Below are 114,664 nucleotides of genomic sequence, written 5' to 3'. Positions count from 1 at the left end.
ATGAAAGTATCAGAACTCAGAGTGCACGATGAGAATTCCTCCAACGGCCAAAAGTGGACTGGGCAACCAGAACTTAACCTTGTTCTGTGGAAGGAAATCAGTCATCCTGACAGCATTTTAGGCTTTTCATCTACAAAATCAGGTGTGGAATTGGTACCTTCCATTCATTTGCTTAGTGACATTTTAAAAGATATTTTTTATAAAGAAATGTTACAATATATGAAAAGTTATAGGGAATAATATGATTAAAAAATTAAAGACACCACTCAGCTTTATCACAAAGTTTGTATTTTGCTGTATTTAGTTCAAGTATTTTAAAATTTAAAAAAACACTGGGATAATGGAAGATCTGGATCTATCCCTCTCCAACCTCATTTCCTCATTCTTACCAAAGGGTCACTCCTGTCCGGAATTTGGTATATGTGTTCATTCCTTTTCTTTTTTTTAAAGGATCAAACTTTTCTTTTTTTAATGTATTTATTTATTTGGCTGCATTGGGTCTTCATTGCTGCACGCGGGCTTTCTCCGGTTGCGGCAAGCGGGGGCTCTTCATTGCGGTGCACAGGCCTCTCATTGCGGTAGGTTCTCGCTGCATAGCACTGATTCTAGGCGCGCGGGCTTCAGTAGCTGTGGCTCGCAGGCTCTAGAGCGTAGGCTCATTAGTTGTGGCACACGGGCTTAGTTGCTCCGCGGCATGTGGGATCTTCCCGGACCAGGGCTCAAACCCATGTCCTCTGCACTGGCAAGCAAATTCTTAACCGCTGTGCCACCAGGGAAGTCCTATGTGTTCATTCTTTCAGCAGATATTTATTGAGCATCTAATACATTCCAGACCCACGTATAGGAGCTAGTGTTGGACAAGAATGTCCTCATGAGCTTACTTTCCAATGAGGGAGGCTGACAAACTGGATTCATGAATGGTGGTTTGCACACTTTTGGTCTTTGTGTAAATGGTACGATACTATTATATTCTTTTTTTTCCTTTTTAAGTTTATTTATTTATTTTTTGACTGTGCCTCACGACATGCAGGATCTTAGTTTCCTGACCAGGGGTCGAACCCGTGCCCCCTGCAGTGGAAGCACAGAGTTTTAACCACTGGACCACTAGGCAAGTCCCTATTATATCCTTTTTTTAACTTGCTTTGTTCATTCAGCAGTCATCCAAGTTGATGAATCCAGCTTCAATTCACTCATTTTTAACTGCTGTATAGCAGTCCATCAGTTGTGGATTTTTAAAATTATTTTATTTATTTTATGTTTGGCTGCGTTGGGTCTTTGTTGCTACGCGTGGGCTTTCTCTAGTTGCGGTGAGCAGGGGTTACTCTTCGTTGCGGTGCGAGGCCTTCTCATTGCGGTAGCTTCTCTTGTTGCGGAGCATGGGCACTAGGCACCTGGGCTTCAGTAGTTGTGGCATACGGGTGCAGTAGTTGTGGCTTGTGGGCTCTAGAGCACAGGCTCAGTAGTTGTGGCGCATGGGCTTAGTTGCTCTGTGGCATGTGGGATCTTCCCTGACCAGGGATCTAACCCGTGTCCCCTGCATTGGCAAGCGGATTCTTAACTGCTGCGCCACCAGAGAAGTCCAGCAGCCCATTAGTTTGCCTCTGCTTACTTATTTGTTTGTTTGTATGTTCTGTTACTGGACACACAGGTTGTTCTGATATCTCCTAGTTGTAAACAGTGTTGACAGAGACATCCTTTTTCACGTTTCCTTGTGCACATGTGCAAAATTCCCCCAGGATATACATTCAGAACTGGAATCGCAGGATTCAAGGAGTTTTGCTTCTTCAGTTTTACTAGATGTTGCCAAGCTGCTGTGCCCATCAGTTGTCCCAGTTTACACCAGCAGAGAATAAGCGATCAGCCCTTGTTTCCCAAATCTAAATGCCTGTGTTTGTTTTACATGCGTCCTTTTCTTAGCACGCCAGTTAGAATCAACGTCTTGACTGTTATTCCACCTTGGGCCACAGAGCCCACTTTTGAGAACACAGTGTCTGTGTAACCACCTGGCCTACTTGGGCGGCGATTTCTTCATTGTGCCTCGGGCAGTGAAAGCGGAAGACACAGCTGAGCTGTTCCTTCGTGTGACCAGCAACACCATCGGGGTGCCCCTGCTGGCCAGCCTTATTGGAGTCTATATGCTCATTTTTGTGTGGGCTTGGAGAAGGGACCAAGCAGATATGCAGAAGGTGATGAGACTTTGATTCCAAAAACTTTGCCACAATGTCTTAAATGTGTGGAACAAGATGAAAAAAGAAACAAAAACCCTTCATCGAAAGAGGCAGGTAGGGGGCTTCCCTGGTGGCGCAGTGGTTGAGAGTCCACCTGCCGACACAGGGGACACGGGTTCGTGCCCCGGTCCGGGAAGATCCCACATGCCGCGGAGCGGCTGGGCCCGTGAGCCGTGGCCACTGAGCCTGTGCGTCCGGAGCCTGTGCTCCGCAACGGGAGAGGCCACAACAGTGAGAGGCCCGGGTACCGCGCAAAAAAAAAAAAAAAACTCATACAGTGCCAAAATTATAGTAGGACTCAATAAATATTTGTTACAATTGGTAATTACAGTCAATATTGTAACAATAAATATTTGTTACAATTAAATTCTCAGTTACCTGTTCACCTCTAGAGCTTCATATCAGCTTGTTACTAAGGCTCTTTTGAAGACTTTCTTTAGTCAACATTTGCTTTTCTTTCTTTAATTGCAAAAGTAATAGCTGTTTGAATGCAAAAAACTTGGAAAACACAGAAAAGCAAAAGAACTACCCACCCCCAATAAAAAACAGACAGCCAGCATTTTTTCTTAGGAAATGATAATGCTTTCGATATCTTTCTATTGGTCATGCTGAATGCATTAACTAGATTTTTCTAACACACATTAGAGTCCCTGTTTCTCTTCTGTATGAAAGAATAAGAGAATAAAAGCACAAAAAAAACCGTGACTAGTTTCTCACCAATCAGAAAATGAGTATTTTCTCCTTTTTTATACTTTGCTCTTAAATGAAAGCTTTAACAGTAGCTAAATTTATCTTTCTGTGAATGTGGTTTTCGTTCCACAGGCTGCAGGATTGTAGTTCTTCTTGCTTCTGCTGTCTGCTCTCTGGTGGATGAGGCTATCGAAGAGGCTTGTGCAAGTTTCCTGGTGGGAGGGACTGGTGGTGGGTAGAGCTGGCTGTTGCTCTGGTGGGCAGAGCTCAGTAAAACTTTATCCACTTGTCTGCTGATGGGTGGGGCTGAGTTCCCTCCCTGTTGGTTGTTTGGCCTGAGGCGACCCAACACTGGAGCCTACCCGGCTCTTTGGTGGGGCTAATGGCGGACTTTGGGAGGGTTCACGCCAAGGAGTACTTCCCAGAACTTCTGCTGCCAGTGTCCTTGTCCTCACAGTGAGCCACAGCCACCCCCTGACTCTGCAGGAGACCCTCCAACACTAGCAGGTGGGTCTGGTTCAGTCTCCTCTGGGGTCACTGCTCCTTTCCCTCAGTCCTGACGCGCACACTACTTTGTGTGTGCCCTCCAAGAGTAGAGTCTCTCTTTCCCCCAGTCCTGTCAAAGTCCTGCAATTAAATCCCACTAGTTTTCAAAGTCTGATTCTCTAGGAATTCCTCCTCTTGTTGCCGGACCCCCAGGTTGGGAAGCCTGACGTGAGGCTCAGAACCTTCACTCCAGCGGGTGGACTTCTGTGGTATAAGTGTTCTCCAGTCTGTGAGTCACCCACCCAGCAGTTACGGGTTTTGATTTTATTGTTATCGCGCCCCTCCTACCGTCTCACTGTGGCTTCTCCTTTGTCTTTGTGTGTGGGGTATCTTTTTTGGTGAGTTCCAGTGTCTTCCTGTCGATGATTGTTCAGCAGTTAGTTGTGATTCCTCGCAAGAGGGAGTGAGCGCACATCCTTCGACTCCGCCATGTAGCAGTAGCTAAGTTTAACTCAAATGCAACTTAGTCACCTGTGATTTTATAAACTGCCTCAGGAAGAGAGTCCCAGAAATATTTTAGCTTTAAAGCAATCTGTACTCCTTGCACAGAAAATAATTTCCAACTAAAATTAAGCAAGACTTTTGACCAGAGAGATTTGAATGGTGTCATAGAGACTCTTGGGGAAGTAGCATCCTTACAGTAAAGGAGGAGATTAGCTGACTAGGTACAGATGAAGTCAAACAGGCTGAACGACTAAGGGTCCCCGGGGACAAGTTCGTTGATGATTGAAATTAGGGGAGAAGGTAGACACATGGTAAAACACTGTGGTTGGAAAGAGGATGCAACTTCAGGGCCTGTGACTCTGAAGCCAAGACGAAGCCACAGACCCAAATAGGACAAGTCATTAATATAAACATTAAAGACCACTCCCCACCTCACCCCCAAAGACACCCCCTCAGACCCTGGTAATTAAAGGTCGAGGCAGATAGGATGCTTACAGAGGTGGCAGGGCACTGTCACATGTGGAACAAGAAAACTTATAGAATACAAACACACACTGAACTATTCCTAGGTTATGGAAGTCTGCATTCTGGTGTTTGGTACATGAACTCCCTTAGAGGTTGGGAAGGAAAAAACGGGATCAGCTCTGGTTTCTTTCTTTAATTCTTGCACCATGATGAAACAGAATCCATTTACTTGGACACTCACTGTCAGTGAAAAATTACTTCTTTTTTAAATTAATTTTTATTGCAGTATAATTGACATACAACTTTATATTAGTTTCAGGTCTACAACATAATAATTCGAGGTTTGTATATATTGTGAAATCACCACCACCGTAAGTCTAGTTAACAACCGTCACCATACATAGTTAATAGAATTTTGTTTTTCTTGTGCTGAAAGCTCTTAAGATGTACTCTTGTAGCAATTTTCAAATATGCAACACAATATTATTAACTATAGTCACCATGCTGTACATTACATCCCCATGACTTGATAATCTTATAACTGGAAGTTTGTACCTTTTGACTCCCTTCCCCTGGTTCACCCAGCCCTCCACCCCCTACCTCTGACAACCACTAATCTGTTCTCTGTATCTATGAGCTCCGTTCTGGTTTTGTTTTTTTTTTCTTTAAACCTATTTGATGAACTCTGGTGTGTTGTTTATTTATTTATTTTTGGCTGCACTGGTTCTTAGTTGCAGTATACAGACTTCTTAGTTGCAGCACATGGGATCTAGTTCCCAGACCAAGGATTGAACCTGGGCCCCCTGCATCTTACCCACTGGACCACCAGGGATATCCCTGGTTTTGGTTTTTCGTTTGTGTTTTGCTTTGTTTTTACATTCTACATCTAAGTGAGATCATACAGTATTTATGTGTCTTTCTCTATCTGACTTATTTCACTTAGCATAATGCCCTCTATTCACGTTGTCACAAATGGCGAAATGTCATTCTTTTTTATGGCTGAATGATATTCCATTTGTACACATACCACATTTTCTTTATCCATTCAGCCATCAGTGGACAATTAGGTTGTTTCCCTAAGATTACTTCTTATTACAGCAACTGATTCATGCCCACCTCCCTAACATGATTGTCTTTATTGTACTATAGGTATGTAAGTTGTCACTGACATGGCAGGTAAAAGGAAATGGCATTTCCTGTGCAATTGTTGGCTGGCCATGGACCTTGGAGAGTGTGAGCGTGACTGGAGCTTCATACCGGTCTCAGAGAAGGAGCTCTTTTCTTTAGGTACTCTTGAGAAATTATGGTGCACTACATGTCTCTGAGGCTCTGTTCATTTTCTTCACTCCTTTTTCTTTCTGTTCCTCAGACAGGATACTTTCAATTGATCTCTCTTCAAGTCTGCTGATTCTTTCTCCTGCCTGCTCACATCTGCTGCTGAGCCTCTAGTGAACTTTTCATTTCACTTACTGTATTTTTCAGCTGCAGTCTTTTTATTTTTCCAGCTGCAGACTTTCTATTGGGTTCTTTTTAAAAATAATTTCTGTATCTTCATTGATGCTCTCTGTTTAGCAAGACAGCATTCTCATTTACTTTGTTTTAGTTCTTTGATATGATTTCCTTTATAGTTCTTTGAAGATACTTAAAATAGCTGATTTGAAATCTTTAGTAAACCGAGTGTCTTGGCTTCCTCAACAATAATCTATTGACTTGTGTGGGGGGGTGGTGTGAGAGAAAGAGAGATACTTTCTTGTTTCTTTTCATGTCTTGTGATCTTCTGTTGAAAACTGGACATTTTAAATAATAGAATGTGGCAACTCTGAAGATCAGATTTCCTTCCTCTCCCCCAGTATTTGTTGTTCTTAGTGTTTGTTGTTGTCTAGTGTCTGTTTCTAACTAATTCTGTAACATCTGTATTCTTTGTCATGTGTGAAAACTGAAGTTTCTGCTCAGTTAGCTTAGTGGTCAGCTAATAACTAGACAGAGACTTCTTTAAATGCCTGAACCAGTAAGTCTCCCAGTCTTTGCTGAGGGGTTTTGCATGCATGTTGTGCCATGCCTTTAGCACTCAGCAAGGCAACTGACAGCTCTGCCTCAGCCTTCACTTCCTGCTTGCTGAGAGCTTCAGGGTCACCCAGGGGTGAAAGCGTAGGGCCTTCTCAGGTATTTCCCGAGCATGCATACAGCCCTGGGCATGTGTATGACTGTGTCAGAGCTTTTCAAAACTCCTGTGGACTTCTCATTTTCCAGCTTTTCCATTTAAGCTTTTTGGTTAGCCTGTCGTTTGCCTACCATATCGGGCAGCTGTGAAGGTAAACAGGTCGCCTCTGAATATTTTTGACAGTGCCCTCAGGGAAAAAGCCTTTTTCACTGGAAGAGCCTCCAGTCACATCATATAAGGACAGCCTCGCAAGTGGAGTTTTCCAAGGAACTATCAGACAAATCAAACAATGCCAATTCTCTGGGGAAGGAAGCTTTTAAGGAGCTCCAACCCCATTCTCCTCCCTCTAGTGACTGCCAGGCTGCTGGTTTTCACTGTGATCAAAGGCTGTTGGTTTTAAGGTTACCATGGAGCTAGAGAAAGGGAGCTGGGAAAATAGGACAATTTAAAATGCCACAAAATTCACTGTTCTTACTAATATGCAGCCATTTTTCTTGCGTAAACACTCCCAGGTTAATACAAACCTTTGGTTATTTACCTGAATTCTGAAAATTTTGATTCTGGCTTTTTTGTTTGTTTGTTTGCGGTACCCGGGCCTCACTGTTGTGGCCTCTCCCGTTGCAGAGCACAGGCTCCAGATGCACACGCTCAGCGGCCATGGCTCACGGGCCCAGCCGCTCCGCGGCATGTGGGATCTTCCCAGACGGGGGCACGAACCCGCGTCCCCTGGATCGGCAGGCGGACTCTCAACCACTGCGCCACCAGGGAAGCCCTGATTCTGGCTTTTTAAGAGAAGTTTTATCATAGCTTTTATGGAGGAATTTTCAGAGGCCTTTACTCCACCGTTTCCACTGACCCAAATGGATTTAGACAATTTACTATTTATAGCAGTAGTAGCAACCAGAGCAATATTTTGTGTCAGTTCCCAGATTCGACAGGGTGATGTAATGAGAGCCAGGTGTTAGCTGCACATGCAATGGAGGTGCATCACAAAAGAGGAACCTCAAGGTTAGGAGACTCTGATCTGATATACCAGCTGCCAGAAAACCTGCCTATCCTTCCCTGTAGAATGAGACATTATCTTCATTAGCCTGGAATGTAGAGAAATCTCTCAAGGGGTGAGAAGAGGGCATTTCTATCTTTATGACCCTAGAATGTCTCTGGGGAGTAGGATGTCTCTATCTTTACAATCTGGAAATGCAAGTAAGTTGGCTCCAAAGAGAGTTCCTGACTGTCTGTTTTCAGGGCTGTCTGCTTATACAAAGATACTTGAAAAGACAGTCCAGGAGCAAAGTTTTTATTAATGCCTAAATGGGAAGCATTCATAGAGAATTGCCTTCCAACACTGCCTCTGTTCTGTCAGTCTAGCTGTTATTCTTCTAAAGTATGTTGTCTTTTCTCTTTTTAATATTTTCTCTTTATCCTTGATGTTCCAAATTTTACCATAATTCTTTTCACTGTAGATTCACTGTTTATACTGTTCAGTACTCAGAATGTACTTAAATTTTTTTTTGTTGTGGTAAAATACACATAACATAAAATGTAGTGTTGATATACAGAATCATGTCTTAAATTCGCAGAAATTCTCAGATGTCACTTCTGAAAATATTGCTCCTCTGACATTGCTTTACTCTATGCTGGAGCCTCTCAAACTGTCCTCCACGTTTTTAAGCCGCTCTTGCGTGCATATCTTTTTTGTCTCTCTGTGATGTGTTCTGGGTGAATTCTTTCATACTACCTTTTGGTTCACTAATTTTCTCTTTAACCAGGTCCCTTTCTCCTAATTTTTTTGTTTTGAGGACCATATTTTTCAGTTTCAAGAGTTCTAATTTATTCCTGTTTTTCATAATTTTTTATTATTTTAAAGTGAACATTATTCCTTGTATCTTTGAGCAACCTGAAATACTTAAAGTCTTTGTCAGACTGTCCCATGAAATTAATTTCTTCTGGACTGAATTAACTGATTGTGTTGGCTGCCTTTCTTAGCATTAGATTTCTTCATGTGTTTAGGAATTTGGGGGTGTAGGTTGGTTTCATTTTTAAATCTCAACCTCTCTCTCTCTTTTTCTCCACACATCCCTGACTAGTACTTTTTTGATTTCATCCAACCCTTCACATCACTAATCTAGAACTAGGTCTTATTATATTACACCATTTTGGAGCTCCTATTCCTCCGTGAAATTAAAGAAACCAGATCTGTTGCACGTCTTGTCATGAGCCAGTGGATCTCTTGGCTCAGTTCCTGGTCCTGGGGCTGTCCACTCTCACCCACCTCCCTACTTATAAATGTGTAGCCCTGTGGCAGTTTTTTGTTCTGCAGAATTCTTCCATGAGCTCCAGCCTCAACCCTGGCTTCAGGCAGTGAAGTTGGCTTTACTCTCCCTTTCCCCACTCCATGAATCACTTTCAGTTCCAGTTACTCTATGGGAATCAGACTTTGACCTGTGTATGCCTTCTTCCAGACCTGGAGCGCAGAATCCTGTGGCTTCTTCCCCACCTACCATCTTGTTTCTCATTCCAGTCCTCTTTCTCAGAGACTTTTATTTTGTTTTTAAGCCCAGCCAGTGTTTTGGGTTCTTTCTTTTTATATCCTATTTATAGTTCCTTTTGGAGTAGAGAAGGTGCTCCAAGTATGAATTTACCAAACTATCTTGAGTGGAAGCTTAATGCAAACTTTCTAAGAGTAAAAGATTTATCGAAACTCTGATAAAGCTAAAACAAGTTTTGGTTTTAAAATCTCATGCAATAAAATTACCCTTATCTTCAAAAACCTTTTACCCCAAAAAAACAAAAAAATTGTATCATCAAGTCGCCTGAAAGCTTCTTCACGGAGGTGCTGAACAGTGGCCAAGTTGTTGCTGTGCAGCTAGCTGCCAGGCAAACCACATTCTAGACTAGGGCACTTTCAGAATGAAATCTCCTGCCTTTCCTGTTCTAATTTATCTTGTTAGACACCTGTTCTCCTCCATGATTGTAGAAAATCTCACCCAGGATTGTCTGTGGCTCTCAGTTACAACTTGACATCCCTGGACCCCGTTTACAAGAGTCCAGCGGCTCACCTGCTGCATGACCCTCCTTCTCTGCAACATGGTCACCTATGTCACGTTCTAGAAGATGAATGGCACCACCACCAAGAGACATGAGCACGCTGTGGGTGAGCCCTGATGTGTGCTGTTTGTGGCACGTAGTCCTTTGATTACTCCACTCTCCTTCCTTCCAAAGTTAGAAACAGAATGAGTATGTGCCTTCATTTTTCCTCTGCTGCCCTCACATTAGAATATACTCATTTAATTCCACTCTTAAAGGAGAATAATCATTTATTCTAACATTACACATTTTCCCACAGATCTCTTTTATTAACACATGATCAGGATCTTTACTGCCATGATAACTTGTTATCCTTAGATAATCATAGTTAAATTGCTAAATAAATACTTAAACCTGGGAGAGGAATGCCTTGGGGATGATTTTAATTGTTGAGGATGAGGGTTGTACGTCCTGCTTTTCTTTCAGTGCCCATTTGCTGTGACCTGGTCTGAACTGCTCATCAGCATCCAAACTGCTGTCATCCTTTTCCCTGTCAGTCTTGGGATTGGGTGGCTTTTCCTGTTGATTCAACCACAGGAACCTCTACCTCTCTTTCCTCCCATCCAGGCCTCCTGCCTCTCAGATGCTTCCTTTGAGCCTCTGTCTCTCTCACAGAGATAGATGAGGTACGCTTGGTATCAAATTTTACAGGTAAACGTCATGCTCCCTCCCCCATGTAGTGGAAAAGGTCAGTAGAAAGGATCTCCTGCAAGGCTCCTGAGGTCCTGTTAAACTTAATAGTTTTTCTCTAATTCCTGTCCCCCGAGTCATCACTGTGCCTCTGGTTTTTTTTCTCTTCATTATGGGGTGATGTGAGCACTGATGTGTGTGCAGAATGTACTACTCTGGAGGTGTTTTAGTTTTCGACGTTTGATCAAACGGTCTCTTCTTCTTTCATCCTAGATTCTCTCATAAAACTAGTTCTGAAGCTACTGTAAGGTGACTTCTTTCTGAAAAAGGAGAGAAAGTGAAAAACTGAGGTCTTTACACTAAGCATATGCCCAGAAGAAACAGCCTTCTTACCGTCTGTAATTGCTACCGGTCCTGGGTTTAATGTAAAACTAACTTTTCTCATCTTGGTTCTACATTCAGGAATTAAAGGAAACTGTGGGATTCCTGCTCAGAAGAAATACGTACCTACTCTGAGTGTGAACAGTCTTCATGGAGTTCTTTCTTACAACATTAACCAGCTGGTGAAGCTCTTATCCAGCCTCGTCTGTTGTTACTTAGAGGGTCAAGGCCGTCACCAGCGGGCAGAACCCTACTGGGCAAATGGTAAAGTTCAGTAAGTTTCCATATCTAATCTTTTATCAGCCTCCCACTCTCTTACTTTCGTATTCGTTCTTACCTCTCAGCATAACCAACAGGCATGGTATGACCTTCTGCTTGTTTTAATTTCCTTAAACTTCCAGTATGGAGCTGATAGCTTAGATCCCTCTGATGGCTTCTTAGACAATATATCTGGTCTTACAAAGTAAAGGATTAAGGAAAACCCACAAAAAATGTCCTCTGTCTCAGACCCCCATATTTCATCTACTTTGTCGGGGGCTATTGAAACTTGTCCTTCTTTTTCTTCTATGGAATGATGAGATTATGCGATTTATGGATTCTTGAATATAGTTTGGGCCTTCTGAGCACTTAGAGTTTACATGTACTGCAGTTCTGATGAAAAAGTGCAATTAACTTTACAAGTTTTTCGATTCTGTATCAAAGTATAGAATTGTACAAGTTGCTGTGAATTCACCAGTGTGCTCAGAGGAGACAATAATTCTGCAGGTGTTGGGTCCAGTCTCCAGTGACTGGGAAAATTTAACCTCATCATCAGTTAATGAGTTGCTGATTTCTACCAGGAATTACTATTTATTGAAATCTTCCACTTGTCCAAGTGTCAACCTGGAATGTACTTTCAGTGGTTCCTGAAAACCACCATCATTTCCACAGTTACCTGCTCAGAGTTCTGCGGAGGCTTCAATCTCACTTAGGCACACTGGGTCCCGCCCAGGCCCATCAGCCTTGTGACTTCCTAGATGCAGTCAGCCAACTGCAAGAACTCCAGGAACTGCTGGAAATGCGTATTCTTCCCACAGAGCAAGGGCCATCCAGGTAATGCATAGCACCAGGCTTTCTTTATCAAACCTGTAGTCTTCCTAAACCTGTCTCTCAGCTGTTGGCTCTGAGATTATTCCTTCAACTTCTGTTCCTAAGGGACGCAGCCAGAGCCTTCCCCATCCTGAGCCCAGACGGGAAGCAGCCCATCTCTAATGGCCGGCTCAGATGGTTGACTGACTTCTGCTGGCTCCTTCTGGTGTCACTAGCCTGGCCTCAGCCTTTTTTGCAGCACTTTATAACCTGGAACTGAACAAAGACCAAGCCACCAGCTGGGTTATTTCGATATTATCATTGCTTCAGAACATCTTCATCACCAGTAAAGGTACGTGAGAAACAGTGACACTGGCATGGGAGGAAACATTGTAGTTGCAGGAAGCTTGGGAAACCGAGGTCTGTGGGTGTCAGTCCAGGGTGTCTAATGATTCTTACAACTTGACAAAAACAAAAAAACAAAACGGAAATTGGCAGAGTGAAATTTGTTAGGGGTATGTGTGCAGTAGTCACAGAAAAAACTAACTAGAACTGATGGACTAGTAGAAGTTTAGCAAAAAAGGATTGGGAAGTTAAGAGAGACAAGTGAAAAACCAACACTAAACTACGTTTAAAAAAAAAAAAAAAACAGAAAATTTACCTTTTAAAAATCTTCCCTTCCCTGGTGGAACAGTGGTTAAGAATCCGCCTGCCAATGCAGGGGACACGAGTTCGAGCCCTGGTCCGGGAAGATCCTACATGTCGCGGAGCAAGTAAGCCCTGCGCCACAACTACTGAGCCTGTGCTTTAGAGCCCACGAGCCACAACTACTGAGCCCCCGTGCCACAACTACTGAAGCCCGCACACCTAGAGCCCGTGCTCCACAACAAGAGAAGCCACAGCAATGAGAAGCCTACACACCACAATGAAGAGTAGCCCCCACTCACTGCAACTAGAGAAAGCCCACGCACAGCAATGAAGACCCAACACAGTGAAAAATTAATTAATTAATTAATTATTTAAAAAGATGGTAAGTTTTTTGTTATGTGTATTTTACTAATTTTTAAAATCCAGTCTGTTCACATTTTCCCAGTTGTCTTATAAGTATTTATAGTTGTTTTGTTCAAATCTAAATAAGGTCCATGTGTTGCAATGAGTTTGTCTCAAGTATTTTTAATATTTAATCTATAGATTCTCCCTCCTTTTTTCTCTTTCTGTCACTCTCTATTCCTGCTATTTTTCTTACAATATATGTATTGAAGAAACCAAGTTGTTTGTCCTACAGAGTTTCCAACATTCTGGATTTTGGTGACAGGATTACTTCTGCTTTAAGAACCTACAAGCACACTTGGGGAACTTTTAAAACTCTTGGTGCCCAGGCCTCTCTCCAGACCAATCAAAGTGTAATCCCTGGAGATGGGATCCAAGGCCCAACATGTCAAAAGCTTCCCAGGTGATTCCATTGTGCAGCCCCATTTGAGACCCACTGATCCTAGAAGAGGAACAGAGTACAAGGAGTAGGTACACCTTAAATAAAAAGAACTGCTGGAAGAGACAAACCAAAGAATAGCAAGAGCTCTTAAGGAGATTCCATTACATCAGACACACAGACAAAGGCTTTTAGGAAATGAAAAACATTTACAGATTTTAAAAATTCAGAAGTTGAATTGAAGATGTCATTATTGGGGACTTCCCTGATGGTCCAGTGGTAAAGAATCTGCCTTCCAATGCAGGGAACATGGGTTCAATCCCTTACTGGGGAACTAAGATCCCACATGCCACGCATGGGGCAACTAAGCCCGCATGCCACAACTACTGAGGCTGCGCACCTCAACTAGAGAGCCTGTGTGCTGCAAACTACAGAGCCCATTCACTCTGGATCCCATTGGCCACAACTAGAGAGAGAAAATCTGCACTCCACAACTAGAAAGAAGCCCAAGGGCCACAACAAAGAGCCTGCGCTGCAAATGAAAGATCCCACATGCCTCAACGAAGATCCCACATTAAGATCTGATGCAGCCAAAATAATAAGAAAAATATATATATGTATAAAAAAAGATGTCATTATTGAGACTCAAATTAATGGATCAGGAAGATCAAACTAAAATGCAAAACATAAGACATGTATATAAAAATATTGAAAGTATAAAGAAAAAGAGACTTAAACAGTAGATCCAGGGGACTTAACATGCAGTTAAGATGAGTGGTAATAATAAAACAGATGAAAAAATTCCACTGTTGCAAAGAAATACTGAATTTATTGACAGGCCTCAACTAGTTCCAGGCATAGTTAACTTAAAAAGACACACTGAGGGCTTCCATGGTGGCGCAATGGTTGAGAGTCCGCCTGCCGATGCAGGGGACACGGGTTCGTGCCCCGGTCTGGGAGGATCCCACATGCTGCGGAGCGGCTGGGCCCGTGAGCCATGGCCGCTGAGCCTGTGCGTCCGGAGCCTGTGCTCCGCAACGGGAGAGGCCGCAACAGCGAGAGGCCCGCGTACCGCAAAAAAAAAAAAAAAAAAAGACACACTGAAATGGAGGACAGTAGTTCTGGAACAGGGCCCAAGATTCTGCATTCCTAACAGTTTCCTAGGTGATGCTGCTGCTGATCTGTGGGTCACACTTCAAGTAGTATCACTATGAATGCAAACCTAGCTCCTCTGAAAAGTCAATATCACGAGAGAAAAATTAATGGGTGAGCGCTGTTCTAGATCCTTTGAATAAATGAGCCATTTTTAATATGGGTCAGATAGTATACTAGGAAATTATTGATCATTTCCTTAAGTGTGATAATGATATGGAAATAGCCTGATTTTTAGGAGACACATGCTTGAAAACAGGAAGCCCTTGCCTTCCACTGTTTCAGTTTGTACATGAACTTCATTTACTCTGGTTCAGTTGAATAACCAGTTTCCCAGCAACACAGTTCAAATCTCAGTTACCAGGACTTCCTTGGTGGTACAGTGGTTAAGAATTTGCCTGCCAGTGCAGGGGACACGGGTTCGATCCCAGTTCGGGAAGATCCCACATGCCACGGAGCAACTAAGCTCTCGTGCCACAACTACTGAGCCTGCACTCTAGGGCCAACAAGCCACAACTACTGAGCCCGCGACCTAGAGCCCGAGCTCTGCAACAAGAGAAGCCACCGCAATGGGAAGACCGCACACCGCAACGAAGAGTAGCCCCTGATCGCGACAACTAGAGAAACCCGCATGCAGCGATGAAGACCCAATGCGGCCAAAAATAAAAATAATTAATTAAATGGATAACCAACAAGAACCTACTGTATAGCAAAAAAAAAATCTCAGTTATTATGGTATATCAACTGCGAGTGATTGCATAAAGTACCAACTGCTTCTAGCCCTTTAGCCCATAATTCACTACATAAATTAACAGGTGCACATCATGATCAGTGATCAATCATGTCACTTCTCAAAGTCTGGGTGATTGGTCACCTGTGATCCTGTTTATGTACAGACAGCAAATTGTGTAGTTGTGTTATTTCTTTGTCTCCCAGTCATAAACTCTGTGACATTTACCATGAAATGGATAATTGAAAGAGGACCTTGGCCAACAGAGATGAAAATGCAGCAAATTAACAAAATAACACTGAAAGTGAAATTTGAATAGAATGTAAATGGAGTTATACAAGAAGCCGCTGACCATGGGGAGGTGGCCTGTGTTCAAGAAACTGTAGATACACAGCCAGGTGAACTTAGTAAAGTCAAACTTACCAACATAAATGTAGAAATTGGTTATGAAGAAAAGGATGATGGTGTCCCAAAGGAAGTAACACTGGCAAAAAACTAACATTAAAGTCTCTCGGAGATATTTCACAGCATTGAAAGCATAAAGGATAAGATGCTGGAAGCCAACGCAAACTTAGAACAGTATGACAGTTCACCAAAGGCACAGACAAAATGCTCTCCCCGTATCCTAAGTTATACAAGAGGAAGGCCAGCACTGTTCAAATTATTCTTGATAAATTTTCTACAAAGAAGTAACTTTAATTCTCAACGTTTCTAATATTTTAAATTACATATTAGTTTTACTACTTCTAAATTTTTCCTTGTACCTTTATAACGAACAATAAGAGATTTTAATGTTTTGACACAAATCTTTAAATGTCACAGAATGATCATAATTTTTCCCCACTGATGATTAAGATCACTTTGCACAGTTTCAGCTTGCTAGGTCATTTGTATGATCCCACACTACCATGTAAAGTGAGAATTACCTTTAATTAGGTGTGAAATGTCATGTCTGTTATTTTCAAGTGCTTCAGAAAAAGAAGCAAAACAAATACGGTGAAAAGTTAACTTTTGTATTTTCCAATTTTTATGTATGTTTTTAAAATTTAATAATAAAATGTCAGATAAAAATAACTCAATGGGGACTTCCCTGGTGGTCCAGTGGTTAAGATTCCACACTCCCAATGCAGGGGGCCTGGGTTCGATCCCTGGTCGGGGAACTAGATCCCACATGCTGCAACTAAGAGTTCACATGCCGCAGCTACGAAGCCCACATGCTGCAATTAAATATCCCGTGTGCCACAACTAAGACCCGGTGCAGCCAAACAAATGAATAAACTAAATAAATAAATATTTAAAAAAATAGTAACTCAGTGGATCATATACTCAAAGGTAAAATTACAAATCTTTTAGAAGGAAACATAGGTGAAAATCTTCGAAACCTTAGGCTAGGCAAAGAGTTCTTATATACATACATTACCAAAAGCACAATCCAGGAAAGAAAAAATAGGTAAATTGGACTTCATCAAAATTAAACATTTTGCTGTATGAAAGACACCTTTTTTATTGAAATGTAGTTGATTTACAATGTTGTGTTAGTTTCTGGTGTACAGCAAACGATTGAGTTATAAGTATTCGTATTCTTTTTCGTATTCTTTTCCATTATGGTTTATTAGGGAATACTGAATATCCCTGTGCTATACAGTAGGACCTTATTGTTTATTTTTTATATAGTAGTTTGTATCTACTAATCCCAAAGTCCTAATTTATCCCTTCCCCACCTCCTTTCCCCTTTGGTAACCATAAGTTTGTTTTCTGTCTATGAGTCTGTTTACATTTTGCAGATAAGTTCATTTGTATTATTTTTTAGATTCCACATATAAGTGATATAATGGTATTTGTCTTTCTCTTTCTTATTTACTTCACTTAGTATCATAATCTCTAGGTCCTTCCATGTTGCTGCAAATGACATTGTTTCATTCTTTTTTATGGCTAAGTAGCATTCCATGGTATATATGTACCACATCTTCTTTATCCATTCATCTGTTGATGGACATTTAGGTTGTTTCCATTTCTTGGCTGTTGTAAATAGTGACACCCCTATGACATAGGGGTGCATGTATCTTTTCAAATTACAGTTTTGTCCGGATATATGCTTAGGAGTGGGATTGCTGGATCATATGGCAACTCTATTTTTAGTTTTTTGAGGAACCTCCATACTGTTTTCCATAGTGGCTGCACCAATTTACATTCCCACCAAGTGTAGGAGGGTTCCCTTTTCTCCACACCCTCTAGAGCATTTGTTATTTGTAGACTTTTTAATGATGGCCATTCTGAGCGGTGTGAGGTGATACCTCATTGTAGTTTTGATTTGTATTTCTCTAATAATTAACAGTGATGAGCATCTTTTCATGTGCCTGTTGGCCATCTGTATGTCTTTTTGGAGAAATGCCTATTAAGGTCTTCTGCCCAGTTTTTGATTGCATTGTTTGTTTTTTTGTTATTGAGTTGTATGAGCTGCTTGTGTATTTTGGAAATTAAGCCCTTGTCAGTTGTATCATTTGCAAATATTTTCTCCCAATCCGTAGATTGTCTTTTCATTTGATTTATGGTTTCCTTTGCTGTGCAAAAGCGTATAAGTTTGATTAAGTCCCATTTGTTTTTTGGGTTTTTTTGCTTTTATTTCTGTTTCCTTGGGAGAGTGACCTAAGAAAACATTGGTATGATTGATGTCAGAGAATGTTTTGTCTATGTTCTCTTCTAGGAGTTGTATGGTGTCATGTTTTATTTTTAAGTCTTTAAGCCATTTTGAGCTTATTTTTCTGTGAGGGTGTGTTCTAACTCACTGATTTACATGCTACAATCCAACTTTCCCAGCACCACTTGCTGAAGAGACTGTCTTTTCTCCATTGGATATTCTTCCCACCTTTGTGAGAGATTAATCGACCATAGGTGTGTGGGTTTATTTCTGGGCTCTCTATTCTGTTCTATTAAGCCGTATGTCTGTTTTTATGCCAATACCATGCTGTTTTGATTACTGTAGCTTTGCAGTATTGTCTGAAGTAGAATGACTAAAATATCGATAATACTAAATGCTGGTGAGGACGCAGAGTAACTGGAAACTCTCATTCATTGGTGGTAGAAATGAAAAAATGGCATAGCCACTTTGGAAAGCAGTTTACCAGTTTCATACTGAGTTATACAGTTACCATATAACTTAGTAATTTCACTCCCAGGTGTTTACCCAAAAGAAATAAAAACCGGGACTTCTCTGGTGGTCCAGTGGTAAAGAATCTGCCTTCTAATGCAGGGGACGCGGGTTCAGTCCTTGGTCAGGGAACTAAGATTCCCACATGCCGCAGGGCAGCTAAGCCCATGTGCCACAACTACTGAGCTCGTGCGCCTCAATGAGAGAGCCTGCATGCTGCAAATTACAGAGTTCATGTGCCCTGTAGCCTGCACGCCACAACTAGAGAAGAGAAAACCCTCACGCCACAACTAGAGAGAAGCCCACGTGCCTCAACAAAGACCCAAAACAGCCAAAAATAAATAAGTAAATAAATAAGTAGAAATAAAAACTTATGTTCACACAGAATTGTGTGAATATTTGTAGCAGCTTTATTCATAATTGTCCAAGGATAGGACTTCCCTGGCAGTCCAGTGGTTAAGACTCTGCGCTTCCACTGCAGGGGGCACGGGTTTGATCCCTGGTCAGGGAACTAAGATCCCACATGCCACATGGTGTGGCCAATAATAATAATAATTATAATAATTGCCAAGGATGGAACCAACCCAAATGCCCATCAGCTGGTGAATGGATAAGCTGTGGTACATCCATACGGTAGACTACTCAGCAATGAAAAAGAACAAACTACTGGTACATGTAGTGACATGGATGAATCTCAGATGTATTATTGTAAGTGAAAGAAGCCAGTTCCAAAAGCATACTTTATGATTCCACTTATATGACATTCTGCAAAAAGCAAAAACTACATGGATGAAGAATCTTTCAGTGGTTCCCAGAGATGGAGGTAGTAAAAAGGGCTGATCACAAAGGGGCAGCATCAGGGAATTTTGGGGGGTGATGAAACTGTAAGGTATCTTGATTATAGTGGTGGATACTCTGTGTATTTGTCAACACATAGAATTATACACCAAAAAGAGCGTGTTTTTTTAATGTGTGTAGATACATTTTTTTAAAGCTAAAAACCTTTGTTATTACAATGGCTAAAAACTGTAAAAAGTTCCTCTTCACTGGTCAAATAACTTAGAACAGTAAGATTCAATTTTGCTTTTAAAAATGGCAAAGGAAAACAAATGATAATACACAGTGATACCAGGGAAAATGGGCACTTAATGCTGGTTGAGGAAAATCTGGCAGTAGACAGTAAAAGCCTTCAAATTCTGCATCCCTTTGCTGAGTAAGTTTCATTTCTAAGGATCTATTCTGAGAAAATTCAGAGTGGTTTATAATAATAAAATGGCAACAATTTGAATGTTCAAAAATAGGATATTGCTTAATATAAGACAGCCATATCTGTGTAATGGGATACCGAGCAGCCATTTAAAATGTTATAGAAAATGTAAGGATGTGGAAAACTGGTCCAGATATATTAAGACAAAAATGATTAATGGATGTATTCCAAATTTTTTAAGTTTCTTAAAAATCTCTATTTTTGAAAATTTTTATAATAAATGTATATAAGTTTTTAAAAGTTGGAAAGTATTAAAAGAGGAACAGGAGATGGAAACCAATGTGTTAGCTTAGCCATCGGTATTGCTAAAGTGCAGTTTGGTTGAACTCATGGCCAAGTGTACTTTTTAGTAATTTCCCCTCAAGTGTAATGCTTGGGACAATCCACTAGAGGGCGACTTTAGGTCTGCAGAGCAGACACACCTGGAATTGCCACATCACAATAGGGGTGTGTGGCAACGGCCGGAAATACTACTCTTGTCCTTTGTTCTCTGAGGACTGGAGAACTTTCCTCCCCTCCAAGGAAGTTTAAGGAGCGGGGGATACTTGTTTCCCCTAACAGAGGCTTAAGGTCTTACTCAATTCTAAGATTCCATGCCTGCTTCAGCAAAACTGGCACTTTCAAAAATGTTGCTTCTTCAGTCTAGCACATCAAAGTTGTTCCAAAAACAGGTGTCAGTGAACACCTTATACAGATCATCACAAATCATTTAATAGTTTAAACTTTCCTAGCCAAGCAGATTAAGGACTACAAGCAAAAATACAAAGATTAACATTATATCAACCACATCCTCATGGTTATGCAAAAATAATTATGAATTTACTTAATTCTCAGTTTTCCATAAAAATAAAGGGCCAAGTCACTGAAATGTATTAATCATACCCACCTTCACCTTTACCTAACAGCGCCACCTTCTTGGTTCCTGTAATATCTGCTCATTAAGTTTCTCCTCTGACTTTCCTGTCTAGGTGATCTTCCTCACATTGTTTCACTCACTGCTGCTGAACAGGATGCTGAGCTTCACAAAGAGAAGGAACATCAACAGGATCTTGGCAGTCTTGGGTAATTCAAGTAGTTCTAACTAATATCTAATTTTGCAAATAGCAAATTGTATCAGAACAGTGGGCTCCTAGCCACCTCACTGGCTCAGAGGAATCTATCCATTCAGGATCTTGTCTCTGACCAGCTGTTGCACCTTCTTCCCAGCCCAAGACTAACCAGTGCGTCACCAACACTCTTTGTGATCCATCCCTCCCTAGATCTCTCAATGCTTCTACTCTTCCCTGTATTCTAGATTCCTTCCTAGTGTTTCTACCTTTGAGCCCCAAGTGCTGGTTCCAACTGCTCACCCTCTGTATCTGAATGCCTGCAGGTATCTCAAATTAAACATGCCCCAAGCAGAATTATTTGCCTGCCCCACAAATTCACTTCTTTACTCTGTTTTCTCATTTCAGTTAATAGCATCACCATTCTCTAAAAACATAATAATCCTAAATCCCACCCACCAAACCTGAGGGAGTCTACCCTCTAAATAACTGACTAGAGCCACTCATATTACATGGATGAAACTCACAAAGATGGCTGAAAAGCAAACTGCAGAAAAATTAACACATTTTTTAACATCTTTATTGGAGTATAATTGCTTTACAATTGTGTGTTGGTTTCTGCTTTATAACAAAGTGAATCAGTTATACATATATCCCCATATCTCATCCCTCTTGCATCTCCCTCCCTCCCACCCTCCCTATCCCACCCCTCTAGGTGGTCACAAAGCACCGAGCTGATCTCCCTGTGCTATGCGGCTGCTTCCCACTAGCTATCTGTTTTACATTTGGTAGTGTATATATGTCAATGCTACTCTCTCACTTCGTCTCAGCTTACCCTTCCCCCTCCCCGTGTCCTCAAGTCCATTCTCTACGTCTGCGTCTTCATTCCCATCCTGCCCCTAGGTTCTTCATGACCATTTGTTTTTTTTTGTTGTTGTTGTTGTTTTTTCTTTTTGTGGTATGCGGGCTTCCCACTGCTGTGGCCTCTCCCGTTGCGGAGCACAGTCTCCGGACGCGCAGGCTCAGCGGCCATGGCTCACGGGCCCAGCCGCTCCGCGGCACGTGGGATCTTCCCGGACCGGGGCACGAACCCGCGTTCCCTGCATCGGCAGGCGGACTCTCAACCACTGCACCACCAGGGAAGCCCGACCATTTGTTTTTTTAACACACCATTTTAATCATGCAAAACAATGCATGTCTTGCTTAGAGACATATTTTTTAATGAAGAAATGCATAGGATGATACACTCCAAAATTTAGGAGAGGATTAGCTCTCTGAAGGAAAGAAGGGATACCATCACAGAGGTACACAGCGGATTTTATCTTGGCAATCACTTATTTCTTAAACTGAGTGGTGGGCACGCTGCTAAGGGGTTGGTATCTTATTCCTTATGAGATTAAAAAGTTAGTAATCTGACTTCAAACTGCCTTCCTAGCCCTCATTTCATCTCTCCGTCTCTTGAATTGCTGTTCCCTCTACTAAAATGACTTTTTTCTTGTCCTTATCCTTGTCCATCTAAAGAATTCTTTCTGACTCAACATTCAAAACAGATGTCACATGTCACTGCCTCTGGGCCACCTTCTCTGAATTCCTCAGGGAGGTTTTTCCTTTCAGTGATCCCTCAGCATTTGGTTCTTACAGGCTGACAAGTTTTAGGTCATATTCTAACTCCCTTTCTCTCTCCGTCTTGATTTACGTGTCTCTATATTCTTCTGCTTACAGTGTGGTCTGGAGACCAGCAGCGCTGGCATCTCCTGGAACTGTCAGATATACAGAATCTTAGGCCTCACCTCAGAAACTGCATTTTAACAAAATTCCAGGTGATCCCCTGGCACATTAAACTTTGAGAACCACCACTCTGGAACAGTGCTCCCATCGGGTGATCCACTGACTAAAACTGTGTTTCTAGTCCAAGATAAGTACAGAAATTGAGAATAAGCATTTAGAAACTTTTAGAGCAGTTGGGCAGACTAATTTGAGGCCTATTGAATCTAATTTTCAAAATGGTTCTTGTATTTTGTAGGCCTCTGTTCTATGTCATTTTCCTAGTAATTCGTTTTTACTGTATTTTTACAAAAGTATCAGTCCCTGATGGATTGGAAATTTTTTTTTAAGTCTTTCATGATAGTTTAGGAAGGGCTGCTTAGATAGCTTTATTCTCTATTTCAACATTTAACAGGAGATACTCATAGAAGATGCTCAACAAATGTTGATGAATAACTACTTAATGAAATATACCCTTTTTTGGCCTATATTTGAATTTTTGACAGCAAGATGTCCTTCATCATTACCCGGTTCAAGAGATGAAAACAACCCCATCTGCGTAGCCCCAGCTGTGAATGGTCCAGTTAAGCACCCAGAAAGAACCTTGAAAGAGAAGAAATTCTTCAAGTTGACAGGAGATATTTTGGGTATGGAGAAAAAATGGTAACCTGTTGATACAGCAGCACATTTCCCATCAAGGAAAGGGGGAATGAGAATTAAATGGAAAATAAAGAAAAACTATTTTAAAATATTCACCTCAAAAAATTCTGGATTCCCTTAAGCAAGGCTGTAAGGTGAATGGAAGGACTCCTGAACTTGGAATCTTGAGATCTAATTGTGTGTTTCAGTAAGTCACTTTCTCTACCTGCAGAATGTAATAATGAAACTTGATCTACATCGCATGGTGGAGGGAAAATGAATATGCTTTGAAAAATAGATGTCCTGGGAATTCCCTGGTGGTCCAGTGGTTAGGACTCCGCGCTTCCACGGCAGGGGGCACGGGTTCGATCCCTGATGGGGGAACTAAGATCCCACATGTCACGCAGCATGGCCAAAAAAAAAACTGCTGTCCTATAAGTGCAAGGTAACTGGTTCAACACGTCTAGTGTTTGGGTTATTGGATTCTCTGGACCAAAGAAGACAAATTCTGTTTTTATCATGCCTTCCCTTCTTGTGAACACAGACAATCTATAGATAACTGGGGAGGGGAAGGGGAGGAGATGAAAGGAGTGGTCTGGGGGGACATTTAGACCTAAGAACTAAAATACAACACTTGTGTGAGATTTTATGTATCTTATTTTTAAGTAAAATTTCTGATCAGTGGCAGAATAATTCTGGGAAGGATATATGTAGATATCTATAGATATATAGAGAGATATTGCTAAGAGCCAAATGCTTTTGCTTATCTGTTTGCAATTATTAGGTTGAACCATATCAAATTGCCAACTTTTGACTGTTTTTGACCTGTAAAAGTCGGTCAGCTTAGGAAAAAATGAAGAAAAACATAGAGGATTTCTAAGCTAACTACTCACCTGTGATTTTCTCTTCTAAAACTAGTACAAATACTCTTCCTTATCCTGTTGATGACTGCAGTCTACTCAGCACACAACTCCAACAGATTTTACCTCTGTCAAGCTATCCACAAGAGCTTTCCTTACCGCTTCTCAGAGATCAAACTTCTTAAGCATTTCTACCCCTGGGCCAGTAGCACCGTCCTTCCTAACCTGTACAGGGATTACAGAGGTAAGAACACAGTCCTGGGGCCCAGCCCTGCAAATGTGGGGTGCAGTTGGTTTTCCAAACACCCCTGCAGTAACCCATTAGAACACTGGAGAAAGGTCCGCTGGCTTTTTCAAAATGACTGCACCTCTGTGGGCACCCAAAGGTCCACTCCCAGGGCCCCATCTAAGCAGGTTCAGGTGTATGTCTGTTCACCCCAGGGTGATCAGGCCCATGAAGGCTGATTCCCACTGATGAGTTTCACAAGAGGCTGATAAACAAAATTGAGACTTTATTCACTAACAACATGAAAAGTAATTGGAGTGATCCCTGGGACTGGTTGCCTCCTTGTGAAGGAGGGAACCACATGTAGCTGAGAAGTTTGTTCTATAAGCACAAAACCACGAAAACAGTGTAACCAGAAAGATCTCCACACCAGATGATATTTTGATATATTGCCTGATGTGCAGTCATTCCCAAGTCTGTGATGTGTCTGTGTAACTTTTCTTGGTTATCCAGTTCAGTTCCACGAATATGTAGTGAACACCTAGTATGCTGGGAACTGTCCTAGGAGCTAATAAAATGATGGACATTACATGGTTTGTACCCTCAAAGAACCTCACCATCAAGAGGAGTTAGTATGGGGACTTCCCTGGTGGCACAGTGGTTGAGAATCCAGCTGCCAATGCAGGGGACACAGGTTCAAGCCCTGGTCCGGGAAGATCCCACATGCCGCGGAGTTAACTAAGCCCATGCGCCACAACTACTGAGCCTGTGCTCTAGAGCCTGCGAGCCACAACTACTGAGCCCACGTGCCACAACTACTGAAGCCTGTGCGCCTAGAGCCTGTGCTTCACAACAAGAGAAGCCACTGCAATGAGAAGCCCGTGCACCGCTACGAAGAGTAGCCTCCGCTCACCACAGCTAAAGAAAGCCCACGCGCAGCAACGAAGACCCAAACGCAGTCAAAAAACAAAGAAAAAAAAAGAGGAGTTAGTATGAATGCTTGGTTTTTTTTAGATAATTTTTTATTTTTATTTTTTTCATTTGGCTGCATCGGGTCTTAGTTGCAGCACGCAGGATCTTTTCATTGCAGTGCATGGGCTCTTCATTGCGAAGCGCAGGCTTCTCTCTAGTTGTGGCGCGCGTGCTCAGTAGTTGCCACGCTCGGGCTTAGTTGCCCCACGGCATGTGGGATTTTCGTTCTCTGACCAGGGATCGAACCCACGTCCCTTGCATTGGAAGATGGATTCTTAACCACTCACCCACCAGGGAAGTCCCAGTATGAATGCTTCTTGTTCAGTATCTTTCACCAGTTACCAACACCTTGCCATATTATAACTTTATATCTTATTAAGCTGTATTCTAGAAATTGTTACATTCATTAATCTCAAGATTGGTGGCTTTCTGTTGGGATTTGGAACATCTCCTAGGTTCCTGAAAAAAATCTGAATGATATGTTCATCTCAGCAAACATGTATAGTCGTTTTTTTAAAATTAATTTTTATTGGAGTATAGTTGATTTACAATGTTGTGTTTCTGCTGTACAGCAAAGTGAATCAGTTATACATATATCCACTCTTTTTTAGAATCTATTCCCATATAGGTCATTACAGAGTACTGAGTTCCCTGTGCTATATAGCAGGTTCTTATTAGTTATCTATTTTATATATAATAGTGTGTATATACAATCCCAATCTTCCAATTTATCCTTCCCCCACTTTCCCCCTTGGTAAGCATAAGTTTGTTTTCTACATCTGTATAATCTTTTCTTAAACGTGTACTTGTTGCATTTAAGAGTTTTAACAGATGGCAACTTCTGTACCTTGCGTGTTGATTCTTTCTAGTTGAGTTTTAAATGGTGACAGTTCTAGGTTGAGGGCATATTCTGTTTGCAGTCAGTAACTGTCTATACTGACTTAAATAAAAAGTGAATCAGACCCTGGGTGGCTAAGGCTAGTGCCATCACAATAGACATGTTCTCCTCTTAGACTCCTTTGCTTTACAGTATAGTGTTGTGGTCCAAAGGCGCAGACTCAGAAGGCTGCCCAGACTGCCCAGGTTCACATCCTTGCTCTCCACTTACCAGCAGTGTGTTCTTGGGTAAATTACTCAACCTCCTGTGCCTCAGTTTCCCCATCTGTACAATGGGGATAATCTTAGGACCTACACTGTAAGATAGATGTGAAGATTAAAACCTTAGTAGATCTAAGTGCTTAGAACAGTGTCGGGCACATACTGTTCGGTCGATAGGTGTTAGCTATTGTTATTAACTGGGACAGTTGGAGCTCTGGTTGTACTAGAACCACAGAGTTTATATGAGTTACCTGGACATACTAAGGAAGAGCAGCAGCAATCTGTAGATGTAGATAATGAAATAGAATTAGGTAGATATGGGGTAAACAGCAGTAAAAATTGTAACTAACATTTTTTAACTCTTCAACTGCTAAAAAATTTTCGCTTTCAGAATTGATGTAGCCCAGTCCCATTAGTCCACCTGTTTTCAGGAATATTGAAGCCCAAGCCATTCATGGCAGATAATCTGTATCCTGTAAATAAATCTGTATCCTATAAAAACAGAACTTTCCTAAATAGCCTAGTCCAATGTTGAAACACATTTAGGGAAGAATTTTTTTTGTAGGATTTAATTAAAATTCCTCTTGCAGCAATTTAAACTTTATCTCTTTTGACTTTCTTCTGAGGTGAAAAAACACTAATCACAATTCTAGAATTGCACAGTTTTTAAGAAATATAAAGTAAGGCCATCTTTGAAGGTTAAGTCACCCTTTACCTTTCTCTTTTATCTTCTGCAGGACCCTAGGTCCTTTAATAACCTACTGCAAACCTCTCCCTGCCAAATTTTGTAACATAATCTTTTTCTTTCATGTTAAAACATTTTTCATAATTAAAACATGAATATGTAGAAAATCCATATGTACCATGATGTATATTGTGCAACTCTCCTTTATCCCCTGATCCCCCTTCTCTCTTTCCTAGAGGCAACTACATTCCCAATTGATTATACAGACATACCTCACTTTACTGCATGTCACTTTACTGCACTTCGCAGATACTGCATGTTTTCTTTAACAAACTGAAGATGTGGCAGCCCTGTGTCAAGCAAATTCATTGGCGCCACTTCTCCAACAGCATTTGCTCACTTCGTGTCTCTGTGTCACATTTTGGTAACTCTCGAAATATTTCAAACTTTTTCATTATTATATTTGTTAGGGTGACTTGTGATCAGTGATCTTGGATGTTACTATTGCTAAAAGAAGGCTCAGGTGATGATTAGCATTTTTTAGCAATAAAGTATTTTTAATTTAGGTGTATGTACATTGTTTAGACATAATGGTATTGTACACTTAATAGACTATAATACAATGTAAACATAACTTTTTTTTTTTTTTTTTTTGGCCACACCGCACGGCCTGTACGATCTTAGTTCCCCAACCAGGGATTGAACCCGGGCCCCAGCAGTGAAAGCGCCAAGTCCTACCTAACCACTGGATAGCCAAGGAATTCCCTAAACGTAACTTTTATATGCACTGGGAAACCAAAAAATTCATGTGACTTGCTTTATTGCAGTGGTCTAGAACCAAACCCATAGTATCTTCAAGGTATACTTGTAAATTCTTTCAGAGGTAATCTATACATTTGCAAATACATTAGATGATAAATAGCAGCATACTATACACATTGTCATGCCTTTTTGCCTTTTCCCCTCAATTTGCCTGGAGATTGTTCCATCAGCATATATAAAGCTGTCCCTTTTTATGTTTTATTCATTTACTATATAGTATGCCATTGCGTGGATGTACCATAAGTTTTATGACCAGTTCCCTATTAATAGACATTTAGATTGTTTCCACTGTTATACTGTTAACAATAATACTACCATTTATACCCTTTTACATGTAATTTCACTCATGTGCAAATATATCTGTAAGATAAGTACCTTGAAAAGACTTGCTAAAAATGTATATCCATTTTTCATTTAGAAAGATATTGCCAAATTGTTCTCCTCAATTGTACCAATTAATGTTCCCATGAGCAATGTATTAGATCTGCCCACATCGCCAACAGTTCAGTGAACATTGGTGTTTTCATACAATACAGGTAACTCTGAAATATACAAAAGGTTTGCAACTGCACTCATGAGAAAATGCAAGTTTAAACTAAGGAACCATTTTTCACCTCTCATATGGACAAAACTTGCCTCTGCTCTTGCCCTTCTTCATTCCATCTTCCCCATATTATTTTTTTACAACATTCATGTGTTTTGTCCCTGTTCAAAACCTCCCAATGGATTCCATCATACATAAAATAAAAGCCCAAACCCTTTCTAAAGTTTACTCTAGGGCCTTCCCTGTCCAGAGCTGTAGCTACATCTGTTACTTCTCCTACCCTCATTCTGACCCTCATTCACTCTAATTCAGCCACACAAGCTTCTGTGCTCTCCTTAAACACGATGCACATGCCTTGGAACTTGCTGTTGCCCTGACTGACGTTTGCATTGGGAGCTCCAAACTTTATTAGGGTCTTTCTCATAAGCCACCTCCTCTTAGAAACCTCTAATCATCCTGTAAATAAATAGCACTGCTCCCTCCTCACAGAACACTCTCTATCCCCTCTTCCTACTCAGTTTATTCTTTTTTTAATTAATTTTTTATTTATTCATTCATTTTTGGCTGCGTTGGGTCTTCGTTGCTGTGCGTGGGCTTTCCCTAGTTGCGGTGAGTGGGGCCAACTCTTCTTCGTTGTGGTGCGCGGGCTTCTCACTGCGGTGGCTTCTCTTGTTGCCGGAGCACGGGCTCTAGGCGCGCAGGCTTCAGTAGTTGTAGCACGCGGGCTTAGTTGCTCCGCGGCTCAGTTTTCTTCATAGCACAATTATTACCTGAATATTGTTTGGTTATTGCCTGTCTCCCTCCCTCCTCAAATGTGAATGCTCTGTGGACAGGGACTCTTGTCCACTGCTGTGTTCCCAGCACCTAGAACAGGACCTGGTGTATGTGAGCACTCAATACATACTGATTGAGAGAAAGAATGAATCAATGTCATTCTATAATTTTTGCCCATTTTCATTGGGCTGCTTGGTTTTGTTTGCTTGTTTTGATAAATGGGAGCTTTTTATGTATTAAGAGCTCGTTCAGTTGTAGAGATTTAGATATTTATACAGAAACAAAATAAGGATTTATAAAAATTAATTTAGGGAATTGGTAGCTTATGATGTTCTATCTGGGAGTGTGGTATGCTTTTTCTATTCTCATCTGCATTTGTATCCCTCAGTAATATTAAATTCTCTTCATATAAATCTTGCACATCTCGTTAGGCTTATCTTTTGTGGTCTATTGTGAATGAGATTTTATTTCACTATAGTTTCTAAGTAAATATTGTTTGAATATATGAAGGCTATTGATTTTATTATATTTAGTACCCAGCCAGCTTGCTTAAATTTTTGTTAAGTAATAGTTTTTAGGTTCTCTTTTCTCCCCAGCTTTATTGAGGTACAATGGAGAAATTAAAATTGTATATATTTAAGGTACAATGTGATGTTTTGATATATGAATAAATTGTGAAATGTTTACCACAATCAAACTAATTAACATATCCATCACCTCACACGGTTACATGTTTTCTTTTTAGTGTGATAAGAACTCTTATTCTCTAAGCAAATTTCAAGTATACAATATATTACTATTAACTATAATCTATAAACTATAATCATGCTATACATTAGATCTCCAGGACTTATTGATTTTAAAACTAAAAGTTTGTATACTCTGACTGACATCCACCCATCCCCCTCCCCACCCCAGCCCCTGGTAACCACCATTCTACCCTCTGGTTCTGTAAGTTCGACTTCTAAAAATTGCACTTATAAGAGATCATACATATTTCTTTGTTTGGCTTATTTCATATCTTCACTTTCGTGAATAATCCTGCTATGAACATGGGAGTGCAGATATCTCTTCAACATGCTGATTTCATTTCCTTTCAATATATAGCCAGTAGTAGGATTACTGGATCATCTAGTAGCTCTATTTTTAATTTTTTGAGGAACCTCCATGCTGTTTTCCATAATGGCTGTACCAACTTACATTCCCACCAACAGGGCTCTCCAAACCCTCACCAACATTTGTTATTTCTTGTCTTCTTAATAGCCATCCTAACAGTCGTGAGGTGGTATCACATTGCAGATTCGGTTTGTTATTTCCTTGATGATTAGTGATTTTCACATATACCTGTTGGTCATTTGTATTTCTTTAGAAAAATGTGTATTCAGGTCCTTTGCCCATTTTTTAATCAGGATGATTTTTTTTTGGTATTGAGTTGTATGAGTTCTTTATGGATTTTGGATTTTAACCCCTTATCAGATATATAGTTTGCAAATATTTTCTCCCACTTCATAGGCTGCCTTTTGTTTATTGTTTCCTTTGCTGCACAGAAACTTTTTAGTTTGAGGTAGTCCCACTTGTTATAGCTTTTGTTGCCTGTGCATTTAGCGTCATATCCAAAAAACTGCCAAGACCAGTGTCAAGAAGCTTCTTCTATTTTCTCATAGGAATTTTGCAGTTTCAGGTCTAAGGTTTAAGTTGTTAATCCATTTGATTTTTTTGAATATGGCAAAATAAAAGTGTCCAACTGCATTCTTTTGCATGTGGAAATCCAGTTTTCCTAGCATTATTTGTTGAAGAGACTAGCCCCATTGTGTATTCTTGGCACCCTTGTCATAGATTAGTTGGCCGAATCTATGGGTGTGGGTTTAATTGTGGGTTCTCTATTCAGTTCCATTGTTCTATGTATCTGTTTTTATCCCAATATCATAGTATTTTGATTACTATAGTTTTGCAATATAGTTTGAAATCAGGAAGTGTGATGCTTCCAGCTTTGTTCATCTTTCTCAGGATTATTTTGGCTATTCATGGTATTTTTGTGGTTCCATACAAATTTTAGGATTTTCTCTATTTCTGGGGAAAATGCCACTGGAATTTTGACAGAGACTGCATTGAATCTGTAGATCACTTTGTGTAGTATGGACATTTAAACAATATTAACTCTTCCAATCCATGAATGTGGGAAATCTTCCCATTTGTCTTTTTCATATCTTTCATCAATCTCTTATAGTTTTCATTGAACAGATTTTTCACCTCGGTTAAATTTATTCCGAAGTGTATTATTCTTTTTGATGTTATTGTAAATGAGACTTTTTTTAATTCCTTTTTCAGCTAGTTGTTAGTGTAACAAAATGCAACTGATTTTTGTATTTTGATTTTTTATTCTGTAGCATTACTGAATTCATTTTTTTTAAAAGGTTTTTGGTGGAGTCTTTAGGGTTTCTATATATAAGACCATGTCATCTGCAAAGACAGTTTTACTTCCTCCTTTCTTATTTGGATGCCTTTTATTTATTTTTCTTACCTAACATCTCTGGCTAGGACTTCCAGTACTGTGTTGAATAGATGTGGTGAGAGTTGGCATCCTTGTCTTGTTCCTTATCTTAGAGGAAGAGCTTGTAGCTTTTCACAATTGAGTATGATGTTAGCTGTGAGCTTGACATATATGGCCTTTATTATGTTGAAGTACATTCCTTCTTGCCTAATTTGTTGAGAGTTTTTATCATTAAAGGTTGTTAAATTTTGTTGAATGCTCTTTCTGCATCTGTTGAGATGTCTTTTTTTTAACATCTTTATTGGAGTATAATTGCTTTACAATGGTGTGTTAGTTTCTGCTTTATAACAAAGTGAATCAGTTATACATATGTTCCCATATCTCTTCCCTCTTGCATCTCCCTCCCTCCCACGCTCCCTATCCCACCCCTCTAGGTGGTCACAAAGCACCAAGCTGATCTCCCTGTGCTATGCGGCTGCTTCCCACTAGCTATCTATTTTATGTTTGGTAGTGTATATATGTCCATGCCACTCTCTCACTTTGTCACAGCTTACCCTTCCCCCTCCCCATATCAAGTCCATTCTCTAGTAGGTCTGTGTCTTTATTCCCATCTTACCCCTAGGTTCTTCATGACCATTTTTTTTTTCTTAGATTCCATATATATGTGTTAGTATACGGTATTTTTCTTTCTGACTTACTTCACTCTGTATGACAGACTCTAGGTCCATCCACCTCACTACAAATAACTCAATTTCGTTTCGTTTTATGGCTGAGTAATATTCCATTGTATATATGTACAATGGAGATGTTTTTAATCCTTCATTCTTTTAATATGGTGTATCACATTTACTGACTTACATGGGATCTTAGTTTCCTGACCAGGGATCGAACCCACAGCCCCCTGCAGTGGAAAATACAGAGTCCTAACCACTGGACCACCAGGGAAGTCCGAGAATTTAAAAGTTTAAATGTTTGATAGAATTCACCCATGAAGCTATCTGGTCCTGGGCTTTTCTTTGTTGAGAGGTTTCTTACTTATACTTCATATGTTCAGTTTTTCTGTTTATTCATTATTCAGTTGTATGTTTCTAGCAATTTATCCATTTTTTCTAGGTTATCCAGTTTGTTGGCGTGTAATTATTCCTAGTAGTCTCTTATGATCCTTTGTATTTTTGTGGTATCAGTTATAATGTCTCCTCTTTCGTTTATGTAATTTTATTTATTAGAATCCTTTTTCTTTTCTTGGTTAGTCTAGCTAAAGGCTTGTCACTTTTGTTCAAAAAAAGCTAACTTTTTTTTCTGTTGTCTTTCTAGTCGCTGTTTCTGCTCTAATCTTTATTACTTCATTTCTTCTTGTAACTTTAGGCTCAGTTATTAGTTCCTTGAGCAGCAAAGCTAGGTTTTTTATTTGAGATTTTTATTAATGTAAGCATTTATTGCTATAAACTTCCCTCTTAGAATTGCTTTTGCTGCATCTAGCGTCTGTCTTTTCCTAAGTGCTGTCGTCTTGGAATCACATTGCTTCCCTTAGAAAAGGTCACTAAATGGAAAACCATCAGTTCAAGTTGGCAATGAGTTTTGGAGAAGACAGTGGAGCTGGTTTTAGTTGTGTAGGCCCATAGTTAACTAGCAGTATGATAAACTCAAGACATTTGTTTCATCTCTAAAATGGGGATAATATTTAGTTCACAGGATGAACTATATGGAAGTCAAATTTATATGAAAACACTGTAATTACAGAAGAATTCTATGTAGTTTTTAGGCATAGCAATTTGAATGGCCACTAAGGAACTTCCTTAATTTCTATTCCATTGTTTCTACCTTGACCTCACCATTATCAAGCACCTCAGGACCCAAAGAAGTGCAGTCCCCTCTACTGCTCTCCACCCCCATCTGACAGTTCTCTCTTTTCCAGTTTAACCTGCTGTTTGGATGGAGCATCTCTGACTACCGAACTTGTCTCAGTTCAGCAGTGACTGTTGTTGGTCTCCTGATGGGAATCTCTCATCACAAGGAGGTAAAAACCCTATTCCTGGTTTCCCTGCAGAATTCTATTTGGTTTAATATATCAAACAAGGGGAGAATTGCTTATAAAAGCAGCCCCTACTGTACCACTGCATACTGGAAAAGGGAGAAACTTAGTTCCTTTGCCATTATTTTATGGTATTACCTATAGATACTGTATAGCTTTTGAGTGGCTGTTACCTTCAGAAATCCTTCCTTTCCTAAGCACATAGTCCCACCTTTCTCACTTCTTCTATCCTTAATCTTACTGCCAAAGACACTGGGCCTGAACTTGTGTTCTCACACCTGGCCAGATTAACATGATTGCTGCTGCTTTCTCAACGGCCTTTTGAAGGGTACAATTGGAAGTGACTTAAAAAAGAAAAATTAGGGAGGTACAAGTCCAGAAAGAACTGCAGTTATTTCTGTTTATAAATACTAATTTCAGAGAGGCTGTTATTTTCTCCCAGGAACTACCTACACAAATCCCTTTCTACTCAACATAAAAAATAAAGTAGGAAACCCAGGTGAGGTTTTGGGTCCCAAACACTAGCACATATAGATTTGATAAGAAAAAAACTGCAATTCAAATTAGTGAAACTGGCAAGATTTTCATCAAAGCTCATCATTCTGATACTCTAGAAATCAAAGGTTACTAATTAAAATGGGTAAATTAACATAGTTTCTAACGTGGAAAGTTACCACCACCTTCCTAAAATCTAAGAAAGATTAACGTAACTGCTATTGTGGGTGGACTGTTTTGTTGTGGTTCCAGCCCCAATCACTAGGGAATGAAGTCCTCACCCCTGGAACACTTTATATACTAAAGCTCTTAAAGAAATAACAATCATAATAAACTTTTGCTGACACCTACTTTTTGACTTAAAAGGGAAAATGGAGTATACTTACTGGGAATAGTCTTGCATCACAAACTCAGCGTTTGCCCAAACTGTTTGGTTTACCTGGTGTTATGATTAAGCTCTTTTAAAATAAGTAGATATAAGCTGGCAGCCATTATAGTATCTCTGTCACAGAGATTTCCATCACAATAGTATTTATTGCAAGTATTCATCCTCTAAGTTGTTGGGTGTTTTTTTTTTTAAAACAGTGCCCAGTGGCAATAATGAATGAGCCAATACCAAAGGAAAATAATCATTTTTAAAAGGAACACCTAAATTAAAGAATTTGGAAACCAAATTTTACTGGAAACCATTCTAGTAAGAGAAAGATCTCTTTGTACTGAAAAGGCAAGAATGGCAAAACTCAGTAATTATACTTTTAAAGATAACGATTAAAAAAAATCTAGAAAAAGCATTAAAAGCCAGTTTTCTATGGCTAACCTTTTAAACTGTATTGAAATGCTCCTATGTTCAGAGTAGAAAGTGCTTGGAACGGCAGAGACAGTTTTCATTATCACTGCTGGTATCTATGTATTTTTTCAACACACTTTTGCTATTCCTTGAAGCTTCCATGTTTAGAAATATTTTCCAGAATTGCCAACAACTCACAAGGGCTTTGAGTCACTTATAATTCCATTACAACTCACCTGTTTTCTTCTTGTGAAAGCCCTGAAGGCACAATTATTTACACTCTTAGAGTCAGTCACTCTTGCTTTTCTGTCCACTCAAAAGTATTTTCCTTTTTAATATTTTTGCTTTTCTAGTTTCCACCAGACATAAGTGTTTCCTTACGTGAATATATCCCAAATGTTAGCATATATCTTACATTTTTAAAGTAGATATTAAACTCTCAGTGTTTAAACTCGAAATGTCCTATTGTCTTTTCAGGTTATTGCTTTAAACCCAGTCCTGGGCTCCTTTCTTATTCTCCTAACCAGTGTCGTTTTGATGGTATTTGTGATCATTAACCTTTTTGTTTCTGCCATTTTAATGACCTTTGGTAAAGAAAGAAAGTCCTTTAAGGTAAGTAACTCTGACTCAGTAATTGAAATATAAACCGTATCATGATTTTATCACTGGAAAAGCTCAATTTTAGCTGCTCTTAAGATTACAGACTGACATAACGCACAGTATCAGCATACTCCCTTTATTAGTCTCCACAGCTCTGCCAACCGTTTTCCTAGGAAACCCAATTTACCGAAAGTACATTATGTTCTACATCCACTGTCCTATAAATAGCTGACCCTCCACTGTTAAGTAGCAGAAACACTCCAAGGCCTGACAGTAAACCATTAACGGAAACAGTATCTTTACACTTTATATCTACTTTTTAAAAAATATATCTTTGGTACTTTTTTCCTCCACCATTAGCAGCAATTTCGATTTCCTTGCTTCTCTCTTTTTGTCTTCCAACAGACTCAGAAAGAAGCTGCACTGATGGATATGCTGCTACTGAAGCTCTCAAGTTTGTTAGGAATACAGCAACACCAGAACACATGTAAGTAAGCAAACGGCTGTAACAGCAATGGCCACTGACAAATGAAGTTTCAAAAGATTAATCCTGTTACCTCTTCGCTTGGCTTATTACTTCTTAGTATATTAATACTGCTATTTGCATGGTGTACTTTAGAAAATTATAGATGTTTATAATATACTTAGTTAATTTTGTTAGTCAGTGAAGAATCAAAATCCCCTTAGCTGCAGATTCTTATGTTTATGGAACTTGGCACTATCAGAGGGTTAACACTGCAAGAGTGGTGCAGGATAAACCAGCTCTGCTGCCAAACAAACACCAAGTAATATCATTCATGTTCCAGGATGACTATGGGAAACATGAGTCAGAAGTAAGCTCACTGCAACTTTAATTAAAGATACAAGCATGAGATCTGGCTAAGGGGGAGCCCTGTACAGAGAAGTAACCAAGCCAACTCACAGGTAACAATCTGGGCTTAAATACTGAGATCGAAATGGGCCCCTTACTCCCCAGGCATCCTACCCAGGGAGCCAATAAGGTCTGGCTTGTGCCCAGTATGGGTCACTTGCTTAAATACTCTCCACTAAAATCCTGACCCTCGTCATTTGACCAAAACAATGGAGAAAGCGGGGCACAGAATTTTTAACTTTATTAGCAGCTACTGAGCCATGACATACAAATCAATCAAAAACATTAAAGTTGCTTGAAACAAGTGTGTACAGATACACCACACAGAAGCCGAAGTCGTATCTTCCGATCCCAAATCCATCCTTGTGGGGAAGGATGGCCTTAGCTAGGGGGCAAAACAGTAAGAGTCTCATCCATCAAGGGAAGGAGCAAAACACCTACAGCCACATAGGCACCAAAACTTTATCTGAGATCAGTTTTTAAAGGTCCTCTTGATCATAACGTTTTCAAATGAAAACAGGAACCCCTCTTCACCTGTAGGCTTTCCAGCTCACTACTCAAGAGACTTGAATATTTCTATTAAGGCTACTGGAAGCCCACCTTAGCCTTGAATGGTGACTTTTGCCCAGTATGTGGCCAGCAATGCAATCCAACAGAACATGCCATGGGGAAAAACAGGAATTTATATACAGTGCTGCCCTCTATTAAAAGGGAAACACAGCACTCAAAATAAAGCAAAAGGCCACAGAGGGCTCCCTGAGAATCCAGTAGAACTAAGAGAGGCCTTCAACTTTCCAAAGTTTGCAACTGGATCCAGGTGGAACAGTGCCCTGCAGCAAGGAGTAGTGTGTATGTCAATGAGAAGACCCAGCTTCTAAGAACTGTTACAATGGCTTCCTGAGCCATTTTCTCTCTCCCATTCATATTAGAGCGAGAAAATAGACAACTTGGCCTTGACTCTCACTCACCACCAATCCCTCTGTACGGAGGGCTTTGTTTCTAAGTCTAGAACCTCAGCACAGAGCTGAGACACTTCATGAAGTACTCTCCTCCACCATCCGGCCATCTTTGACAGCTCTCCCCTTCTCACTCCCCTGTGGAGAGATGGTGGGACAGGAAGGAGAGAAATGGGATCACACTGACAGGAAATGGACAAGCAAGGCTGCCAGGAGCCAGCTGCTCCAACCTCACAATCTCCAGTTGTTAGTCTCTCAGGAGCAATGGAGAACCGGAAAGCAGCAGAGTGTGTCAGAGCAGGAAGAGAGCCCAGAGGAAGAGTGTACTCAGTGATGGTTAACAGATGAAGCAGAATTTCATGGAGATTCTTTGTTACAAGGAGAAACTGCTCAGTCTCATTTCCCAGAACTTGGACCTTGCCTGGGTTAGGAAGCCTATGTTTTCTTTTTCAGCTCTTCAAATCTCCTGGAAAGATCATCAAAGTCAATGTCTTCAGAGGCTGAGGTGTTGGCACCAGCAGATGCAGTTGGTAGTGTGTCTGGCACAGATGGCAATTCTGGCAGTATAAAGTTGTCATAGGTATCCACGGGTCTGGAAGGGGGCTTTGCAGAAGCTTCTGGCTTGGGTCCAGGACCTAATTAAATTACAGTAAGGAGCACAGTGTTAAAAATGCCAGTGGCTCAGATCCTCAAACCCCACAATCCCCCCTGGCAGAAACAATAAAATAATCAAAATACTGGAGAAAACATTGTTTTTTAAAAAATAATTCTAAAGGTCAATAAAAATTTTCAGACAATTAACAGCTACGTTTTCTAATTATGGTTGAATATGTTTTACTTTCCTACAGTGAGAAAAAAGTTTAAGGGAAAGTCAAAGTGTGGTGCATGGGGCTTAGGTACACAGCGTTCATTTCAATGGACTGTCCCCTTTCACAAAGGTCTACTCCCATAATAAGAAAGTCCAAGAAATGGTACTAGAATTCTATTGGGATGAGCTACTCTTTAAGGCTTATGGGAAAAAAATTTTATATGGAATGTTAACATCCATACCGTTTGATGTAATAGAATGTGATCTGTATTTCTAGTCTTCCGTTTTGTATCTTACAAGTTAAAATCATCGCCCTCTCTACCTACTGTATGTTTCCATTTGTATCTAAGTTCTAGAACAGGCAACCTAAACCATAGTTTTAGGAAATAAGAACAGTGCTTGCCTCTGGGATGGAACTGACTAGAAAGGAACACAAGGTAACTTTCTGGGGTGATAGAAATGTTTTGTATCTTTACTGAGGTGGTGGTTACATAATGCATGTGTGTGGAGACACATCAAAACTCATCACAATATACACTTCTGTGTATTTTTTGTATGTAAATTATACCTCAATGAAACTGTCCCAATTTTAAAAAATATTCCCCTCTGGGTTTCTGAAGTGCTGGTAGTGTTTTAATTTTTCAGTGAATGGCTACATGAGCATGCTTTGCTTTGTGAAAAGTCACTGAGCTATACACTTATGATTTATGTCTGTTTCCCCCTCTTTAATGCCCAAATTTAAAAACAATTTTGGTATTTCCAGGCACAGTGGAAATGGAAGCAGCAGGAACATACCGAACTTGAGGATGACTGAAAACTGCAAGGTGAAAAAGAATAATGATACCACTACCAGAAACAGAAACTTGGGAGATTCTTTGGAGCCACGAAAGATCTTTTCTTTTTGGAAGTGGGAAATCCTGAGTTCTATTTCCACCATACTGCATTTGGGGAGAGAACGTGGCATGTAGGTAGAATGCCACAAGCATAAAAACAATCTGAGGGAGGAACAGAGATGAGAAAACAGCAAAGGGTTCAGTACTGAGAAACTCTCAAGAGGGTTTCTGACTCACCAATGATCTGTGCAGAAGAGACATTCTTATCAGCATTAATGTCATCAACCTGAAACACAAAGATCATGACCAAAGGAGAAAGCAATGGCATCACTGGTGAAAGTAATGGTATAAGCCCATGTGTGTTGCAAAAGCTAAGCTGCTCAGCAAAAGCAACAGAAACTGCTCCAAAGAAACTGCCCCTCCGCCCCCTATACTCCTTTCCTGATCTTCTTCCAACCAGACAGATACCATGTTGAACTCATAACTGCCAAGCAGAGGAAAAGAAAATTCTTACCACACCATAACATCTCTCTTTAATCTGTTACCTTCACCTTCCAGGCAGAGAGAAAGCATTCTAAACCACCGCATTCATCTCCAAGAACCAAGTCCTCAAATACTAACGAAGATCTTCTACCTCGTTCCTAGAAACAGCTGTGGGCAATGCTTCAATGCGTGCAAAACCAAAACATAAAAATTCAGGCCCAATGTAAAAACCAAAGGAAAGAACACTAAGCAAGCTCAGGAATAGGGCGATCTCCCTAGATGAGCAAACAAGGCTGGCAGAAAAGTCATCTAATTCTCAACCAAAACTGTTACAACCACCTACAGTTCAAGGCATCATTACCATATTAGCAATAACAGCAAGCTCTAACCATAAAACTAAAATATAAAATTAATGCTATAGGCTGAAATTTACTAGACACGTATCTGTTTAAGACAAAAATCTGGTTCTTATTCCTTTACACAGTGTTGAGAATTTATAAAACTGGTATTTCAATTATTATATTCTAGTACCAAGACTGTACCAGCTCAATATGATTCTCTGCCTAGTCTAAAAAAAAGTCTGATCAAGTGCCCTACCCCAACTTTCCAGGATCTGCAGCTCCTTCCTGATTCCTGGCTTAACTGCAGACAAAGCATTGCCACCAACGATGCTGCCGCTGCCACCACCACCACCACCACCACTCCCCATTTCCAGGGTAATATTAAAGCAACACAAGAATCCAAAGCATAGAGCAATGCCAGTACTAGTTGATCAAAACTTTGCCTTCCCTGTGGCCATTATTTTGCTCTCTCTTCATGGATTCACTCTCCTGCTGCTTATAAAAGAGGCTCAGGCACTTACAGATTCATATGATGGGGGAGTTGCTGGTATCTGAGGTGGATGAATATTGGGAAAGGTCTGATAAGTTCCCATTGGCAATCCATTGAAATCCGACTGCAAGAGGAGAAAGGCAACATCAGAGACATTGCCCCGATCTGCAATTTCTGAAGTGTGTAAATAGGAAAGGAGAAATAAATATGTGTGTGTATACAACTATTTTCTCAATGTGTATATATTCACATTGAATACATATATATATATTCAAGATATATATTTAATACATGTATTCAAGAGCCCCAAAAGAAAAAGTGCCTAAAAGGACCACATGTGATTAGGAAGAATCCAGATTTTTAAAGATCTGTACCCAAAGGCTATTCTTCAAATTACTAAATTGCCTCAATGTCTACAAGGGAAGCTTCTTATCAGACTTTCTTTTTTGGGGGAGAGGAGACGACCGCACTGCACAACATGTGGGATCTTAGTCCCCTGACCAGGGATCGAACTCACGCCCCATGCAGTGGAAGCATGGAGTCTTAACCACTGGACTGCCAGGGAAGTCCCCAGACTTTCTTACTACCAATGACTTTCATCTTCTTATCTACAAAGGAGGTAGACCTGGTAATAAGTATTGGTTATTCATTTTTGGAAAATGCTACTAGTATACCTACAAGTCCCAAAGGTTCAAGAAACCTACATGAAAAGGAGTTTTTCTAGTACCATCTCTCTAGATTTTCCCACTGCATTACCTACAGATGAACCGAAAGACTTTCTCCAAATCCCAATGCTGTTTTTTCCACAGTATGATCAATAAACTAATACCAAATATTCTTACTGCTAAATCCTCTTGATAACCTACAATTCCTGAGTGTATTCACAGAGCCAACTTGTCATCTTCTGTAACAGTTTCTAGACTTTATATCCATATTTATTTGTATGTGTACTTACTGGTCCCTTTGGAAGAGGGTATGAGAAAGGAGTGTTTGGAGATGGCATAGGCATGGGCATGGGCATTGGCACTGTTCCATCAAGTCCACCAGCTGGTGCTGTGAATCCACCCCCACCTCCTCTTCCAGGGCCCCCTTTCTTCACATCATCTGTGAATCCAACATCAATAAGATCTGTATCTACTCCAGGAGGAGCTTCTGCCTAAGAAAAAAAGAGAAACCCGTATCATTAGGCCTGTCACCAGCTAGGTTCCCCAGGAAGCTGACTCTGAGATGGTGATTAGCGTTGACAGAAGTTTACTGGAGAGGTCTCTTGGGACAGACACCTGTGGGGACATGAAGGAAGCAGGGCTGGGCAAAGGAAGAAGGTGGGCTGCCATGCATTCACAACAAAGGGGTCAGCTAATTCCCCCAGGGAGTTCTGGAGCTAGGCTGGGAATACAGCAGGTGCTCCCAACTGGGGACAAAGGGGCAGAGTCTTTAATCCCCTGCAATGACCAGTTACCAAATACAGGCTGCCCCCAGGAAAGACCCTGGGTAAGGAAGCTGTCTTCTGAGGGCCATTGCTGGAGGGACACTCAGCTGCGTGAGCCACCAGTCATCAATACTCTCAAGAGCTGGGAGAGGGGCTTCCCTGCTGGCGCAGCGGTTAAGAATCTGCCTGCCAGCGCAGGGGACACGGGTTCAAGCCCTGGTCCAGGAAGATCCCACATGCCGCGGAGCAACTAAGCCCGCACGCCACAACTACTGAAGCCCGTGCACCTAGAGCCCATGCTCTGCAACAAGAAAAGCCACTACAATGAGAAGCCCACATACCGCAACGAAGACCCAATGCAGCCAAAAATAAATTTACTTAAAATAAAAAAAGAGCTGGCGGAATAAATGTTTCTGTCCTGAAATGTGTACTTCAGGCAGGGGGAGGGTTGTCTGAGCAGCACACCAAAACATATACTATACCCAGTCAACATCAACTGCTGATTTACTATTTGCATATCTGCCCTTCTTTCACTGTAAGCCTCTTTAGGACAGGGACCTTGTTTATATATTTTCTGTATTCTCAGCTTTCTGGAGCACATGGCAGGCACACAAAAGATGCTTTCAGGATCTGTTCTGGGTCTTGAGGCTTTTCTTGCTACCCATAGGGGCCTCTCAATTCCTTGAACTTCACTGAAAAGTAGCAATAATGCCACTTTATATTTTTATCAAAGTTTGTACCTTTTCAAAGTGTTTTCAGTCATTCATCTCATCTGATCCCTAAATACTCTGAGAGATGCAGGCGTATTTATTGTTACCCCAGAGGCATTAACTGGACAAAGGCTTAAACTCCCATATGCAAACTTGAGTGCAAAGAAAATGGTTATTTTTCAAAGACAGTGATATCGAGAGACTCATTTTCCTTTGTATTCTAGAAGACTCTAAACGTACCATGACCACAGAGTCAGGCTCATAGGGCACATTGTAGTTCTTGGCAATTTCAATCAGGTATCTCTCCACCAGGATTTTGGGTGGGGCCTCCACACTCAGTTTGTGCATTAGCTGTAAGTAAAAGATCCAGGGTTAAGATGCATCTGCATCAACCAGCTTAAGCCTAACCTGTATCAATTTTAAACTTTGTTCCTCACATTTCAAATTGAGAGGAAAAAAAGAAGCTCCATCCAGTTAAATTATTTTTTTCAATCACAAAGCACAAGACCCGTGTATCTCTCACATTCTCTGGTTACATATGCCTCAAAGACTGATATTGCTGCCTTCCACATTTGAGAGCATCTACCCTTCTCCCCACCTCACTTCTACCTCCATAAATCACAAGTGGCACAAAGGATAAGGTACAAAATCAGGAATGACACAGGATGATGGAAAGCTTCACAATCAGAGGTGTAGGACAGGGGTAAGGAGCTGACTGCACTGCCAGACAGCATTTTCTCTCTCTTACTATGAAAGGTGCAATCCCAGATTAACCCTACATTACAGTGGTACCCACTGGACTCACTGCAGGCAATAAAAATAACCTGCCCCACCCCACCCATTGCTTCATGTTTAACAATTATGTTCATTACCCGGTCATTCACAGTTCCAATCTGGTTGGTCCTACATAACTTGCCATATTCCTTGCTATACTTGGCACAGAGTTGATCAGCAACCTACAGAGAAAAAGAACAGTAAATAAAAATGGAAACCACTCCTACAGAGGGCTTCAAGCTTCCTCCTATTAACAGTAAACAGGATTTCCAAAAGACTAGGTCTGTAAAGCCTTAAGGGGTACATATTAATTCATTTAGTTATTTGTTTATCCAGCCATCCACTGAGCTGCAACTATGTGCCAAACTCTATTATAAGCATTATGTTATACACTACAAATGATGAAGAAAAACAGACATTGTACCTACTCTTATAAAATCTTACAGTCTCTGGGTAAAAACAATCATTACTCAAATAATCACAAAGATAAAGGTACAAATGCAGCTGTGATAGGGGAAAGGAAAAGTACACTAAACTATCTGCTTACAACAGTAGAATCAGACCTGATCAGAAAAGTCAGATAAAGTGATGCTTCACTGAGATGTAAAGGATGATCAGGAGTTAACTAAACATGGAGGGAAGGAAGAACATTCCAGGAAAAGAAAACAGCATGTGCAAAGGCCTCTGCTGGAAAAACAGGGCCAATCCTCAAGCCAAAATAAAATCAGTGAGCCTCTTGTGCAAGGCCCAAAGGAAGAGTGTGGTAGGAAATGAAGAAAGGCAGATGGGGGCCAGACAGTGCAGGGCCGTGTAGGCTTTATTAGTTTTGTTTCTATCACAAGAACAACAGGAAACTACTAAAGGACTTTAAAGCAAGGGGTAGTGACAGGATCAGATGAGTGTTTTGAACAGAACCCTTAGTCGTTCTGATGGAATGGTGAACAGACTAAAGGAAGCCAAAGTAGATGTAGAAAAAACGTTCAAGAAGTTACTACAGGGCTTCCCTGGTGGCACAGTGGTTGAGAGTCCGCCTGCCGATGCAGGGGACACCGGTTCATGCCCCAGTCTGGGAAGATCTCACATGCTGCGGAGCGGCTGGGCCCGTGAGCCATGGCCGCTGAGCCTGCGCGTCTGGAGCCTGTGCTCCACAACGGGAGAGGCCGTAACAGTGAGAGGCCCGCGTACCGTAAAAAAAAAAAAAAAGAAGTTAGTACAGGCAGGAGATGACAGTGCTATTAGACCAGAGTGGTCCCAATACCTGGAAGTTCAGTGAGGGGGCACTCAGTGTTAGGTAGACTTTCAATGGTACTGGGTACTTATAAGTTTGTTATTTGTCTTTTAACGATGGTTTTTGTTCTGCTTTATACTATGCAGAAATCTTTTTTACTTATATTATCACTCTTTGTTTATGGCTTTTAGGTTTTGTGGCATGTTTATGCCTTTTCCACTGTGAGATTATTTTTTTTAATGCCTTTGTTTCTTTAAGGTTTCATTTTTTTAAAAAAAACATGTAAATCTTTGTTTCATCTGGAATTAATCTTGATATAAAGGAGGAGTACAAGAGAGGCTATAAACAAGATTTACATTAAAAGTAGAAGTAGTTGCCTCTACTCTCCCATTCCCCTACCCACAAAACTGTATAACCAGCCTCCCTACCCTATCAGAATACAGGAGGCTTACTCTCTGGGGAGGTTAAACTAAAGGAACTGTGGGCTCCATGCACAGCAGAGAGCAGAGATACTGGCAACAAGAGAATTATGTGCAAATCATCTCTAAGAGAGGAATGATACCTTTGGCTTCCTTCTCCCTGTGCTCTCAAAAATGCAGCCAGCTTATACCTTCCAGGTAGAAGACAGAACTCCTCTCTGAGGAAAATGACCATTCCAAGGAAAGAAAACTAGTTCCTGACAGTCTAGAGTTCCCTCAAGAAAGGGCTTAGTCAGATCATTTAACAATAAGCTGGTGCTGGAGGTATCATGCTCCCTGATTTCAAGCTATACTAAAAAAGCTGCAGTCATCAAAACAGTATGGTACTGGCATAAAAACAGACAAATCAATGAAACAGAACAGAGAGCCCAAAAATGAACCCATAGTTATATGGGCAATTATTCTACAACAAAGGAGGCAAGAATATACAATGGGTAAAAGATAGTCTCTTCAATAAATGGCGCTGGGAAAATTGGACTACTCTCTCAACACATACACAAAAATAAATTCAAAACAGATTAAAGACTTAAACGTAAGATCTGAAATCATAAAACTTCTAGGAAAAAATACAGGCAGTACACTCTTTGACACTGGTCTTAGTAATACTCTTTTGGGTATGTCTCAGGCACGGGAAACAAAAGCAACAATAAACAAATGAGACTACATCCAACTAAAAAGCTTTTGTACAGTGAAGGAAACTATCAACAAAATGAAAAGGCCACCTACTGAATGGGAGAAGATATTTGCAAACAATATATCTGATAAGGGGTCAATATCCAAAATATACAAAAAACTCATACAACTCAACACCAAAATACAATCCAATTAGAAAACTGGCAGAAGATCTGAACAGACATTTTTCCAAAGACAACAAACACATGGCCAACAGGCACATGAAAAGATGCTCAATATCACTAATTAAGGAACTGCAAATCAAAACCACAATGAGATATCCCCTCACACCTGTCAGAATGGCTATCATAAAAAAAAAGACCACAAATAACAAGTGTTGGTGATGATGTGGAGAAAAAGGAACACTAGTGTACTGTTAGTGGCAATGTAAATTGGCGTAGCCACTATGGAAAACAGTATGGAGATTCCTCAAAAGATTAAAAACAGAACTAACATCTGATCCAGCAATTCCACTCCTGGGTATTTATCCAAAGAAAACAAAAACACTAATTAGAAAAAACATATATATGCACACCTATTCTCACTGAAGCATTATTTACAACCACCAAGATATGGAAGCAACCCAAGTGCCTATCAATAGATGAATGAAAATGCAGTACATATACACAATGGAATATTACCCATAAAAAAGAATGAAATCTTGCCATTTGCAACAACATGGACAGACCTAGAGGGCATTATGCTAAGTGAAATAAGTCAGAGAAAGAAAAATATCATATGATCTCACTTATATGTGGAATCTAGAAAATAAAACATATGAACAAACAAAAACAGAAACAGAATCATAGAGAACAATCAGGTGGTTGCAAGAGGTGGGTGGAAGGAGGAAATAGGTGAGGGAGATTAAGAGGTACAAAGTTCCAGCTGCAAAATAAATGAGTCACAAGTATGAAATGTACAGTGTGGGGAATATACTCAATAACTAAGTAATGTGTTTGTATGGTGACATATCATAACTAGACTTATCGTGATCATTTTGAAATGTATAAAAAAAAATCACTATGTTGTGTAACAGGAACAACATAATGTTGTAGGTCAATTACACTTCAAAAACAAACAAACATGCAACAAACTCATAGAAAAAGAGATCAGATTTGTGGTTACCAGAGGCAGGGAGTGGGAGGGAAGGGGGAATTGGATGAAGGCACTCAAAAGGTCCTACAAATTTCCAGTTGTAAGGTAAGTAAGTACTAGAGATGTAATGCACAACATGATAAATATAATTAACACTGCTGTATGTTATATATGAAAACTGCTGAGAGTAAATAGTAAGAGTTCTCATTACAAAAATAAATTTTTCTATTTAATTTTGTATCTATATGAGGTGATGGATGTTCACTAAAATTACTGTGATAATCATTTCATGATGTATGTAAGTCAAGTCATTATGCTGTACATCTTATACAGTGCTGTATGTCAATTACACCTCAATGAAACTGGAAGGAAAAAAGAGAAACAAACAAACAAACAATGAATTGGCATCTGGCAATAAGCCCACCCAAGCACACAAGAGGTTCCAATCCACTTTTTAGTACCTCACTCTTAAATATGAACAGCCAAGGGCCATGAAACCTTTCAGAAAAGCCTCTATTATAAAAATAGTTTAAATCTAAGAAATAGATAGAAGGAAACAATACAGAAACAAGAAAAGTTAAAAAGGGACTATAATATTCTCAGAGAGTTAGAAGACATTGTAGCCATGAAACAAAAATAATAGACTATTAAAAAAATACATATTCAGAGACTTAAAAAGAGCTCTTAAAAAATAAAAACAGGGCTTCCCTGGTGACGCAGTGGTTGAGAGTCCGACTGCCGATGCAGGGGACATGGGTTTGTGCCCCGGTCCGGGAGGATCTCACATACCGCGGAGCGGCTGGGCCAGTAAGCAATGGCCGCTGAGCCTGCACGTTAGGAGCCTGTGCTCCGCAACGGGAGAGGCCACAACAGTGAGAGGCCCGTGTACCGCAAAAAAATAAAAAAATAAAATAAAAACATACAGAAGACAAGGAAATCTCGTAAGATAGGTTGGGAGATAAGACTGAGACAACCTCCTAGTGAATAACTGGCAAAGATGTAGAAAATAGGAGAGAAAACAACTCGACTGAATTTGTACCTGAGCAGTCAGTACCATATCCACGATGTGGCAGGCAATTTCTCAGTGAATTTTTCTGTCTCTTCTACCAGACTCTAAGCTACAAGAGTAGGGCTGGTGTCATACTTTGCTCACCACTGTGCTCTCAGTACCCACCCAACTCACAACATCTGCTCAATAAATATTTGTGGAATGAATCAATGAAGCAAAACATCCGTTCCCTTAAATTAATGTTATTTTAACTTTACTGGTTTACAGTTGTATAAAAACTCTTCTATTTTTACATACTTAAATAACCTTACAATAAAAATAATTTAAGAAAAAACTGGGGGATATTTGTAACTTTGCCCCTTAGAAAAATTACTCAAGTTTGGAAAACACTGTTCTGTTCCATGATATAAGGCCTGAAAAGGAGGAAGAAACAAGTTTACAAAGACTTTTTCAAAGGCAGCATGAGAAGGGTACAAAAATATGTGGTCAAAAAAGCAGAAGTGACTTATTTACCAACCTTTCTAATAGGATAAACTTCATGCATCACTGAAACTGGTTGTACTCACAATTTTCAACTCAGCCACTTCTGACTGGAGTCGAGGAGCAGCCCAAATCAGTGTAGACACAGATTCAGCCAGACCAGAATCTAACTCCCTAATTAAGGTAAAAAAAAATAAATAAAATTTAACATTCTTTCAAACAAACAAAACTCCATCATCTGTATCCCATACTTGATAGCCTCTAAGGCAATTTCACAAATCTCACTGGATTCTCACAATAACTCTAGGCTTCAAGCCATCACTGTCATCCTATTTTGGAGGGGGAAACACAAACAAGTAACAAGCCCAAGGTCACAAAGTCAGAAAATGGTTGAGCCAAGACTCAAACTTAGGCCTCTTGATTTCAGATTCCAAATTTTCTTTTCACCAGTTGTTTACATTGAGATCAAGCCTTCAAGTGAATAGCAGGAAGAATGTTGTTGGGTATGTGAAGTGGTAGTCCCTTAGTGCTATCGCCCTACGTGTAGGAAGAGACCAGTATTACTACTCCTTTCTCAAATTCCAGAGGTGATTTGACTTAGGTCTTCAAATTAAAATACCTTACTTCATTACAGTTATACAAGATGAAAAAGTTCTAGAGGTGTGCTGAACAACACTGTGCCTACAGTTAAACAATACTGTATTGAGTGCTTTAAAATGTTTAAGGCAGATCTCATGTTAAATGTTCTTATCAAAAAAAGGGGGATACAAGGAAATTTCTGGAGGTGATAACTGTTTTCTAACTTGATTGTGATGATGGTGTACAGGTGTATGCCTATGTCCAAACTCGTCAAATTGTACACATTAAATATGTGAAGTTTTTTCCTAAATAACTATACCTCAATGAAGCTTAAAAAAAAAAAAAAAGACAAACCAGCTTACTTCATAGACTGGATGAGGCCAAACCGAGCCAGCAGCAGGTCACAGTACAGCTCCAGGATCTCCATGGCCTCCACAAGGTAGTCTTCCCGAATAATGTGCTCCACTCGGATTCGAGCTCGTTCATCTTTCCCAGCAGCCAGATAGTCAGCAATCTCCTTCCTTGCTTTCTGGGCCAGTTCCGCTAAAGCACAAATCCCACTCCAGTCACAAAGTAGTAGTATACTGGGCCCTGGCCTGCAGGCAGACATCCACCCCAAAACAGAAAAGTGGGTGTTTCTACTATATCCTAGCTCACCCTCCCTTAGCAAATTTAGTCTCATCTCATCTAGTCTAGAATTTGCTACCTCGTCTAGATGAGAATATTGTTTGTATAGCCAGAAATTTCCACCTATGGAGTCACGTTACCTATTCCACAGCAAGAGTATGTTCCTTTCCCTGCAACAAAGTGATTCAGTCTAACTAGTCACAAAGGACAGCAGAAATGTATCCAAAACCTAAAGGATATGGGATCCTTAAGACTTCATAGTGCTAGCCTGAAAGAGCCAATATTGAGGTGCTAGGACTCAGTGGTGTATTTTGGGAAAGAAAATATAATGCAATCATGCATAACTCACTTTTTTTTTTCTCCAATAGTTTAAGACGGTTTATGACTAATCTCAAATTGACTCGTAAACGCTCAGCTTTAAATCCAGAGCCCAGCATGCTGTGCTATTCCTCCTGGAAAAAGATAAGAAGCACAGTGACTACTTTCAAGTTAAAATTAGTTCAGGAACTAAGACCAAGTTAGAGGGTGGATTATTTGACATTATAAACCAGAGTAGTTTTCTAATACAGGTAAATAACATGATCTGACTCACAGTTTTTAAAGGTCATTTGGCTGCTGGGTGGACAACTGATTGGGGGAGGATAATAATGGAAGCAAGAGAACCAAGAACAAGGCTATTACAACAGTCCAAACAAAAAATGAAAATAGCTTAGACTGGGATAGTTAGCAGTGGTGATGGTAGAAGTGATTGGATTTGAGATCTGTTTTGGGCACAGAGATGAAAGAACCTGGTGATGGATAAAATGATTATCTATCTCTGTACTGGTGTAGGAGTGGGGTGATAAAAACAAAGAAGCTGGAAGTCCTCCTACTTCTCCCCCCAAAAAGATAAGAGGTAGTAACAAGAAAAGATTATCAAATTTAGAACTAAATTCAAAAATACTATCACCTTAATTCCTCAAATCCTCCTAAGTCTTAGCCTTTGGAACAAGCTACTGCCCAAGATCACAGAAATATCATTAACATCTACCCACCTACAAAGAAATATACAAAGAGGTAAAAAAGTTAAAAAAAAAAACTGCTCTATAAAATTCGACAACAGGGATAAACAACAAGGTCCTACTGTATAGCCCAAAGAACTAAATTCAATATACTATGATAAACCATAATGGAAAAAATATTTTAAAAAAAAGAATGTATACATATATACAACCGAATCACATTGCTCTACAGGAGGAATGAACACAACACTGTAAACAACCATACTTCAGTAAAAAAAATTTAAGAACAAAAAGCAAAATAAAATAAAATTCGACAACAGAAGGCTATTATTTACTAAGACTTTTACTGAATAGCAGAGTTAAAGTCAACAAAACCACTCCCTCCACCCATAAGACTTAAGGGTATAACACTGTGCATTGACCACTGTGCACTCTGTATCAAGACAGCACTATTTCTCTCTATTAATTATGGACCTGAACTTCAAAACATGTAATATCCAAACAAAAGCTAGGCCTAACAAAGTAACCGAAGGACAGACAAACCAAAAAACATACCCAATGTAAGGACAAACACTAGGAATAGTATGTCTGCCTGTGCATAAACCACTAACAGAAAACATCAGATGTATCTTCCTTTTGTGAAACTGCCTGCAGAATCCTTTATACTTCATTTAATAATTAACCCAAGTCCTAGTTTACAATGGTAAATATCTGGGATCCATGATAATACTAAATTATGTTCAATCCACTTAACAAATATTTGCTGATTATCTCTATGACAGACAATGGCTAGATGCTGGAGATAAAAAAAATTTAGAAGGCACAGTCCTTGTGATCAAAAGAACTTAAATTCTATTGGGAAAAAAACAGCTAAGAATATCTGGCAACTACATTACTATTTGCTAAGAACTAGAATTCTAGAGTAGTACTCAACTGGAAGTGATTTTGCCTAGAGGGGACATTTGGGAATGACTGGAGACATTTTGGTTTGTCGTGATTTCAGGAGATGGTACTAGCATATATAGTAGGCATACAAGGATGCTGCCTACATCCTACAATGAACAGGACAACACCCCCGCCCCAAACAAAAAAAAATCCAGCCCAAAATGTCAATAGTGTCAAGATTAAAAAACCTATTCTAGAGAAAAGACATGCAACCTGCTCAGGGATGTTACAGAATTCTTTCTAGGAGAAGGAAAAGCCTAAGCCAAGTCCTGAAGGGCAAGCAAGATATTCGTTAAGGTAAAAAGAGGGTGTGACTATCCTGGGCAGAGGGAGTGATGTGTGTAAAATCCAGGTACTAGAAAGAACAAGAAGTTTTGTGAGAAACACAAGTTCAGTACAGCTGAAGCATGGTATTAATTACAGCTTATGCCACATGTCTCATAATCCTAAATTCAAAACTTCAATTCAGGGCTTCCCTGGTGGCGCAGTGGTTGAGAGTCTGCCTGCCGATGCAGGGGACACGGGTTCGTGCCCCGGTCCGGGAAGATCCCACATGCCGCGGAGCGGCTGGGCCCGTGAGCCATGGCCGCTGAGCCTGCGCGTCTGGAGCCTGTGTTCCACAACGGGAGAGGCCACAACAGTGAGAGGCCCGCGTACCGCAAAAAAAAAAAAGAAACAAACTTCAATTCAAAAATTATTTAGATGATGTCAGGTGCTATAGTAGGTTCTGGTGCTGACTAGATCCATACAGTATTCCTGTTCTGAAGGCATTCATAACCAGAGATAGATGGGAATTAGAAAAACAGCCTGGGAAACAGTAACTAGCACTAACATTTACTCTACCAGGCACTTGCCCAAGATCAGCCAGCAACTAAGTGGTAGAGCTAAGAATAAAACCTAAGTGCATCTGAATTCAAAATCCAATTAAACAATCCTAATCATACAGTGCTACATCATTTTTGGTACTAACAATTGTGATACAATATATATTTTTAACCCCCTTCAACAAATATTTATTGAATGCCTACTATACTGTGACAGGCCCTGGAGATAATATTGGTAAGGAAAAACAGACACGGTTACTGCCCTTATGGAAGTTTATAGTCTAGTTAGAGAAACTTATCACATCAGTAACTAAAATAACAACTGCAGTAAGGGCCACAAAGAAATAATGGTTCTCTGGAGTTTATTATTATGGGATTTGAATTCTTCAGTGGATATCGTCTCATAGATAAAAGATAACAATACTGGGGGTCTGATACAGTTATGACAGAAAAACGTCAAGATTTCTCGGTAGTTCTTAAGTAGTCTATAATCATCAGATGCCGTCAATACTTGCAAACAAAATATTAGTCATATCTGTACTTTATTTTCAGAAGCCTTAAAAACATATACATTTTGACCTAGTAATTCTACTCCTAGAAACTTAACCTAAGGAAATAATCAGAGCTTCATGCACAGAATTTTATACAAAAATATTTATCATGGGGCTTCCCTGGTGGCGCAGTGGTTGAGAGACCGCCTGCCGATGCAGGGGACACGGGTTCCTGCCCCGGTCCGGGAAGATCCCACATGCCACGGAGCGGCTGCGCCCGTGAGCCATGGCCGCTGAGCCTGTGCGTCTGGAGCCTGTGCTCCGCAACGGGAGAGGCCACAACAGTGAGAGGCCCGCGTAACGCAAAAAAAAAAATAAATAAAAAATAAAAAATAAATATATATATTTATCAGCACATTTTAAGACCAAAAAATTGAAATAATGAACCATATGAATAATGAAATACTGTTCTTACTAGTTAAACAAATTATATATATTTACAATGGAATTTTAAGTAGCCACTAAAATATTTTTTAAAAAGCATTTACTGGGACTTCCCTGCTGGCACAGTGGTTAAGAATCCGCCTGCCAATTCAGGGGACATGGATTCAATCCCTGGTCCAGGAAGATCCCACATGCCACGGAGCAACTAAGGCTGTGCACCACAACTGCTGAGCCTGTGCTCTAGAGCCCACGCGCGGCAACTACTGAGCCCATGCACCGCAACTACTGAAGCCCAGGCGTTCTAGGGCCTGTGTGCCGCAACTACTGAGCCCACGTGCTGCAACTACTGAAGCCCGCAAGCCTAGAGCCCATGCTCTGCAACAAGAGAAGCCACCGCAATGAGAAGCCTGTGCACCACAATGAAGAGGAACCCCCGCTCACCGCATACAGAGAAAGCCCACACACAGCAACAAAGACACAATGCAGCCAAATAAATAAATAAAAAGCATTTATTAACTTATTTATTAATGATATTAGTTTAAAAAGCATGACTATATATGCAGGATGACTCCAAATTCTGAGTTTTAAAAAAAGCACATATGTAAAGACAAAGGCTAGACTAAAAAAACAAACAAAAACAGATTTAGTTTTTCCTATATGTAAAACTCTTTTCAAATCCAAGGAATTTGAACTAACATTAAAGCTAACACTAAAAACGAAATCTACCTCAGAAAGTATATAATTCGGAATTTCTATCAAAAGACAAAGAATAATATAAATAAATTCATTTGCCTCCTTAGAAAAGCAAAATGTTAACTCATCAGTAAACATTAAGATCAACTTATCAGAATAGGTATCTAAAGTGGCTAGACACTTAAAGACACAAAAGTGTTAATGGAAGAGACAGGTAATAAGGGGGTAGCTTTAGCAACATGAAGAAACTCTGGAGGGTGTAAAGACATCTCTATTTCACATATTTGCCTAAAATGGGTCAGCATCCACAAATGCTAGTTTGGGACCATAATGAAACAGCTTGGAAAAGAAAGGAACCCAAACAATCATAAGAATAGGGACTCTGAAGAAGAAAGTGCTAAAATTCTCTGAAAGAGGAGCTTAAAAATATTTTATGCTGCAAATATAAATCGAACTCTGTGAAGGAAGTTGAAAAACTGAAGTGAGGTCTATATTTCACTGTTAATCTTTTGGCTTAGAATGTGTGGGGGAGTTTCTCTCCCCCAAAAACCCTACTGTAAACCTACTGTAGAAAGCAGATAAAAATAAACGTAAATTACTAATCTTACGATTCAGTAATAGTATTTGTTCAAATTTACAAAAATAAGTAAAATCACAGTGCCCCTTTAAAGGAGTCTAACAATCAGGGTCCTAGCTGGAAACACATAGTATCCACACCTGGGTAATGTGAGACTTTAATAAAGAGACTACTTACAGGACCTCCCTGGTAGTCCAGGGGTTAAGACTCCGAGCTCCCAATGCAGGGGGCCCAGGTTCAATCCCTGGTTGGGGAACTAGATCACGCATGCATACTGCAACTAAGAGTCCACATGCCCCAAGTAAAGATCCCACGCACCGCAACGAAGATCCCACATGCCACAACTAAGACCCAGAGCAGCCAAATAAATAAATAAATATTTTTAAAAAGAGAGACTACTCATGCAGCTCAATAACAAAAAAACAAACAACCCAATCCAAAAATGGGCAGAAGACCTAAATAGACATTTCTCCAAAGAAGATATACAGACTGCCAACAAACACATGAAAGAATGCTCAACATCATTAATCATTAGAGAAATGCAAATCAAAACTATAATGAGATATCATCTCACACCAGTCAGAATGGCCATCATCAAAAAATCTAGAAACAATAAATGCTGGAGAGGGTGTGGAGAAAAGGGAACACTCTTGCACTGCTGGTGGGAATGTGAATTGGTTCAGCCACTATGGAGAACAGTATGGAGGTTCCTTAAAAAACTACAAATAGAACTACCATATGACCCAGCAATCCCACTACTGGGCATATACCCTGAGAAAACCATAATTCAAAGAGTCATGTACCAAAATGTTCATTGCAGCTCTATTTACAATAGCCCGGAGATGGAAACAACCTAAGTGTCCATCATCGGATGAATGGATAAAGAAGATGTGGCACATATATATATACAATGGAATATTACTCAGCCATAAAAAGAAACGAAATTGAGCTATTTGTAATGAGGTGGATAGACCTAGAGTCTGTCATACAGAGTGAAGTAAGTCAGAAAGAGAAAGACAAATACCGTATGCTAACACATGTATATGGAATTTAAGAAAAAAAAATGTCATGAAGAACCTAGGGGTAAGACAGGAATAAAGACTGTGTCCTAGTAGACCTACTAGAGAATGGACTTCAGGATATGGGGAGGGGGAGGGTAAGGTGTGACAAAGTGAGAGAGAGGCATGGACATATATACACTACCAAACGTAAGGTAGATAGCTAGTGGGAAGCAGCCGCATAGCACAGGGAGATCAGCTCGGTGCTTTGTGACCACCTGGAGGGGTGGGATAGGGAGGGTGGGAGGGAGGGAAACGCAAGAGGGAAGAGATATGGGAACATATGTGTATGTATAACTGATTCACTTTGTTATTAAAAAAAAAAACAATAAAAGTGAGGTACCACATACTCATTATTAGCCCCTAATCCTATCAAAATTCCATCTTTAAAATAATATAAGTAATGTTAGTGAGGGAAAAAAATGAAATAAAATGCAGATTATTCATTTGGTTAGGGGAATAGATAGCTATGTGGGAGATCAGAATCTAAAAGTGGTATTTAGAATCCATAAGGTAGTCAGTTTATCACTGTCAAAATTGATTTTTGCATGTAATGGAAAGAAACGTAAGTTCTTGCTGCTTTTAACCCTTCTAAATGAGTCAAAAAAAACCCACAAAATATATCGAGTATATTGTGCACAAATAAAGACAATGCGGGTTTGAAGGAACTTTACTGATCAATGATAGAAATATACTCTATTTCTGTAAGCCTCTCAATTAAATAATGTGAAATATTTGTGATGTACAATAAAGACATTTAGAAGAATAAAAAAAAAAGAGACTACTTACAAAGGTGTGGGTAAGACTTAGAGAAACCAACAAAGGACAGTGAATTGCCCCAGAACCATTAACACATCTAGGCCTGAAGGGGCAAGATGAGGAAGTAGAATCTGGAGAGGGTAGCTATATGGAAAGGGCCACCAGACAGGAATCACTGGTAGAGGTATGCAGACCACTTGCAGCAACCTGGAAGGGAAGCAGCAGGGGAATAAATACCTAGCCCTCATTCCTCCTGCCAATCCATCTACCCTTCAACTGGAAGCCAGAAAGCAAAGGGGCCCACAGACACGGTACACGTGAATGAGCCTCCAGGGATGTACATCAGAGGGAAAAGGATGGTATGTGGCTCTGGAGGAGGAAACAGAAGGCATCCAGCCCAAAGACTATTATTTCTCCACAAGACCAAAGAAGCCAGAACCTACATCTACCAAAGCAACCTCAAATTTACACTGTACTAAGACTTCAGTTAACCAAGCTAGAAAATTGAAGCTAAATGGTCTTTCTACAATAATAAGTACGGTATAGTGAATACAATTTAAGTTCTTACAACATAATCTCTAAAGTCCGTTTCAACCCTATGATTCTGCAGGACACTAAATATCCCATTGTACTGAATTATATGAAATAGGCAAAAAGGCATAGACAATTGAGATTAATCCTCAAGACATCTCTTGCAAATCTTATTTCTTAAAAGTAACGTAGGGCTTCCCTGGTGGCACAGTGGTTGAGAGTCCGCCTGCCGATGCAGGGGACACGGGTTCGTGCCCCGGTCTGGGAAGATCCCACATGCCGCGGAGCGACTGGGCCCGTGAGCCATGGCCGCTGAGCTTGCGCGTCCAGAGCCTGTGCTCCGCAACGGGAGAGGCCACAGCAGTGAGAGGCCCGCGTATCGCAAAAAAAAAAAAAAAAACAGTAATGTAATCTGCACACTCATGTTCATAGCAGCATTATTCACTATAGCCAAGTGGTGGAAACAATCTGTCCATTGACAGATGAATGGATAAACAAAATGTATATACATGTGTGTATATATACACACACAATGGAGTACTAATATTAGTATACTCCAATAGTCTATGTTGTAGCACATGAGTTTCCTTCCATTGAAGGTTAAATAATACTCTATTCATCTATCAGTATTCTAGCAGTATTAGTCTATCAGTATCTAATAATATATATATCTTAATGGTAAATGTATGCATATACCTTAGGATCCAGCAATCCCATTCCTGGACATATACCCTGAAAGAAATCTGTACAGAAGACCATGAAGACACATGTATACAGATTCTGTGGTAGTAAGGAGGTGGAGGAATGCTAAGTGTCCATTACAAGAAGACAGATAAAATGTAACAGAAACATGACAGAATACTATCCAGAAATCAGAATTAATGAACTAGCTATTCTTAGAAAAACATGAATAGTCCTTAAAAAACAAAAGTAAAGAACAGGGTTCTAGGTTCAGCATTCCTTTCACTGAATGAAGCTATAAATCCTGAAGAGCACGTATGGAGCAGCTCTTTGAGAATTCTGAAAAGTAAGTAATAGAAGCTGGTTGGAGACCAGAATTTGATATGCCAATAACGTGGTAGTGAGTTTATCACTTTTTTTCCTCTTATATTCCCTGGCCTAGATGCAAGGCAGCCTGAAACCCAGAAGTGAACACTGATAGAGAAAGGAAGAATATCAAGAGAAGCTCTCTAGTCCTGCCTTGAGAAACCAGAAAGGGGACCCCTGGTGTGGACAGAGTGGGTGAAATACACCAAACCAGGAAAGTCAACTCATGGAAAAGACAATCAACATACATCAATGCTGAGATTATACAGATGTTGGAATTAATTGACAAAGACTTTAAAGCAGCTACTATAGGGTTTCCCTGGTGGTGCAGTGGTTGAGAGTCCGCCTGCCGATGCAGGGGACAAGGGTTCGTGCCCTGGTCCGGGAAGATCCCACATGCCGCGGAGCGGCTAGGCCCGTGAGCCATGGCTGCTGAGCCTGCGCGTCCGGAGCCTGTGCTCTGCAATGGGAGAGGCCTCAACAGTGAGAGGCCCACGTACCGCAAAAAGCAGCAGCTACTATAAAAAGGTTGCAACAATTCAACTATATTTCAATAAAAAAAAAATTTAAAAAAACGTTGCAACAGGGGACTTCCCTGGTGGTGCAGTGGTTAAGAATCCGCCTGCCAATGCAGCCGGCACGGGTTCGAGCCCTGGTCCAGGAAGATCCCACATGCCGTGGAGCAATGAAGCCCGTGCGCCACAACTACTGAGCCTGCGCTCTAGAGCCCACGAGCCACAACTACTGAGCCCACGTGCCACAACTACTGAAGCCCGTGTGCCTAGAGCCCATGCTCTGCAACAAGAGAAGCCACCACAACAAGAAGCCCGCGCACCGCAACAAAGAGTAGCCCCCTCTCGCCACAACCAGAGAAAGCCCGCGCGCAGCAACAAAGACCCAACGCAGCCAACATAAATAAATAAATTTATTTAAAAAACAAAAACAAAAAAAAACGTTGCAACAGGTAAGGCCAAATACTCTTGAAATGAATAACAGAAAGTCTCAGTAAAGAAACAAAAGACATAAAGAGGAAACAAACTTTTTTTTTTTGGCTGCGTGGAACCCAGCCCCAGCAGTGAAAGCACCGAGTCCTAACCACTGGACCACCAGGGAATTCCAGAAGAAACAAACTTTAGAACTGAAAAATACATCAAAAGTAAGAAACTCACTGTGTGAGCTGGATAGCAGAAAGCAAATGACAGCAGAAAAAGCCAATGCACTTCAAGATAGGTCAATACTACGTATCCAATCTGAAAAACAGAGATAAAAAACATTGAAAAAAGTGATCAAAGCCTCAGATATCTGTAGAACAAACAGCAAAGGACCTAATGTTTGCACTGTCAGAATCCCAGAAGGATGGGAGAACCAGTTTGGTACCAAAAAACTTTTGAAAACTCCCCAAATTTAGCAAAAAACATAAATCTACAGACTGAAAGAGCTCAGAGAGCTCCAAAGAAATTTATGCCTGGACTCATCTTAATCAAATTGAAAACTAAAGACAAATTTTTTAAATACTGAAAGCAGTCAGAGAAAAACATGTTACCAATAGATGACCTATTCAAATAACAGATTTCACATCAGAAACAATGGAGGCCAAAAAGAAGTGCCAAAAGAAAAGAACTGTCAACCCAGAATTCTATATCCAGAGACGATATCCTTCAGAAATAAAGGTGAAATAAGTCATTCTCAGATGAGGGAAAATTAATAAGAAAACTTGGAAAACTAAAAAAAGGAAGAAATGGCAAGTATTTATACCTTATATTACAGAAATGGCAAATATCTGGGTAAATACAATAGATGGTTCTTCTCTTGAGTCTCTTAAAACGTATTTGAGGGACACTTCCCTGGCGGTCCAGTGGTTGGGATTCCGTGCTTCCACTGCAGGGGGCGTTGGTTCGATCCCTGGTTGGGGATCCTGCATGCCAAGTGGCATGGCCAAAATAAAAAAATTTGTATTTGACAGTTAAAAGCAAAACTAATAACATTGTCTGATGGGTTTTTTTTTCAATGTATGTAGATGTAATACATAAGATAACCACAACATAATAGTATTAAGGGGGGCAGGGCAAAGGGACCTATATGTTTCTATATTCCACAATAAGTGATAAAATACTGATTCTAAGTAAATTGTGAAAAGTTAAGTACATCCACTGTAATCCCTAGAGTGACCAATAAAACGTACTATATCAAAAAATAGACTAAAAAACTCGACAGATTTTAAATTTGATACTAAAGTGTTCAAATAACCCAAGAGAAAGCAGGAAAGCAGAAACAGAAATGAAAAACAAAATAATAAAATGGTAGAACTAAAGTCAAATATACTAATAATTACATAATTAAATAGAAATGATCTAAACACAAAACACAGAGAATTGTAACTATGTATGGTGACAGATGTTAACTAGACTTTCTAGAATGGTTCAAAAAATGATCCAACTATATACTGCCAAGAAAAAACTCACGTCAATACAATAATGTAGGTAGGTTAAAAGTAAAGGATGAAAAAAACTAGATCACGCAAACACTAATCAAAAGAAAGCTGGAAGTTGTACCTTTCGACCCCCTCTACCCATTTCGTTACAAACTTCCAGTTATAAAATAAATGAGTCTTGGGATGTAATGTACAATGTGGTGTAGTGACTGTGGTTAATACTGTACTGTGTATTCGAAAGTTGCTAAAAGAATAAATCTTTTTTATTTTTTAATTTTCTGGCTGTGCTGCATGGCATGTGGGATGTGGGATCTTAGTTCCCTGACCAGGGATTGAACCCACACTTCCTGCAGTGGAAGCTTGGAGTCTTAATCACTGGACTGCAAGGGAACTCCCAAGAGAATAAATCTTGAAAGTTCTCATCAAAAGAGAAAGAATTGTAACTCTGTATGGTGACAGATGTTAACTAGACTTACTGTTGTGATCATTTCCCAATACATACAAATATCAAATCATGTTGTACACTTGAAATTAATAAAATGTTATAGATCAATTATATCTCAACTTAAAAAAAAAAGCTGAAGGGGCTGAAGTGTTAAAGTAGACTTCAGCAAGGAAAACCAGGGATACAAAGGAATATTATATAATCATTAAAGGGTGAATTCACCAAGAAAATGTAGCAATACGAATAGTGAATTCAGGGAACAACAGAGCTTCAAAATACAAGAAGAAAAGACAGGACAGGACAAAGAAACAAATCCCTAATTGTAGTTGGAGACTTCAACTGTACTTCCCTCTGTAATTCATCAACTAGTAGACAGAATATCAGGATATACAAGAACTGAACACCAACTGTATCTTACTGACGTTTACATAGAACACTCCACTCAACACAGCAAAGCACAGGGAACATTCATGAATACAGACCGTATCCTGAAGTACAAAACAAACCTTAACAAATTAAACAGAACTTAAGTCATCCAAAGTATGTTCTTCAACTGCAATGGAAATTAACCAGAAATCAGTAACAAGAAAGATAACAGAAAATCTCCAAACACTTGGAAATTAAACACCATTACTTCTAAATAATCCATGTTAAAGAGGAAGTTTCAAGTGGAAATTATTTTTAAAGGTTTCAACTGTAAGAAAATGAAAATTAAAATATAACACCAAAATTTGTGGATGAAGCTAAAACAGTGCTTAGGGCAAAATTTACAACTCTAAATGCTTACATTAGAAAAGAAGAAAAGTCTCGGGACTTCCCTGGCGGTGCAGTGATTAAGAATTCGCCTGCCAATGCAAGGGACATGGGTTCAAGCCCTGGTCCAGGAAGATCCCACATGCCGCGGAGCAACTACCGAACCTGCACTCTAGAGCCCGCGTGCCACGACTACTGAAGGCTGCACACCTAGAGCCCGTGCTCCACAACAAGAGAAGCCACCACAATGAGAAGCCCGCGCATGGCAACGAAGAGTAGCCCCTGCTCACCGCAACTAGAGCAAGTCCGAGCACAGCGACGAAGACCCAATGCAGCCAAAAAGAAATAAATAAATAAATTTATATTTAAAAAAAGAAGGTAGGTCTCAAATTAGTAATCTAAGCTTCCACCACAAGTAACGATAAAAAGAGCAAAATTAACTCAAAGCAAGCAGAAGGAAACAATAAAAACAAGGCAAAAACCAATGAAACAGAAAAGAGGAAAATCAATGAAACCAAATGCAGGTTCTTTTGAAAAGAGGAAGGAGGGAAAGAGGGGGAGGAAGAGAGAGAGAGAGAGAGAGGAGACACAAATTACCAGTATCAGGATGGAAAGAGACAGATATCATTACAGATCCTACAAACATTAGAAGGGGACATTATTACTAATCTACACCTATAAATTCAACCATGAGACAAAATGAACAAATCTGTTAGAAACGCAATTTACCAAAACTGACACAAAGTGAAACTATATTCAACATCTTGTAATAATAACCTATAACGGAAAAGAATCTGAAAAAGAAGAGATATACATGTATAACTTAATCACTTTGCTGTACACCCAAAGCTAACACAACACTGTAAATCAACTATACTTCAATTTAAAAAAAAAAAAAAAAAAACTGACACAAAGAAGTCAAAAATGTAATTGCCCCTAAACATTACAAAAATTGAATATAAAATTAGGAACCATTCCAGAAGAAAATCCAGGCCCAGGTAGCTTCTCTGTTAAACATTTAAGGAAAATTAGCACAAATATTTACATGAGCCCTCACAACTCAAAAGGCTGGTATGAGGATTAAATGAAAATCTGTGGAGTTTAGGGAATTCTCTGGTTGTCCAGTGGTTAGGACTCTGTGTTTTCACTGGCGAGGGCCTGGGATCAATCCCTGGTTGGGGAACTAATATCCCGCAAGCCTTGCAGTACGGCCAAAAAAAAAAAAAAAAAAAAATTGTGGCATTTAGAACAGTGCCTAGAACATACGTACACAATAAGCACCATATAAACGTTTGTTAAAATAAACTCTAGGGAGTTCCCTGGTGGCCCAGAGGTTAGGATTCCAGACTTTCACTGCTGTGGCCCAGGTTCGATGCCTGGTTGGGGAACTGAGATCCCGCAAGCCAAGAGGCGTGGCCAAAAAATAAACAAATAAAATAAAGTAAAATAAAACAAACTCTAGTCAACAGACCCATACTCTGGGCTTCTCTGGTGACACAGAGGTTAAGAATCCGCCTGCCAATGCAGGAGACACGGGTTCGAGCCCTGGTCCGGGAAGATCCCACATGCTGCGGAGCAACTGGGCCTGTGCACCACAACTACTGAGCCTGCGCTCTAGAGCCTGCGAACCACAACTACTGAGCTTGCATGCTACAACTACTGAAGCCTGCACGCCTAGAGCCGGTGCTCCGCAACAAGAGAAGCCACCGCAATGAGAAGCCCGCACACCGCAACGAGGAGTGGCCCCCACTCACTGCCAACTAGAGAAGGCCCGAACGCAGCAACAAAGACCCAATGCAGCCAGAAATTAAAAAAAAAAAAAAAAAAAAAAGACCGATACTCAAAGAAAACGTCTAATAATCTAAAGATCAGCTGATAAATAAAATTTTAAAACTGAATAGTTGATGTACAATATTATATGTTACAGATATACAATACAGTGATTCACAATTTTTAAAGGTTACACTCCATTATTAAATGGAATTTGGTATGTGTCTTAGGTTAAAATAAAATGTTAAAGGTATGCTTTGTATCTTTTTTCCCCTGCTTTAACTTTTTTGATTAACTGTTTTGACCTCATTGGAGGATTTCAACTGTATATAATCAGTATAGCTCTTCTTGAAGGCAAACACTATTTCTGAGGTTCCACTGTTATTCTCACACTGCCTTATAGTACTTAGTACAAAGCTGTCACTCATTCATCATGTTAATTAGTGGAAATTTAACTAAAAATAACATTGATTTTTAGGGGCTTCTCTGGTGGCGCAGTGGTTGGGAGCTCGCCTGCCAATGCGGGGGACACGGGTTCGACCCCTGGTCCGGGAGGATCCTGCATGCCGTGGAGCAACTGGGCCCGCAAGCCACGGCTTGAGGCCTGCGCACCTGAAGCCCGTGCTCCACAGCGGGGGACGCCATCGCAGTGAGAAGCCCGTGTGCCTCAGCGGAGACCCAATGCAGCCAAAAATAAATAATAAAAATTAATGAAATAATAATAACATTGATTTTTGAATTTCACAAACTTACAGAATCTAGTTTTGTTTTAGATTTAAGGAAAGGAAAATAATTTGCCAAAACACTTTGTCAACTTGAGTTCTGAGGATTTTCAACTTTCAGAAATTAGATTCCTGGACTTCCCTGGTTGCCCAGTGGTTAAGACTCCGTGCTTCCAATGCAGGGGGCACAGGTCCTAAATAATTACCAATATATTTTAAAAATCATCAGACTCAAAACTTATCTAATACAAAAGATCAATTTAATTACCATTTCAGGATTTTTTTTTTGGGGGGGGGGCATGCAGCACAGCTTGCAGGGATCTTAGTTCCCCGACCAGGGACTGAACCCGGGCCCCAGCAGTGAAAGTGAGAAGTCCTAACCATTGGACCTCCAGGGAATTCCCACATTTCAGGATTTGAAACTGTGTTTCCAAAGCTCACTACCATAAACTTTGTATCTTACATGATTAGGAATATTAATTTTAGGAATAACCTAAAAGTTAATAAACTGTTCTGGTAAACAGTTACTGTTTTATACATATACAAACATTTACACACATAAAACAAACATATATACATTACCACATACTAATATTGTCCAATACCTAATTTAAAATTCTCTTCTGATTTAGAGGTTATTCTGAGATCATTTTGTGCCTCAACATTTTTACTGTCATTCATCCACTCACCAAACATCTGTTGAGTGCTATTCTATCAAGTACTGTGCTAAGCCAACAGAGACAAGAGACATTTAAGTAAGATGTGACCCTGGTGTTTCAAGGAGTTCACAATCTAATGGGGACAAGTGACACAAAAACAACTATAAGATACATAAACAACTATAACATAAACCTTATAAAAGGATTATGAACTAGTGACTGCAAATCTACTTCTCAGTATTCTAACCACTATTTTTATTAGTGTAACACCATTATGTCACACACTGGGCAGCAACCTCATGTTCCCTTCTTGGCTCTTTCCGATCCCTCACTTTACCCCAGACCTTAACATTGGAGCAACAAACTGATCTAGTCCCTCTTTTATCACTCAGCTCCAGGAGCCTTTTAAAACTGGATAATCTCTCCATCCTGAATAAGGGAAAACGTAAAACCATGGACTGGCTCATTCCTCATTTTACCTGGGGGGAGAAGGGAAAGACTGCTGCAGCTCAGAACAGCTACCCAAATTAGTGAAGCTGCCTAGAAGCAGTAATCCTGAAAACTTAGCTAGAAATAGCAAAACAGACCCTCATGTCCTAAGAAACCAACTTTAGAGTCTTGTAGCTCCAAAAGAACCAAGCTGGGAAGGGAGGCAACAGAGTCAATAGTGGATAGAATGATAATTTTGTAGTACACAGGAAAACTTCTGTATTTTAAATGTATTATTTTATTTATCCTGAATACTTCTTTCTTATAAAATAAGTGATGTAAACAGATTTAGGTATGATTTAGGTATTGCAGACATGAAGATGTGACATAAAAGTACAAGCAAGCTAGAAAGCATTTCCAAGATAATACAGCCCAATTCTTAAAACCATTTCATTTACAGAATGCCAAGTTTACTGTATTTTCACACTATAATCAAATCTCCAGTGACCAAACTAATCAAGATTGAAAATTTAATAAAATAAAGGACCACAACAGACTTCCGGGAAGATGGCGGAAGAGTAAGACGCGGAGATCACCTTCCTCCCCACAGATACACCAGAAATACATTTACGCGTGGAACAACTCCTACGGAGCACCTACTGAACGCTGGCAGAAGACCTCAGACCTCCCAAAAGGCAAGGAACCCCCCACGTACCTGGTTAGGGCAAAAGAAAAAACTAAACAGAGACAAAAGGATAGGGACGGGTCCTGCACCAGCGGGAGAGAGCTGTGAAGGAGGAAAACTGTCCACACACTAGGAAGCCCCTTCGCGGGTGGAGACTTCGGGAGGCGGAGTGGGGGAGCTTGGGATCCGCGGAAGAGAGCACAGCAACAGGGGTGCGGAGGGCAAAGCGGAGAGATTCCAGCGCAGAGGATCGGGCCGACCGGCACTCACCAGCCGAGAGGCTTGTCTGCTCGCCCGCCGGGGCGGGCGGGACTGGGAGCTGAGGCTCCGGCTTTTGTCGGAGCGCCGGGAGAGGACTGAGGTTGGCGGCGTGAACACAGCCTGCAGGGCGTTAGTGCACCGCGGCTAGCCGGGAGAGAGTCCGGGAAAAGTCTGGACCTGCCGAAGAGGCAAGAGACTTTTGCGTCCCTCTTTGTTTCCTGGTGCACGAGGAGAAGGGATTAAGAACGCTGCTTGAGAGAGCTCCAGGGACGGGCGCGAGCCGTGGCTAAAAGTGCGGAGCCCAGAGACAGACATGAGACGCTAAGGCCGCTGCTGCCGCCACCAGGAGGCCTGTGTGCGAACACAGGTCACTAGCCACACGCCCTTCCGGGGAGCCTGTGCAGCCCGCCACTGCCAGGGTCCCGGGATCCAGGGACAACTCCCCCGGGAGAACGCACGGCGCGCCTCAGGCTGCAACGTCACGCCGGCCTCTGCCGCTGCAGGCCCGCCCCACACTCCGTGACCCTCCCTACCCCGCGGCCTGAGTGAGCCAGAGCCTCCGAATCAGCGGCTCCTTTAACCCCGTCCTGTCTGAGCAAAGAACAGACGCCCTCCGGCGACCTACATGCACAGGCGGGGCCAAATCCAAAGCTGAGCCCCTGGGAACTGTGAGAACAAAGAAGAGAAAGGGAAATCTCTCCCAGCAGCCTCAGAAGCAGCGAATTAAAGCTCCACAATCAATTTGATATACCCTGCATCTGTGGAATACCTGAATAGACAACGAATCATCCCAAATTAAGGAGCCCTGTGGATGAAAGGCTCTTGGTGCTGCAGCCAGGAGTCAGTGCTGTGCCTCTGAGGTGGGAGAGCCAACTTCAGGACACTGGTCCACAAGAGGCCTCCCAGCTGCACATAATATCAAACAGCAAAAATCTCCGAGAGATCTCCATCTCAACGCCAGCACCCAGCTTCACTCAACGACCAGCAAGCTACAGTGCTGGACATCCTATGCCAAACAACTAGCAAGACAGGAACACAACCCCACCCATTAGCAGAGAGGCTGCCCCAAATCATAATAAGTCTACAGACACCCCAAAACACACAACCAGACGTGGACCTGCCCACCAGAAAGACAAGATCCAGCCTCATCCACCAGAACACAGGCACTAGTACCCTCCACCAGGAAGCCTACACAACCCACTAAACCAACCTTAGCCACTGGGGACAGACACAAAAAACAACAGGAACTACGAACCTTCAGCCTGCAAAAAAGGAGACCCCAAACACAGTAAGATAAGCAAAATGAAAAGACAGAAAAACACACAGCAGATGAAGGAGCAAGATAAAAACCCACCAGACCTAACAAATGAAGAGGAAATAGGCAGTCTACCTGAGAAAGAATTCAGAATAATGATAGTAAGGTTGATCCGAAATCTTGGAGATAGAATGGACAATAGAATGGACAAAATGCAAGAATCAGTTAACAAGGACCTAGAAGAACTAAAGATGAAACAAGCAATGATGAACAACACAATAAATGAAATTAAAAGTACTCTAGATGGGATCAATAGCAGAATAACTGAGGCAGAAGAACGGATAAGTGACCTGGAAGACAAAATAGTGGAAATAACTACTGCAGAGCAAAATAAAGAAAAAAGAATGAAAAGAATTGAGGACAGTCTCAGAGACCTCTGGGACAACATTAAACGCACCAACATTCGAATTATAGGGGTTCCAGAAGAAGAAGAGAAAAAGAAAGGGACTGAGAAAATATTTGAAGAGATTATAGTTGAAAACTTCCCTAATATGGGAAAGGAAATAGTTAATCAAGTCCAGGAAGCACAGAGAGTCCCATACAGGATAAATCCAAGGAGAAATACGCCAAGACACATATTAATCAAACTGTCAAAAATTAAATACAAAGAAAACATATTAAAAGCAGCAAGGGAAAAACAACAAATAACACACAAGGGAATCCCCATAAGGTTAACAGCTGATCTTTCAGCAGAAACTCTGCAAGCCAGAAGGGAGTGGCAGGACATATTGAAAGTGTTGAAGGAGAAAAACCTGCAACCAAGATTACTCTACCCAGCAAGGATCTCATTCAGATTTGATGGAGAAATTAAAACCTTTACAGACAAGCAAAAGCTGAGAGAGTTCAGCACCACCAAACCAGCTCTACAACAACTGCTAAAGGAACTTCTCTAGGCAAGAAACACAAAAGAAGGAAAAGACCTACAATAACGAACCCAAAACAATTAAGAAAATGGGAATAGGAACACACATATCGATAATTACCTTAAATGTAAATGGACTAAATGCTCCCACCAAAAGACACAGATTGGCTGAATGGATACAAAAACAAGACCCATATATTTGCTGTCTACAAGAGACCCATTTCAGACCTAGAGACACATACAGACTGAAAGTAAGGGGATGGAAAAAGATATTCCATGCAAATGGAAACCAAAAGAAAGCTGGAGTAGCAATTCTCATATCAGACAAAATAGACTTTAAAATAAAGACTATTAGAAGAGACAAAGAAGCACACTACATAATGATCAAGGGATCGATCCAAGAGGAAGATATAACAATTGTAAATATTTATGCACCCAACATAGGTGCACCTCAATACATAAGGCAAATACTGACAACCATAAAAGGGGAAATCGACAGTAACACATTCATAGTAGGGGACTTTAACACCCCACTTTCACCAATGGACAGATCATCCAGAATGAAAATAAATAAGGAAACACAAGCTTTAAATGATACATTAAACGAGATGGAGTTAATTGATATTTATAGGACATTCCATCCAAAAACAACAGAATACACATTTTTCTCAAGTGCTCATGGAACATTCTCCAGGATAGATCATATCTTGGGTCACAAATCAAGCCTTGGTAAATTTAAGAAAATTGAAATTGTATCAAGTATCTTTTCCGACCACAACGCTATGAGACTCGATATCAATTACAGGAGAAGATCTGTAAAAAATACAAACACATGGAGGCTAAACAATACACTACTTAATAACGAAGTGATCACTGAAGAAATCAAAGAGGAAATCAAAAAATACCTAGAAACAAATGACAATGGAGACACGACGACTCAAAATCTATGGGATGCAGCAAAAGCAGTTCTAAGAGGGAAGTTTATAGCAATACAATCTTACCTTAAGAAACAGGAAACATCTCGAATAAACAACCTAACCTTGCACCTAAAGCAATTAGAGAAAGAAGAACAAAAAAACCCCAAAGTTAGCAGGAGGAAAGAAATCATAAAAATCACATCAGAAATAAATGAAAAAGAAATGAAGGAAACGATAGCAAAGATCAATAAAACTAAAAGCTGGTTCTTTGAAAGGATAAACAAAATTGATAAACCATTAGCCAGACTCATCAAGAAAAAAAGGGAGAAGACTCAAATCAATAGAATTAGAAATGAAAAAGGAGAAGTAACAACTGACACTGCAGAAATACAAAAGATCATGAGAGATTACTACAAGCAACTCTATGCCAATAAAATGGACAACCTGGAAGAAATGGACAAATTCTTAGAAAGGCACAACCTGCCAAGACTGAATCAGGAAGAAATAGAAAATATGAACAGACCAATTACAAGCTATAACAACCCTCAAGGAAGACTCCACAGCCTGGCTCTGAATTAACAGTTACTCTGGGGGAGGGAGACGCAAGAGGGAGAGGATATATGGGGATGTATGTATACATATAGCTGATTCACTTTGTTATACAGCAGAAACTAACACACCATTGTAAAGCAGTTATACTCCAATAAAGATGTTTAAAAAAAAATAAATAAAAAATAAAGGACCACAAAACCAGTAGCATCATGTATAACTCACAACAAAAGTACAGGCTTCAGAATTCAGAGACCATCAAGATTTTCTGGAAGGAGCTATAAATACTGAAATGTGTAGGCATTATAAAAGGATCTTTATCTTGTTTCTCAATAAAAGTAACATTAAAAAAATTACAAAAAATTCTTTGGGTACGGCTTCCCTGGTGGTGCAGTGGTTGAGAGTCCGCCTGCCGATGCAGGGGACACGGCTTCGTGCCCCAGTCCGGGAAGATCCCCCATGCCACGGAGCGGCTGGGCCCGTGAGCCATGGGCGCTGAGCCTGCGCGTCCGGAGCCTGTGCTCCGCAACGGGAGAGGCCACAGCAGTGAGGGGCCCGCGTACCGCAAAAAAAAAAAAAAAAAAAAAAATTCTTTGGGTATACTTTTACCAAGAGTTTCTCTTAAGGCATATTTTTACAAAGTTGTTAATGATGGACTCTGATCACTAGTGAATCCTTATATCACTTAACAGCATATCTGCTACAGCCTATAGAACCTTATTTTAAACGGCTACCTAATACCACACTGAGTAATCATTTTTACTTAATTCCTCAACCTTTTTATATTTGCTATATAAAATAATGCTGAAGTTAGTATTCATGTGCATACTACTTTTCCTGTATTTTAAATTACTTCATTAGACTACACTTTTTTCTAGTTTTATTTTTAAATCAAAAGAGACTACACATCATTGGGAATTGATTCTGATTTTAAAGGAATGAGAGCTTAAACTAAGTAGACTAGAGTTGGGGATTCTGGAGCTCCTATCATTGAGAAGCCAGAGGCACAGGAGTAGAGGAAGAAAGAAAACAATTTGGACAGAATAACACTACTTTAAAAATGAGAAAACTTGAGAAACTGGGTGGCTTTAAAATGTAATACTAACATTGAGGTTTCAAAACAATCTTTTATCCTCTAATAAAAGGATATTACTAAGTCCTCCTATCCCAGAAGATGAGGTTCTGAAGAAGCTGTAAAAACAAAATTTCCCGTGGAAATTTCTCCGTAGGTAAAGGAGTCAAAGGGGGGGAGGGGGAAGGGGGAGGAAACATATATATATATATCAACTATTACTTTATTAAATAAATACACAACGGGGGTATAAACGAAACAAGATTGGACATGAACTGATCGTTGTTGAAGATGGATTAGGAGGGAATTCATTACAGTCTTTACCTTTGTCTGTTTGCAATGTTCGTAATAAAAAATAATGAATACGCAAGCATAATAGAAAAACTATGACCAGCTCTTAATTTCAATCTTACTACTTCAGAGAGTGGAAGTCGCTGCCCCTCCTATTACCTAATCATTAAACCGGACACTCCTCGGTCCCGATCCCGGTAAAACTATGCAGGTCGAGTTTCAAGTCCTCTCACCTCCAGCACCGCGGAAGAGGAGCGATGAGAACAGAAAGAGGAAAGGGGGCAAGGACAGGGCTACAGGCTCCTCACTAGATTGCTCATCAGACAGGCAGGGGTCTGCGAAAGGGGGCCAAAGGTCGCTTTTTGCTTCCGCTAAAGAAAAACGCAGTTTCTTCCGGGGCCGCCAGGTACCTTCCCTGGAGGCCGCCCCGCCCGGGGGGAGGCTGCCGGGCTCGGAAGCGAACAGACTCCCGCAGGCACCGGGGACACAACCTTACCGAAGTCTCCCTGGGCCAAAAGGGACCGGGTAAGGGAGTCCCCGAGAGCGCCGGCCCGGCCCTGTCCCTGTCGGGTGCCGAAGCCCAGGCCGCGGCGTTTCCGCCCCGGGGAAGTGACGCCTCGGAGCAGGGAGGACAACAAAGTTTGGCGGCGTCAAGTATTCGGGACCAACGGTGTCCAAGTTGCCTGCGGCCCTGCCACGCCCCCGGGCCCGGCCTTGGGCGGCCTTCCGTGCCACAGCCTTTTCGGCCCGACCTCCAGCCCGACCCTCACATCCAGGATCCTTCTCTTTCTCGTCACCTGCCACCTCAAGGTCCTCTGAATCCTGGGCTAGGGACTTCTAAATCCGGAGCGCAGTGTGAGGAGGAAAACAAAGATCCTTGACGCTGAAGAAGCCACACTCACCTGACCGAATCCGGACCTGAAAACGGAAGAGACAGACTTGGGGAAGAAGGCTTAGCATCCAAAATGGCGACTAACAAGCCCTCAGCACAGTGAGCACGGGCGGAGGGATCCTCGGGGCCGAGCTAGCCACGCCCTCTTTCCAGGGATTGGCTGCGCACCCTCCGCTCGGGACTCACGCCCCGAGGGCGTCCGGGCTCCACCGCCCGGCTCCCTTCGGAGCTGGCGCAGCCGGGGACTACTTCCAGCGGCGGAGGCACGGACGGCAGCGGATAGACGTGACGTCTCCAGAGTCACCTGCTGGGGCGTTCGTTGTATTTCGCTGGTGTTTCCCCGGCTGCAGGGAGGCTGGCGGAGGAGGCTTGTTTTCCGAGTCCGCGCCCATGTTTAGCGTTGTTCCAGTGTATGGAAAAACCGGCTCCAGCACCGCCTCCCAAACTCCCTGAGTTAGTCTCTGAGATTTGCTCTCGTTCCTCGCTCGACTCCGCTCGCCATGGAGGCTTTCCTCCTGCGTTTCGGTTTCTTTCATGAAATGACCTGCTGAGCAGGACTCCACCCTTCTCTGGCAGCACACAGCTCTTTATCCGACTCTAAGCACTCCTCCCTCAGGCCACCCACCCTCTCTCCTAAGCACTCTTAATACTCCTGCCCCGCTGTTTTTTTCTTCCCTGGTACGCGGGCCTCTCACTGTTGTGGCTTCGCAGGCCCAGCAGCCATGGCTCACGGGCCCAGCCGCTCCGCGGCATACGGGATCCTTCCGGGCCGGGGCAGGAACCCGCGTCCCCTGCATTGGCAGGCAGACCCTCAACCGCTACGCCACCAGGAAGCCCCTCCTGCCCCCCCCCCCCGCTTTTAAACCAAGTGTGATTGCTCTTGCAATCAGAATATCTACAGTATTTCTTATTTAAGATGTTTCCTCAGCACCACATCCTCTGGGAATTTACTTTATCTCTGGATTGAGAGGAAACTTTTTCATTTAGTTATCCTTGTGTTCAACTTGAAAACCATTCTCTCTGCTTAACGTTGGAAGGGGATTCCTGAGCTTTGGCTTCCAGAAGGAGGTAATCCTGCCCCCTGCTGTACAGGCTGCATCTACCAAGACCAAAACTGTGGTTTGCTAAATTGTGATGCGGTCATATGACAAGGATGGAGCTACGTGCATCCATAAGAGGGTCATATGGATTTAGAAATAACGTGTATGTATAACCACTTTCAGTATTTCTAAATTAAAACCAGCTTTCGGAACATCAAAATACACTGTGCTTTTTTCATTTAATATGTGGTGGATTTTTTTTTTTTTTTTTGGTAAATGTGTGCATATATGAATTGAGTCCATTTTGCAATAAAGTAATAGCATCTTAAAAAAAGAGAGAGCAAATTGCTCGAATTTAAAGAGCCTTAGAAACACAACAAGCGAATGTTACCTGTGTGGACCTTGTTTAGATACTGATTCAAACCAATTTATAGTCTTTTTTTTTTTTTTTTTTTTTTTTTTGGCCGCACCTAGCGACAAGCGGGATCTTAGTTCCCCCACCAGGGAAGAAACCCGTGTCCCCTGCGTTGGGAGCTCGGAGTCTTAACCACTGGACCGCAAGGGAAGTCCGCCTATAGTCTTTTATAAAGATATTATTTTAGACAATTGGGAAAATTAGATGATGGGCCAGGTATTATATGGTACTAACTAACCAAAGTATTGTTACTTTCTTAAGCATGAAAATATCATTGAGATTTTGTAAGAAGAGGTCCTTTTTTTATGTATAAATTTATTTATTTTGTTTATTTATTTATTTTTGGCTGCGTTGGGTCTTCGTTGCAGCACACAGGCTTTCTCTAGTTGTGGCATATGGGGCGGGGGGGGGGCTACTTTTCGTTGTGGTGCCCGGGCTTCTCGTTGCTGTGGCTTCTCTTGTTGCGGAACACGGGCTTTTAGCACATGGGCTTCAGTAGTTGTGGCTCACAGGCTCTAGAGCGCAGGCTCAGTAACTCTGGAACACGGGCTTAGTTGCTTCGTAGCATGCGGGCTCTGTCCGGACCACGGCTGGAACCCATATCCCCTGCGTAGGCAGGCGGATTCTTAACCAGTGCGCCACCAGGGAAGCCCGAGAAAAGGTCCTTTTTAAATTGTTTAAGAAATGCATACTGGGAGGGACGAAGAGTAGCCCCCACTCGCCACAACTAGAGAAAGTCCACACACAGCAAAAAGACCCAACGCAGCCAAAAATAAATAAAATTTTTTTTAAATGCATAGTGTAGGTAGGGGCAAAATTTTTGATAATTATTTAATTGGATGACAGTTATTATTTTACTATCTTCTCTCTCTCTCTCTCTCTATATATATATTTTACCTCTACTGACTTTATTTCAGCATAACCAGTTAGTTAAAAAGGAAAATTTTTCTTTTTAATTTTAAAAAGGTAGTAATAAAATGAAGGAAATTCTGACACATGCTACAATGTGGATGAATATTGAAGGCATTATGGTAAGTGAAATAAACCAGTCACCAAAACACATGTACTGCAGGATTCCAGTTCTATGAGATACTTAGAGGTCGAATTCAGAGAGAGAAAGTAGAATGGTGGTTGCCAGGGGGGCTGGGGGAAGGGAGAGTGGGGAGTTATTGTTTAATGGGTACAGAATTTCAGTTTGAGAAGATGGAAAATGCTCTGGTGATGGGTGGTGATGATGGTTACACAACAATGTGACTGTACTTAATGCCACTGAACTGTACAACTAAAAATTATTAAAATGGTAGCTTTTATATTATGTGTATTTTACCACAATAAAAAAATGTTCACAGTAAAAATTTTCAAATTAAGTCTATGTTGTGGGGGAGAATTAAATAAACAGTATATATACTAATAATTAAATGCAAAATGTGGAATCTTCTACAAGAAAACTGGCTCTACATTAAAAGAGACTTAAGAGATATAATAACCAAATGAAATTCAATTGGATCCTGATTAGAAAAAATAGATATTTGGGGGAACAACTTGGGAAATTTGAATATGTACTAGATATTAGATACTATAGAATTATTGTTAATTTTCATTGGTGTAATAACATAGTTGAGTAGGAGAATGCCCTTATTCTTAGAAGATGCATGCTGAACTGTGTAGAACTGAAGGATCATGGTGTCTGCAACTTACTTTCATATAGTTTGGAAAACAAAAAGTGTGTGTGTGCATACTAGGCTATTATATATCTCAATGGGAAGTGGTAGTTTTCCCCCAGAAACTACCAGACTAAGCCAAGATCCCAGCAGTTAAGTATATTCTGATTCTGTTCTGCATTGAGTTTAAAAGCAAAATAAAAGGGACTGAGTTCAATACCTTCTTTTTGTTTTTTGAGGAGAGAAAAATGTTTATTGTTTTTACTAATTTGAGTATATATATATGTAGAGTATAATGAAAGAAAAGCCTGTGTAACACTCCCCATGCCATTATTAATTTTTAGAATATTTTATTCCAAAATTTTATTTATTTAAAATTTAACACAAATAGGATACTATACATTCTGTTCAGTAAACCTGCTTTTTATACTTTATATATTCTGCGTATCTTTTTATGTCAATACATATAGATCCACATTATCTTTAACAATGGAAGAAGTTATATCATTATTTAGCTAATCTTTTATTGATATTTAGGTAGATTCCAATATATTCTGTAATATGCCATTGTGAATATCCTTCTAAGAATATCTGTGCATATTTTCAGATTATTTCTTAAGGACAGATTCCCACAAGTGGTATTGCAAGTTTAGGGAGTATGCATGTATGAAATTTTGATACCCATGTTATTTATGGGTTGAATTGTACCCCACAGATACATGCGTTGAAGTTCTAACCCTCAGTGTCTCAGAATGTGACTTTATTTGGAGACTTTGTTATGGCAGCACATGCAAACTAGCAAAACCAATCACCAGACTTCTCTCCCAGAAGGTTCTATGACTTTATCCTCCTAGTGTCCAGATCCTCATACTCCCCAACTGCAGGCATTATCAACCTTTCTAATCCTTTTGAAACTAAGCAGTTATTTTAATTTGTATATCTTTCAAAATTAGTAAGATTTGCATATCTTTGAAACTTAGTAAGATTGACTCTATTGTAAATAGCGCTCATGATAGTCTTCTGCCCATTTTCCTAATGGTGCAGATAAACTTTCAAAAATAATTTTTTTTTTTTTTTTTTTTTGCGGTACGCAGGCCTCTCACTGCTATGGCCTCCCCCGCTGCAGAGCACAGGCTCCGGACACGCAGGCCCAGCGGCCATGGCTCCCGGGCCCAGCCGCTCCGCGGCACGTGGGATCCCCCCGGACCAGGGCACGAACCCGCGTCCCCCGCACCGGCAGGCGGACCCCCAACCACTGCGCCACCAGGGAAGCCCTCAAAAATAATTTTTAAAGTAAGGCATAAATATGGCAAAACACACACACACACACACACACACACACACAAAACTGAAAAAGATGTACAATGAAAATTAAGTCTCCTTCCTCAGACCCTTAGTCCTTCAGTCCCTTGCTCTAGAAGTAAAATAACCATTGCTACCAGATTCTCGTGCCTTTGAGCAAGTTACTTAATCTCTCTGTGCTTCAGTTTCTTCATTTGTAAAATGGGAATAATATCACCTACCCTAATAAAGTTGTTAGGACAATTAAATGTGTTAATTATGAAAAACTCTTAGAACAGTGTCTGACAATGTTTAATGCTATCAAAATCCTTCCAGTGATATTATCTGCATGTATAACTATATGTATAAATATGTCTTTTTTTTACACATATAGTAGCATACTATACATACTACAGTTGTCTCTCAGTATCAGCAAGGGATTGGTTCCAGAATCCCCCAAGGATACCAAAATCTCAAGTCCCTTGCATAAAATGCTGTAGTTTTTGCATATAACCTATGCACATTCTCCAGTATACTTCAGATCATCCCAATACAACGTAAATGCTATGTAAATAGCTGCCAGTGAGCAGAAAATTCAATTTTTGCTTTTTGGAACTTTCTGGAATTTTCCTTCCCACTGGTTTCAATCCGAGGTTGATTGAATGCATGGATGTAGAACTGTCCGATATGGAAGGCTGACTGTATACCGTAACTTGTCTAGTACTATAACTTGCTTTAAGATACATATCTCGGAGACTTTCATATCAGTAGTTATCAATAATTCTCATTCTTTTAAAGAGCTGCATAATATTCCACTGTATATGTGTACCATTGTTTTAAAGTACTGCTCTATTGATGGCATTTAGGTTATTTCCAGTATTTTGCCTATATAAACAATGCTGCAATGACTAGATATTTGCCTATATGGGTTGTACGAATTGGGTATAAATTCCTAGAAGCAGAAGAACTGGTGACAGGGTAGGTATATCTTTAATGCTGATAGATATTGCCAAATCACCCTACAACAAGGAAGTATTGTTTTACACCACCACCACCAATGTATGAGAGTTTCTATTTCCCCATGCCCTCAGTAACACAGTGTGTTTAGATAACTTTTGGAATCCTTGACATTATTGCACCCTCGAACAAACCATGAAAGTAAAGACGAGTGAAAAGTGTCATTGAGTCCATGTCTTGCTAAAAATGACATGATTCATTTAGAAAAATTGCTTCCAACTCAGTAGTTTCTTGGATTCAGCAATCATCACCTGTGTCCTGTCCCATCTAGTTATTTAGATCCGATAACATATCAATGTGAACTGTACCACAACCAACCAATTATTCAAAACAGTATCTCTATCCCTGGCTGAATAGACCAGTTTCAATCAAAGCTAAACATAATCCAAAGAAACAAACTGGCTCACACTGTTTCACTTGAAAATCCTGTTTTGCTCTTAGGATAAAAATTAACACAAAACATTCTTTGGTTAACTAACCAGTAACTCTTTTTTATGTACACAATTATAACTAGTGGCTGTAACTAAAACCTGATATAATACTTAAACCCAATAATATAAGAGTCTTACAAGCCTGTAGGACAAAATTAGTCAGGCCTGTTTTTGTACAGCCCTTCCAGATAAGAATGTTTTTTTTTACATTGTTAACAGGTTGTAAAGAAACAAAACCAAAAAAGGGAAGAACATGTGACAGAACCCTTATATTGCCCACAAAGCCTATTTGTAAAGGGCCAAATATTTGCTATTGGACCCTTTACAGAAAAAGTTTCGGACTCCTGCAATAGAAGAAAGTATTACACATTGTGTGAGAGAGAAGGGAAAGATGATGGGCATTGAGTAATTTGCCTTTTTTTTTTTTTTTAAGTACTAACATTTAGAAAGGGGAAAGTCTCAGAAAGCTTTTAGTCTAGAAATTATAGAATGAAATAGAAACTTCTCTGGATATCTTCCTAAGGCCTAGAAAAAAATCAAGAGCATTTTTTAGAGCACCTATGAAATGATTCCTCAGAGAACTTATTAACATCAATAATTAGGGCTATATACAAATATTAAACATCTCCATGGCATTTTGCAATTTACAGGGCACCTACAAGCACATGACCTCAGTCTGAGGCTCACAACATTCCTGTGAAGCAGCTGTAGGTCAGAAATGTCTATTAGTTTTTACAGGAAGAAAGTGAAGCTTAGAGCTGTAAAGTGAGCAATCCAAGATCAACAGCAATAAATGCCAAGATCAGATCTTGAACCCAGATCTTGAGACTTGACATGATATAATTTTCATATGTCCATATTTCCATAATAATTTGCATCCTGTTTTACCTTCAATTTGTGTATATTGAATTTATCAACAAATAAAAAGAAAAATGCATTAAATCACAGTTATAAACTGTGATTTGATCTGATATGGGTTCACATATCAGATCAAAAGAGAGTTCTCAAATCAGATTTTTTTCATGACATTTATCATGATTGCAATCATCCTAGAAAACGTAATTTTTCCTTAAATGAATTCAAAGAAATGAAAACTTATAACTCTAGATTCTAAATATAAGCTCAAAAGTTTATAGGCTTCCCTGGTGGCGCAGTGGTTGAGAGTCCGCCTGCCGATGCAGGGGACACGGATTCGTGCCCCGGTCCGGGAAGATCCCACATGCCTCGGAGCGGCTAGGCCCATGAGCCATGGCCGCTGAGCCTGCGCGTCCGGAGCACTCCGCAACGGGAGAGACCACAACCGTGAGAGGCCCACGTACTGCAAAAAAACCCAAAAAAACAAAAAAGGGTGAATTTCATGGTAAGTGAATTATATCATAATAAATTTTTAAGCGGAGCTCTTTAAATTACCCTACCAATACTGTTGTAATGTAAAGCCCTAACAGGGTCTTGGTAGGAGCCAATAAATATAAACCAGAGGATATTTCAAGGGAAAGTTAAGATACTTAAAATGGCAAAATAATTGCATAAATCCATGAGTAGACCGGAAAAGTAGAAATAAAAAATGAAGCTGAAAAAATTCCATGATTAAAGAAAAAGTCTTGTAGCTCCAGAACAAGTTTAGGTGAGAGCAAAAGTAAACTAATTCCTTATTTAATAATTTTTGCCTTATTTGACTATAACCCTGAATCACAACACCTCAGAGGCATTTCTAGGACACATGAAGGTTTTAAGAATAGCATTATTATGATCCCATTTTATTTGCAGCTCAAGGAGATGAAACAAGACGCCCAGTATTACACATTATTATTTGATGAAGCCAAGAAATTTCACTGGAGGCTCTCTCCTAATACTTTACCTGCTAGCTATTGTCATGTTGAAAATGTCAACTACATCAACTTTAAAGTGACATAATAAAGCCATCTTTGTATCCCTCAGTCTAAACTCATCAAGAATTACTGTTAAGTACAAAAGCCAGTGCTTATTCCAGCTTGCATTCTTACACTGACTAAAAACCTTCTGATTGGTTGAGAATATTCCATTTTCTGGCTACCTACCCAAGAATTAAAATTTTAAATGAAATTTAAAAGTTTCCTTAACTGAAGTTAAAGAATAATAATTCCTACCTTGGGCTTCCCTGGTGGTGCAGTGGTTGAGAATCCACCTGCCAATGCAGGGGACACGGGTTAGAGACCTGGTCCGAGAGGATCCCACATGCCACGGAGTGGCTAGGCCAGTGCGCCACAACTACTGGGCCTGCACTCTAGAGCCCGCGAGCCACAACTACTGAAGCCCGTGCGCCTAGAGCCCGTGCTTGACAACAAGAGAAGCCACAGCAGTGAGAAGCCTGCACACTGCAACAAAGAGTAGCCCGCGCTCGCCGCAACTAGAGAAAGCCCGTGCACAGCAATGAAGACCCAACGCAGCCAAAAGTAAATAAATAAAATAAATTTATTAAAAAAAGAATAATTCCTACCTCATATCCCAGCCACAAAGAATGAATGAATGAATGAATGAGCCATTTACCACAGAATTGTGAAGGACCAAGATCCTCTCACATTAAACACAAGATGCAGACAATGATATCATCTCGTTAGAGATTTCTGGAAAGGACATTTTGCAAGAGCGCTTTATGCAAATACCAAGACTTGTTGCTTTATAAGCAATGATCAGCATCCTCATTAGCTCCACCGTTGTGGGGCCAGTGATCATAAGGGATGTTTACATAACTCTTTCATATATTCATTTTACTTAATCAGCACAACAACCCTATGAGAGTAGAGACCAGGAATTATTATATTATTAACCATTTTACATTTTTAGGAAGCAGGGATTCAGAATAGGGAAGTGACTTGCCCAAAGTAACCAGGCTGGTCAGCTGCAGACTCAAAGCTGGATCTTCTAATGTCAGATTCCATCTTTCCACCGCATGCCCTACTTCTCCAAGTGAGCTATGTCAAAGGCAGGCTTAGGCATTCTACAAGACGAGAGAATTAGAGGAAAGGAAGGAAAGCGGTGAGGAAATAGAAAGGGACAATGAGAGGGGAAGGAGGTGTTTTATTAGGAAGTGAGTCTAACCACTTTCAATTGCCCCAAATGCCCCTTAAGTGGCAACAGTGCCACAAGTTACCCTTCTCTAAATTAATTCTATGCCCCAGGGTCTACAGCTACTGTTGTTTTATTAGTTGAGAATCATGTTGGAGACTTACATGTCTAAAACGAAGCTAAAGATTTTTCTCCTCTGAGGTTCTGACAGCCGAACTTAGCCCCTCCCACAAAGGTCCGTGGCCCCTAGATCTCGGTCACATTAAACGTCGTGGGGACCGAAGAAACCGTGAGATGTGGGGAAATGAAGGGAAGAGGGTTTGGGTTGGGGGAAGGGGAAGAGGTTGGGCTAAGGAGAGGGGGAGCCTGCGGTGGAGCTGTGGTTGGGGGATGTGGGCTTTTGTGGCTGAACTCGAAGGTGGGGTAGGAAACCAGGATCAGAGCTGACAGTCAGGGTAGAGTTTAAAGGTTCAGGAGAGCATAGGGGAGCTGAGGAGTTGACAGGACCAGAAAAAGACCTAGGAGGGTGCGAGGCTCGGTGGTCTCCATGGCGCGAGAAACAAGGCGAGGCCCCTCTCGAATGTCTGTGATTGGATGCTCCCTTAAGTCCTGCCTCCCCGGACCCCTCTCCCCTTAAGCCCCGCCCATGCCTCCGGGCGCGCGCCTGGGGAGCGGGGAGGGGGACGAAGCTTGCAAAGGGGGGAGGAGGGGATAGGAGAGACTCGTGCACGCGCCCCACTCGCTGCGGGTGCGCGAGCAGCGCGCTCCCGCCGCCCGCGTCGCCATCTTTTCCCCCTCCGTCTGTCTGTCTGCTTTTGGCTTTGTCCGTCTGCAGCGCCGCCCCTCGGCTCCCCGCCACCAGCTCGGCCCGGAGCTGCCCTCTGCCAGCCGGGGCCCAGTCCAGGAGAGCCCCGGCCCGGCCGGCCCGAGCTGCGGCCCAGGGCCCATTGTCCGGGGGTCCGTCTGTCCGGAGGCGGGGCCCAGGGACCCGGAGCGCCGCGGAGCGCCAAGGCGCCGGGTAAAAAGACCCCCGACTCTTTCCCTCCGGGACCAGGCTGAGGATGCAGGGGCTCCTCGCCCCCTCCCTTGGTCGCCGGCTGTCGGTCCTTTTGTCAGTCTGTGTCTGGGGAGGGGAACAGGGGCTCGCTCTGGCCTGGGGGGCGGGGGCCGCCTTGGCTCTGACCCTCCCCCTGCCCCGGGTTCCCGCGACGAGGCCGGACCGGGCTGGCTCCCCACAGCAGCTGTTCCACTTTCCGTCCCTCTGGAGGTCTCGGGCGCGGGAGGGGCGTCCGCGTCGCCGCCCTCCCCGCGTGGGCCCAGGTCGGGCTCAGCCGGGCAGCGCCGGGACGGCCCGGGCGTCTGACAGGCTGGGCTGGAGCTGGGGGAAGGGGAGGATGGGCGTGGGGGCGCCGACCCGGGTGTCAGTCCCGAGTCGCCTTCTCGCAGAAGGGCTTCTAAATTTAGATTTCTGAGAAGACTGTATTGTCTGAGGGTTTGTCTGAGCCGCCTCGGAAGACCTCTGGCTCTTGTCTGATAATTCCCGGGAATCTACCTGTGCTCATGCTTCAGGAAGCCAGAGGGACCGTCTCGGCTGGTTATACACCCGGGAACAGGGTGAACTGTGAGGCGGCTACGTGACCAGCTTTCTTGTCCTCTCCTTTTTGGCAGATACAGATACCGGGGATTCAGGCGAGTTTACTTTGCTCCGTGGGAACTGCACCAGAGCTGGAGGTGGGAGTGCACCCTCTTTTCTTAAAGCTTGGATTTCACCCGTATTTTCTTGCTAAAGTCTGTGGTGTGTCCTGGAAGCTGCAACCTAACACCTGTGGGAGAGCAGGGACAGTGTTAAGGGGAGACGTTGGCCCCGCTCCCAAGTATTCTTAACCACATTCTAAAGATGGACAAAACTGGGCTTCTCTGGTGGCGCAGTGGTTGAGAGTCCGCCTGCCGATGCAGGGGACACGGGTTCGTGCCCCGGTCCGGGAAGATCCCACATGCCGTGGAGCGGCTAGGCACGTGAGCCATGGCCGCTGAGCTGAGCCTGCGCGTCCGGAGCCTGTGCTCCGCAACGGGAGAGGCCACAACAGTGAGAGGCCCACGTACCGAAAAAAAACAAAAGATGGACAAAACTGCCTCCCTTTTTAAATAGAATCCCTTGTAGACCTGAATCTCACCGGTTACCTTTCTTCCCATCCTGTTTTTCTTCCAGATGGTGATGTTCGGGCTATCCATTTACATTTTTGTATCGGTTTCAGATTCAGGCTTGGGAACTGAGGCAGTGTTGAAAGTAAAACTGAGTTAGTGAACTTTACGGCAATGTGTCTATGGATTTTATTAGCTTTTACTGCTATAAAACAATTGTTTAACCTCTGAGATCTTGTTGTGCAGTCAAGAATGTTATCTGCTAGTGCTAGTTTTTTATTGTTAATTAATTACATAATTAATTAACTTACTTATTTTCAAGAGTCCACGACCCCACAGGCTTTCTTTTTTTGAGGGAGGAAGAGTATTTGCTTATGTTTTCCCCTTAATCCCTCAGGTGTGAAGTCCCATTGGGTACCATCTGGTTGGTTCCCCATTTGGCCACTAGGAGGATTGTGAGATGCAGTGGACACTAGTGCTTTAAATATGCCAGATGTTGATTTCTGTTTCTGACTTGTAGCTTTAGTATTGAGCTGTTGCCTCACCAAGATGATCTGAACAGAGCCTGTGTCATATTATTTGGCCTTCATTCAGTATATGTGCTGCCGAAGCGAGCACTGGCCTTCATTCAGAAGGATCTTTATTACCTTTATCTCACAGTTTCAATTTCTGATCTTAATAGGAAGAAAATTTAAAGATTCGTTAAGGTTTCATTTTCTTCCTTATACAATAGAGAGCTATAGCTCTGCAAATTTTAGAAAAATAAATGATAGGCAACCTGCATTTCATTCAACTTTCCACTTTGTGATTCCACAGACTTATAGGAAAAGATCCAAAGTGTAATATTCATTCACTGCTTCAATTTGTAAAATAACTACTTGATTAGAAAGAAATGATCTACGCAAACAAAACTTAGAGAACACGTGTCATTAGCATTAGCACTCAACATACTACCTTAAAATTGATTTTTACTGTATACATTTGGAGTTTGTTGTTTTTTTTTTTAATTAAAGGTCTGAAAAAGAACTGTGTTTGATATGCAGATATGATAGAAGACTGCCTGAAAGCTGCTTCCTTTGCCACTTCCTGTGGAGGCCTGTCTTTGCCATTTGCGGTTTCTTTCTTCTTTTGGTAAGGGGAGGCAGGATCTGATTACAGGTCTGAGGTCCTTTCTAGCTACATAGAGGAGTTAGTTGGCATAACAGGAGGTGAGTCTTCACTAACTGGAGTGCAAAGTGTAGATGGTAGTAAGTAGCCTCTCATAATGCCTCTTAAGGCAATAAACTACAATTTTATATTTGCTTATTAGTGTGAGTACAATTTGAGAAGGCAGGAACTGAAAGAAAAGTTAGAGGGTGACCAGATCCACGTTCTCATCTTTGGTAGGAAAGAGAATATCTCCTTTTAATCTATGTCTGTTTATTCACTCTGTCTTTCAAAGAAAATTCACAGCTTCCACTACCAATCCATTTCGGACTCTCTAACAACACTTAATGCTGGGAAAGCCTTTCTTATAACTAACCAGGAACCTCTAGGCTTAAGTATCTGTTCTCTCCTATTTCAGGGAAGCAGGTGCATGTCTCTGCAGCACTTCTCATTTGGGGACCTTTTCTCTTTGTTCTTCCCACTCTTTGCTACAAGAGGCTGGATTGAGAAGAGGCACTAAAGTTATTAACTTTGACCACCACTCGGGAGCATGTGAGCAGGGTCAGGTTGATGTTCCACATTGAGGTATTGAATTAGTACCCAACAATGTGTATGGCACCTGGCTCTTCTGGTAAAAGCCCATCTTCAACAGGAAGTCTGATTTGCTTTAGTGCCCTGTCATCCACAGTGCCTAGCACTGTGCCTGCATCCCTAGGTAGAGGCTCTATTTCCCATGTTTCATTTACAGATGCCCAGAAGTTTTGAGATATTTCTTGTCTCACAGGGATGTGGTGCCTTCGTCACCTCTAGGAGAGATAACTTCTTGAAAAAAACATCTGGAGGTTCTCATTGGTGCAGATTGCAGGGCTTGACTTCCAGAGGGCATGTGACATATGAGCTGCCACCCTGTTTAGCTTCCTTTGCTTCCTTTTACAATTCATGAGGGTTATCCCTTTGAGCCTATGGTGCTTCTAACGCTGGTTGCCTGAGTTTTTTTGCTTCCTTTTCTACCCTCTGAGCTTGATCATGAACACTTAACAGTATTATGGATTCCAGAGTTGGATTTAGAGTGGAATTCTCTAAATCCTTTGGAATTCTCTCTGAAACTTCTTGGGACCTTAAAGTGTGCTAGAGATTTATTCATTTGTTTCTTTCTTTAAGAAGTTCAATGATTTATAACTGGTGAGTTTTATATATACTCAAAAACTATTTTAAAAAGTCTCTCATCTTTTAATTGTGTATAATTTATGAGCAAAATGACATGTGCTAACATTATCCTTTTTTCTGTAGGTCAGCACCTTGCAAGGAGGTAGTAACATCCAGTTGTGAAACTGGGAAAAGCCAGAGCTCTTGGATCAGGGAAACATGTCCCGTCGGAAACAGACAAATCCAAATAAAGTTCACTGTGAGTACTGGGCTTTTTATTCTGGAACCTGAGAACCCTGAGGGTTGGAAAGGAAGTGTAATCTGAATTTAGGTGATCGACTCACACTAATTTGTGAAGAAAAAAGGGTTAAAGGTGTCAAACATGATGGATTTAAAGTGTTTCTATGCTGGAGGAGGTCTTAGAAACCTGTCTTAGGAATAGGTGCTCTTGATTCATCCTTAGTATTCACATTAACAAACATTTATAGGATTCCTACTCTGTGCAAAGCCTTGTGCTAGATGCCAAGGCCGTAAAACAATATAAAGATATATAAGACTATAACGTAGCCACAGATATATAGATAGATAGATGGGCATATAGCAAGATAATATATGCTAAGTGCCAAATAGGGATGCTGCAGACTGTGTGTACTACAGAAATTAAGAGGAGGGAGAGGAACTTCCCTTGCGGTCCAGTGGGTAAGACTGTACTTCCACTGCAGGGGCCAAGGATTCGAGCCATGGGTTTGATCCATAGTCGGGGAACTAAAATCCCACATGCCCTGAGGCCAAAAAAAAAAAAAGAGGAGGGAGAGAGCTCCATGGACTGAGATAGCCAGGGAATGCTTGATGGAAGAGGCCTTAGACTATGAACTTGAACTGGACCTTGGAAGGTAGAAAGTGGATTCTTTAAAAAAAGAGTAAAGGAGAGGTAAAATCAGGTAGGGGAAAGCAAAGAAACAAAGAGGGAATGCACGTGGTATGCTCAGGGGACAAGGAGACTTTTATGAAGCAGAAGTTGCATTTTGTCCAGAAGCCATAGAACATGACGTTGGAGACATTTAACTCTGCATTGTAGAGGCCCGAAGGCCAGGCCAAGTTCACGCTTCACCCTGACTGTAAGGAGCTACTGAAGGTTTTTAAGCAGGGAGAATGGAGTGACATTCAGAATACAGTGTTTTGGGACTACAAAATAGTGTGTGGGATGGATCACATGAAGAAGAGACTGGTAACAAGAACCAGCTATGCACTATTGCCTTGCATTATTTCTCAGCAGGTTCATATATATGTTTTATTTTAGTAATTGGATTGTAAATTTCTGGAGGGCAGACACTATGTCCCATATATAATTCCTGCTATCCCTCTCTACTTCTAGCACTGCTCAGAGTGGGTTTTCAAAAGTGCCTTATTAAATTAACACTAATATATCTATGTAGATTTGAGACAATTAACCAGTTTCCTATGATCTGGGGAGATAAGCATCCTCATTCAAATGTAAAAAAGAGACAAATAGCTCCGTGTTCTTATGGAGGACTGACTACAGCAACATTTGAAGGGAATTCAGTGGTATAACATATGAAAGTTTTTTGTTTTTTTTTAAGGAAAAAAACCTACATTTGAGAGGATAGATCAGTCATGGAGTTAATATAAGAGGACTAAAATTTATTAAAAACATACCATATGCCAGACAGTATGTACCTTATTTTATTTTATTGGGTAATTTCAAAAGTAGGAGAGAAAACAGTAGGTTCAGAGGAATTAAGAGGACTTCAGCATTTTATAGATTAAATGAGATTAGGGTAGCAAACTTTCATATACAATTAATTCTTCAAGTCCTAGAAAAGTTTTATAAGGCAGCACAAGTTGGATAGTTCTAGGAGTGTATTCTGGAGTAGGTGGATATGGAAGGCTGCCTAATATAAAGGTGAGTGGTTCAGGAAAGATTTAGAAACTGCTGCTAAAACAGTGAAATTTAGTGGGCCTGAATGTGAGGATTTTCAAGAGAGATAAAATGAAGTATCTCTACCATAGGTAATACAACACAGAGGTTCAGAAGGATTGTCTTCTCCTCTCTGGTTGAAGGTGGATATTGAGAAGAGACACAGATGTGACCCCAAGAAGGCAGGGCAGGAAACGAACTCTTAGTAGAGTGATGGGTTCACAAATAAGGCAATCACTGGAGTTGGTCATTTACCTCTAAAAGCCACCTGTCCAAAGAGATTGAGGAAAGTAGCTGGTGGGGATGATAGTATGATCAGGTAGGTCATTTACAGGGAAGCCAGTAAATGCTTGTGTGGCCAGTGCCTGCCCCCACATAGCATAAGTCGATAGCTGCATCTCCTCCCACCGTAATCAGTCAAAGCCAAGATGAGCTGGTACTGGAGTTGGAAAACAGATGGACAAACAGACCACAGAGAAGGAGGGAGTATCATATCCGCAGCTGCAGAAATGCAGTTTCTAGAGTTGAGCTAGTGAAGCTTGTAGTATTGTGGTGGAGCGGGTGGGACTTTGCAGTGGTGACCATTAAGAGGGCCGTGAACAGAAATGTTCGGTGCAACTAAAAAGCAGACCCGCAGGGAGGGGCTGTTTTCACTGATGCATTTGGGCAGGGAATTGTGAAGGCATCTCACATGATGGACTAAGAAAGAAGAAAGACACTGAGATTTGCTGGTCTCTGAGGACCTTCTACTTATTTACTATTTGGGAACTGAAGCTGGTCCTACATTTTTTGAAAGGTCATCTTCTCATTGCCCACAATAATGCCAAGTAGAAATAGGTAATTTCAGTCTTCTGACCACGTGCGTCTCCTAACCCCTTGCAGTGAAATAGAACCAATCAAATGTATTGAATTTAATGCTGCTCATCTATTTAAAGTAAACAGAATGAACTCAAGGTCTGGGAGGCAGGAAGGTCTGCAGAAGCTTTGCTTAAATGTCAAAGCCAATGGCATTTGAGCAGAGTAATGGCTGAGCTCCATTAGATCTGCCTTCTGGGAACAAGAGGATTGTGTAGCAGGCAGCTCCTAAAAGAATATATTAAGAAGCCCTCCTAAAAGAATATATTAAGAATCCCATTGCTGTAGCCTGGCAGCATCTGTCAGATCCACTTTAGAAGTCAATGGGCAGGCTGCTCTGGCATATACTTGGCTTTCCTCAGGATTGTCTCTGTACCGTCATGATCTCTCCTTTACCCAGAAACGTCCACGCAGACTCTTGTGTTTTGCCCAGTTCCTTAATAGACTTGATGCAGAGCTTTTGGAATAAAAGTCCAGAATTGTTAGTCACAGAGGAACTGCATATGGGTTGAAATCTCTGTAGACCTCTTCCCTCCCTCCTTCCTCATCTCACCCCCTTCTGAATACAGATTTCTGTAACTGTTTCTAGAGAGGTTGAAAATACAATCCTTTGCACACTTTCATTTGGTGCTTTTGTACCAAGCAAACCACTAAGTAAAGGAAAACTTCCGTTTCTTAAGAGACTTTTGTTTTCCGATTATATATGAGACTAAAAACTTTCAACTTCAATTAAAGTTTTCAGCTTTTACAGAGAAGTAGGAAAAAGAAGCCTTTAAAGTCCCTTCTCTTCTAAAAAGTGCAGTTTGTTTTGTCTTCATTCATTGTTAGCATCCTTGTGAGGTAAATGGTTCTGTTCCCAATATGTGATAGCACCTCGGATTACGGAGACTGTCAGCTAGAAAAGGAATCCTAAGTGCCTCACTCCCAGTACTAGCTCATTTTATTCTGAATTAGGCATCTGCTCTCTTAGAATCTGTCTCAGCTGCTTTACTTAATTTAAGTCAGCCAGACATTGCATTTATTTAACTGCACCAAAGACTCAAAAAAGAGAATTGTAAAATCTTTGTCTTCCAGTAACTTTCATCTCAGGCTTCTCATCTGTTCTACAGGCTTGTTTGCATGGCTTTGTTCTTATCTGGTCTAAAAAACCTTAGCCAAATCAGACCAACAGTATCTTGATTTCATACCACAAAAAGGAGAGGTAGTACCTTGCTTTTTACTGTTGAACTTAGATGACTTTTTCTCAACTATTAATAGACAAGTAAATACCATGTTAAAGAAGATGGTTGCCCTACATTAATATCTAGAAGACAGAGGATTTTTTTTAACCTACTCCAACAGTCTCAAGATAGAAGGAAATAATACTGCTACATTGTAAAAGCAGGCAACTGTATAACACTTCTTAATCACTAGTATCTCTATGGATCACATTATACTTGAGTTAATATGACATACTTTTAGCAATTATCACTACCTTCTTATGAAAGGATAATTCTGGACAGTTAGATTTAGGGATTAGGTGAATAGTGACTACTGGGAGATCATTCACATATCTTTTTCTGTGAGGTCTGCCAGAATCCCTCTTTATGGTTTTTATATATTTTGCTTTATGTTGGTATTTAAATAAGAATAGCCCTAAGGAGTAAAGTTTACCTTAGCCTTTTTCCCAAGTCAGGAATGGAATAAAATAGAAGAGCATAGCTTTTCTTTCCAAACTGCCAAAAAAGGAATAGCCCAACTATCCTAGGTGAGAATGCTCCCAAAAGTCCTAGATAGGGCAGCTGTATTGAACAGACTCTTCTCTGTTCTGTGAAGGCTGAAATATTTAGACAGCTTCAATAGGAATAAATTTTTAGCTCAAGTTTGATGGAGACTAGACTGAATTACTAGCTGATCTTGAAAATTACATATCTTTATAGATGTCCTTCTAATTCAGTGGTGATTCCGCATTAAGAAAGTGGGGGGGACTTCCCTGGTGGCACAGTGGTTAAGAATCCACCTGCCAGTGCCGGGGACACGGGTTTGATCCCTGGTCTGGGAAGATCCCACCTGCTGCGGAGCAAACTAAGCCCATGCACCACAACTACTGAAACCCGAGTGCCACAACTACTGAGCCTGTGCTGTAGAACCCGCGAGCCACAACTACTGAAGCCCGTGCGCCTAGAGCCCATGTTCTGCAACAAGAGAAGCTACCACAATGAGAAGCACGCGCACCGCAATGAAGAGTAGCCCCCCTCGCCACAACTAGAGAAAGCCCGCGCACAGCAATGAAGACCCAACACAGCCAAAAATAAAATAAATAAATTAAAAAAAAAAAAGAAAGGGGGGGAAGTGTAGATTCTTAGTATGTTATAAACCTAGCTGGTTTCTGGATAGGTTTCTTTAGAGATGTCATTGATGAGAATGGTCTGCCCTTGATGATTATATGCTGGTACATAACTTGTTCCTTAGTGTCATATCTGCCCACAGCCACCAGGTCCAAAAACATGCATTTACCCAGAAGAATTCAGTAACTATTCCAGTTAGCCATGGTCTTGTGGTTACAGAGGAACCAACGTGGAGAAATTAAATATTTTACTCCTGCAAAGAGGGAAGAGGAGGCGCTATAACACAGAATTCATATTTTGCTCTCCCTAGCGGTAATTTATATCCAGTGTGTCATCCTGAATATTATGAAAGTGGACTTAAAGCAGGTTATTTTTCGTTTACTTGAGGGCTGAGTGGCTAGAAGTACACTTGGACTCTTAGCACCTCTATTCCCACTCATAGTGTCAGTCAGAATAGCCATAATATTACTCTAACCCAGGCATGGTAACTCATCGCATGGAATCAGAACCATAAAAATGATGGTTCCTTCTGTCAGTCTTGGCCTTGAGAACATTATTTTGGTATTTGAGTTGTATATATCAGTTTCTGATGGTAGGAAGGTAACACACTAGGATCAGAGCTATTCTTGTCACACAGAGACAAGCGTTTGTTTTCAGTAAAATTGCTCTAATGAACCGCTTAAAATTCTGTTTACAACTCTGCTAGAAAGCAACTGAAAAATATGGTAATTAAGGGTTGGACAGACTGGGGTCTGAATACTTTGTTCCACCATAGACCTTAGTTTTCTTCTAAGTAAAATATGGATAGTAATACCTACCACATAGAGTTTTGCAGAGAATTAAGGTGAGGTAGCAACTATAATGCACTTAACGTAGAGCCTGGAACTAGGAAGTGCCAAATAATCACTATTATTAGCATTTGGCATTTAGCATATAGTAGATGTTCAATGAATATTTGCTGAACAAATACCTAAATGAATCACATGAAGCCTACTTCACATCAGTTCTTTCACTGCCCAAGGACTAGTTGTACAGGTCAACTGACCAGTTCATTCCTCCTACATCATTGTATCAGCCTCGGAACCTGAGCCTGTTTAATTTCCTCTCTCTCTTCATTAAGAAAGTGCCTGGTCTATTGTCAGACATTTCACTAGGGCTTTTTATTATTCTCTCTTGGTGGCTGGAGAATGGGGACTGTAGTTTCCACTCTGACTGAGATAATGGAAACCTCAAGAAACCCAATTCTCTTTTCTCCTTATGCCTGGCCTCTTGGAAATAAAAGAGCACTTAAATGTTAACTCTTCAATAACCACACAGATCCCAGGCAGAGTTCCTCACAGTAAATGCATAATCAAGGATGGGTCCGGGGCTTTTGGATACTGCATACAAAGAAGAAAAAAAAAAAAGACCACACTAAACCAAGGAGACTAGATGAAATATTACCTGTTGCAAATTGGTTGGCATGTTTCAGGAAGTTTGTTCCTCAGCAGAAATGGGTTCACATATTATCTGTTTTCCTTTTAATCCATTATTTTTTATTTGCTCGTGGCTAATTCTAATAGATGTGAGAGAGTAAAGGAAGAACTTCTAGAGTACGTCTTGTAAGGAGAATGGATGAAAGATGGGGTCATAGATACTGTTTCAGTTGGATTATTTGAAGCACTTGTTTATAGTCAGAGGCAGACACAATCAGGACCATATTGCTAATACATTGAGATTCAGAGATTGTGCCCAGATTTTTTGCCCCATCTTCATTCCATCACTTTGCCACTTGCCTCTGTCTCCCCAGTCCTGATGGAAGGTTATAAATAGAATTGAGATTTTGATGTTAAATTGGTAAAGTAGCAATTGATCACCTTTAAAAGGAGTCAATATTAGGAGGATTTAAGAGAAGCAAATGATGCTTTCTAGAGCATCTGGCTTGTTGCCCAAGAAGAGTAGCTGTCCCTGGAAACCACTGGAGGCAACAAGCTGACTTGGAGATGAATGACCCCACCACAGGGTACCTGCCTGTCTCCTACCTTTGAATGGTCTGACTTTCCAACCAGCTTGCCTGGGGATGTACTGCCCAGCTGGTGGCCTGACTATTTTTCCTTGTGACCACCAGGGGATCAAGTATTTGCTGGGCTAGAAGAGCAAGCCCGCCAGGCGATGATGAAAACTGATTTTCCTGGAGACCTTGGCAGTCAGCGACAAGCTATCCAACAACTAAGAGATCAGGACTCCAGTAGCAGTGAGTTCTGCACCTTCTGGTAATGACTCAGGGCAATGGGAGAAGAATTATCAGAGTGTGTGTGCTCTGGGGATTATGCATGGGGGTTGGGAGGAAGACATGAAGAAGGAGATTTGTGGATCCTCAGTGTTCCCAAAGGTGTTCTAAGGTGTATGGGCATATGTTTGTCCAGAGAGAGAACAGGTTTTTTTAACTCAAGGACTGCAGTACTTGGCATAGTGCCATACACAGATAGATTTGTGATGACTGTGATAGACAGGGGCATAGGAATAATGAGTGCTCAAGCAGCCCCTGGGCTAGGTCAAATGAAAAGAAAAAAATCCCTGTCTCTTAGGATCTGTTTATTCATAATTAATAAAATATAAGAGTGGTATTAACGAAAGTTTTGCTTGAGGACCCAGTTTTAATGTTTTATAAGAGGACTTGCTTACCAGTGAGATTATGCAGCATGTAAAATGCTAATGTCGAGGTCTTCCCACACCAAGTCCTGAGTAGATCCCTTTGCTTAAGAGATTGAAAAGACAGTGGCTGGTAACTGGTTGAGCCTCATGGATTGTCTGTTCTGTGACTTGCTTGAACAAATACACTTTGAGATGTGTTATTTCCTAGGATGATTTCCACATCTGATCCATCTGATATTGGTTATTATTAGTGTCAATTCATATTGACATTTCTGATTTTTCTCCATGTTCGGGGTTGTAAAAGAAAGAAGAGGCAGAGAGTTCTGTACCTTCCAGGAACTACATTTTCTATTTAAACTAATACTCTAGCAATAAAAATAATAATTTAGCAAGTAATTGCTCAGGTACAGAAAAGTGAACCAAATATTTCTAGAAAATCTGTGGGAGCCACCAGTTTGAGTAATAGGTAGGAATGGCAATATCTATAGAAGTCTGATAGGTTTCCATTCTGGAAAAGTTGCATCATCCCTCTGCATGGCATACTTATTCTTTTTTTAACCTTTCTAGTAGAGAGATATATTTGGATTTTTGATGAATTACAAAAAGTGTTTGATACAGTGTTGTCTTAGACTACAAGTATTCCAAATAAGCTGGTGAGAAAATATAGTATGATTTAATCTGTGCCAACCCTTATTACTGAGATGGATTCACACTAAAGCTTTGGACCAAGGAATAAGGCATACTGTAGATCTTTCCAGGGCCCAAATCCAGTCCACCAACCAAGTGAAGTATCTAACAGAGACACATGTATCTACTAGCAGATGATTTGGTTAGATTTTCTTTTGAAGAAAGGGAATGTAACCAGTTTTGCCCAGTTCTTGGTAGATTTAGAAATTATGTAAGGGATAGTAGAGAGAAGATAAGAAGCACACTGTTAGCTAGGAAAGCTGAGTCTCACTGCTGATGCTGAGAGCCTGGTGAAACTCTATCCTGTATTTCTCTTGCTGACAGTCAGGCCCAGGAGTCCAGGATCTAGGTGGTGTTAGGATGGGACTGGAGTCTGACAGCTTCCCTAGGTTTGGCTTCCTCTTGTGATCTTCAAAGTACTAGCACTTTTTTTTCCTTTCAGAAAGAACTCCCTATGTTATTGTGTTTTTTAAAAATCATTTCTTTTCCAATTTTATAAGTAATAGAGGAAAGAAATCAGCACACACAAACCTTGCAGATCCCCTAGCCACAGGCAGACCTCTGCATGGCCACATCTTGCACCCTGAACTAAAACAAATCAATTCTTTCTTTAGCCACGAGAAATTATATTTCATCCTAAAGTAAAGAATGTCCTGTTCCCTCCACTTGATGCATTCAATAATCCATCAGATAATCCAAAGAACCAACAGAAACAATGGACTTATTTAACGTAGAATGCTGAGTTACTAGCAGGGTAAGAACGCTGTGAGTCAAATACCACGACAGAATGCCCGAGGTTGGTTGCTGTGCTAACTTTTCCACTGTACTGAGCTTTTTCCCTATAAAGTGACATTTTTACCTAATTTCCTACTGCCTCCTTTATTGATAAGAGGAAAGAAAAACTTGTTGGTGTTTCTGTAATCATGCCTTGGGGTTTGTTGGGAGAGAACAGATTAGTGGGTCTCAGAATAGAATAGTGTATGTGACACCATGGAGAAATTGTGCAGGGAGGTTATGGAGAAAAGTAAGTAATAAAATCAGTGATAAGCATTGGTAAGTCAGAAGTGGTGTGTTGGAATGAGCATGGTGTGAGGTGCATAGGAGGTGTGATTTGAAAGTGTGAGATATTTGGGAACCCTGTGTAAGAAGTTATCATTTTTATGATAATATACAGGACCTAATAACCATTTTCCAATACAGTTTTGCCTCTGATTTTCTCTTTAGTGTGTATATGGCAATATAAACAATTATAGCTGGCTTCCACTTAACGTGATTTGTACCCATATAAGCACTGATACAAACTATATTATGGAAGATCTGAGAATGTTTTCCATTTTAGCTGCAAACTTTAGGGTGGAAAGCAACGTAAAATGTATTCATGCAAAAATCAGAAGAAGTGACCAGTTTGTGTGTTCCAGGTGACAGTGAGGGTGATGAAGAGGAGACCACACAAGATGAAGTCTCTTCCCATACATCAGAGGAAGACGGAGGGGTGGTCAAAGTGGAAAAAGAGTTAGAAAATGCAGAACAGCCTGTTGGTGGGAACAGTGTGGTAGAGCATGAGGCAAGTGACAAATGGCTCCTGAGTCCGGGAACCTCCTTACCCTTCTACTCTGCCCAAGATGCCTCTCTTCCACATGTAACACTCTTGCCTCTGAGGGTCTCCTGGGCTTCATATGAAGCCTGTCTTCCTTCCCAACATGAGTTACCCAAACCTCAGACACACAGTTCTCTTCACACCCAGCTTTCCTTTTCCACCCACATATCACTTCACTCCCACACAGCTCTTCTTCCTAAAGCTCCCCACTTCTTCCCAGCAGAACATCCGTCTTTGCAAAACTATTAGTTGACTTCCTCAGGTGTACTCTTGAATATGCTTGCAAATTTCAGTCAAAGTATTAACTGAGGTGCCATCTTTTCACTAAACTGTTTCCTAAGGATTCCTGCAAGAGGCATGGCAGTAGGGAAAACTGATCTTCTCTACAGAGTTTACCTTAGGGGAAAAAAAAATAGATAAGCTCTCTCTGGAGTAATACTATGTCTTCATGGCAGGAAGCCTTGGAGAAAATGAAGATGGGAGCAAATTTAATTCCCTTTCCCCTATCACTTTTTCCTTTGACCCACAATGGGAACCTAATAATAACATATGATAAGAGGTTGTGTTCCTTTTAACAGGATACCCTTTTAAAAGAAGTAGGGGCAGGGAAGAGACTGGTAAACTGTGTTCATGAATTGCCTACTTGTTAAATTGCAGGTCACGGAGAATTTGAATTCCGACCCCTTACTTGGACTCTGCCAGTGTCCCCTCTGCCAGCTGGACTGTGGGAGTCGGGGGCAGCTAATTGCGCATGTGTACCAGGTATGGCGTGCGGAGCCGCATGCTCCAGAACACGGGCGCCAACAACTTGTGTAGCCTTTGCCTCCAACCCCGGAAAGAACCTTGGGTTGTTGCTTCCACCAAGACTCCACTCCAATCCTCAGAAAATTGTAGAGAATAAGTGGGATATGTTGAGTGAATATGTTCTGGGTTCCCAGGCAGACACACTGTGAAAATTAAGTATCATTTTTTTTCTAAATTACTTAAGACATATTTAAAACAGTGAAATAGAAACTGGGCTTTGTTTTAAAGAAGAAAAAATGAGTTAACATAGGTGTTTCTGAAGTATTGGAGAAAGATAGTGTAAACCAGGGGATCAGAACTAGACAAACTTTTGTTTCCTTTTTTTTCCTGATCCAGTCGCAGAACATGTGCCTTATGCTCTGTATTGAACAGGCATCAGCACACATGGCAGCCTGAGTTTTACCATAAAAATAATTGGTTCATGAGGAGAAGCATTTCTTCAGGAGACTGATTTTAAAAGACTGAAGAAAAGGCAGTGCATTTAAACACCTTTTGGATATCAGTCTTTCCATCCAGCTTCTAGACTTGACCTTCAGTGCTCCTTTAAAATGCACTTGTGGGCTTCCCTGGTGGCGCAGTGGTTGAGAGTCCGCCTGCCGATGCAGGGGACGCGGGTTCGTGCCCCAGTCCGGGAAGATCCCACATGCCGCGGAGCGGCTGGGCCCGTGAGCCATGGACGCTGAGCCTGCGTGTCCGGAGCCTGTGCTCCGCAATGGGAGAGGCCACAACAGTGAGAGGCCCGTGTGCCGCACACACACACAAAAAAATGCACTTGTACCTACACAGCATGTGGCAAGCAGGCCGTGAGAAATTATCCTGAGCAATTCTTCTCAGGCTATGGAGTCCCGTTGTCCCCCAAGCCAGCCACATGTCCCAGTACGTAGTCAGAACTCAAACTAATGAAATCTGAGTGATGGTCTGGATGGCCTTGCCCTTCTGAAGGCCCTTTAACACAAGAGACTCTTACTTTTCCAGGTGCTAGATAGGGAGAATAGTTGCAAGTCCTTGTTCTAACACTAAGGAAAGGGGACGTTTCCCAGAAAGTAGTTCCTAAGTGGGTACAGATTGTCCTGGAGCTGGTGTGAGTTGACAGATTAAGGTTCTCTTTTACAGCACACTGCAGCAGTGGTGAGCGCCAAGAGCTACATGTGTCCTGTCTGTGGCCGGGCCCTTAGCTCCCCCGGGTCATTGGGTCGCCACCTCTTAATCCACTCGGAGGACCAGCGGTCTAACTGTGCTGTGTGTGGAGCCCGTTTTACTAGCCATGCCACGTTTAACAGGTTAGCCGGGCAACTGACCCTCTGTGCTGGGAACAAATTACTGGGTGTGGGTTCTGCTTTCCCAAGTCGAAGTGAAGGTTAGAGATGGGCAATGCAAAGGGAACTGACTCTTGACTCTTTGTAAATACAAGTAATGAGGCTAGTAAATATGTCCATTCCATTAGACATCCTCAAAGGGAAATGAATTCTTATTTCTTTCCTCGATCAGAATATCTTCAACTAGAAAGAGATGTGGGGAAGACCAAGACCATTCATGAGAAAGAAGTTACAGGGTGCTGAGAGGACCCTAATGTGAGGACAGAGTCTCCACTGTGTCCCAGGAAGACTGGAACTGTGTAAATTGTGTCTGAGTCCCATTTGCTAGTGTACAATGCAGGGTCGGCTGGGGGGATGTGGAGCCAGTGGACTGGACCTCCCCTGAAGGCAGCCTCCGCCTCAAGGAGGACTGCCCTGCACAGTTCCTACAAACACCATCAGTCCGGCTTGAATGGAACTGCACATTGTAAGGGCTCATCTGGTTTCTGGTGGCTTGCTGTGGTGGTTGGCTCAGCCCCTAACTCCAGGTGGGCTTTAAGACTTGGTAGACAACCTAGCCCAAAGAAGGGCAAGGGTGGAAAGGTAGAGGAGGTCTCCCAAGCACTCATACTGACCCCTAGTGGTGAACTTGGAGCAACTGGCCTGGTAGGACAGAGTAAGTCAGGGCTGGATACCTGAGCCTTGTTAGACCATGGCATTAACCATCTAAACTTTTTGCTTTCCAGTGAGAAACTTCCTGAAGTCCTTAATATGGAATCCCTACCACCAGCCCACAGTGAGGGCCCCTCCAGTGCTGAGGGGAAGGACATTGCCTTTAGTCCTCCAGTGTACCCTGCTGGAATTCTGCTTGTGTGCAACAACTGTGCTGCCTACCGGAAACTGCTAGAAGCCCAGACCCCCAGTGTACGCAAGTGGGCCCTGCGTCGACAGAACGAGCCTTTGGAAGTCCGGCTGCAGCGGCTGGAACGAGAGCGCACAGCCAAGAAGAGCCGGCGGGACAATGAGACCCCCGAGGAGCGGGAGGTAAGGCGCATGAGGGACCGAGAAGCCAAGCGCCTGCAGCGCATGCAGGAGACAGACGAGCAGCGGGCACGCCGGCTGCAGCGAGATCGGGAGGCCATGAGGCTGAAGCGGGCCAATGAAACCCCGGAGAAGCGGCAGGCCCGGCTCATCCGGGAGCGGGAGGCCAAGCGGCTCAAGAGGAGGCTGGAGAAAATGGACATGATGTTGCGAGCTCAGTTTGGCCAGGACCCTTCTGCCATGGCAGCCTTAGCAGCCGAAATGAACTTCTTCCAGCTACCTGTGAGTGGGGTGGAGTTGGACAGCCAGCTCCTGGGCAAGATGGCCTTTGAAGAGCAGAACAGCAGCTCTCTGCACTGAACCACACCCTCCTGCCTGCCTTCCCACTCAGCCGTCCCCAGGGTCCTGTCCTTGCTGCTGGAGGCAGGCCCGAGTTTGTTGCAGGTGGACCTGTGTACCCCTTGCATATGGGAGCAGGATGATGGGGTCAGGAGGGACCCAGCTCAAGGCAGCTCTGGATGAGGGAGCAGGCACTCCAGACACCTTGACTCCCCAGCCCACTGCTGCAGGGCATGAGCATAGGACTCTGGGGCCCTAGTGTGGCCCACACCCACCCCACGGAGTTGTGAGGGCTAATAAATTAATTTTATCTTTACTGGCCCTTTCCTGCTTTTCTCTCGATTTCATTCTAGCAAATCTAGGAGAGACGTGGATGGAAGTTTTCAGGCAGGGACGTCTAGCCATTGTCTTTTTCCGAGGGAGGGTGCTCCTCAACAAAGGCACTCCCAGCAGAGATCCCTTATCTGGCCCTTCACAAGTTAATGACATTAAGGAAGAACCGATGCTGACTTTGTGAGGGTGCATGCCCACAACACTAATGAAGATCACCTGTGGTCCCAAGAGCTATTTCAACCCAGCTTCCTTTTCCAAACTCAGAAGTAGACGCCTTTCCTCATAACTGGCATTTCTAAAGAGGATGATGTATTTAGACCAGGTACCAGCTACTTTTCCCAGTCTGCCAAACTTTTAAAAATTCTACCCTAGACAGCACTCAGTTGCATTCAGGAATACATGCATAGAAATAGCTGCAATATTAAGGTTCATAGTGCCGAGGAACTCATGTTTGAGAGAAGAGGTAAAAACCCATCTTTTTATTTATTCCTCAGAGCCAAGGTAGGATAATTGAGGAAAATCCAGAATTAAGGTGCCATGAGAGCTCAGGTCAGTAGCGGTCAAGGCCAGAGCAAAATGACGACTCTGGCAGTTTGTATGGCTGCCAAACCATGGAGGAGACGAGCTGAGGTCATTTCTAAAAAGGTTCTGTGATGGTACACAACAAGCACAGAACTTTCCTTAGCCTGCACCAAAGGTTGTATACAGTTTAGATAATTACAGATCTTGAAGTCCAGAAGGAAGTGCCCTAGTTAAGTTGTAGCCAGAAAAATAACTATGCCAGGAATGTGGACCTCTTCCAATGTCGTAACAAGGAAACTTGGACTCCTCTCTGACCTCCACAGGTTCAAGGCTATTTAAGAGTGTTAACTGACCCCCCACCAAACCAGGGTTAATTCCCACCAGGCAGGCCGAAATATTTGTCTTGAAAAATACAAAAATATTAATAAGCTTATTACAAAATACTGGACATTTAAAAGAAAATATTTAATTGAGCCAAATGGCTTTTTCTCACAGAGCCCCACATGGAAGTCCTACTTGGGATGTTTCAAAATGGTTGAGCACTCATTATGTGTCAAAGATTGTTCTGAGCACTTTCGTGGATTATCTCATTTAATTTTTACAACGAACTGTGAGTTAACGCAAACTCAGGAATTAGGTGCCTGGATTTAACATTCTGTACTGCTAATTAATAGCTGTGTAACTTTGGGTAAGTTACTTAAACCTCTTGGTTTCCCCACCCACAAAGTGAAAATAATAGTACTAGCAACAAATGGTTATTAATATATAATGCACCTAGGCTATTTTGTGGCATGTAGCAAGTGCTCAATAAATGTATGAGTAACTATCATGTATCTGAGTGCTTCACCTCTTACTAGTGGCAAGCTAAGTTCTGGAGCTGACTTATTCCAGAAATTTCTGGCAGTATTCCTGAGAAAAGAATTGGAGAAAAGGCCAGCAGTGAGGGCATCTACAGGTCCTTGTGACTGATTGTGCTAGAACAGTATCTGAGTCTACAGGTAGATTTCTGGGTCCCTGAAACACACACAACAGAACACACAGACCATGCTTCAGGACTAGCTCGTGCAATCTGCCCCCAGCCCACCACATGAAGATGGGCACCATTTGCTCTCTATTTCAAGCTCTGCCGCATAGGCCTTCTATCCCCCACCCCATGGCCACCATCTAAGGCTGGGATACGAAGAAGGCGCAAACACCAAAAGGAAAAGCTAGTAGTTTATATAGATAGATATATAGATATATAGATATTGATATATATTGTGTTTACATAGTCCACAAGTTAAATGCAGGTATCCATAAGAAGAGCATTAACAATAAAAATACAATCTGTGTGTAGCCAAGTACAGAGACTTAAAATGGTAAAACAGCAAAAAGGATCTCACAAAAGTACAAATATACAGTACAAATTGATTTATTTAAAACAGTTACAAAAAAGCACAACAAAATAGAGATTATCCTTAGAATTATTAATGCTTTGTTAAAGATCAGGTAGGATTAGAGGGTAAGAAATGGTACCGGGTGGGGGGAGCACCTGACTAGTTCTAAGGCTTTAGATACAATGCAGTTGATTACATATTAATTTAGCCATTACATACTGGGGATAGTAGTTGGGGGATCAGTAATTTATCTACAGGGAACTCCTACACAAATCAGATCCATCCATCAGACCTCCCCAGTGCCGTCCTTCTCTACTACGCCTGAGGACCCTAAAGCCACCTGGATGACAACATTTCCATCCTTTCTCCACCCCATTCCCTATCCATATATTCTTCCCTCCCCTAAGGTGCTGTGCAAGCTGAGAGCAGTCTGCTCTCTGCAGCTGGAACATATACTGTTTTGGCTACAGGGATCCTGTGTGTGACTAGGAAGGTTGTAGGGGACAGCCTTATTTTTAATACTTCAAGTTTGCCACGAGTCTCTTCCCCGACACAAGCTTCTCCTGAATGCGAGTGTCACGCAAATGAGGGATGAACCCTGCCTTCAGCAACATCAGCAATGCACTAACCACTCACAGCTCACAACTATGTGCATACTCCCTGTCTGGGGAGTGGGTGTAAAACCACTGTGTCATCAGCTTGTTCACACTCGCGCGCTCTCTCTCTCTCTCTCTCAAGAACCTCAGTCCCCATGACAGTCATAAAGACAGAAATAAATGCTTGAAAGTTTGACAATAGGTAAAGGCACATGGGCTGCCGCCACACACACTGCAGACAGGAACCCAGTTTGAGGCCATCTTCACTGCTGGGCATTTGCAGCAGAATGGCTTGGGGATCACACAGACTTTGAATTTGCAGTCTACCAGGGGAGGATCTAGGCTTAACAGGAGAACGAATATAGAAACCTTAGTGTGAAAAGTGCATTTATTACTACTGTTCCTGCTGGGGAGGCTCAGCAGGGTAAACCGCACCACCTCTCCTCCTTCCGCCCCAGGCACTGTGCATAGTCTGCAGGTAAGGAGAGAGTGCAGTCAACTCTAGCATCTCAAGGGCCAGTGTCATCCTAGGCCCAGACCAGGATTCTGGCCCAAAGATGGATCCTAGAGTTGAAAGAGCAACTGACAGCTGCAAGGACCCAGATGCTTATTTTATTATTGCATAATGTGGGAGGCCTTCCCTCTCCCAGGGATGCTGGAGGGTGAAGGCTTCCCGGCAAAGGGCTAACAGGTTCCTGGTCAACATCCAACCTAACACGGTTCAGCTCTTCAACTGTAGTGTACACTTTTTCCCATCTGGAAAGTATTGTAGCTTCAGTGTGGTTTAGTAAACTTAGCCCTAGGAGGCCAAGAAATCTCCCTAAAACTTGGCCTCTGCCCTATTTGCTTTGTTTTTAAGACTGTGACTTAATCTCCCATGGCCAATTCAACCAATCTGGTTATCTTTACTCCAATGGACCCAAGCCCTTGCCCAGTGAACCCACGTCCACCCTTTATCTCCAGTGTGATCACTCAACTCTTCAACATGCCTGCTTGTTGCAGGTTTAAATCATACCACCACCCTGTGCATCTTCTATGGCGCCCAGTGGTAAAAATAAAACTAAACCCCACCTGAGGGTCTATTTCAAACTTCAAACGCTCCCCCAACCCCAGAATCCATTTAACTGGAGCCAGATGAACCTCCCTGGGATGCTGACACAGGCCCTAATCTGGTTCCCCATCATTTAATTTTTAAAACAGGACACAAGATATCATAAAGGAAAGCAGTTAATACAAAGAAAACACCCACTTATAGGACCTGCTTGTCTCTCCCTCAAGAGAGTCAGATATTTGGAGCCAAAGGGCTCCCAACAAGCACTGAAGCCATATCCCTTTGGATTCACCAGCCCACCAGCAGCATTTCATACTATCCCTACTCAAGATGACTTTGTTATAAAGTAACCCTTGCACATGTAAGGATGGACAGGATGCCTGGATTTCATCTATATGGCCAAAGACACAGAAAGACAGAGAGCTATCAAGGGCAGCAAGCAGGACAGTGAATAGACAGCAGCAGTGGCAAAGCAGCAGAGACCAACTGGGACCAAGAGTGTAGAAGGGTCAGTCCAGATCTACTGGGGTCCCTCCCCCTTGGGCACGAGTGCTCAGCTCTGACCTCCCAGTCTCCCCTTCCCCCATGCCACTCCCCCTCCTCTGTGTACACTAATCTTGATAGGAATGATGATCCAAGACTTGGATGTATTACCGTCCTTCACCTGGTTCCCCTACTCCCAAACTGGTATAGGCATTTCTATTTAATGCCAGAGTTAGCCATCTTCCTTTCTACCCCTAAGCTCTGGGACTGTCCTACTAATGACATTGGCCTTCTTTAACTACCCATTCCCCCAAAAGCTGACAGCTTCCCTCCAAAATGCTGTCTCAAAACTGCTCTTACATCTCTTATAATAACACTTATGAAATCTTTAAAAGGACGAATGGACACACCATAGGTTACTCTCATTCCTCATGCCTGGAAGAAAAGACTGAAACAGAGGGAAAAGGTAAGGGGAATACCTCAGCTCTGACCAAGATTTAGAGCAGAGCTTCTTCCCCTGGGAGAAGACACCTCTGCAGCTCAACAAAGTCAAGTATTAATATATTACATACGCATGGCACAGTATTATAGGAAGTGCTGGTGCTGCTTCACCAGCAAGAGACAGAAGAGGAACAGCAGCAGAAAGTTCAGGGCCCAACTCGCCAAGGTGCACAAGATTTTCTCTTTCCATGATTAAGGGCAAGTTATCAGGCTGGGCAGTGAGGGTTTCTTGTATTTACACTACTTGGCCTCTATCTGGTTAGATATAGGTTTGTTCCCATAAGGAGGAAGCTCGGTTGGTGCCCTTGGTGGATATTTCTTTAGTGTCCACTGTGTGCCTGTCGCTATATTCAGTTGATGAGCCTTCCTAATGAGGAAGGATGTTTCTGAGAAACCCACGCATGAGAAACTAGGAATGAGTTGCTCATGGAACAGCCAGAAACAAGGCCTTCTCCGAGGGCCGTCCTCTGAGAGGATTCCTCGAGACTCAGCCCCACAGGCCCCCAGCTGTGGGAAACAAGCCAGAGAAAGCAGCATTCAGAGAGATAAGGGGACAGAGAAGGGAAAAGACATGATCCCAAATGTGTACAAGGTTGAGCGTTCACCAGACACGGTTGGTATTTGGTTCTGAGGTGAACTGGAGACTTACATACTTGTGGTCAGGTCAGCAGCTTCCTCTGGATGGGGCTCCAAAAGCTGACTGACCAGGTAACTGCTCTCAAGGAATGAAACAGTGGAGTGTAGGGCTTGCAGCGAACAAGCCAGTCTCAGTCACTTTGTTCCCCCAGGAGAACAACCTTTAGCACCTGAACACTAAGAAGGACTCCATTCTCAGAACTCCCCCTCCCCTTAGGAGGTAGGTAAGATTATTTATCCCCATTTGGCAGCTGGGGAGGAAGTGAAAGAGCGAGAGGTCACAAGACTTGCCTAAAGTCTCTGACAGAGCAGATATCAGACCTCAGAGGTTTGGGACTCCTGACAACAGGCTAGGCCTTGGCCAGTCCATCTTGAAAGGAAATGCCAGGGTCATACCCCAGGAGAAGCCTCATAAGAGAGCTGAGTGGACAATACCCTGAGTTGTTCAAGAGTCTAAAGACCCCCAAAAAAACAAACAAAAAACCCACCCACCCACCTGAAAGCTGATGGGGGAAGCCTAATTCTCAACACCCACTGGAATCCCACAGTCCGAGGTGATGCTGAAAGTCGTGAAGAAAAAGTGGGCTTAAGACACAGGGGGCAAATGCAACTAAGATTGAAAATACTCTTGGCAGAGGAATACTCCACCATGAAATGGAATCTAGGAGACTTTTCAGGTATTGAAACATTATCAAGACTATTCTAGGGAATTCCCTGGCAGTCCAGTGGTTAGGACTCTGCGCTTTCACTGCTGAGGGCCCAGGTTCAGTCCCTGGTCGGGGAACTAAGATCCCACATGCCACATGGTGTGGCCAAAATTTAAAAAAAAAAAGAGTATCCCAAAACCTTAGAGCTGGCTATGGGAGGAGACAGCCTGGAGAAGCCTGAATGCTGGGAGGAGTGGAGTAAGATGGGAGGGACTCTAAAAGCGCAAGGATGGGCACTGCCCAGCCAGCTGTACTGGTCTCAACCCGGGGCATAATTCCATTCGTTTCTCCACCAACTGGTTCAGCTGCAGAAGAGGAGAGGACATGATTCTAAGTTTTTAAAAATAGAGAATAGAACTGAAAGGGAAACCAGAGAGACCCCTACACACCAAAAACTAGAGGTCCTGGTCAGAGTGGACAAAACCAGTTTTGCAGAAGGGGAAAGGCAGTGCAGCTACAAATAGGCCCAGGTCAAGACACCATGCAGACAGGTTAGGTCAGCGGAAGGGTGGGGGCAGTGCAGGCACTTAGGCACAACATAGACAGAGGATCGGGTGTAGGGGCCCAGGGAAAAGGGTCCACTGGTTCTTTCAAAAGTCACCATTACCAACTAGAGATTCAGTACAATTTCAAAGTGGGTCTGGCATGCTGAGTAGGAGGAGCCTTGTTAGGTCAGCTACCTTTCCAGAAGCCCTGCCTACAGCCCGGTCAGTCTGGCCATCGGGTCTTTCTCCCAAAGTCCCGTGACTGGGTCCCCGCCAAGGCAGTACTTCACTCTGAACCCTGGAGCGGCTTCTCTCTCCTAATGCTAGAAGCCTTGTGGGAGGAATGATGGGGAGAGATGGGAAACGGCTGAAGCAGAGGATCAAGCAGAGTCCCCTGCACACCCAGCCTTAGACATCTGTAACAAAACTACCCTTTAAAGTGCACAGCTCTCAAAAGAAGAGTTCTGGGTGGGAACCCTCTTATTTCCAAGCATGGGGCCTCCTGCCCTCCCATCACAAAAAAGAAAGGAAAAAAAAAAAAAAAAACTTCAGATAGCTGAACTGCTACTATAAGCTGTGGATCATCATTTTTGGCTCTTTCTTTGCTCCCTCCCTCTGCACCTGCTCCCAAAGCCTGACTCTCTCCTTGCAGGAGCTAGGGATGAGGAGGAAAGAACAGGGAGGCCCTGATATTTGGAATGTTTCTTATCCTGCGTGCACCCCCTTCCTTCCTTGGCCCGGGCCTGCTGCTCCCCATCACAGCACCCTCTGGGGCTGTTCTGAAAAGATGCCATGGGGTAATGGGCAACAGACCATGCCTTGGGAGGCTGCCTTCACGCCTTCTCTTCCCCACTAACCTCACTGCCAAGAGAGCCATCCCCTGCTCGGCATGTGCAAATCCTCTGCTTGCTCACGGTGAGGCCCAGCTCTGGGGTAGCATCCCAGTCCAGGTCTGGGAGAGGTTCATTTTCCTGCATTGGAACGCCCTTCAATGGACAGCTTTACCTCCTGTGGAATGAAAGAGGGACGGAGCAGCGCAGCCCGTGCCTCCTCCCCTTGCATGCCGTATCTTTGGAAGCTTGGGGCTGGCCAGCAGGCCTGAGCACCAGGCTCTGGCTGCAAGGGCTCTACCATTCGGGAGCCCTCGCCTAACGGCTGGCTTTTCCCATCACTGTCACATTGCTCTTGGGGTCCCAAGACTGTCCTCTCAGGCCTTTCTCGGGGAGGAGCCAGCTGGCCTGGGGGAGCACAGCTGGACTGAGAAACTGAGTGACTGTTCAAGCTCTGTAAACTGATAGAGATGCAGACATCTCCCACCTGTAGCCGATGGCAGGGCAGAGAGAAGAGCTGTGCAGTCCGCCCAGGGCTGCAGGAGGACCAACCCTGGCCATATACAAAGAAGGGGTGCTCGGGGGGCACCTCGATGCTCACTTTGCTCTGCTGCTCACCCACCACGAAATGCAGCATGACAAATCCAGGCCACTGGCTCTCCTGAATGTCCACGACTGTGCTAGAGTCAATCTTCAGCCCCCCGCTCACTTCGGCACTGCGCACAAAATCCTGGGTCTGGAGGTCCTCCACCCGCTTCAGCTCCCCTGTAGCCAGCTGGATGATGGCGCCTTTCATGAAATGGGAGGGCAAGTGGGAAGAGGTAAAGGGGGGTGGCGTTGACTCCTTGTCTGGGAAGGCGGCTCTGGCCTGCATGTCCAAACTTGACGCCACCAGGATCTCCGAGCCCATGGGTAGCAGGCCTGGGTCAGTTCCAGTGGGCACCAGGTTGCCATTGGCTACAACCATTGCTTTGGGTAAAGGTCTATGTTTCAGGGGCTCCTGATGGGATTGAGGGTAGAACCCTCGGGCCTGATTTTTCTCGGCCATCTCTGCTGCGTTCCTGGCTGACCCTCGCCCCTCACCCTGATGGTCGGGGTTATGATGGGACAGGTTGAGGGGGCTGGGCTCACCCTTCCTCTGAGCTGCCACCACACGATAGTCCTGAGAAGCTAAAGCACCAACCACCCGCTGGACCTCGAGGTCGGTGTCTGGGGTCCCTCGGTGTGCTGGCACTGCCACCTCTACCCGCGCAGTCTGAGAACCTGAAAACAACTGTCCATCCACCACACATTCTACCACTGGCACCAGTCCCTGGCCCTCACCCTTGCTGTTGGGGGAGTCGAGGGCTTCGCTTTCCCGTCTCACTAAATTTCGCTCTCGTTGTCTCTGTCCATTGGCAGCGGCTGCTTCCAGAGCAGACTGGCCCTCCTGAGGGGTAAGAACTGGGCTGGCACCTGCTGGAGGGGTTTCATGCATGGTGTACCCAGCAGGCAGCCTGGACATCTGATAATAAATGGGCATCCGGCCTGGAGCGAGGTCCAGTGGCTGAGTACTCGAGTGATGTGGCAACTGCCCAGGTGGGGAGGTGGCAGAGGGGGCTTTGTTGAATGAACGGGCCGGGGATGAAGCCTGGGGGGGAGGAGTGGCTCCTTCTGCCAGGAGTGAGGCATATGGCACAAAGTGTGGAAGGTGAGAGGTGGCGAGGTTGGCAGAAGGAGAAAGGAGGGGACTCGGTAGGAAATTAGGTGGCACAGCATAGGGAAGGCTATAAGGAGACCCGATAAACTGCAGAGAGGTGGACGGGAGCTGAGCATAGTGGATTGGGGGATAGTGGATTCCTGGATGTTGAATCAGTGAAGACGCTACATTAAATGTGGGGGGCAAGGGGCTCATGTTCACCACAGACGGGAGGCCAGTTGGGGAGAAGGTGGCAGGTGGCACAGCCACCTTATACAGCATGCCATACTGGTCCACCGTCAAACCAGTGATGGCCTCAGCTCCATCACCCCCCAGGCTGACTCTGGCTCCTGCCTGGCTCTGCCCGGCCACCACCACCCCTCGGGACCATTCAGAGGCATCACTGGAGGGTGTGTGGTTAGTTGAGCAGCTGGTAGTTCTCCCCATATCCTCGCTGGTCACGGGGAGGTCTCGTTTCTTTGGTGGAAGGCATTCCTGACTCCTCTCATGAACAGGTTTCATATTGCTTTGTGGTGTTCCTGGAGCCTGGAAGGGGTCGGCTTGCTCCTTGGGGCATCAGAAGGGGCTTCTTTGTGGCTCCCCTGCACCCCTCTCTGCTGCTGGCTGGGGCGCCCACATCTGCTAGGGAACAAATCAGAGGCAAAGAAAAGTAACCTAGGGGTAAACCAAGTCAAAGGAAAGAGCAGGAACTGTGTCCACGGAGGAAGATGTAACAAAGGGGACTGCTGGAAAAAAAGAGGAATGAGAAAGGAGCAGACAAAGATGCTACCCTTCTCGCTCATCCAGCCTAGGACGTGAAAGAAACAATCACGGAAACCACAAAGAGGTACAAGGACAAGCATTCAACAATGCATAAATAACCTGTGGGCTCCACAACCCCAGGGAAACCAACAGCTTCATGATTAGCTGTTCCTCTGATGGGGACCTTGACTATTCTAAGCCTTTTCCCTTAAGGGGGATTTGAACACATGGTCTTTGCTGCTGGCTCCTTTTCCTAACTTTCTCCTTTTGCCACCAAACACTACCATGCTATCTTCTTTCCTGAACATATGATCTCATCCTTGCTTCCTTTCCCCAGCCTAATTTGGGTTATTATCTCACCTATCCCCATCCCCCCCACCCCAGGCCTGCCTAAACTCTCATCCTCCTTTGCCTCATATTACCACTACCCCAAGGACCCAGGGGTCAGTCAATAGGTCCTGAGGGCTGCACGTCTTGTTTTTTTTTTTTAAAACGTTGTTCCCTAAACATGTTATGAAAGTATCTTCTTCACCCCATGAAATACTACATTCAAACTTGGGCCCTATGGGGAGGTGATTGTACTGGTGTTTTCTACAGTTTGTTTATTTCTCCTCTCCAAAGGGCAACAAAACTCTTCTGACCTTCCATAGACTTTGTGTTCCCTAGTTTGGCAAGACTTCTTTTCTTCCCATTGACCACCATCAATTGGCCTTCTTCATGCATTCCCTTTCTTTTTTCTTTTGCCAATGGCTCCTTTTCCATTGTAGGTCTGCTCTAGGCACCACTTCTTAAAATTCTGGTTCTATTCCTCCAAACATGCCTGTTTATTGCTATCTCAGGTCTATATGATTCATAAGAAAGTTCTCTCTCCCCTTTCTCTATCACCTTTCACACATGCTTTTGTCCATTTTCATAAAGTATCTTTCTGGTCTGAACATTTCAACACATACGAAATTTTTCACCTATTTCTTCCTATCAGGCTTCAGTTCTTCGGATCTGAAATGAGATTTCTATGATATTACACTCTGTTCTGTTTTTCCACTGCTGAATTCCAGATGTTTTTCCACAACAAGGTATCCAAAGCGCCTGTATTACCTGAGCTTCCAGTGGTGCTTCTGAGCAGCTGTAATAAGAAGCAGTGTCCTCCCCACTGGCTTGGGAGCCTAGGAGACAGAAATAGGAATAGAGTAAGCAGGAACCTAGCCTCTGATCCTCCCCAGGATCATCAAGAAAGGTAATTCCAAAACCACAAAGACATTAAAGTCCAGGAGGCCCTGCCTCCTACTCTTCTCCAGAGGTAACAACACATTAAATTCTAATTTGTAGGACAACATCTCTGGAAAAAAATTTCCATGTGTCAAACTTCATTGTTTTCCTTAACATCATATTCTTCGTTCTCTACCTGTACCTATTCCCCAAAGGTTAAATTTACTTCCAATCCCAATTTCAGGTAAATGTACAAATAAACGTGTAAGACTCAACATTGTCCCCATGTGAACAAAGGGAAGCAGGAAAAATCAGCCTCACGGATTTCACTTTTATTCAGGGCTGATGAAAACACAGATGTGGAGGTTATTTAAATGAGATAAGAGGCACTAGAGGAAAAAGAACAATTATTTATGTTTCTGGGGCAGAAAAAGAGGTCAAGGGGGAGTCACTCAAAGGGAAGCCTTATTAGCAGATTTCCAGGGTAAAAAAACAGGCTCCTCTGTGTGTGTGTGTGTGTGTGTGTGTGTGTAAAATTTTCTAAGTGACAACTTTGTACCACGTGCTGAATCAGGTGTGACAGTAACTGAAAACATTCCCTTTGTCCTCATGTAGCCTACCAGTGGGAAACAAAACTCATGCTAAACTGTCAATATCTGAATCTACACATGCCAGAAACGTTAAGCACTGAAGAACAGAGCCTTAATCTCTAAAAACAGAGAAAGTACTACTGACCAGTACTCAGAGAAACTACTACCCACTGCGCTGTCCAAGTCCTAAAGAACACTGCACGCCTCAAACCAAACTGAAGACACTTCCCTCTTAAGATCAGCAAGGTGCAGATGTACAAAAAGAAAAAAGTGACAAGATAGGAAAACAAGGTGGAAAGACAAATTCTTGGTTCCATAAACACAAATTCACACAGTGGGCACAAGTCTTGCATCCCTTCTTTGCCAGCAGTTCCACTGACTGAAAAGCAGTTAGATTTCTCTCTCATTCCCAACTGAAAATGGGGTCACAACTTCAATTTCAGAATGATACTTGCTTCTCACAACTAAAGCATTAAAGAAAACCTGCCTCTAGGTCACAGAGGGGTTAGCCAAACACAGGCTAATAAAAGGACTGAAAGAGGCAAAAGGTCTGCAGGAATAACAAAGAGCCAAGCCTGTGCACTAAGTTCCCACAACGCAAAACACATTTCGGAATCTGAAACTTCGGCCTCTGAAGAGGCTCAATGAGGATTTCTCCAGGGGAAGACGCAGCTTGTGACCCCAACCGAGCTAACGGGAAAGGAGGACCATTCCGGAGAGCTGCCAGCGCTGGCAGCACAGCCCGGAATCAAGAGGGTGAACCCAGCCTCGGACTCGAATTCGCTGAGGGCGAGAGGTGCGCCCGCCAGAAAGACAGGAGCTTAGAAGAGACAGGGGTTATGGCTTCCCTTGATCCCGCAATCCTTGCCCCAAAAGGGGTAGGGCCCGAAATTGGAAACTCTGCATTTAGAGAGTGGAGGGTCGACCTTTCAAGCAGAGGGGTAAGGGCGAGGCCCCGCAGGCGCTGCTTCCTTGTTTGGGGGCCCCTTCCCGCCCCGAGGACTCGGACACCCAGCCCCGCCAGGACACAGTCGCGGGGGAGCAGGAACCTGAGGCCTCTCTCTGGGCCGGGCCGGTGAGAAGCGATCGGGGGTCTAGGCGCGGCCTCTTTCGCTCCCTCGGTCCGCGGGGCAACGGGCTCTGGGGGGCCACTTCCTCCAGAGCTCCGAGCCCAGGCCTGCTTGGCCCCAGTGAGGCCGACTCGGCGTCCTCCATTCCCGGCGACACTCACCGGCCCATCTCACGGCGCTCCCCGGGCTCCTCCCGCTGGTCCCGGAGCCGCCGCAACGGCGGCCGCCGCCATCCCCGGCCCCGGAGCCGCCCCACACCCAACGCCCCCCCAGACGGGCGCCCGAAGATGGTGTCAAGCGCGTACCGCCCCCGGCGCGGGAAGATTGCGTCACGGCCCCGGGCCGGAGAGCGACGCCCAGGAGTTCCCGGGAGAGGACTGTGCAGGCTGTCCGACCGTCGCCCCCAGCGCCCCCATCTGGTGGGAAAACGAACTCCTCTCCCTGGGGCCGGGTCACGTAAATAGGACTGGGCCCGGCCCCTTCACCCTGACCCCACAAGGACCCTGATATCTGTCTACTCCAGTAAATTCTGGGGGTTCCCAAACACAGCCCTGAGGCGTGGCCATCATTTCCTGGACTTCGGGACCTGACTTTGTGAAGACTTCATTGGGGAACCTCGGAGAGCTCCGAGGCGACCCCGGCCCAGGAGGGTAATGAGATCCCCCTAGAGACCCAGGATGGAGATGGAGCTCTTTAAGAGTTGAGAAATGGCTCTGAGGGGGATGAGAATGGGCCGGAACCAGGACCTAGGGGAAAGTGAAGCTAATGTCTTGAAAGTCTGTGAGGAATGAGAGGATGGGGATTAGTACAGTGGGAAGCAGCTTAGTTTAGAGGGAAGAGGGCTTGACTACTTGATGAACTATGAGGTCACCATTCATTGCCAATAAACTAGCTGACTTTATAGTAATATGAACATCTGATTAACTTAAATGAAAAAAGAGAATTCCCTGGTGGTCCAGTGGTTAGGACCCGGCGCTTTCACTGCTGGTCCCGGGTTCAGTCCCTGACCAGGGAACTAAAATTCCACGTCCCTGCAAGCCCCACAGCTCAGCCAAAATAGAAGAGAAAAAAAAAAAAAAACTAAGTGAAAAAAAATGAACACCAATTGAATTTATGCTTTGATTACAACTATGTAAAAAAGTAGTTCTGCATACAGACAAAAACTGAACTGAGAAAAAAGTAACTTTAACTATTGGAGAAATTGGATTCTGAGCAGATTTTTCCCTTTTCAGTTTCTGCAAACTTTGTTCAATAAATAATCATTGATTTTTGTTTGATTTTGAAAGTACTACTGGCTGGGCTCTAGCTATCCAGCCTTTGGAAAATCGTTTTACTACTTTATACTTGGGTTTCCACTTCTGTGAAATGAGGAACTTGAACTGAATGAAGGAGTGGGGGTGAAATGTAGATAGGAGAACTCTCAAAACATTTTAAGTGAAAAAATAAGCACATATATACAGTGTGAGATCACATATTTGTTGTTAAAAGACGTGTAATATTACAGTTGCATATATTTATGTATTTGTAGAGAAAAGGAGTGGAAGGATATGTAACAACTAGCTGACATTTGTTATCTCGGGAGAGGAAAGTGGAATTGGGTGGTGGCCAAGAGGAACAAAAGGGACTTATGTTACTGTTTGGATTTTTTAAGGAGACTATTACCTTAGAAATACTAAAATGAGTAAGTTAAAATACAAATAAAGTATATGATCTCTAAGATTCTTTCTAGAGAACCCTTAGACCTCAACTTTGATATTTTCTCACTTGGGTGGGAACAGAGAATTATGAAAATTATTGAACACTACACAGACACACGCACCTTGCACCAGTGGGTAAAATATAGTGACACTACTGATTTGTAGCCATCTAAATCAACAAGGAACTTTGCTTTGTGAATATTAATATTATTCATAACAGTTGTCTTCTCAGTTTGTCCAAGAAGGAAGTCCTGTGGTCGCTCAGTGGCCCCATCTTAGTACTAACTGGCAGAATGGTTTCTAGTTCATTGCTTAGCTCACTAAACCGGCATTAAAACTGCCAAGATAGAGACCATCCAGGTGTATTCAAGGATAACCAGTTTCTCCCAGATCAAGATACACCCTCAGAGAGCTGGTTTTCAGGCAAAGTTGAAAGAGCAGACACTGGTAGATGCAAACAAAAAGTTTTTTGGCTACCAGACATTAACATAATCACTTGGTGCAAAGGTGTGTCTAATTTTTTTTAAAAAAGGATGTTCTGATTGGTGAAGCACTGGTGACTTCCTGGTTTGGTGCTGCAGTCCCAAAAGGGTGGGTCATATCTTCTGTATCCTCTTCTAGAACTCTTTACTCCAAGCCATCCGCATTTCTTTGGTTGTACATATTGATGGTAGGAAGCCCCATAGTGACAGTTTGACAGGAATGTTAGTGACAAGTAAACTAATACAGTTTTAAATTTAAGATACTTAAATAACCCAAAGTTACCTCACTTCTCTAAAAATCTGTATTATTCTCTGGAATGTGGACAATTCCCTATTAAAGTTTTTTAAGTCAACCTAGGGTTTAAAAAACTGTAATTGGCTCAATAAATAGTCGTTGAATGAAACTTCACAAAGAAATCCCCAAATGGGAGACTTCCCTTGCTAATTCTTTTGCTCTCATTTCCTCCTTTCTATTCTCATCTATTTTGCCTATTGGCTTTTTTTAGTCTTATCTGAAAATCCTTCATTTCTTTCACAGCTTTTTTTTCTTAAATTTCCACAGAATTTTAAGAACTGATGCAGTGAAAAGAGATTTTTTTAAAGGTATTTGGGACATTTGGGGACTGAAAAATTAAACTTTAGTCTGCTTTGTCCACCTCTTCCATTTCCCTGGATTCCTATTAAATTTCTTTGATGTGTGTAGGTTGAATTTGTGTGATGAGAGAGCTTGAGCTACTCTGCTGGACAGAAAATAACAAGGACAAAACCCTGCCATGCTAGTTACTCTGCCTAAAAGCAAGCAGGAGTTTCAAACCAGCTCTATGTTTGCTTAGTTCCTAGTTGGCGATTTTTCTAGACATGTAGTACAGGCAGGGTAAGCTCAGACAACTATCCCAACTTTTTTTGACATTAAGGGATCAAACCAGAGAGAAGTGCTGTTAACTTGGGAAACCATGTGTGTCATAAGAGGAGTAGGTGGCTTTTTTCATACTGTCATGTCTTCCTGCTTGTATGCTTTAGCATACCAAGGTGTCATTTTAGGAAAGGAACTTTTGTCTTTATATTATTATTATTTTTAATTTTATTATTATTTATTTATTTTTGTCTGCGTTGGGTCTTTGCTGCTGCGCGCGGGCTTTCTCTAGTTGCAGTGAGCGGGGGCTACTCTTCATTGCGGTGCGCGGGCTTCTCATTGTGGTGGCTTCTCTTGTTGCAGAGCACGGGCTCTAGGCGCCAGGGCTTCAGGAGTTGTGGCGCACGGGTTTAGTT

General features: G+C 42.1%; 4 protein-coding genes and 1 long non-coding RNA gene across 28 annotated transcripts; 2 read left to right on the top strand and 3 right to left on the bottom strand.

Annotated features, from left to right (window-relative positions):
• Positions 1–9,867: 9,867 nt before the first annotated feature.
• Positions 9,868–11,085, bottom strand: LOC117202600 (uncharacterized). 2 transcript variants are annotated; one of them, XR_004485059.2, is made up of 3 exons: positions 10,970–11,085; positions 10,759–10,882; positions 9,868–10,571 (listed from the first exon to the last, which is right to left on the bottom strand). It is a non-coding gene; the product is annotated as an uncharacterized LOC117202600 (long non-coding RNA). The 2 variants fall into 2 exon arrangements; XR_007474496.1 differs by having other exon boundaries at positions 10,759–10,885; positions 10,970–11,072.
• PKD1L3 (polycystin 1 like 3, transient receptor potential channel interacting) lies at positions 10,778–41,154 on the top strand. 7 transcript variants are annotated; one of them, XR_007474490.1, is made up of 8 exons: positions 10,778–10,896; positions 11,563–12,730; positions 20,395–20,488; positions 22,743–23,320; positions 23,794–23,979; positions 33,263–33,364; positions 35,139–35,273; positions 35,667–36,847. XR_007474490.1 is itself a non-coding variant. In XM_033434308.2 (4 exons), the coding sequence occupies exons 1-4, from the start codon at positions 33,341–33,343 to the stop codon at positions 38,698–38,700; spliced, it is 282 nt and encodes a 93-aa protein (XP_033290199.1). In that variant the 5' UTR covers positions 32,384–33,340; the 3' UTR covers positions 38,701–41,154. The 7 variants fall into 7 exon arrangements, 1 of the variants encoding a protein (XP_033290199.1); XR_007474491.1 differs by lacking the exon at positions 10,778–10,896 and having other exon boundaries at positions 11,403–11,724; positions 11,827–12,730; XR_007474494.1 differs by lacking the exon at positions 10,778–10,896 and having other exon boundaries at positions 12,322–12,730; positions 22,743–22,883; positions 23,019–23,083.
• On the bottom strand, positions 36,356–71,798 carry IST1 (IST1 factor associated with ESCRT-III). Of its 9 annotated transcripts, none has more exons than XM_033434293.2 (11): positions 71,454–71,798; positions 58,665–58,745; positions 49,475–49,577; positions 48,861–49,041; positions 48,006–48,093; positions 43,055–43,138; positions 42,423–42,533; positions 40,999–41,199; positions 40,075–40,217; positions 38,967–39,015; positions 36,356–37,723 (listed from the first exon to the last, which is right to left on the bottom strand). In XM_033434293.2, exons 3-11 carry the CDS (start codon positions 49,560–49,562, stop codon positions 37,538–37,540), a joined length of 1,131 nt encoding a protein of 376 aa, XP_033290184.1. In that variant the 5' UTR covers positions 49,563–49,577; positions 58,665–58,745; positions 71,454–71,798; the 3' UTR covers positions 36,356–37,537. The 9 variants fall into 9 exon arrangements, with proteins under 9 accessions (XP_033290184.1, XP_049559890.1, XP_033290185.1 ...); XM_049703933.1 differs by lacking the exon at positions 58,665–58,745 and having other exon boundaries at positions 36,356–37,221; positions 37,505–37,723; XM_033434294.2 differs by having other exon boundaries at positions 71,559–71,798.
• A 9,518-nt stretch (positions 71,799–81,316) lies between these two features.
• On the top strand, positions 81,317–98,706 carry ZNF821 (zinc finger protein 821). 8 transcript variants are annotated; one of them, XR_004485061.2, is made up of 10 exons: positions 81,317–81,456; positions 82,107–82,169; positions 83,594–83,711; positions 85,017–85,131; positions 92,101–92,226; positions 94,733–94,878; positions 95,569–95,673; positions 96,829–96,995; positions 97,204–97,330; positions 97,757–97,889. XR_004485061.2 is itself a non-coding variant. In XM_033434315.2 (10 exons), the coding sequence occupies exons 4-9, from the start codon at positions 85,092–85,094 to the stop codon at positions 97,250–97,252; spliced, it is 633 nt and encodes a 210-aa protein (XP_033290206.1). In that variant the 5' UTR covers positions 81,317–81,456; positions 82,107–82,169; positions 83,594–83,711; positions 85,017–85,091; the 3' UTR covers positions 97,253–97,286; positions 97,757–97,892. The 8 variants fall into 8 exon arrangements, 7 of the variants coding, with proteins under 7 accessions (XP_033290206.1, XP_033290202.1, XP_033290201.1 ...); XM_033434315.2 differs by having other exon boundaries at positions 97,204–97,286; positions 97,757–97,892; XM_033434311.2 differs by lacking the exon at positions 97,204–97,330 and having other exon boundaries at positions 83,624–83,711; positions 97,757–98,706.
• Positions 98,707–100,447: 1,741 nt separating this feature from the next.
• On the bottom strand, positions 100,448–111,536 carry ATXN1L (ataxin 1 like). 2 transcript variants are annotated; one of them, XM_033434309.2, is made up of 3 exons: positions 111,378–111,536; positions 109,446–109,513; positions 100,448–108,230 (listed from the first exon to the last, which is right to left on the bottom strand). In XM_033434309.2, the coding sequence occupies exon 3, from the start codon at positions 108,108–108,110 to the stop codon at positions 106,044–106,046; it is 2,067 nt and encodes a 688-aa protein (XP_033290200.1). In that variant the 5' UTR covers positions 108,111–108,230; positions 109,446–109,513; positions 111,378–111,536; the 3' UTR covers positions 100,448–106,043. The 2 variants fall into 2 exon arrangements, with proteins under 2 accessions (XP_033290200.1, XP_004273278.1); XM_004273230.3 differs by having other exon boundaries at positions 100,448–108,227.
• Positions 111,537–114,664: the final 3,128 nt, after the last annotated feature.

The sequence above is a fragment of the Orcinus orca genome, chromosome 20, assembly GCF_937001465.1.
Source record: "Orcinus orca chromosome 20, mOrcOrc1.1, whole genome shotgun sequence".
NCBI lineage: Eukaryota > Metazoa > Chordata > Mammalia > Artiodactyla > Delphinidae > Orcinus > Orcinus orca.
Note: the sequence above shows the minus strand (reverse complement) of the source record. Positions and strands in the feature narration are given on the sequence as shown.

Excerpts from the sequence above, each read along its gene's own strand:
- PKD1L3 (XM_033434308.2), top strand. The coding sequence starts at position 33,341 with ATGGGAATCTCTCATCACAAGGAG. Across the intron at positions 33,365-35,138 it reads GAATCTCTCATCACAAGGAG|GTTATTGCTTTAAACCCAGT; the intron begins GTAAAAACCCTA and ends TTGTCTTTTCAG. Across the intron at positions 35,274-35,666 it reads AAGAAAGAAAGTCCTTTAAG|ACTCAGAAAGAAGCTGCACT; the intron begins GTAAGTAACTCT and ends GTCTTCCAACAG.
- IST1 (XM_033434293.2), bottom strand. The coding sequence starts at position 49,562 with ATGCTGGGCTCTGGATTTAAAGCTGAGCGTTTACGAGTCAATTTGAGA. Across the intron at positions 48,094-48,860 it reads GGCCTCATCCAGTCTATGAA|GGAGTTAGATTCTGGTCTGG; the intron begins GTAAGCTGGTTT and ends TACCTTAATTAG. Across the intron at positions 40,218-40,998 it reads ACCCTCTTCCAAAGGGACCA|AAATTGCAGATCGGGGCAAT; the intron begins GTAAGTACACAT and ends TACACACTTCAG.
- ZNF821 (XM_033434312.2), top strand. The coding sequence starts at position 85,092 with ATGTCCCGTCGGAAACAGACAAATCCAAATAAAGTTCACT. Across the intron at positions 95,674-96,828 it reads TAATTGCGCATGTGTACCAG|CACACTGCAGCAGTGGTGAG; the intron begins GTATGGCGTGCG and ends TCTCTTTTACAG. Across the intron at positions 96,996-97,756 it reads AGCCATGCCACGTTTAACAG|TGAGAAACTTCCTGAAGTCC; the intron begins GTTAGCCGGGCA and ends TTTGCTTTCCAG.
- ATXN1L (XM_033434309.2), bottom strand. The coding sequence starts at position 108,110 with ATGAAACCTGTTCATGAGAGGAGTCAGGAATGCCTTCCACCAAAGAAA.